Source organism: Anolis sagrei, chromosome 6 (genome assembly GCF_037176765.1).
Source record: "Anolis sagrei isolate rAnoSag1 chromosome 6, rAnoSag1.mat, whole genome shotgun sequence".
NCBI classification, from domain to species: Eukaryota; Metazoa; Chordata; class Lepidosauria; order Squamata; family Dactyloidae; genus Anolis; species Anolis sagrei.
Window position 1 is genome coordinate 119,883,986 of NC_090026.1, and position 121,108 is coordinate 120,005,093.

At 39.4% G+C, this 121,108-nt stretch overlaps 1 protein-coding gene across 6 annotated transcripts; it reads right to left on the reverse strand.

Moving 5' to 3' along the window:
* Positions 1 to 5,024: 5,024 nt before the first annotated feature.
* On the reverse strand, positions 5,025 to 107,337 carry RBM33 (RNA binding motif protein 33). Of its 6 annotated transcripts, none has more exons than XM_060782586.2 (19): positions 107,090 to 107,337; positions 94,051 to 94,129; positions 90,527 to 90,575; positions 88,150 to 88,226; positions 85,709 to 86,021; positions 83,759 to 83,878; positions 80,846 to 81,017; positions 75,096 to 75,304; positions 73,872 to 74,136; positions 71,689 to 71,747; positions 60,623 to 60,773; positions 58,641 to 58,984; positions 54,926 to 55,225; positions 53,049 to 53,336; positions 48,529 to 49,215; positions 29,010 to 29,246; positions 21,418 to 21,606; positions 7,479 to 7,567; positions 5,025 to 6,803 (listed from the first exon to the last, which is right to left on the reverse strand). In XM_060782586.2, the coding sequence occupies exons 1-19, from the start codon at positions 107,139 to 107,141 to the stop codon at positions 6,755 to 6,757; spliced, it is 3,729 nt and encodes a 1,242-aa protein (XP_060638569.2). In that variant the 5' UTR covers positions 107,142 to 107,337; the 3' UTR covers positions 5,025 to 6,754. The 6 variants fall into 6 exon arrangements, with proteins under 6 accessions (XP_060638569.2, XP_060638571.2, XP_060638573.2 ...); XM_060782588.2 differs by having other exon boundaries at positions 21,433 to 21,606; positions 80,846 to 81,020; XM_060782590.2 differs by having other exon boundaries at positions 58,656 to 58,984; positions 107,090 to 107,336.
* Positions 107,338 to 121,108: the final 13,771 nt, after the last annotated feature.

Sequence of the window (121,108 nt, forward strand, 5' to 3'; positions counted from 1 at the left end):
TCCCTAGCATTTGAATACTGAAAATGACAGCCCTATGGCACTTAGCAAAGGGGGTGGTTTCGGATAAGCTTCTCTATCTCGGTTGTTGTAGGTTTTTTCGGGGTATAGCTTCTCTATCACAGCCTCAGAAGTCCCTTTTTCATCTCCTAGGACTATTAAGCGTTTGACAATCTTGAGACAAAAAGTTAAGTAAAATAGGTGTTAAATAAAATAGAAGGTTGAATTAATATAGGACAGCATGAAGGCCCACCACTGGAAACAAATGCGTTTACAAATCTATTCAACCTGTAAAAATAAATATATTAGTTTCTGGTCAAGCTTATGAAAGAGGGTCTAGAGATCAGCTGCCCATTCTCACACACCTGTAAGGAAAAATGTCTGTTATGGATAGGCAAGTACTATGTTAATTTGTAAAAAGAGAGAGACTGCTACAAGGGGGTAAAAGGTAAGATAAAATGGACACATATGATCGCGTAAACATGCCTAGACAGTTTTACAGCTAACAACGATTTATCCAAATGAATATATAAAATCTCTATAGGGTTGCTGTGAGTTTTCTGGGATGTATGGCTATGTTCCAGAAGCATTCCCTCCTGACATTTCGCCCACATCTATGGCAGGCATCCTCAGAAGTTATGAGATCTGTTGGAAACTAGGAAAATGGGGTTTATATATCTGTGGAATAATGTCCAGGATAGGAGAAAGAACTCTTGTCTGCTTGAGGCAAGTGTGAATGTTCCAAATTGCCACCTTGATTAGCATTCAATGGCCTTGTAGCTTCAAAGCCTGGCTGCTGCTGGGTGGGTCCTTTGTTGGGAGGTGTTAGCTGGCCCTGATAGTTTCCTGTCTGGAATCCCCCTGTTTTTTGAGTGTTGCTTTCTTTACTGTCCTGATTTTAGAGTTTTTAAATACTAGTAGCCATATTTCGTTCATTTTCATGGTTCCCTCCTTTCTGTTGAAATTGTCCACACACTTGAATGGCTTCTCTGTGTAGTCTGTCATGGTGGGTGTTAAGAGTGGTCCAGCATGCCTGTGTTCTTAAATAATATGCTAATAATCCAACATAGGATTTCCCCAGGCAGCAGACACTAGGCTTTGAAGCTGCAAGGCCATTCAATGCTATCAAGGTAGCCATTTGCAACATTCACACTTGCCTCCAGCAGACAAGAGTTCTTTCTCCCACCCTGGGCATTATTCCACAGATATATAAACCTCACTTGCCTAGTTTCCAACAGACTTCACAACCTCTGAGGCTGCCTGCCATAGATGTGAGTGAAACATCAAGAGAATGCTTCTGGAACATGGCCATACAGCCCGGAAAACTCATAGCAACCCAATGATTTTGGCTGTGAAAACCTTCGCCAACACAAAATCTCTATACATTTTCACTTTTTAAAACAAGACACCTGACATTTCATTAAAATGTACTGTTTACCAGTGCATTCTACACCATATTTAACAGAATACCTTCTACGAAAAGAGTGCCTGTTAACCCACTGCTTTCTCTTTGCAAGGCTCACATCCCATCTTATAGATCAGCACAGAAACTAGTTTAGTTTTTTTTCTGCTTTGAAAAGAATTGACCTTCTCACCAAATTCCCACATATTGCGAAACAGCAACAACCTGCTTCGTAAGATAAGCACGGAACCTGAAAAGATCCTTCCCAACCATATTGATACCAGAACCTGGTATACATGAGATTCAATATGAATAGATGATCTGTATACAAGCCCTCCCCAGGCTTTTTATGTCATAGGCTAAAAATAGGTTACCAAAAAAACCTTACACCAAAAATCCTTAGGATTTAATATTTTTGCAATACTCTTTTATAGTCCTGATGCTATAAAATGAATCTTAGTAAGTAACTGCAATCCTATTGCAATATTCTCCAGGCAAGTCTTAACAAGGCGAGAGTCCAGAGGGATCCTTTGGCTTACACTCCTTTAAAATCTAATTGTACTTCCCAGGGCCACTTATGAGTTCTTCAACACTTCATTTATCCAAAGTGGCGGCTGAAAAATAAAGCTAATAGTGAGAAACTTTGATCAAGTATCTACGATCAATAATTGCTTAACTTCCGAGTTAAAAACACGCATAACGAAATGTGGAAGGTACCAAAACAGAAAGGAGAATTGCTATTGGACCCTATCTTGGAAAATCAAGATATAATAACACACACCTTATTACAGTTTTCTAACATCTGCTAATATAGAGTGTAAAGTGCTGGCAGTAAAAGCTATCCAGATATGGATATAATTGTGCAAATTGGAGTGGCAGCATAATATACCCAATAAAGTGCTACTGAACTAATATCTGAGTCTATATCTATGGGTAACTGTTAATCTCACTCCCAAAGGCTGGACCTTTGTAAAACTAGTTATTGTGGTCCACTCTGGGAAATAAAAGCTAGGGGTCACTATACAACTAAGTTTGTTGTATCAATTGCCATATGGAAAGTAACCATCACAAGGTGAGAGTACCCCTTCATTGCTTTGGTGGTGTTGCGTTTGTGTCCCTTGTTAATGAACCAATGATGGAACCACATGAAATATCTCAATGAGAAGAAGAAAATGGCCATCACTTGATTCCACCACAGAGGACACTTTGTTTTGAAGGTAGCAGAAACCAAAGGAGAATGAAGGGGAAATGTCACTTTACGTTGACTGCTCTCCATACAAACAATCGTATGAACCCAGCCAAATCCTCTTCCTTAGTGTCTTAGTTCTTGCCATGGATTTGGTGACATCCATTCTAGCATCCACAAGCTGCAATTTATAGGCTAAATAAATGTCTATCTCTTTTTTGGTCCATAGGATGTTGCCCTCATCCAACCGCTCCGGTGTGATTGTAGGTGCAGGAATACCAATATTGTCTTTGCCACCCAGTTTAATTGCATTTACTGTTATTACAAACATATGTTAAATGGCATTTCTGATATTTATAAACTCACTTCAGTCAAATACCTTTTCTTCATTATCAATATTCAACAAGCTTTTGGTAGTTTGAAGGACATACCAAATAACACTGATATAGAAGGGCCACAAATCCTTGTAATGGCCTAAACCATGAGTAGAAAAGACTAAACCATGAATAGCAAGCCTAAACCATGGTCTAAACCATGAGTAGCAAGCCTAAACCATGAGTAGAAAGCCTGAACCATGATCTAAACCATGAGTAGAAAGCCCAACCATGGTCTAAACCATGAGTAGAAAGCCTAAACTATGGCCTAAACTGCGAGTAGAAAGAAAACTACTATCATTATCACAAGTCTTATCCTGCTGATCTGTGTATCTCATGAGATGACCAAACCATGTCCAAGCCCCCCAAAAGGTTCCTTACTGAACTTAAATATTAAAGCAAACACCCAAAGCAACAGATACTCTACTGCCCTTTTGTCTTAGCATGATGAATACTCTGGTATTGCACATAAGGTTAGCTGCTGTTTTCCTTTAGAAAGGACACCAAAGTTAAAGTAAAGTAGGAAATGATGCAAAATGAAATAAATGTTTATCTAAGAGGCAAAAAATATTTTAAAAAGAATAAAAAATATGTTTCACGTCCAGCATTCACTGGCTAAATATCCATACCAAGTTTCAGCTTCTGAAGCTTTATGAACAAATAATACACAGGTCAGGATACATGTATTGACTTACTAGCATCTTTATAAAAAAAACTGGAGAGTTACACAAAAAAATTGAACATTTATGGAACTGTTACCATTCAACATCCTCCCCACCCCACCCAGTAAGCTTTGATGCAGCTGAATTGTAAGCAAGCGAATAGCTTCATTTAAAGGTTGTTTTAAAAGTCCCGTATTTACATAATACAGTAAATGCCATTCTGGCAATTTGCATCGTATTTTAAACACATGATAAAGAAAGAACAAGATAATGGTTGCAACAGATCTTCAACAAAAATTGAGTGGTAACTGGCAGTGAAATGTGGTTCAAAGGGCAGGGGCTCCTCTCTTGACTGTCTTTTGTGGAAGAAGAAACACCCTGTCAACAAACTCTGATCTAAGTCAACATGTATCATTTCGGATATTAAAAGCTCTTAGGAACTGAACCCGAAGGAGGTTTGGTGCCTGCCACTCAGTTTTGGAGCATCTTTTTCTCTATTCCAGACGTAAATAATTAGGGGAAACTGGGCCCTTTCGTTCCCCACTATCAATGCAAACTGGTTCCAGTATCCCAATGGCGAGCAGACACGATGCCTATGTGCACACATGCACAGTTATGTAAGAAGTAGGCTCACCCTATCACTTTTAACAGATGGGAGCCAGATACAACATTCTTAGATTTCAACCATACATATGCACATCTCACTAGTTTAAATATGCCACGGACTGTTTTCTATTTGAAAGGATAGAAACATCACATTTCCGTTAAATGCTCAGACATGATCTATCCAAAGTCCTGTCAGTCAAGCGTGCCCCAATATTGTCGTCTCAATATTTTAGAGACCACTAAAAACACTCTTTCAGAAAGCGACTTGGTTTTGAAACCAACCAAATCAAGAAAGCTTTGCTTATTTCGAAGCCTGTCTTCAATCTAGCAATGTTCCAAAGGCTGTTTTCCTATCAAACTTATTCATTATGGGGAAGCGACACTTGAACTGCAGGATAAAGGCCCAGCTTCTACAAATGGTTTTGAAAAGAAACCACATAAGAAAGGGTTAAGCATGTCCTTAAGGACCGGAATTGCCTTGGAGCTCAATACAGTCATCTCCATGGTTCTAACTTTCTGTACCTGATGCCTGTAAGTTGCTGAAATAGTGTTCACTTGCTACTTCGTGGTTCACTTTTTGCGGACTTGCTGTTTTGTGGGCTTTTGCCTCTGGCAGCAATGGAGTGTGGAAGGGGGTTTCACACTCCCCCTCAGGAGAAAGGCAGCCAATCATTAAAAAGGAGAGAAGATACATAGCAGTATGTAAATCATCGCCTTATAGCCCCTTCCATATAGTTAGGGGGAAAAAAATCTCTCCTCGCTTCTGCCTCACTCTTGGAATGCAATATATGCCATCCCTACTTCGCAGATTTTCACTTTTTGCGGGTGGTCCTGGAACGTAACACCCACAATAAGTGAGAGAACACTGTAATCCCGAGTATAGGAAAACTTAAATTAAAGCCAAATAAAAATCCAGAGATCAAGATAAGCATATAAACAATGACCTTTGTTCAGTAGACAATTCACACCAGGGATTCTTTTAAGATGGTGTGTTTACTAGCCATTCGTTAAAAACATATTTAAAATGACCATATTGATACACCAACACATCCCTTAAGCGACTCTTATAATATTTCTAGCAGGACAACTAAGGCATTCTGTCTTTAACAGACATAACACAATAGTTAAAACGTCGTTATGCCCGTAGCTTTGCCTTCATTGGCAATGCAGTTTTAAAACCACATAAAACTCTTTACCGAGTTTGGTTTTAAATAGCCGAAATGCAAACATGGCCACCTCTTGATCCCGCATAAAAATGCAGGCCTTAAAGAACAATATTCTTCCACCTGCTTCGGCATTTTAGACACTATTTACATTGGTTTAAAAAAGACAATTGCAATCTGGTTCTAAAATCACTGGTCCTTATCTGTATTCTTAGCATTGAAATGTGTTCCTAGAAAAAATTAGAGAACACCCTCTCCATAATCCAGATCAAGCTGGTTATCAAGGAGTTTCCGCTAAACAAACAAAGGCCTGACTCTGGAAGAGAGCAGCAGAACATGGGACCAGATTTCACTTAGGATAAAATGAAGTTTCCTTCAAGTCTGCACATAATTAAAATAATAATTAAAAAAAAACCAGCTCCTAGTTTCATGGTAGAAAAACCTTAATTTTAACTTGGAGGGATAGCGCTAGAATACTACTAAACAGCTCCTGCCATTATGCAGTTTTTGCTGCCATGTATGGAGAACACTAAATCCAAAAGAAATATGCCATAGTGAATGGATTATAGCAGAATGTCAGGAATGGATGCCCCTTCTGTAATACTCACTAGGGTTATAACAAACCTGAATATTTACAGGTTCTTAATCCTATCCCACCTTGGTCAATCTTACAATTGCTCCAGAAAACAATCTAAGATTTAGCAGAATGCTTAAAGCTTTGCCTTTCAGAGTCTCTGGGTGGCTATCAATGCTTGTTGTGTCAAAACAACACAATAATTCCTGTAAAACAATGTCATGAGAGTTTACAGGACTTTCGTGTTGCAAAGAGCAGCACTCAACCCACAGGGAGGAAGTGCTTTCGAGAAATAGCTCTGAAAAACTACCAATAAATTATGTCGCCCAAGTTTTATTCTACATCATGTGCACCTATCTGCTTGGCTACAAAAGGGAGGTACGGGTGCGTTCTCATTTCAACACCTCACATGGAAGATAAGAGCAACCATTATCAAATATTCTTTGCCATGAAGAAAGATTTTTTTAAAATTCCAAGTTAGTGTTCTTTTCGTCTGAGTCAGTGTGATCACGTGGTGCCTCTTCTGAAAGAAAGACACCTGCGTGAAAGGTTCGTGCTCAGGACCAGCAGGTTCTGTGTTCAACACAGTTAAAAGAAAGCCAAGAGAAAATCTCTCTGTTCTCGATCCTTGAACGCTCAGCCTCCGTTGCAGCGTTGCTGTTCAGGGCAGTCTGAAGTCTGAAAGGGACACTGCAAAGCTGGCAATGGGGACCACAGGGAGAGATCCCACTTTCATGACTTCCTCCATATCGTGCTTCTGGAAACGTGTGGATCAGTCATGTTCAGCACGTCACTCCACTATCAGGGCCACGTTGATGTGGGACAAATCTATCATATGCCTGGAATAAGGTTAAGATGCAATGGTGAAAGAACATGTTAACTAAAAATTACACCAAAACGTATACCATAAATGTGACAAGGAGGCTCCTTTGATAACACTTTTGAGCAGGAAACAAAAGTCTGATGAAACATGGTTTGTCTGAAGAAGAACTGCACTTAATAAGGCTTTCTTCAAACCAACTCGGGCACTGCGGTTATCAGAGCAGGACCTGCTCTTGGTCCCACCCCCATCTCAACTAGGGCTGGTGGGAACAAGAGGGAGGACCTCCTCCGTGATCGCCCCCTCCTCTGCAACTCCCTCCCCAAAGAAATAAATTAGGAATTGTGGGAGTTGAAGTCCAAAACACCTAAGGGCTGAAGTTTGCCCATGCCTGGTTTAAATGCTGCTTAGGAACCAGGATCTGAATGTGGTTTGATACTCAAAACACCAGTGTCCCAATTCATATGTAATAGGGAATCACAGTTTAAGAAGCCAAGATATCAATGTCACAGCCAAGAAAACAAAAGGAGAAAGTGAGGTGCTTAAGCATGGGTCATAGCTTGGCATCAAGTTGGTAAATCATAGTTTATCAGAAGACTGTTGTGCCTCAACTAGACGTAACTTGAACAGTTATCTTCTTATAGCTGATAAACAAGTCTAGAATTTTAATGACATTACTTAGATTGATATTTACCTGTGAAACCTTTGTTGAAATTTTAAAGCATCAGATGGTTCTTTAAACTTTGCGATAGCCTTTCGTTGCTGAGGAAGCATCTGTAAACTCTGCAAAGATAAAAAGAAACAAAAGATTGCTCAGATCTATTTGTCGTTTTCATTTATATCCTGGTCCTTCTCTCACTACGAGTCCCAGGTCAGCTCACAGTACAAACTAAAAGAAATAACAGGTTAAAGAACACACTGCTAATTAAAACACTTTAAAAATTAGATCCACTTTCTTATTTAAAACAGTAGCAATATAAAACTGTATAAAAACATTTGAAACACACATAGGAAAATGTATCTGCCAACCAGCAGAAGGAGACCAGTCAATGTTGACATTTTGTTCACATTTGAAAGAGTATCCGAGTTTGGAATCGTTTCTCCTCTTTGCAAGGAGGTATCAGGCTGATATGGAGAACCAGTTCAGGCTCAGAATATGATCAACCTCTCTCACATGAAGAGATGATTTACAATGCTGGATGTCCCAGGCAACTTGCAAACCAAACAATATGAATGCAAAGTTCGAAAGCTTATTAAATTATTGCACCTTGCTGGTTTCTTGAGAATATTAAGGTAAAGGTAAAGGTTTTCCCTGACATTAAGTCTAATTGTGTCCGACTCTGGGGAGGGGTGTGTGTGCTCATCTCCATTTCTAAGCCAGAGAGCCAGTGTTGTCCATAGACACCTCCAAGGTCATGTGGCCAGCATGACTGCATGGAATGCAGTTACCTTCCCACAGAAATGGTATCTATTGATCTACTCACATTTACATATTTTTCAAACTGCTATATTGGCAAAAGCTGGGGCTAACAGCGGGAGCTCACTCCACTCCCCAGATTCGAACCAACCGCTGACCTTTTGGTCAGCAAGTTCAGCAGCTCAGCGGCTTAACCCACTGTGTCACCAGGGGACTCTCTTGAGAATATTAGAAACGTATCATGTCATGCAACAAAAACAAAATATTTTTCAAGGCCCTGTGATCTGGAGGTTTTTATTACATGGGCTAAATAAATTGCAGGTATCTGTTGGTCTCTGTGAATTCAATGATGAAGCTAAAAACCATGAAATTTGTTGAGTACTTGCCCAGAGGCAGTGTTAAAATAAAGTTCTTCTCACATTCTCCAGCCAACAGAAACACACAAACACTATTTAACACGATTTTTGTTCCTGGGATATAAATGCCATTTCCTAATTGCTTCTATCATAAAAAAACGTGGAAAACTGCAAAAACTTTGTTTTTAGAGGAGGGACTTCCTGAAGAACATTTTGCTATAGTTTTTCAATGAATATCTCACAGAATCTCAACCAATTCAACATTATTTGTGGCAGTCACAAAAATAAAGTTTCTGGGGTATAAGAACTCCTTTCAAAGTAAGAATCGCATAATGAAGCAGGAAATAACTCTTCAAACTAGGAACAGAACATTTTTCAAATTTTGTTAAATAGTGTAATCCACAGCCAAGGTACCGTGTTGCATGCGTTTCAGCATGATTACTAACTCTCCATACATTTATGTCAGTTTTTCTAGAGATGTGTTTGCCATCCTCTATGCCATATGGGATAAGTTTTGCATTCTGAGCTCCATTCTGTAAGACAAGTCATGCAATTACTCTTGTATAATCCATATCTTGAATCAAAGCTGCAGATGAAATACACTATGGCAACTTTCTGTTTCTTTGGAGGATACATAATGATACTGTTTCAAAATTTCCTTCAAATATTGTAATACATTGGGATACAAAGGTAAAAGTTTCCCCTGACATTAAGTCTAGTCGTGTCTGACTCTGGAGGGTGGTGCTCATTTCCATGTCTAAGCTGAAGAGCCGGCATTGTCCATAGACGCCTCCAAGGTCATGTGGCCAGCATGACTGCATGGAGCTCCATTAGCTTCTTGCAGAAGCAGTATTTATTTATCTACTCACATTTGCAGGTTATTGAACTGCTAGGTTGGCAAAAGCTAGGGCTAACAGCGGGTGCTCACCCTGCTCCCTGGATTCGAACGGTGTTTCGGTCATCAAGTTCAACAGTTTAAGCAATTGAGACCAATATCTCAATTAGACCCACTGAAATCAATGGGACTTAAGGCAGTCACAACTAAACCAGTCTCAATTGATTTCTATTCAAAGCGTGAAAGTATCTTAATTCAACTCAATCCTTCAACTGTTGCGTAACTATTTTTGTTTTCATGAACTTTCCCCCGCTAAAAAATCATTTTTTCTAAAATCAATACATAAAATTTGGAAATGCAAGACCATGAGCCAAGACAAAATGAGTTTGTGATATACTTATGCAAGAAGTGCACTATGCCTTATAAGACACTGGGAAGAAATAACACAAATATTTGTATACAAGGATTGCCCCAAGTTCTGTTTGTCTTAGGGCTTATAGATCTTCATTTCTTTTGGTAAAGAAGCACATTTTTCCTTCACTAGTAATATTAATCATTTCATGTCATTTCAGTGTATTGCACAAAGGTTTATACTAAGATAAGAAAAGCCCTGTTCTGCAAAGCTGATTTGTGCATTCCCAATCACTAATTTCAATGGAAGGATAGGTTTATATCAGTGGTTCTCAACCTGTGGGTCCCCAGATGTTTTGGCCTTCAACTCCCAGAAATCCTAATAGCTGGTAAACTGGCTGGGATTTCTGGGAGTTGTAGGCCAAAACACCTGGGGACTCACAGGTTGAGAACCACTGGGTTACATACATTGCAACTTTGTGTTTAAATAATCCATTGGAGACCTGGACATCTTTGATCTACCACCACTTACAGTATCATTAGAAATCCACCTGCATGTCGATTTAATGGCAGATGATGGGACAATAACATAGAAGCGACAATTCAATTTTAAAAAATAGAAACTATATATACTTGGGTATAAAATGACCTCATCTAAGCTGGAGGCAGGTTTGGGGCCTGAAATTATGGGTTTGATATGATGCGTGAATAAGTTAAAAGAAAGAGTTTGGCACTTAGCATTGTTTATTTATTCAGTCGCTTCCGACTCTTTGTGCCCACACCAGAGCTTCCTGTCAGCCTTTGCCACCCCAGCTCTTTCAAGGTCGAGCCAGTCACTTCAAAGGCACCATCTATCCATCTTGCCGTTGGTTGCCCCTTCTTCCTTTTTTCCTTCCACTTTCCCCAGGATCATTATCTTCTCCAATCTTTCCTGTCTTCTCATTATGTGGGCAAAGTACTTCATCTTTGCCTGTAATATCCTTCCTTCCAGTGAGTGGTCGGGCATTATTTCCTGGTTGGATCTTCTTGCATTCCAAGGCGCTCTCAGAATTTTCCTCCAACACCACAGTTCAAAAGTGTTTATCTTCCTTCACTCTGTCTTCCTTATGGTCCTGCTTTCACATCTATAGGTTACTATGCGGACCTTCGTTGCCAGTGTGATGTTTCCACTCTTAACAATTTTCCCTCTCTTCCCAAGACATTGTGTTCCTCAAAATGTTTCCGTGGAGAGGTGAAAGGGCTGTTGCTGCTATTTTCCCACCCAGACATCCAAAATGGTCTTTCTCCATTTTACAAAAAGCATCAATTCTTTCTACACTCTCCGGTTGCCAAAGCCTGGGTGTAAAGATGGTGGTGATGGCAGAACTTTGGGGCTTCCATGCTGTCCTCCACCGCCTTGCTCCAAGAACTGGCAAAGAAAGAGCAGAGAGTACTGCTGCTTCCTGCAGAGTCTCCTGTCTTATTGGAGCTTATTTCATGCAGAAAGGAGTGTCACCCCTTCTGCTCTCTCAGTCACAGCAAGGTAGCTTCAATAGACCAGCTGGAGAGAGATCAGCAGTGGCCATTACTTCCTTCTGGCTCTCCCAGAACAAACAAACATCTTGAAGCTTACTCTGTACTCAGGGATGTTTTAAGAAGCATCCATCCCTTCTTCTCTCTTCATCAAGGTGGGGAAGACCCAAAAGAGCCTCCAGAAAGAGAGCAGAGGCGGCCATTGTTCCTCCAGGCTTTCCCAGCATGGAGAAAGTCCTGGGACACTCAAATGGTCAAGAAAGCCTGAAAATAGCGCCCTCAGACCTCTCTCCTGCAGTTGGGAAACCCTAAAAGGGCTCCTGTTGCCATGATTTTTTTTGAGCAAGCATTGCACTGGATAGAGAAGTTGCAATGACCATGTATGTACATTACCGAAAAGTTTGGGTCGTTTTTTGACATTTTTCCCCAATGTATACAGGGGAATATATGGACAAACATAAACAGTTAATTCAAGTACAAGCTGTTAAGACAATTAAACGAATCTTCATTCCAATTAATATGTTCGGTAGAGAAAAAATATCAAGAAAAAGAATAGTAGAGGATGATTGTTTGCAGTTACCTGAGCTGGCAGATTAAATACATTATAAAGTTGAGTAGTCATAAAGAAGACATCAGAAGCATTTCTTTCTATTTTAACTAATCATGTTACTGTTATATCCACAATAGGAACCACAGTTAGTTTGAACTATTTTTATTGAGAGCAACACTTTCACATGAGTGATCCCGTGGATAATATGCAAAATGTGAGGTAGACTCAGACACTATCAACAAACAGAACATGGCTGTACCCAAAATGGGTTACTGCAAAGATAACTGAAAACTTCATTTCATCAGGTTGTTTTTTGAAATGTCTTGTTTAAAGTAGTAAATTGTGCAAACAAAGGAAAGAAAAGAGTTTGCCTTTATGTTAGATATTAGAATTCAACTTGAAAAGTATTTATTCAGTACTGAACAGACTGGATTTCCCTTTAGTTTAGCAATCACGATTTAAAGAGTTTTAAAAAATATTTTTAATAAAAAAAGTTTTAACAAAATTAACAGTACAGATTTATTTCTGTTACAAACGAACCTTTGTAAAAGGAAATGCTTTAACAAAGAACTTTTGAAGAGAATTTAAGAAGTAAACATATATTCCAGTCCTAGTACTTTTACAGCAAATGGTTCTTAATATCTAAGAAAATGACACCAAACCAAGTTGTGACATTAGTAATTAAACTGAAAATGCTCTGAAATTCTACTCTCAGTGCGCAAGGCATTTCAGAGCTTGGAAATGTTAAAAAAAAAACTTCTGAACATGGTGGGAATTCCCCAAACAACCATAGCCAAGTTGGCTGAGGAATTCTGGACACTGTAGTCCAAAAAAGTAATGTTTCTAAACTTTGGGTATTTGATCAGATCTCCCCTGCCTTGTGGGAGTCTGCATCTTTTCCCTCAACAAGAGCATTCTTAACTGAACCAGGCCTTACATTACAAACTCAAGCCAATGACTGGTGTTAGCACACCAAATTATAATAAAATTAAATACATAATCTATGTCCATAGAACTAAATTATCTATGCTGAGATTTCACCTCCCACAGAACAGTCATCGATCATGAAGAATTTCCATTTAAGTCTATATACGAGACATGTGACTGTAGGAAGGCACTCCACACCAGCAATACGTAGCAATTCCTCCTCTGTCAATGGGTGCTGTCTGTCCCTCTCCTGAGCTGCTAATAGGTGATTCTCACAATCAAGTCAGTTGTCTCTCTCTCAAATACTGCAGGAAAGTCTCCCAATTCCTTAGCCTCCAACCTCCTGTGGCTGCCAATTGAGAGGGGGAAAAGAAGAAGCTGCATTTAGGTACTGCACCATTTCTTGAGACAATGTCCATCAGACTCTTTGAGTTCACAGGACCAACATTAGATGCTGCCTTTCATTTCATTAGATGCTGCCTTTCATTTCCCAAACAGGGCTCAGCACAGACAAACCTTGGGCCCTGATTTGAAATGAGAGGAACTGCAAGAAAAGCAGAATCAGAGTGCTCTCACCCATTTTTGTGCACCCCACCACCAAAAGCATTGGTAGTCCACAGAATCCCAAGAGACTATATACACATAAATATGTTGGGAGGCTCTGTCTCAACTCTAAGAACTGGGAAGTTCATGTTCCATTTACTGGGGCCACTGGAGGATGACGGAGAATAAAAGCTATTCCTCTCAAGAGAAATGGGCCATATCACCCAGATCTAGATCTCTTCTGCAAACCCAGTTTCTACTAAACCAGTGGTTTTCAACCTCTTGGGTCCCCAGGTGTTTTGGCCTTCAACTCCCAGAAATCCCAGCCTGTTAGGAGTTGAAGGCCAAAACATCTGGGGACCCACAGGTTGAGAATCACAGTACTAAACACTTCAATAAAAAGAGGCTATCAAAATCATTCTTCCAGCTCCAGCTTGTACTACGCTATCCTTGGTACTAATTACAGGCAGTCCTCAGATAGGTTCTGTAGGTTTGTTCTTAAGTTGAATTTGTTTGTAAGATATCTGGAGTTACATTTTTAAGTGGAACTCCAGATATCTATCTACCTAAGCTTGTTTTCTGCTTCCCTGGAGACTAGGATGCAGAACAATGGCTTCAAACTACAGGAAAGGAGATTCCACCTGAACATTAGGAAGAACTTCTTCACTGTGAGGAGAGTTGTTTAGCAGTGGAACTCTCTGTCCTGGAGTTTGGTGGAGGCTCCTTCTTTGGATGCTTTTAAACAGAGGCTGAATGGCCATCTGCCAGGGATGCTTTGAATGTCATTTTCCTGCTCCTTGGCAGGGGGTTGGACTGGATGGGCCATGAAGTCTCTTCCAACTCTATGATTCTGTCTGTCTGTCTGTCTGTCTGTCTGTCTGTCTGTCTGTCTATCTATCTATCTATCTATCTATCTATCTATCTATCTATCTATCCTTGAATAGCATAGGGAATGGTTGACACCCCTGGGGAGTTTGTTTTGTTGTCTATGGCCTCTCTGTTCAGATGATTTCACTTCACTTTCTGTCCTTGTGATAATTGGATTTTGAAAAATTTGGCTTCTTGTGGAAACAATGATTAGCGAGAAAGTTTCATTGGAGACCCCTTTTTCCCTTGATAACTCTTCCAGGAGTGAATTTCCCTTTCGAGGGGTCGATTTCTCTCACTTTCTGTTGTCTCACTCCCCGTTCCTAACTATGAATAATTTGTAAGTTAGATGTTTGCAACTCTGGGACTGCCTGTATTTACTGAATTAATGAAAGGTATTTAATGGCTGACTTCTCAAATTCCATATAATCAGCTAGTCTATTCTAATTGGAACTCACACTTGGATTTAAAGCCAATGTGACTTTTAAGAAGGGTTGCCCTGCCCAGGGGACTCTGGATTGCAACATGATGTCTGTTAGAATGCCAATCCAAAGGGTGTAAATCAACAACACTAGAGTCTTTACATGATGAAACAAGACAGAGAAAAATAAATTATGCTGGTATACCTCAGTTACCAAAGCCTCTGACAGTGAAGCTCCTTTTCACAAAGGCATTCAATGGCTGCCGAGATTCCCCCCCCCCCCCCTTCTGTTTGGTATCAACAGAGTGAAGATAGTAAAAGAGGTCTTGAGAAATGTGGACATTTGTGTTGGGCTGCAGCAGCAGGTCTGCTATTAACAATGCAGTGAATGAATGGAATTCTATTCCAGCCATTTTTATTGTAATCCAGCTAGTTAAACAGCAAAATTTCCCAAAATCTTTTACTGAACATGTGTGAGCACCTGAACATGGAGAAAAGGGGACAGAAGATAAGTCTGCCTCCCCAGTTCTCTCCAGTGTGTGTGTTTTTAAAGCATAGATTATTAAATTTGGACACCAAAATGAAAAGCGGAGGCTGGCTAAAATCCTTGGGTACACTGACTGCAAACATTCTCTAGAACATTAAAATATTTTTTGTTTATCTATACAACTTGGTTGTTTCATCTCACATGCAAATATTGTTAGTTTTGAATAAAATGTTTGCTGAAACATGTGTAATTGGTCTGCTTTTTTGTGGTACAGGAACCCATTCTTTCCATGTTATTTCTACCTCTGGTCCCAGGAATTTCTTTGTTAACTGAGATATACCATTCCTAGTAAGGTGATCCTGCAATTATCCAAAAACTTACTTTACCAACTGCTGATTTGGAGGTTCCAAAAGCAGGTGCTAGGAAAACATATAAAATAGCATTAAGTCTGCATATCTGAACCACATTTTCACAGTGAGTCTGGCTTCTGATACTAGTGAAATGAAGCACAACTCTAACTTTGACTCAAAATTATATTCTAGCATTTCACAAGTGTTACATAACTTACTTTTGCCTCTTTTCATATATTATAATAAATGATAATATAAATATGTAACTAGGCTTTTATATGCATTGCTAAGTGAAAAAAGGGCAATGATTCATTGGAAAGCAATATTTGTTTTATGGTGGTAGCCCGGGACCTAACCCGCCTATTCTCAGGAGAAGGGGAGCTGTCAGACGTGGCTGATAGGCTAGCAAACTCCCTGCAACAAATATTTTGTTTCAAATGATTTTTTTACTTGTAAGCAATAAACTTATAACAAGTAGTAAACCTTGTAGTTAGCTAATCTATCTATTCCTAACTTTACTGCTTGAGGTATGATAAATTACAGCAGATCTTTGACATTATTTTCAGTGAGCACTAGGTTGTGCCGTTACTCTGAAAACACTAAAATTGATGCACTGAAAGGGGCCAATGATCATTTTCCTCTGTCTTCCAAAGCCACAAAGAGGAATCAGTTTGAAAAGTACACTTAGAACATAACCAAAGGTTTAAAAATGTTTTTTTATATGCAGACACACACAGGAACACAATAACCAGGCTTAACTCGGGATACTATTACAATTCATTGACTACAAATTGATTAGATAGTAAAGGTAAAGGTTTCCCCTTGACATTAAGTTGAGTCCGACTCTGAGGGGTGGTGCTCATTTCCCTTTCTAAGCTGAATAAAAGGTCATGTGGCTGGTATGATTGCATGGAGCGCAGTTACCTTCCCACAGAAGCAGTACCTATTTATCTACTCATATTTGCATGTTTTCAAACTGCTAGGCTGGCAGAAGCTGGGCCTAACAGCAGGGACCTCACTCTGTCTGCGGATTCAAACCACTGACCTTCCGGTCAGCAAGTTCTACAGCGTAGCGGTTTAGCCTACTGCACCATTGTGGCCCCATAAAAATGATTTTTTTTGTCGTGTCAGGAGCGACTTGAGAAACTGCAAGTCACTTCTGGTGTGAGAGAATTGGCCGTCTGCATGAACGTTGCCCAGGGGACGCCTGGATGAATTGATGTTTTTATCATCCTTGTGGGAGGCTTCTCTCATGTCCCTGCAAGAGGAGCTGCAGCTGATAGAGAGAGTTCATCTGCCTCTCCCCAGATTCGAACCTGTGACCTGTCGATCTTCAGTCCTGCCGGCACAGGGGTTTAACCCACTGCGCCACCGGGCCCCCCATAAAAATTGATTAGATAGTGCCAGTTAAATCATGCTGTTACATATGTTTAAAGGCGGTGGAGTTTAGGACAGAGCTTACTGGATGGGTTGGTGCAAAATAGCAACCTATGAGGCTACACCACTCCGAAAGGCTGATAGTAATGAGCAAAGGTTACATCATACGTGTTTCTAAGAGCAGGACCAGATGACCTCTCCAGATCCCTAGAATGAAACCATGTTCTTGGAACAAATGTTCTTCTAGATATTTTTGGACTTCAACTCCCAGAACCCCTGACCACTCTCCGTGCAGAAAAGTTAGGCTTATGGAAGCTGGAAACCAAAATGTTGAGAGAACCAAGGACTCAGAATGTAGACATGGTTGCAATTCACTTTTATAATGTAGAATTGTTTTCCATTGTAGTGAATTCACATCAGTTCGTTAGCTTCCATCACGATGCATACTCAATATATTTTTCTTAGATATCAGACATCTCAATTTCTACCAACATGTTTTAAAATTTTAGCAACATTAATACAATTTTAAATAACATCCCAATGATAAATCTGTTACCATTTGATGCTCCGTGAGCTATTCAAACAACCTTACTGCTAAATTATGCATACAAGATTCTAGAGTGGGGTAGGATTCATTCCCTTGAGAGTAATCTATCAGTGGTCAAAACCAAACAATAGATAGGGTCATCCTTTTCCTTCTTTCTGTTAACCCCCAAGGGTTGCAGAGGAAATCGGAGATGGTTCTGGTGGCAGAGATTCGAATACAAAGCTTGCAAGGCTCAAGGGAGCTTTGTAGAGCATTTCAAAAGGCACCAAGCCAACTGGGCGAGTTGCTAGTTCAACACATCACTTCCCTGCTCCACCACAAACAATGGGAACAGATAGAGACATTTTGTCTCACGACAGCATGATTAAAGAAAGGCCTAACGTTTTCCCAAGCAACTTTCACCTCTAACCCTGAAAATGGGCAGAAGGCCACTTTGAGTCTCCTGCAGGAGAGATAAAATGGAATAATAATAATAATAATTAATAAATAAATAAATAAATAATAATGGAGAAAGGCAGGGAGTTTCAGAAAAACATCTATTTCTGTTTTATTGACTATTCTAAAGGCTTTGACTGTGTGGATCATAATAAATTGTGGCAAGTTCTTGATGGTATGGACATACCAAATCATCTTGTCTATCTCCTGAGGACTCTGTATAACAGCCAAGTAGCAATAGTAAGAACTGACCATGGAACAACAGACTAGTTCAAGATTGGGAAAGGAATATGGCAGGGATGTATACTCTCACCCGACCTATTCAACTTGTATGCAGAACACATCATGCATCATGCAGGGCTTGACAAAGCCAAGGCTGGAGTTAAAATTGCTGGATGAAACATTAACAACCTTAGATATGCAGATGATACCGCTTTGATGGCTGAAAGCAAGGAGATGAAGAACCTTCCAATCAAGGTGAAAGAAGAAAGTGCCACATCATGAGAAGACAGGGAAGCTTGGAGAAGACAATGATACTGGGGGAAATGGAAGGAAAAAAGAAGAGAGACCGACCAAGGACAATATGGATGGATGTTATCCTTGAAGTGACTGGCTTGACCTTGAAGGAGCTGGGGGTGGGGGTGGGGGGGCACGGCTGACAGGAAGCTCTGGCATGGGCTAGTCCATGAGGTGACGAAAAATTGGAAGCGACTGAATGAATAAACAATAACAAAAAAGGCAGGTTGCTTGATACTTCGGGAGACATTATCGGAATTCCCCCTAGCTAATGTGATTTGGGGCAAAATTCCTTAACAACCTGGTAAAACAGTTATTGGTAAAACAATGGGCAAGAGAATTTATCCAGAGTTCTACTGGTCTCTTCTAGCCAGCACCATTCGATCACAGACAAGAAGGAAAACCCTGGATACTGGGAAGAAGAGTGCTACATATTCGGATATTCATGCTGAGTGAAACATAAGCGGGCCACATCTGAACAGGGAAGGAAGGAAATATAATCCATCCGCACAGCTCCTGGAAGAGTACCTCTAGAAAAGAAGATCCCAAAAGAAAGGGAATTTAACAGCCCAACTGATTGAGCCTGGACAAGGCTGTGGCCTTGTTTTGTCTTGTCTAACACCCAAGTCTTTTCAATGGAACCTGATAAAGAGATCTGCTCCATTCATCCTAAGCTCTGAGAACTGAGTCGTGCGACTGCCCCTTTTTCAGTCCCTGCGCAGATAATATCTATAAGTGAGCAACTGTTTAGTGTGGAATACATGAACAAGACAGCAAAGCAAGTGGATATTTTCACTGCATGATTTGCATATGGAGAGAGAAGGCAAATGCTCTGCGGAAACTGAAAATGCACTTGAAACAGGTTTTAATTGACATCCTCACCTAGAAATAGACGGAAAAGGTGGGGAAAAGATTTCCAAGTATTTCTTTCTCTGAAGTCTCCCAAGATGATCATAATAAAAGTGGAGCGGGATGGGTATCCAGTATCAATGCATTCATCCCTTTAAATAATATGGTAACCCCAAATGGCATTTCATGGCCAACTGGGCAACTTCTAACTAAAAGATCCCATATTAAGCTCTATAACCTATGTGTTGACTGATTCCATAGGTGTCCTCTGGAACAAAGCAACAGGATTCCACCTCCATCATTATTTGACTGCAGAACAATGTCTAATCCTGCTTCCTGCTTGGTGAAACTGATTTAGTAGATTAGACCTGCTGTAATAAATTGAAAACACAGCTTGGATGTTTACTTCTTTGGGTGATGATGAAGTACTTTGAATCTAACCATGATTTCTGAACTCCCTGAGTGAACCAAAGCCAAACAAATCTTTCAAAATGTCAATTTCCGCTCATAGAAACACAGCCCTGACCCATAAGTATGAGAAAAAAATGAGGTTTGCACCCTCCACATATCACAAGTGCTTTCAGGTTCTCCAGAACTTTTCAGAAAGCTGAATGATATACAATTTTAATAGATACAGGAAGAAAGCAAAATTGAAAAATCCAGCCAATGTAGTGGTCTTCAGGCCTCCAATTAGACTAATTCCCAAAATGAAGATTGAAGAGTATAAAGCTCTAGATATGAAATAATCAGTTTCCACCTTTTTCAGGTACCATATATACTCGAAGATAAGCAGAGTTTTTCAGCCCTTTTTATGAGCTGAAAAAGCTGCCCTCCGCTTATAATGGGGTCAAGCCTGGCAGCAGAGTCTGGAGGCCATTGCTTGCAATATATGATATATTTCTCTTCCTCCCATAACAGTGTGTTTTCTTTTCCAGGCAAAGGGGAGGGAAGGAGGGGAAGGAGATATATTTCATGTCATCCTTGTTTGTATGGCTCTCTTTCAAACCCACCCAATTTCCTGGCTTTTTTGTGTGTATCTAAATGTATTAACTTTATATGTGCATTTTGTTACCTTGGAAGTTTTCCCCTCATATGTTTGCAGATCTTTGCAAATCCTATATACATATAGGTATCTAGAGATTTCCATGTACCTATATATCTGTATCTATATGTATACATTTTTATATACTACCTTTCCCCTTAAAAAAACTTGTTTGCAAGCCTTTGCAAATCCTAGATAGATAATAAATAGAGGTACCTATAGATCTGTAATCTCTGCATGTGTGGGCGTGTATAATTTTATGTAAGAATTTTCCCCTCACATGTTTGCAAGTCTTTACAAATCCTATACAGATATAATTATCTATATAGAGAGAGATGTCTGTATGTGTGTGCGAACATAGATATATAAGGCTTGCAAATACTGTAGGAGGAAAATGCACATTTATATAGAGAGAGGATTTGCAAATGTTTCAGGGGGAAATACATATGTGAAATTAGTATTTATAATTATATATATATCTAGCTCTGCATTGTTTATATAGGCATTGAATGTTTACCTGTTACTATGTTGGAAGCCAGCCTGAGTCCCCATGGGGACATTGAGCAGGATACAAATGAAGGTATTATTATAATTATAATTATAATTATTATTATGATGTTATTGTTGATACCATATTGTTTTTGGTGACCCTACTTTTCCAATTGCAAAGCTAGTTTACTGTTTTCCTTTGGAATACATATTAAATATTCAAAAACATTTAACCTACTGATGACTCAATTAATGTAATTGTATTGCTATCTATTTTTATTGTGAAATTTGCCAGCAGCTGCTGCAGCTCCCACCCTCGGCTTATACTCAAGTCAGTAAGTTTTCCCAGCTTTTGTGGTAAAATTATGTGCCTCAGCTTACATTCAGGTCAGCTTATACTCGAGTAAATACAGTAAGTACAGAACTCGACATTCCACAAAACAATTGATTTAAAAAACTGTTATCACTGTGCTTTTGTGAGCATGGTATTTTCTTTATAGCCTACCAGAATAAGTGAGATGGCCAAAATACAACAAGATGGACTGTTTTTTATCCTGCCGTACTCTGTTGCTGCTCAAACCTTTTCTTTGATCTAGAATTCGCTTCCTTTCAGACACACTGGGGGGCAAGAGGGAGCATCTTCAAATACATATCATTAACCGCTAAATGCCCCTGCCCTCTGGTATGTCTTTTCTCAGAGGCAGTAGGCTTTATAGAATGAAATATTCCTGGCACAAGAAACATAAGCCCAGGGTGATCTACCTGAATGGGTCCTACCGACATCAGCAGGTTTTTCAGTTGGACATCGGTGGTTGACGAAGAAAGCCCTTCAACTGACACAACGCAGGGCTGAGGCTTGCACTCTACCACTCGCAGGTTCTGTTTATTTGGCATCAAGCGTCCTCGGCCCATCTGGCCTGCCAGGCCTCGGCCTCTCCCATGAGGAATGACCTGCCAACAACAAAAGTAAGGTTGCATCTTTGATTTGCACGCTTCCTCTTAACCGAACCTGACAGATTAACACCAAAGTTAGCAATTCACTTAGAAGGAGATGATGAAAGCAAGAGCTGATTAAACGGTGTCGCGTCGCTGCTGGCAAGATTTTAAAGGCTTGCACATTAGCTCATTTGTTGGACTGACAGCCAAACATCTCCAAGGCAGGCTGTTTCTTATACATGGGGAAATACAGGGAAATTCCAACAAAATTCCTAGGGAAAAGGACCAGCATCAGAAAGGTCCTATCCCTTTTCTGCCCTAGAGACTGAGACTTGGTAGTATCATTTGGTGCCCTGGGCTCTTGACTTTCACCTGTGGGACCAACCCAAGTCAGTCCTCCCCACAATGAAACTAGGCCATGAATGACTACTGGAGACCAATAGAAAGATGATTCTGCTCTGGCCACATGGGATTGTGGACTCTGAGACTTGTGGTCAGTAAAACAAGTGTTCCAAGTCTGGAAAGAGTGCTGCTGTACAGAATGGCAATGTGTTTACTATGGGTTTGCAGAATGGATGAGTCCATGTTCCTCCAAGTATCTCTCTCAACAAGCACAGTCAACACATAATGTATTTCTTCCATTCTAAGACACACTTTAACCCCCATATAAACATCTGTTCACTGATGATGTTCAACTCTATTACTCTTTTCCACCTGCTACTAAAGAAGCTGTTCAGATCCTGAACCGCTGCTTGGCAGCTGTGACAGCCTAGATGAGGTCGAACAAATTGAGATTGAATCCAGACAAGACTGAGCTACTCCTGGTTAGACAAGACTGAGCTACTCCTGGTCAGTCGTAAGGCTGAACAGGGTATAGGGTTACAGCCTGTGCTGGATGGGGTTACACTTCCCCTGAAGGCTCAAGTTTGCAGCTTGGGGGTTCTCCTGGACCCATTGCTGAGCCTAGAACCCCAGGTTTCAGCGGTGGCCAGGGGAGCTTTTGCACAATTAAAATTTGAGTGCCAGTTGCGCCCGTACCTTGGGAAGTCAGATGTGGCCATAGTGGTCCACGCTCTGGTTACATCCCGAAAAGATTACTGCAATGCACTCTATGTGGGGTTACTTTTTTTTTTTTAAATAAATTTTTATTGATTTTGCATTATAAAATAGACAATAGACATACAGAGAACGAATAGACATTTTTCGACAGACATTAGACTATTGTACATACAGACCAAAAGGGGGAAGATTGTGGGTGGGGAAAAAGGAATGGGAGGGGAAGGGGATGTCACATAGGGGGAAAAAAGGGAGGGGGACAAGTGGGTGGGGGAAGACAAGGGTGCGGGTTGAAACTTCCAGGTTTATCCAGTATGGTACAATTTTTTTACTTATGAACTATTAAGTTTAGCTTTCATATGCTTTTCCCATCTGTTGTACTTAGTACAAATGTTCAATTTGTATATGGCTTTTTTTTTTTTAATATTCGCTTTGAAGTTAGTGTGGATGTTGATCTTCTTAATTGCTAAGGGTGATTATTCCCCTTTTTTTATTATTATTATTATTTCCTTCTTGGATAAAGAAATACTAATAAAAGGATTATTTTCTTTAAATTATTGTTGTTGTTGTTTTTGTAATTATTATATCTCTATTAAATACATTCCCTTGTTCTCTTCCTGTATGAATTTTAGTACTGATTTCCAGTTAGTTTTCTGAGGTTTGTTGTGGTTTCGAGTGATTCTCTGTGTCAAGATATCCATGTTAATTATATCCAGTATTTTCTGGTTCCAGTGTTCCAGTGTTGGTAGTTCTTTATTTTTCCATTGTCTGGCTAGGACCATCCTAGCGGCTGCTGTCAGGTAAAAAATTATTTTATCCTCATTCTTTTCTAGTTTGAGGTTGTGCAGTCCCAATAAAAGTAGTTCTGGTCCTATTTCAAATTTTGTCTCTAAAATTTTTTCAATTGCTTTGTGAATTTGTGTCCAGTATTTTTTAATCCCTTTACATTCCCACCACATATGTAGGAATGTACCTTTTTCTTTTTCACATTTCCAACAGCGCTCATTTTTCTTATTCTTATTAATTTTGGCCAAGATTTCGGGTGTTAAATACCACCTATAGAAGATCTTATACCAACTTTCCTTTAGGTCTGTTGAGTATGTATACTTGATTTTGCTTTTCCAGATTTTTTCCCAGTCAATGAGGGATATTGAATGGCCTAGATCTCTTGCCCATAATATCATGTTGGTCTTAATTTGTTCTGTTTCGGTAGCCCACTTTAGTAGCTGGTTGTATATTTTTCTTATAAGTTTTGTATCTGTTGTTAATATGTTGTCCCAAAAAGAGGCCTTTGTTTCGAAACCGATTATTTTGTCTATCTTAAAGTTTTCTACAATCTGGTGGTAATGAAACCATGAGATTGAGGGGTCCACCTCGTTTAATTCTTCTCTGGTTTTGAGTACGGTTTCCTGTCCCTTGATGTTTATTAGTTGTTTATATGGGAGCCATATGTTCCTGGGTATTTCTCTTTTGTGGTTTGCTTCTGTAGGAGAGAACCACATTGGTGTTTTCTGGTAAAGTTTATCTTTATATTTGTTCCAGGTATTAATTAATGCGGCTCTTATGGGGTGATTTTTAAAAAGTTTTTCCTTTTTATCCTTATTTCTCCAGAGGTAGGCATGCCACCCCTGATTTATGTCGAAGCCTTCCACCGCCAGGATCTTTTCTTTTTTCAGTGTTGCCCAATCTCTCACCCAGCTTAATGCTGCGGCGTCGTAGTACAGTTGGAGTTCGGGAAGAGCTAGTCCCCCTCTTCTTTTATCGTCTATTAGGTGGATTGCTTTTATTCTGTGTTTCTTGTTGCTCCATATAAATTTGATGATTGCTTTTTGCCATTTATTCAGTAGTGTCTTTGTTTTCAAAATTGGGAGCGCTTGGAATACAAAAAGAATGTCGGGTAGAACATTCATTTTTATCACTGCTATCTTGCCTAGTAGTGATAGGTTGAGTTGTGACCATTTCAGCAGCTTGTTTTGGATATCAGACCATTTCTTCTCATAGTTGTTTTTGATGAGGTGATTGTTGTTGGGTGTAATTACTATCCCTAGGTATTTTACTTTTGTGCTGATTTTTATCTTTGTCTGTTCTTGCAGCTTCTCTTGATTCTCCTTGCTCATATTTTTGACGATGATCTGGGTTTTTTCTCTATTCAGTTTTAACCCCGCCACTTCCCCGTATTTCTCGATTGCTGTTAACCATTTATTTGTGTTGTTGATGGGGTCTACAACAAAACACACTACATCGTCTGCGAAAGCGCGGAGTTTAAAGGGGTGGCCTCTTATTTTTAACCCTGGTAGTTCTTTGTCCTGTCTTATGTTGTTTAGTAATATTTCCAGGGTTAGTATGAAAATCAGTGGCGAAAGCGGGCATCCCTGTCTAGTCCCTTTCTTTATAGGAATGTCTGCTGATTGATGACCATTAACCACTATTTTTGCAGTCTGCTCATTGTATATTGCCCCTATCGCTTTTGTAAACTGGTGTCCGATGTCCATCTCCCTTAGTAATGCTCTTATGAAATTCCAGTTAACCCGGTTGAAAGCCTTTTCTGCATCTAGAAACATTAAACCCACTTCTTTCTGTTTTGATTTTTCGCAGTAGTCTATGATGTTTATTACTGTTCTGATGTTATCCCTTAGTTGGCGTTTGGGTAGGAACCCTGCTTGGTCTTCCGTTATTCTGTTGCTCAGTAAATTCTTCAGTCTGTTCGCTAATACTCCCGTGAATATTTTATAGTCTACGTTGAGTAGTGAAATGGGTCTGTAGTTCCTGACCGATGTGCTATCTGTAGTTTCTTTGTGTATTAGCGATATTGAGGCTGTTTTCCATGAGTCGGGGAGTTTCCCCTCTTCCAGTGTATTATTCATTACTCTCTGCAGATAGGGTATTAACGTTTCCTGGAAGGTCTTATAATATTTGATGGTGAATCCATCGGGCCCTGGTGCTTTGTCGGGAGGCATGTTTTTAATTGTTGTTCTAATTTCTTCTTGGGTGATGGTCTTATTTAAACTTTCTCTCTGTTCTTCTGTTATACGTTGTATATCTTGTTTGCCTAAATATAGCGATATTTTTTCTTCTGGTACCTTCTCGTCTTTATACAGTTCCCTGTAGTATTTTACAAACTGTTCCATGATATCCGTGGTTTGGAAGTAACTTTTGCCATTCTCGTTTATTTTTGTTATCTGTCTTTTTTGTTTTTTAATATTTATTCTTCTTATTAGCCACTTTCCGATCTTATTGGCGTTTTCAAAATGATATTGTTTGGCAAATTTAAGTTTCTTTTCTATTTCATCTAGTTGTAGGGTGTTCATTTGTTTTTTTAGAAGTTCTAATTGGTGTAGGGCTTTTTTGTTACTTGGGTCTTCCTTAACTAATTTCTCGCTTTTGACTATTTCTTTGAGGAGTTTTTCGCATTTTTCCTTTTTAATTTTTTTCATTCTAGTACCTATTTCAAGGAAGTGTCCCCTTAGGCAGGCCTTTTTAGCATCCCATACTATTTCTGTAGGCGTTCCCTTGTCCAAATTGAATTCGAAATATTCTTTTATTGCAAGGTTTGTTTTCTCTATATGGGTAGGATCTTTTATGAGGTCGTCCCTCAGCCTCCAGATGAATGTGCTGTTTCCCTTCTGATCCATGTTTATTATTATTTCTATCGGAGAGTGGTCAGAATTTATCATTGGTAGTATTTTGCTTTTCGATATGTTTGGTAGTATTGATTTGGTTCCCCATACCATGTCAATACGGGTCCAGGTTTTATGCCTGTGGGAAAAGAAGGTGAAGTCCCTTTCTCCATCATGTTGGTATCTCCATATGTCCTTTAATTCTAGATCATCTCATAGGTTTTTAAATTTTTTGGGTAGGGCTCCTGATTTTTTTGAGTTTCTTGATGGCTTGTTAGAAGATTTGTCATTTAATGGATCTAACACCCCATTAAAATCTCCTAGTACCAGGAGGTCTTTGTATTCCTGTTCCTCTATGTATCTTTTTAGTTTGTTAATGAAATTATCTTTAGATGTGTTTGGGGCGTATATGGAGCATATTAGAATGTCTCTGCCTTCTATTTCTACTTTTACTCCGAGTATTCTCCCCTCCTGGTCTTTGAATAGAAGCCTTGAAGGCAATTTTTCATTTATGTACATTACAATTCCATTCCTTTTATGTACGCCTGCAGTTTGGAACATTTTGCCCAATTTTTTTTGTTCTAGAAGGTCACAGTGTTTTTTTGTAATGTGAGTTTCTTGTAATGAAATGATACCATAATTTCCTTTTTTTAGTTGGTGAAAAATTTTCTTTCTTTTATTAGGTAAATTAAGACCATTGACATTGTTACTGTACACTTTAATTTTACAATCCATCATTTTTCATATTTAAATTTTTATCCTCTATATCTTTGTCTTTCCTTGCGTCAAGTGATTGGGGAGGGTATTCTTTGGGTGATTTTTCTCTGGCTCTCTTCCTCCTGTTTTCGTATTCTTCTTCCTCGCTCTCGTCAGCTGGTTTTATTGATTCTACTCCCATTTCTGGCATTTCTAATTGCGATGTTTTATTCTTTCCCTTTTCCCTGTTACTTCCTTCCTCTTTATTTTCATCTGCTTTGGTTAATTTTTCCCAAAATGCTCTTGCCTTAGCTTCTGAGGTAAGCCAGTGTTTGGTTTCTCTCCATGTAACCATTATACCCTCCCTCCGTTCCCATTTGAATTTTATGTGTCTCTTTTTTAGTTCGTCTGTTAAAAAATAATATTTTCTTCTCTTTTCCAGGGCTGAGGGGGGTATTTCTTTTAATATTACTATTTTATTCCCTTTGTACATTATTGGTTCCTTAGTGTGTTCCCTCAAAATTTCGTCCCTCAATGATTTTTTAGTGCAGCAAACTATAACGTCTCTGGTGGTCTTGAATTTTTTAGCATATTGTGTTTGTATTCTGAATACTCTATCCAGGTTCATTTCTAGTGTTGATCCCGATTTTTTTGTAATTTTTGCTATAATCTCAGTAATGATTTCTTTGATGTTTTCTTCTTCATCCTCCTTTATATTTCTAAATCTGAGCTGATGTTCCTTCTCCTTAGCTTCTAGAAGTTCCTGTTGCAGTTCAGTTGAGGTCACCCTTCCTTCCAGATTGTCTATTTTCTTTTTCATAATCCCTTGTTCCGTTCTCATTTCTCTATTTAGTCTTAGTAGGTCTTTGTTGTCCTGTTTAAGTTTCTCAATGTCTTCTCCCATATTTTTCATTTCTTCTTTTATTAGTGTCTTTATTTCTTCTTTCATTTCCTTTTTCATTTCATTCATTTCTTCCTTTAGTAGCTCTTTTTGATTTTGAACTTCTGCTTGGAGTTTCCAAATTTCTTTCAGGATATCTTTTGCCCCTATCTCTTCAGTAAGGGAGTTCTTCTTGTTGGTTTTTTCTCCTTTTTTCTCCATTTTAAGGGGATGTGTTGGTAGTGTGGGGTTACTTTTGAAGACTATTCGGAAGTTTCAAATGGTCCAACGGGCAGCAGCCAGATAGCTTACTGGAGTGGGGTACAACCCCCCCTGTTACATCAGCTCCACTAGTTGTCAGTCTGCTACCAAGCACAATTCAAAGTGCTGCTTTCAGCTTATAAAGCCCTAGATGGTTCAAGCCAGGCTTACCTGTCTGAACGTATCTCCCTCTACGGCCCACCTCAGAAGTTAAGATCATCTGGGGAGGCCCTGCTCTTGATCCCACCACCTTCACAAGCACGATTGTTGGGGACAAGAATAGGGCCTTCTTAGTGGTGGCCCCTCATCTATGAAACTCCCTTCCCAATGAAATCAGGTGAGCTCCCTCCCTCCTGTCTTTCAGGAAGAAGCTTAAGATGTGGCTGTGAGTCCTAGTGCAATAAGGATAATGGATTAATGGGATTGACAATTTGACAGGCCTTAAGACTATGATTTGGATTACATGATTTTAATTGATGTTTTAATAATTAATGTTTAATTGTATGGTTTTATATTTATATGTATCAAATCGCTGCCCTGAGTCCCCTTTCAGGGTGAGAAGGGCAGGATACAAATATGTGAAATAAATAAATAAATGCACTCAAAAATTGGATGTGTCTTAAAATTGGAAATGATATTATTATCAGAGGCCATCTTACAATCAATGGTCTCTGAAAATTTAAGAAATTTGGTATTATTATCTTTTATCACACAGACAGGAATGTGTCTAGTGTTGCTTAGCCAAGTTTGGCAGAAAAACAATAAGGTCCTAGAATTATGAGTATGTGCCACGCCACCACTAAATCAAAGTCTTGTAATATAAGCTTTCTTTAAACACAAACAAAACCAGAGCCAGATTAACCATGGAAAATTATGTCTGGCCATAAAGAGACTGCACCCATACACACCTTTTTTGCCTGATGTATCCCTGGGATGTTTTTCAGCCCAGGAGGAAGTGTAGAATGGATCTGCGCCAGCTGATGAGGATGAAGGTGAGGATGAGGGTGAGGATGAAGCTGGTGCGGCTGCTGCACTGTCCCCTTCGTCAGGGTGACTTTCCGGACTGGCTGATGCCTCTGTTCCGGGAGCTGCTGGAGTCGGAGGGGAGGCCCTTCCAAGTGAGGAAAGCCAACGTTCTCACCGCCCTGCGGGGAAAGATACAGCACACAATTCAAAGTCTGCATAACACAATAATTGATTCTTGCAACAGCTGTTTAGAGCAGACGGGGCAAACTTCAGCCTTCCAGGCGTTTTGGACTTCAACTTCCACAATTCCTAGGCTGTTAGGAATTGTGGGAGTTGAAGTCCAAAACACCTGGAGGGCCGAAGTTTGCCCCTGCCTGCTCTAGCCAACACCAATACAAAGATTCAGCTCAAAATGGAGCCCCACTGTTATTCCCACTTAATCTAACTCATTCATTGAGTCGCCATAGGTTGAAGTCAACTTGACATCAGTAAACAGCAGCAAAAACAAAGAGAGCGATCAGGCCAAAGGTATCCTGCAATATTCATGGATTCCTGGTGACTGGAACCCTTGTCTACTGCTCTCACCACTGTACCATAATGTGCAGTATATGCACTTGTCTCATCATGATAACAGATCAATCAAAAATATTAATGAACTCTTCTAATGGGCTTCCTGACGGGAATGTTATTCTGCTACTTTCTACAAATATTTTTTCAAAAGCATGAATATTGTATTCTGATACATTTACTATAATCAATGGGGAAGAAAGGCTACTGAGTGTGATATTGACAATCCAAGCACTATAGACAACAGAACAATCAATAGTAAATACTGCATTAAAGTCAATTTAAGTACATTTCTATATTAAATCTATTGAAATATAGATTTAATAATCATGTATAAGTGTGGGGTTTTATTTGGGAATGACTGGGGAAAACTGTATCTTTAGTTATTAAATTAATCTTTCCAAATGAGTGTTGTTAAGTATGCTGGTGTAATTTGTCAATAACTATTGGGGGATTTTTTGGGTAATAATGACATTTAAATCTAAAGACCAAGAGTACATATAATGACCTACTTATCTATGGATTCAATATCCACAGTTTTACTTATCCCTGCTTCAAAAATGTCCCTCCCTCAAGTGTTTGGGTGCCTCACTAAGTTCCCCAATGTGATTCAAGGGAAAGCTTCTCATGCAAGGACAGTCAAAATATAGGGTTTGGCTATTATCCACAGCTTCAGATATCCACAGTGGATTGTTGAAGGCTTTCATGGAATCACTGGGTTGTTGTAGGTTTTCTCGGGCTATATGGCCATGTTCTAGAGGCATTCTCTCCTATCCACAGTGGGTCTCAGAACCTATCCCTCACAGATATGGGCGGGCCATACTGTGTTTTAGTCTATTTTAGGATTTTTTGAAATTCCCAAAAGTATTCTAACCCTCACCCCTTACTATACCCCTTGATCCTGTGACCTGCCACGAGACCATGTACCAAACTTGTCCATTCTGACGCAGTCATGTCTAAAACATATGGCAACATGATAGCACACATTTAATACCGATGTCGGACTGATAACCATTAGAACCAAATTTTACTCGAGCCTTGTCTCGTGCAACCTCTCCATGTCATGACAATGCCATTAATTGCTTCAAGGATGTGACAGCAGAACAGTCAGAGCAGTTCGGCACTCATTTGCTAGTTCAGCAATTCTATGAATTGATCTATTAACAATGCATAAGCAATGGTTTGGTAAATTTGCCAGAGTTGTAACCTCAACAATAAAGTATAGCCTACAGCCCTAGGTAGTACATGGACAGTAGGCCACCATTTAATACATATTTAAGAGGAAGCAACTGTCAAAACCACTTCTTACCTAAGAAAACCTTATGAAATTCATGCGGTCACCATTAAGTCAACAGACACTTGAAGGTCTCTCAAACGAATTCCATTTGAATTTAGATCATTACATTTCATACTGCAAGTTGCTTCTGGTATTGTACCACCTGATATCCGTCAGGAAGTAGCAGACAGTAATGAAAGGACCAAGGCATTGACATCTCCGGCCCATCCCGTTTGGATATCAGCCAGCAAGTCAATGCTTTAAATCAAGAAATAGCTTCCTAAGTTCAGCAGAGATACTCTCAGGAACATCTCAGCAAGTGAGAGTCCAAAAGTGGCAGGCAAAAACCCGGAACCTAAATCAGTGGATGATACTGGATGTGTACTCCCTCCTAGGTACACAGAAGACTGAACGACTTGGAAAGCACTGAACAGACTGTGCTCTGGCACCACGAGATGTGGAGTCAATCTTAAGCAAAGGGGATACAAAGTAAAATCCGCAACATGCAAGTGTGGAGGAGAGCAAACCAGACCACTTGCTACAATGCAGTCTGGGCCCGCCACATGCACAATGGAGGACTTTCTCCCAGCGAGACCAGAGCCACTTCAAGGGCCCTTCCACACAGCCTTTTATCCCAGAAGATCAAGGCAGAAAATCCCACAATATCTGAGTGTGGACATAGATAACCCAGTTCAAAGCAGATATTGCAGGATTTCCTGCCTTGATATTCTGGGATATAGAGCTATGTGGAAGGGCACCAAGTGGCCAGTTTTTGGTCACAGGAAATCTAGTATAATGCCAAGTTTTTAACTTTGTTTGTGTTTTTAAAAAATACATTATAACTCAATTTGCTTCTGACATGATCAATAAATGATCACATTTCATAAACCCCCTGAAAGGTTAATATCTGTCATATACTAAGGGACCTTCCAAACAGCCCTATATCCCAGAATATCAAGGCAGAAAATCCCACATTATCTGAATGTGGATTCTAATAACCCATCAAGCTGGAAACTCGTTATTGTGCTGATTATATTTTATCACAAATACTTCATCCTAAAGAACCAAATCCTTACTCATTTTCAGTGGTGCACAAGCTAGAGATGTTGCACTCAAATGTGCATTGATGTGATTTCCCTGCAGCCCGAAAGGTCTCATGGTTAAAAAGGTAAGACATTCAAAACACAACGAAGAGTGGAACCCAGCTGTCTCCAGTTCAATGGTCTATTTGTAGAAATATAATCTAATCCCAACCAAAAACCTTAAGAAGACCTGCCGTATTCATAAACAAAGTTACATGTTTTAATAAGTAAGATCTAAGAAGTGTCAGAACGGCGGATGTCCTGACAGTTTCACAATGACGATGAGGTTTGTTTGCCGCCAATATTAGCAGGACAAATTTATTTATAACCAATGCTTTGAGGATGTTCTGATAAAAGAAACCCTTGCCCCTTTGATACTGTCAGAGCTCCTTGCAATTTGACAGATCAAATCTTATTTTAATTCTTAAAGCGCCTCGAATGAGCGATATCACCAACGTGCATCCTGTAGTGAGCAAATTGATTAATCCCCTTCTATAGAAATCTCAACTCTTGATTACACCGATCAGACGTTAAGCAGCATTATTCCAGAGTGACAACACTTGACAAATTCCCCAACCATCTCTCTCAGCCTTTGTGGCCCTGCTAGCTTGCATTAACCCTGATGAAAAATTAATTTTCCTTATCTTCGACTAAACCCCAAAATCCAAATCCGCCAAACTGGCAACTCTTTCTGTAAAGGTATTATGAAAACCTCCAAAAGATTAATTGCATGTCTTCAGGTGACATTAAATTAATTTCTATACTCATGACAGACATTTGATACTCCGTACTGAGAGGACAGATAACATTGTCAGGATACACAGAAGGACAGCGGCGGAGTGTCCCAGGGCCGCCTCTTATGAATTCTCCCTTTGATAAGGCCATACTTCACTGTCAGCGCCACTGTTACTGATCTTGCAACCCATAGACCTCAATGCACAGGTTTCTATTAACGACGACAATGCTGTGTTTATCCATGTAATCTTTTCTGAAGTTAATTCCAAAAAAGGAAATCACCCAACAGTGAGGGGGATGTGCACGCTGGATAAAACATTTAGGGGAAATAAACTTGGGTTGATCTGCAAAGTGGCACATTGCAGGGATGCAGCCAGCTAACAAGCCACTCAGATCATAATATTGGGTGAAACTGAACTAAATATGATGCCATGCATCGTTTACACCAGGGGTCCTCAAACTAAGGCCCAGGGGCTGGATACGGCCCTCCAAGCTCATTTACCCGGCCCGCGCTCAGGGTCAACCTAAGTCTGAAATGACTTGAAAGCACACAATAACAACAATCCTATCTCATCAGCCAAAAGCAGGCCCACACTTCCCATTGAAATACTAATAAGTTTATATTTGTTAAAATTGTTCTTCATTTTAATTGTATTGTTTTTAAGTGTTTTTTGCACTACAAATAAGATATGTGCAGTGTGCATAGGAATTCATTCATGTTTTTTTCACTGTATAATCCGGCCCTCCAACAGTTTGAGGGACTGTGACGTGGCCCTTGGTTTAAAAAGTTTGTGGGCCCCTGGTTTACGCCAAAGGTACCAAAACAATCTGTATAGTATTATCATAGTATTGTTGAAAGCTTTCATGGCTGGAATCACTGGGTTGTTGTAGGTTTTTTGGACTGTATGGCCATGTTCTACAAGCATTCTCTCCTGATGTTTCGCCTGCATCTATGGCAGGCATCTTCAGCGCCCAAACACAAATCATGGAACATGAAAGGCACTGCAGACTACTTCAACCAGAGAAGCCAGCCATGGCAGAGCACCTGATGGACACAGAATATTATTTGAAAACACAGAAATGCTGGACCACTCTAACAACCACCATGTCAGGCTACACAGAGAAGCCACTAAAATCCACAAGCATGTGGACAATTCAACAGAAAGGAAGAAACAATAAAAATGAACAAAATCTGGCTACCAGTATTTAAAAGCTCTAAAATTATAACAGTAAATAAAGCACAAAACTACTCAAACACAGGGGAACTCCATAGAAGAAACAATCAGGAACAGCTAATCACCTCTCAACAAAGAATTTCCCCAGGCAGTAACAAGGCACTCCTAAAATCTGTCAGGCCATCAAATGCTAATCAAGGTGGCCAATTGAAACATTCACACCTAGCTCCAACAGACAAGAGTTCTTTCTCCCATCCTGTACTTTCCACAGATATATGAACCCAATTTTCCTAGTTTCCAACCAACCTCACAACCTCTGTGGATGCCTGCCATAGATGCAGGCAAAATGTCAGGAGAGAATGCTTCTAAAACATGGCCATACAGCCTGAAAAACCTACAACAACCCAGTATTATCATTCCTTTTACAACAAAATGCAACAAACAAACTTTTCAGAAGTTGTCCTTTCTGCTACCCTGTTTTCCCGAAAATAAGACAAAAAAATAATATAAACGATAGCAGAATTTCTAAGCATTTGCACAATGTAAGCCATATCCTGGAGATAAGACATAGTGATAGGCGTGGCTATGCAGTGTACAAGGTTGGCTACCCATCCGGTTCCGGTCATTCTGTGCGTGTTGCAAGTTGAGACATAAAGGGAGTGAAAATGAAAGTCTCCTCTGTGAAGTAAGGAACAGAGGTATTTTAGGTATTGTGTGTCCTCAGGGGAAAGAAGTAAAGCTGTGGCTGCCGTTTTACTCAGCACTGTGGGTCTCTCTAACCCAGAACCTATCAGCGACAGTCTGTGGGTCTCTCTCACCCCACACAAACACCAGGGGGTAGGGGAAAAGCTTCAGCAAATCAGTCTGCTACTGAGACCAAAGAGATCATCCCATAAATACAGATTGCTGTACCGTAGTTAATTAAAAAAATTCCCTGAAAATAAGCCATAATGTGTCTTCTTGAGGTAAAATAAATATAAGGCAGTGTCTTATTTGGGGGGAAACTCAGCATAGACTTTGCTTTTAATCAAGGCCATGAGAATGGACATATATTCTCAAAAAACACCTTTTGACAAGTGTATCTAATTATATTGTTTACAATACTGGGAATGGACAGGATTAGCATTTTGTTAAAACATGGAATAAAAGAAAGAAACAGACAACCACATGTGAGATACAAGTGAAGCTGCCCCCTTCTATAACTAAATTTAACATTGATTTTATTCCATCTCTTTTTTGTCAGCTTAATCTTTTGGGAAGACAGGCGGACAAATGTCAGCGTGCTGGAAGAAGCAAAGACCACCAGCACTGAAGCGATGCTTCTACGTCATCAACTCCGCTGGACTGGCTATGTTGTCTGAATGCCTGTTTACTGTCTCGCAAAGCAGTAACTATGCTCCCAACATTACGGGAAACGTAATGTTGGTGGACAGGAAAAGAGAGTTAAAGATGGGCTTAAAGCTAACCTTAAAAATTGTGGCATGGACACCGAGAACTGGAAAGCCCTGGCCCTTGGAAGCTCTAACTAGAGGTCAGCTGTGATCAGCAGTGCTGTGGAATTTGAAGAGGCACATATGGAGGGCGAAAAGGAGAAACGTGCCAAGACGAAGGCGAGTCAAGCCAACCCTGGTCAGGAATGCCTTCCACCTGGAAACGTATGCACTCACTGTGGAAGAACATGCGGGTCAAGAATAGGACTCCACAGACAACTACATATCCACCACCAAGACACTGCACTTGGAAGACCCTCATACTCAGAGAACAAGCCTACTTAATATTGTTTACCAACACAAAAGTAATTATACACTCAGTGAAACATGCAGTATATTTTGATAAACTCAATTTTAAGAAAAAGAAGGAACACTTTTTGGGAATGGTGTAGGAAGGAGAAATCTTAACTAAGTTTTACATGAGGCAGTGATAGTCTGAATTTTAAGGACCGTCTCAGTTAACCATTCCTCTTCTTTTCCAAAATGGGTGTAGATGTAATACATAGATGAGGATATTGATCAATTTTAATGAAATCCTGGTTTATTTTTTGACCGTATGACTCTGAAGATGCTCTTGGGGGAAACTCATGAATCCCAGAGGTTTCCTGGGTCTGCTGATCTTCCCATGGGAAAGATTCACAAATCATCTTTCCCACATCATCACAGAAACAAGAAAATACACAGCAACTCGTCTTTCTTCTGATAATGTTTGATTTAGATGTCAGTGTAACCATGTAACCGTTAAAAAGGTAAAAGTTTCCCCTGACATTGTCTAGTCATATCTGACTCTGGGGAATGGTGCACATCTCCATTTCTAAGCCGAAGAGCCGGCGTTGTCCATAGACACCTCAAGGTCAAGTGGCCAGCATGACTGCATGGAGCGCAATTACCTTCCCGCAGAAGCATGTGTTAAACTGCTAGGTTGGCAGAAGCTGGGCCTAAAAGCAGGAGCTCACCCCGTTCCCCAGATTCGAACCACCAACCTTTCAGTCAGCCGGTTAAGCAGCTCAGCGGTTTAACCCGCTGCGCCATCAAGGGGCCCTATGTAACTGTTAGCTGATTTGTATAGCATGAGGGATCATAGAATCATAGAATCAAAGAGTTGGAAGAGACCTCATGGGCCATCCAGTCCAACCCCCTGCCAAGAAGCAGGAATATTGCATCCAAATCACCCCTGACAGATGGCCATCCAGCCTCTGTTTAAAAGCTTCCAAAGAAGGAGCCTCCACCACACTCCGGGGCAGAGAGTTCCACTGCTGAATGGCTCTCACAGTCAGGTAGTTCTTCCTCATGTTCAGATGGAATCTCCTCTCTTGTAGTTTGAAGCCATTGTTCCGCGTCCTAGTCTCCAAGCAAGCAGAAAACAAGCTTGCTCCCTCCTCCCTGTGGCTTCCTCTCACATATTTATACATGGCTATCATGTCTCCTTACAGCCTTCTCTTCTTCAGGCTAAACATGCCCAGCTCCTTAAGCCGCTCCTCATAAGGCTTGTTCTCCAGACCCTTGATCATTTTAGTCGCCCTCCTCTGGATACATTCCAGCTTGTCAGTATCTCTCTTGAATTGTGATGCCCAGAATTGGACACAATATTCCAGGTGTGGTCTAACCAAAGCAGAATAGAGGGGTAGCATTACTTCCCTAGATCTAGACACTATGTATGCTCCTATTGATGCAGGCCAAAATCCCACTGACTTTTTTTGCCTCCACATCACATTGTTGGCTCATGTTTAACTTGTCCATGAGGACTCCAAGATCTTTTTCACATGTACTGCTCTCAAGCCAGGCATCCCCAGGATGTGTATACTCAGCAAGGAGAACTACAGTCAAAGTGCAGAGATTCTCATTGCATGAAGGTAATGTAAGGACATTTCAAATGAAGCAAGTTGTCCTGTTTTGCCTCAGAAACAGCCTTACAACAAGGGTGAAAGCAATTAAAAAAGCTTTACTTCAGTAAAATGATAATACTGTGACGTAACAAACAGCAGCAAAGTAACAGAAGGTAAATCCCAAAAGCAAAGCAAAAGTCTTACATCAGACATGAAACAAGAGCCTTTTGCAAGAAGTCTTTGCAGGGCACTTTGAAGACAGTGGAGCTGCAAGCAAGGAAACCGGAGCACAGAAGCACGAAGTAGAACGATTGCTGCCAGCATTGACCAATTGCTTTACTGCTGATTTATGCCCTCAGCTTCCAGCATAGCTTTTCCTAGAGTGAGGTCTGATTGCTCAGCGTCCTTGCAGTAATTCTAGCTGACCTTCTCCTTTCTTCTTTCACCCTTCGGTGTTCCTGAAACATAGGAACCGGCAGTATGTTTTCCTCACCCTCTTCTTCCACCTCAACACTTGACCTCAAATCCCCAATTTTTACATCTTCAACCTCCTGTTCCATCTCCTCCTCAAGAGGATTACATAACGTAGGTGTCCTTGCTATTTCCACCAAATCATCCATACCTTTCTTTGTCTCTGCTATTCCAATAGATCATTCACAAATTTCCTATAACTTTTGGAGGACAGCAATTCATGTGAAAACATCACCTTCAAATGTTATTTGAAGACACTATTGACTTACATTGAAAAACAAGGACAAATAAGGTTTGACTTTTAAGGTTTGAACACCATAATGCACTTTTTAAAAATTAAGAAAAAAGAGGCATATTAGATGTTCAAGCACACACATTCCATAAAGAAACAAATAAGCAAAAATGCCCCCTAGCTTAGTATGTGGGTCTTGATTGGCCAGGGAATTGGTGATAAAATCAGTATTCTCTTTGTCCTTCAAGATTTATAATGTATGTGAAATGATGCATATACAGGAACAGAAAGCAAATAACACAGGGCCCTAAGGTGTGCTGTCTTAGGGCTTTCATAACTAACTTCCTTGAGATTACTTATTGGCTGAAGATCATTGAGATGCCCTCTTTTTCATCTCTAATATGGCTGTAGAATTGCAACTTCTTAAACCACTATGGCAATTGAAGGCATATCCTTCATGCCAATGCCATATCTCAAAATTCTAGCAAAGTCTACCATTTTGAAAACTTTTGTACACTTGCAGATAGAAAAAAATACTACAAGAAGAAGTAATGGTGGTGGTGATGGGGGTGAGCATTCTCTCTATTGTCACTCAATACTTCTGCCACATTTTACACAAATTGTAATAGATTTAGGATGAAAGCTCAGCCACATACTGTTTTTTATAAACCCTAACCTGGTATTCAACATATCTAAATACTTTTGTGGAAGATCAGAGATGGGCAATATATCCTAGGGACCCATCTTTCTGATCCATAATACATGCATCTTCTTCTGTCCGTCTTTTCCACATTTGTACCTCACGTCTTCCTCGACTTCTTCTAGTTCAGCCAGAAATAGGATATGGGTACAAAGATTATTATATTTGCAAGTCTATAAGATATTGCCAAACTGGGCTTTTTCTGTAATGAGGGAATTACTGCTATGTTTTGAGTACCTAAAAATTTCATAATAATCTAGGCCACTGAGGTACGCACACCAAATGGTGCTGGATTGTAGCATTGCCCATAACCATTAAACACAGTAACCAAGTTGGATGAAATGAAAGAAATGAACATCATCATTTGGAAAGCCATAGTTCTTGCAGGGTGAACTGGCCAACCTGAAGCACCACCTCCATAAATATAAGTTTGTGTTCACCTTAACATCAGTACTAGAGGCCTTTCTCATTCATCACTCCTCTGAGCTGCTATGTCAGTGGGCAAGAAGAAAAGGAACTTTTCTACCCCAACTGGATTCACCAGGGCTGGAATTACACTGACCTATATCCCAAGATGAAAAGATTTTCTGTTTATTCCAGATTATCTGGGAGTGCAGACTCATACAAATAAATTCAAAGCAAATAATCTGGGATCGGATCCTGGGATATAGCGCAATGTAGATCCTGCCTAGGCCCCTCAGCACAGAAACTCAGAGAAAAGCCCTAAAACCAATTATGATTGCTCCTGAGTTAAGTTTTATTGGACTAAAATTGGCACAGGTGCACTTTTTATTGGATTTTCTGGATGGGATGTTCTGTTTTATCATGGGCTATTGTTTATTGTACTTCATTGTATCCTGAACACCACTATGAGAGGACCTAAAGTATTGTAAATAAATTAATAACCCTATGAGTATCCTACAAACATTCAAGTGCACCCATGAACTCGTTTTTGTAACAGGAGTTGCTTTTTTTTAAAAAAATGTTCTTCTAGTTGTTACAGCACTATATAGAGTACAAAAGAATTTCCCTAATCAGCCCATTGGGGCACATAGTTAAAAAAGTGGGGGGAGCAATGCTAAGTAGGAAAATCATATGCAACTGTTGCAGCAGAGGATGCAAACTAGTAGTATTTGTAAGGGGTCAAGGAAAAGGTAGGTTTGGGGAGGAACTCATAGGGAAAAAGACATGGAATCACTCAGGTGTTCCAAGTGGTGGTGTTCTGGGGAGCAGGAAGACATTCAGGGAAGTCCTTTCAGGGAGCAGCAGACCTTCAGAGTATGGCAGATTCAAGGAGTGAAGATAATGGGCAGGGATATAAAGCAGAGGCAAAGAATTTGTGCTAGATTTTATGTAATTTATATTTATAGTATCAGGGAATCAAACGTACCTTGGCAATTCAACAGACACAGCACTGTTATGAGTAGCAACACCTGTTGTGAGTGAGGAAGCTGGGAGGTAATTACAAAATGTTAGGCTGAGACTGAAATCAGAACTAAGCTGAATTCCCCTTCTCACTAGATGGATGAAGTCTTTGATTCGAAGTAGTAGGGCTCTATGAGCAAGCATAGTTCCAACCACGCACATGTTGCCACTGAATTTACATTCACTGATGATTATGCCATGCTTTCACAGGAGTATTGGAGAAGTACAGGTTTAGGGGGTAGATTAAAATTCAGGTGCTGAGAATTTAAGCTTTAATTTAAAATATTTCTACTCCCAATGGGTGCAAATTGCCTTGAAGGCATGTAGATATCTAGTAAAAACTCTGAAGCCAGGTGGAATGGATCAAGGAAATTCTGCCTGCATTAAGAGTAAGATTTCAAAACTTGAAGTAAGGGTTGCAGAAGTGTTCAATTAGCAAAATGTTCCAAAGTTCCAGAATTCATATATTATTGGTTCAGAATTTCATTGAATTGCTCTAGAGATTTTACAGCATGCACTTTTCAACTGAAAATTCAGTACTTTGTGCACAAAGTAAAGGGAGGATTTTTACTGCTGTAATTCCAATGATCTATATTTGTAGATCAGCAATGAAACTCCACAGTTGTTCTTCTTGCCTATTGTAGAAAAGTTCAGAATATTTCAGAAATAAAGATCCCTATTTTGATTAACTCTTGCCTCCTCTATAATGAAACTGAAGTTATGATCCAATAGATCACAATAAAAGGGCTATCAAATACAAATCATTTAAACATTTTTATTGCATGAAATGAGCAATACAGACGCAAAAAACAAATAAAAAACTATACAATAATCAAGGCTTAAAGAACAGCCTGTATCAAGTGAAATGGACACACTTTTGGAACAGCTTTTGTTTTCAGCAATGCTTGCTACCCGACTGCAGCAATGTTTTCTTTTACCATGCCTCCACATCTTCCATGCACTTCACCCATTATACAATGCCAGTAACTCATGCATACTGGAATTTAAAAAATAAAATTATTGTGGCAACTGTTGCTTCAGTCTTTGCGGGCACAGTAGCTACCAACAGATCCAACAATTGCATAGAACAAATTGGATTTTTCATATACAAAAGACCCATAGTGCAGCTCTCCACAGAGACAAACAGTTGTGTTCTTGGTCCATTATTTGGATTTTCAGATGGCAAAGGACTAGACATGTCACTCTGAGCAAGGGAGTCGAGTCTTTAGCTAAGGAGAAATCACCCAACAACAACATAAGATGATTTAATCACACAGTTAACATTAAAGTATCATATCATTCTATAGTAGTCAATGGGTAACATCCAACAGGTGAAGCTACTCTTACCAAATAAGCACAGGGAGTATTATTATTATTATTTACAAACCTGCTTCATCAGATTACAGAACGTCCTATTTCAACAATGAATTTTCAGCAAGTGAAATATGATAAGACTAATCCATGTGTTAGCCCATATAAAAATGTAAACATGATTCTTGCCTCCCACCCAAGTTCTTCAGTTGCTAGACATGGGAAACAGAGACACTTGCTCTACTAAAATGAAAGGTATATATTAAAAGAATAGAGCAAAGCATACACACTCTCCAACTGTAGCCTGTCTATTTAGAAGACAGGGCCACATTCCATCAAGAGTAATCTATGAATCAGTGGAAATAGCTGAAAGCTAATTGTGGACAGTGGATCGTCTCCTTCCTACCTTCCGTCCTATTTAGTGGGCTTTGGGGAAAGGAAGAAATTACTACTGTAGTGACCCTGAACTTTCCAGAGGGCCTTGAAAGTTAGACCAAAGTCCACAAGTGACTACTACAGTGCATGCTGAGTGGCAAGTAATTTGAATATAGCTTAGGAGTATACCTTGGTGAAAGGATAAACTCTCGGCGGGGGGACTTTTGGCTCCTCAAAATTTGATACTTCCTTATCTACATTTTCCTCTTACAATGACAGTTTAATGCAAAATCATAGTTAGGAGAGACCATAAAGATCATCCAGCCTTTGGAGTATTACACAAGCAAAGCACTCTTGATGGATGGCCTTTGTTGACATGGCATCTCTTTTTGTTGTGCCACCTTGCCTTTGTATGTGTCACAGTTTAATGTGACTAAAATGGGGTGCGATTTCCACACTTTGAAGACACGGAAGTGCAGAGAAAAGAGATCAGATCAACAGTGGCAACATTATCTGACAGCTACTAGAGGTTAAGGGGTTGCGATAGGACAAAGATGGGCAAGGGAACAATTTCTTACCCTGTGAAGACCTAGCTTAGTCTCGAAATGTCAACTGGACTACTGGCAGGAACATAGCATTAGTAGTCCCCTAGGCTTTAAGGTTTACAGCAGAAAATGTAGATAGCAAGGAGACCATGGAAGGAACAGTAGGACAGAAAATGAAGCTAAGCAGGGGAAAGGAATCTAATGCAAGTGTCCCCAATCTTTGGTCCTCCAGATGTTTTGAACTTCAGCTCCCACAATTCCTAAAAGCTGGCAAGCTGGCTGAGATTTCTGGGAGTTGAAGTCCAAAATAAACAGAGGACCAAAGGTTGGAAACTACTGCTTTAAGGGCATAAGATTCTATCTGTTCTTGGAATCTCAGCAGGGTCAGGCATGGTTAGTACTGGAATGAGAGACTGTCTATCAAAACCTTTATGTTTTGATTGGCAATCTGGCTCTTCCAGTTCAAGAAAGTCCTATGAAATGCACAGGGTCACCATACATCAACAGGCAACTTGAAGGCACATTCATACAGAAGGAACTGGAACCTGCTGCCCATATGAGAGAAGCTACAAATCTAAGCAACTAATTTGCTTGGAATTTGCTTTTTACCTTCCCTTGATCTTTTTGGAAGCAAAGTGAAAAAGAATGGCATCATAGGGATGGGGGTGTTGAACCTTTTGGGCCTTTGCCAGTTCATGAACTATTTCTGTTGGTCTGGAGCAAATCATGAATTACCTTTTGTGCCTAGTACATGGTAGATACTTTTTGCTGCAGACTTTTATTATCACCTTTTTCTTTTACTGCCAAAAAATATAAATTCTCACTTTGTCTTTCCCTTCACAGATGAGACCTCCTCAAAATTCATCTAAGTGATGCACACAACACGATAAACACAACAGTCCTTAAAGAGACAAATAGAATAGGCCAGAAATACACAGCAAAGAAAACAGCAGCCAAGCCAGATAAAACAGAAACCACTCCCAATGGTCACTTGTCTAAAGATCTGTCCTGGCCTGACCAAAGACTTCCTACTAAGAACACACTTGAAGTTGAAAAGATAAAAAAAAAAAAAGAGACAAGGCAAATGGAGAGCAGATATTTTTCAAATCAACAAATAGTGGAAGTGTTCGCCACAACTTCTAAAATTTTCTCCCTGAGGCTGAGAGTGTCCATTGTACAGTATGCCAGACAAGGCACACAATTATATTTCTGATGTACTTTTTCTTACAATATCTAACTAAGAATAAAAAGAACCTGGATAACAGAAGCCATACGTTGCTTTGATTAAAACACAGTCAAGCGGGTTCAAAAGGGAAATACACTCGGCTGATACAATACATTAATGCTAGATATGTATTGTTAAGAGTCATTAAAGTTAGCCTAGGAATTTTGCGTTGAGACAATGATTCATGAAGCAAAAATAGCAGTGTATTCTAATTTTCTTAAGCTTTTGTGGATACACATATGTTTATTTTATGCATACCAAAATGTAAATATGCATATATGCATTATATGCAACTTTTGTATAGACGTTTTTCAGACTTTGACACCGATATTTTAAAAGGGGAAGGTTTGATTAGAATTAATTTTAGGCTGTTAAGTACAAAGGTAGAAAGCTTTAAAGACATTTAATCGCATAGAAGTGTTAGTTAAAATGCACAGAAAAGGAACAGATCTATAGAAGAGATCAAGACCCTGCCTGGATCAGCTTATTCAGACATAATACCTGAGATTAATCTTAGGAAGTCTGCAAAACTACAGCCTTATGTCCTAGCCTAAATCAGCCAGTGTTTTGGTGGTGCTGAGCAGGTTAATCAGACCACTTTCTTTTCGAGTCACCACACCAAGAAGCAATGTTGATAGCAACCAAAAGATCACCATTGTTCCTACTGAGCTCCTTGACAAATTCTCTTCCATGGGGAATGGGTAAAAGAAGAAAAGGAAAGCAAAGAACAGGCACCAATTGAAAAGAAAAAGGTAGTAGGCCACTCTCCGACAATAACACTTCATTGTTCAAGAGCACTTTTTTAAAAATGGAGAGTTTTTTGATGCCATCCAACAAACCAACTGAAAATTACTGTAAAAACATGAAGTATTACCCTCATACCAGTAGGAGTAGTGTCCATGATTTCACTTACCCATGTCTGAATAGGCATTTTCTAAGTCATGTAATGGTATGCTTTCATCAAAAGTTGACAGAGTTGTGTGCTGTAGGACCCACAAATGCTAGAAAGGTGTTCTCTCTAAGCATTTTCTAGGTCCTTCAGTGCAATTCTATAGCATGCTTCCACAAGAAATCATTCTTTTCAAGTCTTCACTATTGGCTGCTATCCAAAGGCTACTTAAAATCATGCATGCAAGATAAACATTCCCACAGTGAGCATCAAAGCAACAAATCTGAGCACCCAACTGTCACACTTGACAATCTGCCTGTAGAACTCCAACTTGCACAAGTGCTTTCTGACAAAACATTTATTATGAAACAGCCCCAAATGATAAATTTTATTGAAAACCAATCTATTATTATTGAATGTATTTCTAGTGAAGATAGTTCTTTGGCTACTTTCCTTCAATTCACATGCTTGAAGACAACAGTAAGACTGCATTATCAAGCAAATATTCCTGGCATTTCTAAATGCAACAGTACATTTGTGCTGAAAATTTCTCCAATAATTCCAGCATCTTATTTTTGTCAACAATAAACAAACAAGCAAACAAACAAAATCAAGCTCTTCAAAGGAGTGATAGATCTAAACATTTGCAGGAAGTGTTGCAGTACTGGAAAAATCAATGTACTGTTTAGACAGAATATGACATATATGACACCAAACAGTTCAGATTTGGATGGGCCACTCAAAATGTTGACACAAAAGAACACACACATAATTCAAAGGGGACTGAGAGCCAGAGAAACTCAGCACAAGACTCAAAACATGCAAAAAAATGGATCTTAACCTCACATGGAGCTTTGACAAAGTTACTTCTCAGACTATCAAAATCAGCCAGACTGTGTTCTCTGGTGTCAAAAATTTCACTTTCCTGTGTGCAAGATGTGGAATAAAGTAACATAGCTGTAGCTTTTTGACAAACTACTGAACATTTAATCAAGTATCTTAATCTGTGCTATAAGGCTGAAAAATTCTGTATCTTAATCTGTACTATAAGGGCTGAAAAATTCCACTATGGAAAGAAAAGTTAGTTTCAATGAGAAATTGTTCTTTTCTTATCTGGATGTTTTGATTTCTACCTAGCACTACCTGAATATCACTGGAGGTTTCTCATCAGGTATAACCCTTGCTAGCTTCCTAAATCAGACAGAGCTGTGTATTTTCAAGGTAGTATGGTGTGTGTCCAGCACATAAATTAAGGTTTGCTGGTACTAGAGGCATTTATTACTCTTTCTGTTTGCTGCAACCCTGCTGTATTTAAGTGCTAGATGACCAGGAAGTTTTCTAGCTGAAGGTCTAGCATATAAACGCTACCAGCCTTCTTTGTTGATATAAGGGATGCTTAAGAGGAAGTTAACCTTCTAAATGTTGTATAGAAATACAGCTGGTGGAGAGTATTGGGCTATCATTCTGGGGAACTGGGGTCCAAGGAAATGCACTGGGTGACCTTGGTAAATTACACTGTCTCTGTCTCAGAGAAAGACATAGGCAAATCTACTCTATATAAACCTCACCAAGAAAACCCTATAATGGATTTGTCTTAGGATCATCATAGTTGGAAACAACTTTACAGTAAAGGTAAAGGTTTCCCCTGACATTAAGTCTAACCGAGTCTGACTTCAGGGGGTGGTGCTCATATCCATTTCTAAGCCGAAGAGCCGGCGTTGTCCGTAGACACCTCAAAGGTCATTTGGCCAACATAACTGCATGGAGCACCATTACCTTCCCACCTATTGATCTACTCAAATCTGCATGTTTATGAACTGCTACGTTGGCAGAAACTGGGGCTAACAGCAAGAGTTCACCCTGCTCCCTGGATTCGAACTGCCAGCCTTTCAGTCAGCAAATTCAGCAGCTCAGAGGTTTAACCCACAGCACCCCTTTGAAAGTACACTACAACAAAAAGTACACTTAGTTTCTAATAGGGGCAAGGAGAAGCACACTTTGCCTCCTTTCTGACTGAAGTTGAAAAGAAGCTGACTGCTGGTACAGTAGAAAAGCCAGGCACTCTTGGCAGGACTCTCACTGGCCTTGGGAGGTGTTCCTGGCAACAAGCCTGCTGCAATGAGGAATTCAAATCATTTGCACTGGATTAAATGTGTATTAGAATTTTCAAGGTGGAAAGGGAGAGAAGTGTAACTATTATTAATACTGAATAAAACCAACTTGTCAAAATTCTTGTATATGATTCCTGCGAGGAGTAATGAGATAAATGGCCTCCTATCCCATTCACTAAGACAGGAAACTTTGGCCTTGGTCCAAAGCAACTCTGTGTGTGGGAAGGCCTGGACCAGACACACAGCTAGAGGTCTTGCTGAAGTTCTGCCAAGGAGGCATACCAACCTGCCATCTAAACAGCAACTTGCCTCTTTAGCAGTGGAAAATGTTACAGCAAAAGTTTTTGAAAGAATATCTGGTTTCACATACATGCCTCTGCCATGAATAAAGCCTCTGTTTTATTCTTCACCCATCAAGCATCCTTCAAATATGTATCCAGTTGTTACACAAAAATTTCCAAAGAAAGAGATTCTACAGCCTCTCTAGATTTTTTTTTACTCAACTAATGAACTGTCCTCTATTAAGCTCTGTTTAATGAGAAGTATCCTAAAACTACTTCCTTGTATGCTGAACCACTTTCTCATTCTGAGGCCCAATGCTCTGACCACAACTAGGGGAAGGAGGTAGTGATAATTATTACTGAGAGGTAGGATTATCCACACTGTTTAAATTATCTAACTACGTTGTTCCCTAATGAACAGAGGATACGACCAAATGAACTGCAAAGACTGAAGTCCAACTCCATGGAACTGGTCAGATCTTTAGTGAAAAACCAGCAGTAAAAACTGGATTTTAAAAAGTCTATTTTAGCCCAAATATTGTTTGGCATTATTTTTCCCAAGAGTAGGATGAAATTCATTTTTGCTATGAAAAGAATTCCACTTGGGAGGACTATATGTTCACACACAGCATGATGTACATATCAGCTACATTCTGCCTTGTCTTTATCAATCTCTTTTCTCCTCACTATCTGTCAATGCATACTACTGATTGCTGTTTGTTGTCTGTTGACATACAAGACAGGACATAACTACTACCATAGAGAGTGAGGTAGAAAAACATTGATGCGAAGCCTTTCTAGCTACTCTTCAATGTGTTGCAATATGATCACCATCTGGGCCAGTGGGAAATTTCTTTGTTGTGTACAGCTAACCTCTTTCTTACTGGCAATTCCTATCCTAACAATTCAAGGTGCCAACAATGATTTCAACTTTCAGCTTGAACCTGTTTCCTCATCTTAAATTTAAGAGGAATAACTGCTCAACATTTTGTCCATTTTCATTTTCTGATAAATGCAGTTCTTACTGCTCTCCTTACAAATATCTGGTGCAAACTGAATTCTTTTCATTTATTATTCACTACTTTGAAACATAAAGCACCTCCTGGCTTGTATGCAATTTGTTCTTTAGGTTTCAATTTAATGTTTTTCTCAGGTGTGTCATCCCAAACGTTTACCTAGTTCTCATGTTGTGATGAGGACTGAACTAAGACATTCTCCTTGTGTTAAATTGTGCACCTTGTGAATGTTATCCTTTCTCCATTTGGGAGCACGTTTTGTTTCTGAACATAACTACAGATTATTCATGCTTGGTCTGTCATCCACTACAACCCTCAGTTCCCCTTTTAAGACTGCAGTTAAATCAGACAGGTTTCCATTTAGATGTAAAGTTGGATCAGGGAATTGAGTACTTCCATTCCACATGGTATCTGTGCTCTGTCTGTTGGTTCTGTTTACCATGTCAACGTCTGGCACACTGCCATCAGCTCAAGGAGACCCTTCAGGATTCCACTGATGGGAAAAGTGTGTGTATTCTATCAGTAGGGGTGATTTTTTTAAAGTAGTTGCGGATATCATCGTTCCGGCTGAAAAATAACAGGGAAATACCTGGGAAGGAAGTAAAGTTTGCTAAAGCTATTTCTTTCAATGTTGCTATCTCTGAGCCTTTGCCAATGACGCCAAAAAGACAGACACAGACCACAAACAAACCACATGAGAACAACCGACAGACAAGCCTGGTAACTTACCCCTCCTGACAACTTAATCACCCTGACTTTGGCGCCGACATGGGGCCCATCTCCACTACCACTGTTTGCCCGCTGCATGACAGTCCTTTTCACCCCAGGTTTCAGCTCCTGAGGTTGGCCTTGTACCGATGCCACCCGCGCAATTTGAGATGGGTTCATCAAGTGCACTCCACCAGATCTGGTTTGCAGCCCTTTATATGGGGACGGGAGTTCGTTTTCAGGCACCGTCCTAGTCTGTCGGAGCTGCTTCACTGTTTTTATTTGCTGTCCTTGAAACTGTGCGTTATCTCCGGCCTGCAGAATATTTGTGGGCTTAGGCTGAACAGCGGGTGGGTTGGGAATTAACGGGTCTTGTTTTTTACCCATCAGCCTGTATTTCACATTTTGGCGGGGTGGTGCACCAGGGAGGGGAAGCAGTGGATTTCCATTGGCAGGTGACTGTGATGTCTCCTCCTCCTGATGTTGTACTGAAGAACCCGGCTGCGGCTGCTGTTGTTGCTGCTGTTGCTGCTGTTGTTGCGGCTGCTGCGGCTGCTGCTGGGCCAGCCTTTCAAGCAACTCTCTTTTTCGAGCACCGGCCTGAAGTTGTCGCCTGAGCTCCTTTTGTTTAAGGATCTCTTCTCTTAGACGCTTTTGCTCCTCTATCTTCAAGCGGTAAAGTCGGGTCTCTTCATCTTCTTCGGGAAGCTACAGAATAAAAAACAAAACAGGAATAATATGCCGGATGGGTCAAAATGCCTATTACTTCTTGAAGGGAAGGGACAGAACAGCAGGATATCTCCAAGAAGTATTTTAAATTAACTGAGAAACGATGCTTTTGAGGATGCAGCTCCCAACAAAAGTTTATTAGCTGTTAATTAGCTGAGCTAGGAAGAGTTAAAGAATATATGTCTCCACTTTGGACTTTAGAAAAATAGAAAATCAAAATGCTGAAACTGGAGCTGTCTAAATCAGAACTCATTCAAAAGTTGCTGAAACCAATTAAACTATTAATATAATTCAAGATCTAAAAATATGGCTTAAAATGGAACCAGTAACAATACAGAGGCAGCCCAGTGTCACACAGGTTTTATCTTGCTCTTTTCTGACAAACTAACAAAAGGTAGGATGGTAAATGACCTGAAAGGCCCTGATTAGAACTATTGATTTTTCTTACAGAATTTTCAGCCTGATAGAAACTCATTTGTCACACAATAATTGGTTATAATGAACAGCACAAGTCAATCTCTCTGACCTTGAACTCATGCACTCTCTTCAGAATTAAAATGTTGCCAAATGCTGTGTTGGAATATTAATGTCATATCAGGAATGGCTTTAATATTCTGGCCTTAAGCTTTTCTGAAAAGTATTATGCCCTTTGTGTGTCAAGTAACCTTTCCAGAGGATCTAAAACTCTGGCAGAAGCTAGGGAAAATCAAGAACATAAAAAAGCTGCTTCCAAAGATTGCTCCCGTTTAGTAACCTCTGATATGTATTGCCATGGATAATACAAAAGATAAGAAATTGCTCCATTTTATGCAACATAATAGTTTAGATCTTTCGTGCAAGTCGCCAACTCACAGCATATTTTTTCATTCTATCACCTCCTTATTAAATGTATCTAAGAGGAAGAATTTTTAAAATACTTCTGAAAAAATGCAGTTGTTAGTTGTATTATTACTGTACTAAATGAGTTTTACAAAAGACAGGAAAAAAGGCACTGTAGCAAGACTGAAAAACATATATTGATACACATATAAAACCAATGACAAAACTGACAGAAGCTATAACCCAACACACACATTCTAACTCCACACAGTAGTCTTCTCCAGCTTAATAGAACTTCCACCTATAGTGGACTAAAATCTCAGTATCATCTTCAGACAGGGATGATGAGTGCGACAGTCCAGAACATCCAATGGACACAAGGGTGGGAAAGACTGTGTGATAGTAATCGCTTCGATCCTTAGTTCTCTCATGGAAACCTTCTATATACTTTATTTGCAATTGTCTATTCCAATCCTCCCTGATTTTTTAAGTTCACTTGGATTTTTTTTGTTCAAAACATGAAATGACCAAGCAAGTTGCATTTTGGCCACAACTGCTGTATGCAAATGCTTTAAAAAGAAAGGAAAACTAGGAAAGTAACTGGTGAAAAACAGCATCATGTCCATAGATCATTTTTACAGTTACTTCCTGTTGAATTGGGGTATAGGGTGGCAACCTGTGCTCAAAGGGGTTGCACTCCCCTTGAAGACACAGGTCCGCAGTTTGGGGGTCCTCCTGAATTCACCGTTGATGCTTGATGCTCAGGTGTCGGCGGTGGCTGGGAGGGCCTTTGCACAACTAAAACTCGTGCGCCAGCTGCTACCGTACCTCATGAAGTCTGATCTAGCCACAGTGGTCCATGCCTTAGTTACCTCTAGATTGAACTACTGCAATGCACTCTACGTGGGGCTGCCCTTGAAGATGGTCCAGAAATTGGTGCAACACTCGGCAGCCAGACTGCTAACTGAAGCGAATTACAGGGAGCAGTCTACCCCCCTGTTTAAGGAGCTCAATTGGTTGCCGTTTATTTTCCAGTCCCAATTCAAGGTGCAGGTTATCACCTACAAAGCCCTGAACAGTTTGGGATCCGCCTACCTTCGTGATCGCATTTCCTTCTACGAACTTGCACAATCTCTCCGATCTTCGGGGGAGGCCCTCCTCTCACTCCCACCTCCGTCACAAGTGCAGTTTGTGGGGACGAGGGAGAGGGCCTTCTCCGTGGTGGCCCCTTAGCTCTGGAACTCGCTACCCAGGGAGATCAGGCAAGCACTCACCCTAGCAGTTTTTAGGAAAAGTCTAAAGACTTGGCTTTTTCAGTGTTCTTTTGGGGAATGAACAACAAACCCCCATACCTTGTCCGTCACAGTACTAATCTACCCTTTGGATGCACTTTATCTTATCCCTCTGTGAAGATTAACTCCATTATTTGCCCACCTGAGTCTCCCATTACATACTCTATTTATCTATCTTACCCAGGGGTTTTATAATTTTATCCTTTGCATTTGGTCCAGCCCACTGTGTTTAATCTTTTTACCATTTCATATTTTGTGGTTATTTTACTATTATTTTTTGTTAACATTTAGCACTTTATTTGATGTTAAGCATTTTATTTGATGTGATTGTACATTGTATGTATTTACTTTGCCTTATTGTAATTTTTGGGCTTGGCTTCATGTTAGCCGCCCCGTCCCTTTAGGGAGATGGTGGCGGGGTATAAAGTTTATTATTATTATTATTATTATTATTATTATTATTATTATTATTATTCCCATTTAGAGCAAACAATTTAGAGCAAACAGCTGAAAGGAGCCAATACGCAATAATGGAAGAAAGTTAATGCCCCATTAAGTGGGAGGGGGGTTAGAAACACATTACATTACACATACTCCCCAAATAGCTGTTTAATTTTTTTTAAATATAGCTTCTAAGGCAGTGGTTCTCAACCTGTGGGTCCCCAGATATTTTGGCCTTCAACTCCCAGAAATCCTAAGAGCTGATAAACTGGCTGGTATTTCTGGGAGTTGTAGGCCAAAACACCTGGGCACTCACAGGTTAAGGAGACTTCTTAGCTGATTTCTTCTAGAGCCCATTCATTGGTCATTTTGGCAGTTCATTGTTTTGGACTTCAACTCCCAGAAATCCCAGTCATCAGACCAGCTGTTAGGAACTGTAGCAGCTAAAGTCAGAAACATCTTTAGAAACAAAGGTCGCGAACCACTGTTCCAAGGCCTAGTCTTCTGATTTCTTGACTACAATCTCCATTTTGATTGAGACAATTTAAGGATAAAGAATTAGTGGATGCCATCACACTTTTATTGTTATCATTATCACTGAGTAGAGGGAAATCAAATCTAATTTTTCACTGAACACTATAATAATAAGTTGATTATTAATGAATGAACCCATATCTATTCCTAATCAATTTTTAATAATAATAATAATAATAATAATAATCCTCCTCCTCCTCCTCCTCCTCCTCCTCCTCCTCCTCTTCCTCTTCTTCTTCCTCTTTATTTATATTCTGCCCTATCTTCCTGCAGGGACTCAGGGCAGATTCCAAATATAAAAGTCAAACATTAAATTCCTGTATGGCACACTGGGTTTCCTCTACTGGCAATTACTCAGTTTACAAATGGAGAAATCTAGAAATTTTCATCAAAAACCCAGATCTACTTATTTATGGGTCATTGAAGATTCTATACTTTAATTCTTTTCATATATATAAGAAAAGAATTAACACACAAACAATGAGATGAAGAACCTCAATATTTTAAACAGTAGGAGTCAAGACCTGCTTTCAGAAGACATAATTCTCTTGCCTATTATTCATAATTAACTGGCAAATAAGGTAGTCAGAAAAACATCAACAGAAAGAAAGCATAAAAGAAACTAGAACCCACAAATAGCCATGTTCCATTCTAATTTCCACCATTTATATCTAGAACAAAAAGGTTCCTTTCCATAAAAATGAAGAGAAATGTGGATTCCCCTACCTCTTGCTCAGATTTTGGTTCCACTTTAGGCTGTGCTACAGGAGTAACAACTTTGGGTTTTGTCTCAGTTTTTCCCTGCTCATTCTTCATGGCTGGAACAGGCCTTACTGCAGGGGTGGTGCTGGCAATGGGTTTCACTTGAGCAGCAGGCGTTGAGGTACGGTGGTTGCTCACAGCTTCGATTGCATGCAAAGGTGCAATTGGTAGTTCACGCAGGTTACTGTTCCTCTGAGCAGGCGACTGGAGCTGCTGATTTGGACGCTTTGCAATATTTTGTGTTGGCGCATTCTGGAAAAATCAATAAACTCTAGTTTTTAAAAGGCAGCCTAAAGTAAAGATTTTGTTATTTTATTACCATGTTCAAAAGTACTTCCTCTTTGCTGTGCACCTTGCAATAACCACAGCTCTTAATAAACTACAAATAGGAGGGTAATTTCAAAAGATGACCAGAAGAAGGAGCATAACTATAAACCAGCTGGATGTCCTCAGAAACTTGGCTTTCTACCAGCACTAAATTATTTTTACTGAAGTGAGTGAAGATATGAACTCATTCACCTGCAGAAGGTTCTCAATAAGCAAAGCTGAATCAAAGAGGGATGGGAGGAGAGAAACAGAAATGCTATCTGGTTTGAAAAGTCAAGGGAACAGATAAGAAAGGAAAGAGCAAGAGATGCTCTATAACATTACAGGATATGTAACAAGAGATGGACAATTGCTGTTAACATCACCTTCAAACACGGCCTTCCCTAACTATCCTTTAGCATTCATGATACGACAGTCCTGTGGAGTCCTACTCAGTTTTCTTTCTATGTCTTTGACAGAAACCACACCAGAAAGCTTCTCTCTTGCTATCAGTTTATGCTACAATCGTTCAGCTATATATTCTTTCAGCTATATAATCTCCTCCATTTACCTTGTCTTGACTATGAACCTTAAAGCAAGGTTCCTTTTGCCTTATCTACTCATCACTACTACTAGTCCTAAAGCAGTTTCAGTCAGTGATGCAAGGGAGGGCTTCAAGGCATTGTCTGACTGAGAGCTGGAGGGAGTTCCAAAATCAGATTTCTTTCCCCTTCTTCCCAGATAAGATTCCCTGTTTGTGTTAAACAGTGCACTGACTGATGAGGATTGCTGGACTTGAAAAAAATGTTTATCTTCTCTGTTGATCTGTATCTAAACAAATAATCTAAGAGTCACCTGTAGAAGACTGGGATCACTCCTCTACCATTGCATCTTTGCAATGTCATCCAGTGGGGTTCTTGATATAGGGCAAATGGGAGTTTTGGCCCAATGGCTCTAAAGTATCTTTGTTGCGGTTTTTTTAAACTTTAGTGCTAGATTGGGGTGGCCAACCTCAATAAGGAATTAAATTCTTCTCCTCCAGAAGCACAATAAATTACACAAAACATGCCACATGCTCTCTGCCCATCTTGTTTACCAACAAAATTATATCTTGCCTTGCTTGTAGTGAGGCTACAAAAAAGGCCATGTATTGCCAACCCTGTGTTAGTTATTTTGGGAAGAAAAAACTCAACCATCATGAATTGAATTCTTATGTCCCATGCATGGGTGTCCAAACCATCTGGCTGGATAATATAAGAGTTTTCATTTTCTGAGACCCAAGGATGTAGAGATGGTGTTTGGTCAACTTATGAAGATGAAATGCAACTTATGAAGATATCAACCCCTCAGGCTTTTTCTGGCAATTTAAGGCAACCAGGACTTCCATATATTGATGCTATTACTCCATATGACCCCAAGAAAGAAGAGAATAATAACAAGACAGATAAATAATGACTGGTTTTATACTATGAATTTAGAGGCACTTTTATCTTCTAATACATCCTCATTTCTGCAATCTTTTCATTGACACTTACATGCCTGGCCTTTACCAGACCTTGCCGTTGCTGGCACTGCATCCGGTTGCTGTTTGACTGTTGCTGAGCAGTTTGCATGTGAGGCCTAAACTGGGACGGGGCAACTGAAATCAGAGGCTGAGGAGGCACAGCAAGGAGGTGGTGCTGCTGCTGGTGGGACTGATGCTGCTGGTGATGCTGCTGTGGTGGCGGAGGATGCTGCTGATGCTGGGGGTGCGGAGGCGGCGGTTGTTGGTGCTGATGCTGTTGTGGTAGCTGCGGGTGCTGCTGGTGTTGCGGCAAAGGCGGGTGCAAGGGACCCTATGCAGTCGAAGAAAAAAACCCATATATGTTGCACACTCAGCAAAGGTTTGCTCCCAAATGGTCAAATTCTGGAATTTAATTAGCAGCCTGTTGCCACAGTTACGGTCTGCTCTCCAAATTTACAGATTTAAATAAAACGCTCTCTTTAGGAATCTCTAGGTCCTCTAGTACAGCAACTCTTTAAAAAATTCCACTCTCAACCCATTTTCGCTTGATTTTTTTTTACATATATAGGTACAAGCAGTCCCCAAGTTACAAACATCCAACTTACAAACAACTCATAGATACAAATGGCAAGGAGGTGGCCAGCTAGGGAGTAGTGGAATTAGCTGTGCCTCCCCAGCTAAGGTGAAGGAGGCCGGCAACAGACTCTTTCACCTCTCATCTCCAGCTGAGGCTGGGGAGCCTTGGCTTCCGTCCAGCCTCCCTTGTCCCCTCGCCCTGGTGTTGGCTGCAGAGGTAGGAAGTGTGCTGACAGGCTTGCATGCTTTCCTCCTCGCCCAACGCTGGGGCAAGGGAGCCTTTCTTACCTATCCAAAGCCTTTGCTGACAAGGAATGTGAGAGCCTGTCAGCAAGCTCCCTCCCTTCCTCCTCAGCCAACTGGCCTGAGATTGATTTTTAAAATGTACCTGTTCTGACTTACAAACAAATTCAACTTAAGAACAAACCTACAGAACCTATCTTGTTTGTAAGTTGGAGTCTGCTTGTATTTAAAGTACAAAAATAAAACATTTACTGATAATAAGTCAGCATTTGCAAGGCTTGCTAAACAAGTTGATCTTCCTTTTTATGAAGTACAGCTGATATTCAGAAACCTTTTACTGTTGATCAATTTTTCATCGCCCCAACATTTAGCTAAGGGAGCACTAATAAATAATATTTACACAGTGTTCTAGAAGTTGAATATAAAGTCATGCTGCAGGATCTAGATAGTCCTACAGAAAACACCTCTCATAGAATCATAGACATGGAAGAGATCTCATGGGCCATCCAGTCCAAACAGGAAAATCGAACTCAAAGCACCCCTGAGTGATGGCCATCCAGCCTCTTGCTTAAAAGCCTCCAAAGAAGGAGCCTCCATCACACTCCGGGGCAGAGAGTTCCACTGCTGAACAGCTCTCACTGTCAGGAAGTTCTTCCTAATGTTCAGGTGGAATCTCCTTTACTGTAGTTTGAAGCCATTGCTCCACGTACTAATTTCCAGGGCAGCAGAAAACAAGCTTGCTCCCTACTCCCTATGACTTCCCTTCACACATTAATACAGGGTGAGGCAGCATAACTTCCTTTTTTAAAATGTGCGCCATTCAGTCGGTTGAAGACGTAGCAGAGCGCTAGTGATCTCGTTCGAGAGGTGGGAGTATAAAGTTGTGTCCTGACACAGTTCAATCACCATCATGCGTTAGAACAGTGAGGAGTGTGCTTTTGCTGTTGAGGCCTACTTTTCGAGCGGATTTGGAGTGGCTGGCCTGCTCTCCAGATTTGGCACCTTGTGATTTTTTTCTATGGGGTTTTTTGAAATCTGGTGTTTATGTGAACTGTCCAAGGACCCAACAAGATTTGAAGACCAACATCCAGGAAGAAATTGCCAACATAACACCTGCTATGCTGGCAAGAGTCATGACAAATGCCAGAAATCGGTTTACTCATTGTATGGAGAATGGGGGACATCACCTACCTAATTTGATCTTCAAAACTACAGTAAAACAAAACTTTAGATATGTGCCTACATTATAATTTTTTTCTGATTCATACAATGAGTTTTATTAAGTTTTTTTTAAAAAAAGAAAGTTATAAGGATGGGAAACATAGATTTGGAAAGGAGGGATAGAAACTGTTGATACTCCGATTACCTCAACCCTAAATTTGAATGGGGGGGGGGGGGAGGGAAAGAGGTATTAGTTAAATTAGAGTCAGGTTAAGTAAGAAGAACAGAAGTCATGTCTTGTATGTTCTTTTTTTGTTTGTTTTTTTAAATATGTATTTTTGCATGTATGTGCGATTCCCCCTCCTTTTTTTTCTTCTCTTTCTGTTTTTATGGATGTTCTGTATTATTGTTGTCCTTTTTAATTTATGTGAAAAACAATAAAAAATAATAATAAAAGAAAAAGAAAAATAGGAAGTTATGCTGCCTCACCCTGTACATGGTCATCTCTAGATCTTCCAGTATAATTCTATGGTCAACTTGTGGCTGATGTTTATCATGCTGAAGGAATTAAGAGATTCCTTGGGAGATGTTCTCTCAGGTTTTTAAAAAAGGCATTATTTTTATTCACAAGTTTTTCCACTTTCGTGAGTCTTGCACCCCTAAAGCCAGCAAATGTATCCAAATTTGCAGCAAAGAATGAGCCCATGTTAAAAAAATATCATGTAAATCTAATCTTATTCCTCCTTCTAAAACAAATGAGGCATTGAAACATGTTTGTAGTGGCTTAACTGATATATCGACTATTTTTTAGAAAGGCCACAATGCCAGTGTTCGGTAATCAACGTGTTCATAGGAAAGGCAACTGCACCAGCAGAGGGTGCTCTAAGCTTTGTGGTGACTAAATACAACTATTTTCTAGTCCCATGCATACATAATCTACGTGCCGCACAGGAACTTGTCTTTAAACAATAGATTATTTTCATATTTCTTGTGGAGTAAATCAATTTAAGGAACCATGGAATATTGAACAAAGTGTCGCATTACAAACTTTTCTAATCCCATTAGCTGTGAACAGTCTCACAAAAATCAAAGCAGTTTAATATCTTCACTTTGAAGGAGTATGCTGATATAAAGTTGCCACTAACCCTTGTAATTCAATTAGCATTGGGCACAGGGGGGAAACATGTTTTCATGCTTGGCACAGCAATAAAAGCATATTTAAATTTCATCTATATTTGTAACATCAATTGGAATTAAATATTCCCATTCTGTGTACACGAAAGCTTCTCACAGGTTTCCGTATCATTCAGCTTAGGCAAAAGATTGGTTTCAGGTTCTTTTAAGTGTGGCCAAGGCTAAAATTAATACAGTAATCTGTTCAGGTTTACCCTGTCCTTAGGCAGAGCGCAAGAAGTACTTTTCGGGAGGTGGGATTGACATGGTCCTCCACAAATATTTCATATACACAATGTAGTCTCCAAAAGAGCTCAAAGGGCAGAGTAGGTAAAACAAAAACAAAAACAAACCACCCAACAACAACCCCAAATTCTTCATTCCTAAAGACTACATAACACAGTATGATCTTCTGGTGGATAGCAGACCTGTTTTTTGTCCCAATTATGAGTTCACAAAATCTCACAAAATAGCACAAAAAGGGGTGCTTGAGAGAATAGCTTCTATGATTTGCAACAGGCAACATGCTCATACTCTGAGTATCTAGGCTAAAGTAGTTACAAGATTTCAAACTGCAGTAACTAAGAGCTCACCTTATAACGCCATACCTGCATATTGGGCTGCGTGAGAGCTGTCAAGAATGGCTGCCCTGGGACTTGTACGAACGGCTGTCGAGGAGGAAGGAAAGGCCGAGTATTTGCTGCTCCAGGCTGGTTGAAGTGAAGGACTCCCACTGGTCCCTGTGGCTGGAGGTTAGGCCTCACCATCCTGTCCCTGGGAAACATGGGCTGTTGCCCCTGCTGATTGAACCCTGGTCCAGGCTGAGCAAAAGCAAGTGGGTTTTGGCCGGGAACAGGATGTGTGCTGTTAAGGAGAGGAGGAGGTGGAGGAGGCGGGCTCCGCTGTTCAAACAAGGGATGGTTCGGAAACCTTGGATCTGTAACAACAAGCACCGTCAAGAAATCAAATGGGTTCTAAAGGAAACTTTCCAGACTTCATCCTATCACTAATGTACACAAAGGGCTACTTAAAAACTGTCTATCAGTTCAGAGTATTTGTCTGCCTACTTCAGTTTTTATCCATTCTGATTGGCAGTAAAATCACAGCTGCCCTAACTGAAGTTCTCTAAAGGCAAACTAGCACAGCGGGCTAGCACAGTGGTTTAATCTGCCTGCTATAGAAGATCCTGTCAACCAAAAGGTTGGTAGTTCAAGCCTGGGCCGGGGTGAGCTACCGCCATCAGCCCAGCTTATGCTCACCTAGCAGTTTAAAAACAACAATGTAAGTAGATAAATAGGTACCGCTTTGGCAGGGAGGTAAAAAGCGCCCAGAAAAACATGCCAGCAAAAATCCTATCAGGAAAGGAATCCATGTCTCTACATCCCACCTCGTAATTTAAGATCATCCAGGGAGGCCCTACTCTCGCTCCCACCAACATTGCAAACACATCTGGCGGGGACGAGAGACAGGGCCTTCTTGGTCGTGGACCCCCGCCTGTCGAATGCGCTTCCAAATGAGATAAGATCGGCTTAATCCCTCCTGGCTTTCAGGAAGAAATTGAAATTGTGGTTCTGGGACCAGGCTTTCAGACAGCAGACATAATTAGCACTTTGGTTGGAAATTGACAGGAAAGGCGATACAGCTGAGGATATTGTTTTATTGTTTTATGGATGCTTTATGTATTTTATTTGTTGTTGTATTATTGTAATTGTTTATATGTAGAGGCATCGAATCATTGCCAAATGTAAGCCATCCTGAGTCCCCCTTCGGGGGTAGAGAAGAGACGGAGTAGAAATACTGGAAATAAATAAATGGATGACAAATTCCTCGGTGTGGAAAATGAGACAACAGCACTTCCCCATGGCCAAGTCGAGCACAGCCGATGTCGGAGATGAAAAGAGGGAAGTCTTGCCTATGTTTATGTATTGTCTATCTCTGTCAATTGTATAATGGCATTAAATATTTGCCATATGTGTACCAGTAATTCGCTCTGAGTCCCCTCGGAGAGATAGAGCAGAATATCAATAAAGTATATTATTAACTAAGGAAGAGTTTCTCCCTCTGCCATCAGCTATCTGATCTCTTCAGTTTGCAATTCCACCACTATATCAAGAACTAATTTAGAATCCAGAATGTAAATTACGTGGTTTATAAACATGGAATGTAAATTACATGGGTTATAAATCAAGTGTACTTATGAAAACTTCTACTGTTTTCACATGTTACCCTAAAGCAGGCATGGGCAAACTTCACCCCTCCAGGTGTTTTGGACTTCAACTCCCACAATTCCTAACAGCCGCTGATGTCCAAAATACCTGAAGAGCTGTACATACCACTTAAATAATTTCTGTTGTAATAATGTGCTAACCAAAAAAGAAAGCACTAACACTTTGAGAAAGAGAGCTAAATCTGCTCCCATGCTGTTTTGACTACTTGGAACCAAATCACTAATTGCAGATCTCCAAATGGTGACGTATTTACCCGCGTTTCGACTGGCCTATAACTAGAATGGGGAAATGGCTGCTTAGTTCTTAACACACCAATAAAATGCCACCAAAACAGACAAAGATGTTACCTCCCATGAAGAAAGGCTCTCTGTCCTGTGGAGGTGGTGGTGGCAGAGGAGGCGGTGGCCCTCTCCACTGATCCTGGAGGGAGAGTCTCGGGGCTTGGTTGAAGTTAGTAGGAACAGGGCCAGGGGGGTTCGGCGGAAAATCTGGAGGGGCCTGAAAAAAATGACAAAAGGTAGTGGGGAAAAACGGATGAGACTAATAAGGCAAAATCAATCTCGAAGCATTTCTTCCACAGTCCATTCAGAACATGCATTTTAAAAGAGAGCGAGAGAGAAAGATCAAAGTATCTTGCTATAATCTGTATAACTGGCCCACCTACTGAGTCATATCTTCTGCCTCAGAATCGAACACTGAACCTAAGAATGGTATCTATGCAGTGAATTCTAAATGTTTTAATAATCACAGCAGCACCACAGGAATGCCATCTCTTTTTGAGCTTACTGAAATCCATGCAATTATTGACCTTCTATCCCATTAATCCAAAAGTCTGAATGTCTACTTTAGAAAATGCTCCTGACATTTATCTCTTTAAACCATGCTATTCTTTGCTATCTATTTAGTATAACCTAAGCAACCAAAATGAAGCTGCTTTAATTTTCTGGATGTCATAAATTGATTTTTCCTCCCATTCTGAAGTAAAGAAATCATACTTCAGGAATAATAGGGGACCAATATTTGACAAAGCTCACAACCCTAAATACTTAAGCATCTGTAACACTTATTATAGAAGGGATATGAAAAATTAACATATATTTGCCATTCTTGGTTTTAAATCAATGCTTCACAGAATGGCACCATATTCAGCTGTTTCAGAATTAGCAATGAAAAAAATATTTGAAATTTAAGCTCGGTAATTGAATTTTTTAATTCTGTGACAGAACATGACATATTATGTGTTAGAGACCGAGTCCATTTGTAACAAAAGCATCCATCAGCTAAAATATTAATAGAAAGCAATAATACTACGTATGTTGATATACCTTTTCCTAGGAACAGGACTACTAAGGGATACCCATTTGAATTTATATGTCAGTTTATATTCTAGATCCCTAGAGTTTCAATAAAGCAAATATTTTGGAAGCAAATTTTGCAGGTCATACCCTTCTAGAAAGTTATAACTGCCAGTTAAAATCTTAATCTTGAGTAGAACACTTTTGAAGCTAACTTTTCACATTTATGGAAGCAAGTTTTGTCACAATGCCAACAACTTCAGTTTTCAGTTGGTGCAGGATTCTTTAAGAGTCCAGTCCTGCAGTCTCTTTTGTCTGTGTAACGTCTACTCTGTAAACTATTAACTGGTTTATAGTTACATATCAGTTGCAGGTAGCAATCCATTCGAAATGATCATCCAAAAAAAACCAGCTGAGCTGAAAACATTGTGAAATGTGCTGCTGGGGGAAAAGGCATGACAAAATAAAAATATCATTACCTATTTGCATGCTTAATAATAGGTCATTGCCAGTGTGATAAACAGTCCTATGAATTTAGCTGATTATGTCATGTTCTCTCACAGACATCAAATGGGGAAAAATGACTAGGCTTAACTTTCCCTTACAACAATAGGGTCACTGTTGATTTCAGCAAATGTTTGAATTTTTTTTGTTAAACAATTTTAGCAAGCCTGAGATTTTTCATTCTACATGCATCTCTAGATCATTACAAGGAGAAGTTGTCTGTAGTATAGTCTCTTGCTGTTTATCAATGCTTTAAAAAAATACAAGTTTTTTTTTACTCAACAGCAAAGCAGATTGAAGGAAAATAAGCATTATGTAGGGGACTCAAAATAAATAAGAATGTGCACAGTGGTTTCTTTTTGTTTCATCTGGTCAGTATCAAAGAGGAACGTGTTAATCTTTCAGTATCATGATTCGTGAGCACATATGGTCAAAAATAATCACAATGACAGACTATACACTAGTATAACACATTTTAGAAATACAAATAGGATCTTTGTTAGTTTTATGCCCCTTCCTCAATTTGATCAATCTGGAGGAGCACAAGTACAGGTTGCACCAAAAACACAGATTTGGTTTCAAAGCTTTCTACAGATTATTCACTTGCACAACTTTAGTGCGGAGGGGAAGCAAAGTATGGCTCCCCAGAATGGCAGCATATATCAGCTCTGATCTGCATAGCTAATAATAAGGAAAACTGAAGTTGCAGTTCAACAACACTTGGGAGTCTGCACTTTGCCTATTTCTGCTTGATAATGTAAAGGCTGTATCCTTTACAGTATCTGATGTACTACATTAAGGACATTTCTATATCATATGGGTGTGTTCCAAAAGTCTTTGTACAGAGCATCTGTCACTGATCCTCATGACAACTCTGTGAAGCAGATTAGCATTAGTAAGGTAAGACACGGCCCAATGAATTTATAGCAGAGGTGAGACAGGCCTGACGCCTACCGTTGCTGAGCTCAAGGTCCCTGAGCCACAAACTCTCCCAGCTCTTATATTTAAAGGTTGAAGAAAAGAATTAGTACAGTCACATTATTAACAAAACCTTCACTGAGTAGCTGCAGGTTTTGAGTTGATGCAATATGTATAGAAACAAACGAACAAAGTTTTGAAGAAAAAGGACACTGTTTTTAACTGATGCACAGAACCCAGCACGCAAATACTTTAAAGAAAAGCAAGAACGGAAACTGAAAACCACATATTGAGAATCAGCAAAAAGAGGAGACTGGTCTCCATGCGTTTACTATGGGTCCAAACGTATTCTCTAAAAAGTCCAATATGTTTTGGTCTGTACATAAACTGATTTCTCAGGGGCTGTACATATTTATTCTTTTTTTATTACTTATCAGACAAGGCAATATAGTAGAAAGTGTCTATTTGTAACTCCATACACTTCTGCTAGGGATGCATGGTCTCCTTTTTCTGCTGATCACCTTAAAAAGGCAATCTCTTCAAGGTGAAAGCAGGGGGAATAATTAAAGACTATGCTTATTCCCCAGCGTTTCCATACATTCTTATATTTTCAAAAATCCAAATGCTTCAGCCCAATTAACCAAGAGCAACTTTTAGGCAAATGTACAAGTTTTTTTTACTGATCTAGCCAGTCAATCAGATACTGCCTGACGTTTACAAAAGCCACCATTTGCCCATCCAGAGTTGCAAATTATGACTAGAAAGCATTGTTCAGTTATGTTTCCTTGAATATTTGCTTCCATTTTACAACAAGCAAATATGAGAGTTATCAATTACTACAGTCATACATCAAAGCTAACTTGTCTCCAATTTATTACAGACATCTGAAGAACTCATTCAGCATGATTTCCACACACAGAAGCAATCCAATGTTCTAAAAGAACATGAGATAAGGTTACCTTAATCCTGTCAAAGAATTATACTATTTTGCTTTCCTTTTTATCCCCTCAAATATCCTCCCTAGTTAAGAAATTAACATTCTCTCACATATAATTCTTACACAAATTGTACTTTTACTTTTCAGCATCTCTTGTTAATTACATGATGTTATCTGTTATAATCTATTCATGAACCTCAGATAACTACGACTACCAATAAAAGAGAAAACTTAGCATAAATTGCTTAGCGCAATGTTAATCTTATGAAGCAAAGTATAAAGAGGATCTAACAGCTATTATATGACTTATCAGCTTTCCTAAAGGGTCACTCTGGATTTTTTTCAACAGACTAATTAAATACTGCAACAATGTCAGCGAAACTTCATGAATCTTTCAATGAATTACACCCCATCACTAAAACATATTTTCATTTATTAATCTCACTTAAAATGCAAAGAGGATAGAAGAATGCCACTGACACAAGGTAAGTACACTCTGCTAATATAACTGCAAAGAATTGGTGACTATGTAACCTATGACATCATTGAAACAGCAGCCATCTCTCACAAAATGTTAATCCTATTACTTCTGCAGCCACTGGACCTTACCTCCCCTGGCAGAAAAAGACCTCTGGTGGCTTGAAATAATCAAAGGGCAAACCCACAATGAAGTGGATCAAACAAATGTTTTCATCACAAGTTTGACTTTATAATCATCATGTTCTCAAAAAGGTTGTCCTGATAGCAATAAACAGTGGCCTTGGAATTAATTTAAGTGTTCCTTTTTCCAACCAAGTTTTGCACCAATAAGATAACACCATAAGAGGAGAAAAAGAAAGCAGAGAGGAATCCAGTATCTGGCTCTTATAATCATGGGTGAAATATATGGCTTTAACATAAGAAATGGGGGTACAAAGTGGAGTCCGTGATGTGCGAATGTGGAGAAGAGCAAACAACAGACCACCTCCTGCAATGCAGCCTGAGCCCTGCCACATGCACAATGGAGGACCTTCTCACAACAACACCAGAGGCACTCCAAGTGGACAACTTTTTATCAAGACATTTAGCATAATGCCACGTTTTGAGCTGTATTTGTGTTTTTAAATACATTATAACTGTACCCTCACTTCGCTTCTGACACAATAAATAAAAAATAACACAATAAATAAAATAATAATTTGAGTGCAGGCGCTTGGCCTGCACTCAAATTAAGACTTCCAAGCTACACAATAATACCAGGATATTACAGGTGATCGGCCACAGAGCCTTCTGTTAGTTAAGTCCCAATCCAAGAAGATACTCTTTTCAGATTGGGACCTAACCAACAGAAGGCTCCCATCTCAGCTAGAATTATCCTTTGCTTGAGGGTGATATATTTAAAAGGCTAGGCTACTCCTTAATTTTCTTGTTCCCATCCAAAAGATCTTTCACAAAAGTGTGAGAAACAGAATAAACACCATATTCAAACCTTTTAAAACCAAAGGTCATCACCATTTTATATTTTCCTACATTTTATGAATCTCCGTTTAATAACAGCTGATTCCTCCAAATATCATGGAGTTGCTATTAAAACTTAGAGCGGCCATTATTTCTATCAGGGATTATATTAGTTACTGTATTTTTATGTTGTGCTATTGTTACTTTAAGACACTTCCTTTGTCCTGCTGCTTGTAAGAAAATGAAGGTCAGCAAAAAAAGGACAAGACAGATAAGAAGAAGCAGAAATTCTCAGCGAAGGGTGGAAAGAAAATGGTTTTGATACTTTAGTGAAAATATATGAGACAACTGAATGATCACCCATTTCCCCCTAAAACTATGTGCCTGGAAAAATAGAAAAGCTGTATGTTAGACCTTGTATAAAAAAGATACAAAAATTATATTACTATCCAAGAACCGTAATGGCAAATAGCATGGCTTCTTGTCAGCCCATTCCAGGTGTACCGATTCCAATGAAATCCATCCTCGACATATTTATTATTTATTTACTAAATACTTATATTCTTTTTTTTAAACTATCTCATTTTGAAAAGTAACATTTCCAGCCCAGGTAGCCTATACATGGCTCAAAGCATGCCTGAAAGCAGAAGGAGCAAATCTGCTTAATCAAGGGCACAGCTTAGAAAGCGGCCTTTAAAAATGATTAATTGTAATTATAGTGCAAGGCCACCAAGCCTGATGCTATAGTTTCAATTTTTAAAAGTAACCTTTTACTTTAATATTCCTCCAATATTTTTCTTTAATATCTGGATATTTAAACGGCTGGTTTATGGTATGAGACATTATCCCCTTGCCTAGTTCTTTGTTGCCTCAAGACCCACAACTGAGAACAAGCTAGCTCCTCTACCATCTAGGAAAGACAAACCCACATATTAATAATAGTAAATAAACAAATGCATTCACAGGACAAAAAGAGAAAAGATATTCCTGACTGAGTTAGAATTGGAATGTTACTTAGTTGCACCTCAGTTAATGGGAATTAATTACAAGTAACAGGGTATGTGTAACTGGCTGTGTTCAAGTTCTGGTCCAAGGCACATTTCCCTTCCCTGCACCCCACCAACATTAGTTGTGCAGCCCCACAGCTAATGCTGACCTTTGGCAGGTAACCACTAATGTCCTTTTAAATGAACAAGAAATTCTCATTACTAACTAAATTTAGTGGCAGGTGTCTACGAAAGTCATGGAAGAGATGGAGGTAAAGAATGAGTCTGTGCGCTTCTTGTTCTGCAACTTCAAAGTCATTTCTGACTTATGACGAACCTAAGGTGAACCTACCATGGGGTTTTCTTGGCAAAATGCATTCATAGGAGACTGGCCTTTGTCTTATGAAACTTGCCCAAAGCCATCCAGTGGGTTTCTGTGGCAGAGTAAGAATTCAAGTCCAACATTCAAACCTTATGCTGGCTCCCTAGTCTGTGTACTGACCTTCTTTAAAAATGTATAGGTGGTTATGTATTTCTCTTTTAACCACAGCTATACCTAATCCAGTGTTTCCTTTTATTATCAACTAGCCGTCCCCTGCCATGCGTTGCTGCGGCCCAGTCTGGTGATCTGGAAAATAAAGTAACTATTTCTAATATACATAATTCCTTTATGCTTGTGGGTAAACAGCACTTCTTGCTGTTTCTTTGTCAGTGTTGATGTGGAGAGTGTCTGGTTTGCCTACTCTGGAACATGCAACATATAATTGTCCTTCTTTAGGGGTCCCTTTCAAATCAATGATACTATATCTCTCTCTGTGTGTGAATCATATCTATCTATCTATATTTATGACTGGATGGCTTTTTATCAGGAGGGCTTTGATTACATTTTCTTGCCCTGGAAAAGGGAGTTGGACTGGATGGCCTTAAGTATGGTGGTTCTGTGTGGGAAGTTTGCCCCAATTCTGTCGTTGGTGTTCAGCATGCTGTTTGATTGTAGGTGAACTATAAATCCCAGAAACCACAACTCCCAAATGTCAGGGTCTACATCCCCCAAACTCCACCAGTATTCACATTTGGGCAAATTGAGGATTCATGCCAAGTTTGGTCCAGATCCATCATAGTTTGAGTCCAAAGTGCTCTCTGGATGTAGGTGAACTACAACTCCCAAACTCAAGGTCAATGCCCACCAAACCCTTCTAGTATCTTTTGTTAGTCATGGGAGTTCTGTGTCCCAAGATTGGTTCAATTCCATCACTGGTGGAGTTCAGAATGCTCTTTGATTGTAGGTGTACTATAAATCCCAGCAACTACGACTGACAAAATCAATTTTTTGAGTGAAGGACATACATTGGGTTGTTAGGTGTATGCTGTCCAAATCTGGTGTCAATTCGTCCAATGGTTTTTGTGTTTTGTTAATCGCACAAATGAACATTACATTTTTATTTATATAGATTCATATATTACTCTCCTTAAAACCATGACAAGCATGGACCAGAGCTCTCCCTTCATGAGAAAATAACAGTCCCTACAAAAGATTACTATCCAATCACTCTTTCAAATGCCTCAGGCGCTTGCTTCTGCCACAAAACTTCTACTCTATAGGCACCCTGAGGACTAAAGAAGAAAAACAATGCCACCTTTTATTCAATGCTTCAGTAGATCAGATTCACCAGAACAGAGTGTGCAATTGTGCACTGTGAGGTCTTGGAATTAGTGGATTTTAAAAATGCCCATATTTAAGCAGTTCACAATTTCACCTCGATTTGATCATTTGTGAAATGAACACACAACAAGGAACTGGGCTGCTTCATTTTCAAAACCTTTCTCCCCTATCTCTTGTTTAATAGCTCTTACCATCATGTTTAGCTTCTGCTCCTCCTCCTGCAGATGGGAATTCACTGATATGATTAAATTTGATGGTATGATAATGTATGGTAATAGTGATTAATCAGAAGCCTACTAGCAAATGGAGGATGTTTGTTATTATGTCACCTGCATTTTAAATTGCATTTCCCCTCTGCCAGCCTGACAATGTTTGACATCGTATGGGCTGGGGAGGGAACCCTATGTTGCGTCCGCTTGCGATCACTTATAGATCTGATAAGAAACACTCATTGCTCCATCACGATCGTAAGAGCTGAAATTGTAGAACCAGGGAGACAAGTCATGAAAATGGCAAGTCCTCATAAGAAAATCGTACCGACAGAAGCTAAAGAAGCTCAGTTGCACATCTGCAGGGCTATAATAGGAGAGGAATGTAATTTGATTCAGCAGTCTCATTCAGACATGATTTGCATGAAATGCTGTATAAAGCTCTATCCAAGAAATGTCAATCATGGCCACCTGATACCTTGTATCATGTTAAAAAGAAAACAAAATGCTTTCCAGAATACGTGGATTGAGCCAGCGCCACTGCACAGTAATAGAGTGAAATTTTCATTTACTGTTGCTGTTCTAACAACATTGCCATTAAAAAAGCAGAATCACTTGGTAGTAGAGCAGGAGACAGGAGTAGGAATGGCTTTTTAAAATTTTATTAGATGTCTGACACCTACAAAAACAGCATAACAAGAACGTAAAAAACTAACACTTATTACCAATTCAGAAGAGCAGCCGGAAGGCACTTAAAAAACTTAGTCGCAAGCAGTTACTCACACATTAAGCTTTTAGGTGTATGCCAGGATTAACTGCATCTTTCAGTAAAGCATAAACAGGGCAAACAATAGTCATGACTTGCCCTGTTTATTTTGCTGTAAAAACTCAGGTGCAGTTGCTGCTCCGGTTTACTTCTTTCCCAAGCAAGTAAAGGTAAATCCACAAGGGAAGCTAAAACTAACCACGGATTTTGTGTTGGGTTGTTGGAAGAGAAATAAAGTACCAAGTGTAAACCGTCCCGAGTTGCCTGCGGGCTGAGAGGGACGGTATATAAATGCAGTAAATAAATAAATAAATAAAATCGGAAGGGTCATTGCATCCTACTTGAAATGACATGACAGAACATGGAGGAAGCCCAAGGAATCAAGCAATCTGAACTACCATGGGGCTCATCAACCGTAACCCAAAAATGCTCAAAAATGGCCTGTAGTTATTGGAAAAAGCACAAATTATAAGGATGTTAACTACAAGGATAAACTTCAGATTCCCAGGTTTGGTTTCTAACACAAGAATGTGTTTTGATCAATGGATTTTAAGCCTGAGGTTACACATTTCCTCCTGTGGTTGGAAAAGAATGAAAGCTTAGAAAAAAAGATATAAATTCAAGGTAGGGTGTCTTGGTTTAACAACAACAACAACAACAACAACAACAACAACAACAACAAATCAAACCACAGTAGCTGACTGATTCAACGAAGAGACAACCACGTACGCCTGAGCGTTCATTATAGTTCCTTTTTAAACATTTAAGCTGTTGTCTGTTAGAAATATATCCACCGATGACTGACGAAATGAAAGACAAGGACATTTTTCTACTTTACTCCAATACTGATGCCATACAGAATCCACCTGCCTCTTGATAAACGTATGGTAAGAATAGCAAATTGCAGGCCTATGGTCTAAGTCTGGTCCCTCAAGCAATAATTCACTGCATGTGTATGTATGTGCCTTCAAGACGCCAGCTGACTTTGGATGAAGCACAAATTTCATGGGGCTTTCATAGGCAAGGATTACTCAGAAGGTGATTCTGCCAATTCCTTCCTCTGAAATATGGTCTACAGCACCTGGGATTTGTTGACACTCTCCTATCCAAGTACTAGCCAGGGTTGACCCTGCTTGGTTTCCAAAATCAGGCAGAATCTGATATCTTCAGGGGATTTAGACCAATACAGAACTACCAAGCATCGTTGGTAACTCATTCCACTCTTTTACTTTTAAGGAAGGTTCATTATGTCATAGTGCCACAGGCAGTCAGAAAAACAAAACAAAAAATAATACACTATTAAGGTAGCATTTGGGAAAATATTTTAAGTAATATATTCCTTTGCCAGGACAACTCCGTCTGAAAACATCACACCAAGACTCATAAGCTTTGTATTTATACCCCTTATGTAGATGAATCTAAGTTCTGAAATAGTGTCTACAAATGAGTTAACACCTTAAAATGAACTGGATAGCTCTGGTTCCTATAGGCTTCATCATATACAAAGCATTAAATGAATGTAATAATGATGGTACAAAAGATTATTTTAATAAGCTTTCACATTTCACTGATTTGCAGACCTAAAACCTGCACATTCTAGAGAAAGAAAGGTGGTCAATATGATACTACGAAGTTCTTGATCCAAAAGAAGATTCATCCCATGAATCCCATCCTTCAACATCTCCCTTACATAAAATAAAATGAAGACCTTTTTAAAGATACTGAATTGCCCTTAAGATCCACATGATCAACAATTATAGAAACATATTTAAGGGGGAAAAAATCATGCAAGACTATAGAAATTTAATCTCATATTCTAAGAAGTACATTTTTTTTAAAAAAACTAGCTAATTTTGTGTAAATCTATTGACAGGCAGGCAAAGGCGGTGTATAAATTTTAAGCATGCTATCTCCCCATATTGTTTTATGTACAGTTTCTCTTGATTCCAAGAGCATGGAAAGAATGCTTGAAGTGTGATCACATTATTCTGGAAAATGAAGGCAATAATACCCTCTATGTGCTTCGATACTCTGAGTGAAGAAACTGCAACTGAAGTAATATAAGGCTGAAAAAAACTCATTTTGCAAAATTTACATATTACAGGAATGTGAATGGCAGGGGATGTATGTGTATTCAATGTCATTCAGAGAAGTAAATCAATCAAAGGTGGTGAATTAGCCAAGAGAAAGAGGTGCCTAGTGTGTTTTAGAAGCCAAAAGATAAGAAAGGGGGAGTGTCAGGCAATGTCAGATCAACTTCTGATATTCAATGCTTAAAATCACTACAAAACAAGAATTGATCTTTACATTTGCACAAGACATTTTTCATCTGACTTTCAACATGGAGCATGCAATATGCCCTTTTTATTAAATAAGCAATCCGTCTATTTGTATTGAAAGGACTGTAATGGACAAAGGTGTATCTTAGAGAAACCCAAGCCCAGCACTATAATCAAAAAACCTCCCCATTGAAAAAACTAGTTCAACAATTTCTATAATTAAGCAAAATTAATTCTGCTCTCAAAAATTCATTGACCTTAAGCTTTTAACAAACAATTTTCTAACTCACAGATCATTGTCAATATTTACAAATCCTTAAAATTATATTTCACTGGCACAGCCTTTATTTGCCATATTAATATTTCTTTGCAAATGTATGCTCATCCATATCAGAGAAGGAGAAACAGCTGCTACTCACTTGAAATCTCTGGGGTCCTACAGCAGGTCTTGGCTGGGTGGGGACTGGCAGCAAGGGCACTAAAAACAAGGAACATACTCTTTAGATCAATTTGTTTTAGCCAAGAGTCCAGATCACGTTTATATGCAGTCACATCCATAAGCAGCTGCCTCCCTATTTCCCCCAGGTCACTGCAGGCAGGCCAAACCTTTTAACCCCATGCAACAGGGCAATTAGGATACTAACGGCATCACTACAAATTGTCTCCATTTTGTAGACTAAACCTACAAATAATTAAACTACTCATCCTAGGTATATTTTCTAAAGCAGTGGTTCCCAAACTTTTTTTGACCAGGGACCACTCTCCAACATTAGCACCAAAAGGGTTACGAATCAGTTTTTGATCAACTTTAGATTCGATTTGTTTATTTGGGGTGCTGATTCAGAAAACTGCATTAGATTGACCACATCAGCTCTAGTTTCTGATACAGAACATATGCCATCCAGTAGTCGCCATCTGCTCACCCACAGAAAACCATATTTAATAATCTAGAGCTGATGTGGTAGTAGTCTTTCATGGGTAGTCAGCCTCTCCCCTCCCGACATCCCAGTTGCCTCGGCAGCATATGAGGGTTCTGTGAGACTAGTCACTCTCATTGCCGCGTAGTTTCAAGGCAATGATGAGGACATTGCCTTGACATAGCCAATGGTGAGGACACGGTCCATATTTTCATTATTGCGGACCACTGGTGGTCCACAGACCACAGGTTGGGAACCAGTGTTCTAAAGGAATGCTGTTGTGTTGGTTCCAAACAGTGTCACTATGGAGTAAGCTCAACGGACTTCAATTGCACTTTCTTTGGAGAACACATGGTTAGGATTGCGCTGGAAGTTAACTGCCTTACTTTTTTTATTATTTTGTAAAATAATACAAAATATTTTACAATATTTTGTAAATATATTTACAAAAGTGGTAGATACTACCCAATAACTCGACTCAATGACAAAATTTGAACAACAATGCATCAGAGACATGCCATGTCTTCCCAAACAGCCAGATGCAACAACAAGGATAACTCAATTATGGAATTTCAACAATGATCCCAAACAGTGTCACTGACTTCAAATGCACTTTCTTTGGAGAAACCATGTTAAGGATTGTACTGGAACTTAACTAACATGCATTTTTAAAAAGCAAGCTTTTTTCTTTACATTTTCAAGTACCAAGCATTCCAACAATGAATTGTACGAGTTGGGTCAAAAGGAAAACAGGGAAGTATGCAGAAACTAATGACAGAAAATCTATGGGACTTCACCTGTTCAAAATTAGCTTTTTTAAAGTCACCATTCAATGGGTATCCTGTTTCTGCTAAAGCTCATCTTAACTGCAAAAATGCAGAATACAGATTTTCTACACCAAAGCTATACTGGCAGTAGGAGCCAGAGCAGCATAACTACATCCTCTGCCTTCAACCACGCCTGCTCTTTCAAATACAAATTAAGAGCAGCCTGCATAAACAAAGACAGATAACAGGATGTGTAGACTGCTAACTTCTCAACTGCAACTATAAGGTAAAGGTAAAGGCTTTCCCTTGACATTAAGTCTAGTTGTGTCTGACTCTGAGAGTGGTGCTCATCTGAAGTTCTAGGCATAAGACCTGGTATTGTCAGTAGACACCTCCAAGATCATGTGGCCAGCATGACTGGATGGAATATAGCTACCTTCCCACAGAAGCGATACCTACTGATCTACTCACATTTGCATGTTTTTGAACAGCTAGGTTGGCAGAAGCTGGGCCTAAAAGCAGGATCTCACCCCGCTCCCTGGATTCGAACTGCCGACCTTTCGGTCAGCAAGTTCAGCAGGTCAGTGGTTTAACCCGCTAAGCCACCAGGGGGCCCCACAGCTATAAAACTGAACAAACATGTCCCAAGTAGTTATGTTCCTGTGCAAAAAAAATACAGGAAGCCCACCTATGCAAAATAAGGTGATTGATCGATGTAGCTGAGTGCTGCCTACATTAAGAGCAGCTCTCCAAAGCTTGGTTGGGTTTCTGCCCCTTGTTATCTGTCAGTGCAACTGAGAGAACACAAGTGATTTTCTGTATCCCAACAATGTGCTCGAAGTAAGTTATGCTCTTTCACCACTACATTTGTAGTATTGTCTGTGAAAGGGCAAAAGCCAGGGTTTAATAAATTCTCACCTTGCACAGGGGTGACTACAGTCCCTTTGAAGTGTGGATTTATGTGTATGTTTTTTGGTTGCTGGGATGCCACTGGAGGAGGAGTCATCAGTATCCTTGGTGTTTCTAGCTGTGGTGGCATATGAATCCCTTGAGGGGGAGGGGGTGGTGTGTGATGCTGAGAAGGAATGGGTAGCAGACCCTGTAACTGCTGTTGCTGCTGCTGTTGCTGCTGGAAGAGGTTCCTAATGGGTTGCTGATGACGAAAGATCCTTTCTGAATGCGTCTGAAATGAAAAAGCAGAAGAATGCAGTTTCTTGGAATTTCATTACCTTACAAATGAAAAAACACCCTCATCTAAAGCACTTCATAAGAATATGGGATCAAACAAATGGATGGAGGGTGAATGTCATTTTAGCTTAAGACCACGGAAATAAAGTAAAATCTCCACATCAAGAGCCAGCATGTTGCCAAATACTAGACTTAAACTCCTTTGTTGTAGAAAGCAGAAACCTCAGGCCATGGAGGTATGTTGGGTCCCTAATGTAGCTCTATTACCCAGACTTTGAACTGGCCTTTTCCTATTCTAAAAGGTAAACATGTCTTCCCTAAAATTTAACTACTAGCAATTTAGAGGTGCTGATGGTCTGGTGTGTTGCTTGTAACCCTGTAGCATCACCATCCCGCTACCAAAGCCTATCAGGCTATGAAGACACCTGGTTTTGTACTACTTGAAAGGCTTCACTCTTAGAAGGTTCCTTCACTCAATTTTGGGAAACCCTTCCATCCCTCCCACCATTACCCAAACCTCAAATTCAACAGGGTCCCACTTCCTCCTCCTCAAGTCATTTGCCCGATTCAATAGTGTCCCCTGGCCTTCTGGGTAGCCAGAAGAGCTACCATGAGGAGGAGGTAAGTCAAAAATTTTGTTCCATAAATCCAGATACATGCACCCAAGTCTGGATAAGGTGGTGGTAAACTAAAAATTTTGAATTGTCTTCAACCTGAATGTGAATATATTAAGTGATGTTCCCATCCCAAGTCCAAATGGCTTTAACTGGCAGTGTGTGCATGTGTAGGATGAGGCACTAAAACGTGTGTTTCAATTCAACAACTTAACTGTTCAGCAGAGCTTTGAAAAGAAGCTGAAAGCAGGCTGTTTTCTCCAAAACATTATTTAAATACTAACATTTCCTGACCCTAAGCAGCACTATTGCTAAAATCATGACAGTATTTTTAGAATACCATAACAGCTGCCTGAGTCGCCAGCAGCGCAGGCCTGTGATCCTTCATTCTTCCCCTGTCATTGTTGTCTCTCCTTTGTTCTCCCATTCCACGAAACATTAAAGGCCCTCCTCGCCTTCCTCCTCTCCGTGAGCCGTAGCGTCCCTGCTTCATTTGTCTTTCCCGCTCCTCAAATTCATGTAATGCTGCCTTGGCTTCAGCTGAAAGCTCTGTCAGAGGAAGAAACAGGAATGTTTAAGTATCTACCTAAAGGATTAGAAAGCCAAGTAACTGATATTGCAGCCACAACAGAACTGTATCTAGTTTCCCCTTGAAGAATAGGCTACCAACAGTAATATGATCTATCAAGGCTTAATTTAGCAATTCCATTATATAATTCTATTTTGTGAGAAAAATAGCAAGAATGAAATGCTGTAGTTTCAAACACTGTTCCGCAACTGAACTGTTAAAAACCAATTTTCTCTCCATCAGTTTACTTTAAAACACAAACATGTATGGAAATTGTTTTTGTAGTACCATTCAAGTCATTTCTGATTTACAGTGATTGTAAGGTAAACTTATCACTGGGTTTTTTAAAAGGTTTGCCCTTTATTATTTATTTGCTTTATTTGTATACCGCATTTTTCAGCCTATACAGGCGATCCTGCCCTTGCTGAATATATGTTTCAATGGCTTCAAAATATGTAACATGAAACTACTTTAACTGGTTCTATGGAAGAAGCCAGGGAAAGGATTAAATTGCTGACCAGCAAAGGATGAAAAAGCACAAAATCAAGACTTAAACTTCAGTAAAATTATAAGATTGGGGTATATACTCAAGATTATTTTTAACAGAATAAACACCTCCATTTTACCACCATGGGACAAAAATTCAGCTCAGTCTAAGTATACTTTTTTCTATGCAGACAGTAGTCACTTCATCAGTAACAGACTACAAAAGCAGAACTACAGGATGAATTTTAGTTTCCAATTTTTTATACAGAAAAAAAAATCAGAACAATATTAATGTGGGGCCTGGGTAAAACTAGCCCACAATTTCTGAACTTGTAGCTCCTCTCTATCCCTGTGTAAACAAGCTGTATCCAAACATGAGAAATTCCATTATCCAATCACTATTATTTTTCTAACCTAAAAGGTTTCCCCCTTCATATTTTGAAGGAAGGAGACTTGTCATCATGTCTAAAAAATTAATTGCTTCATGAAAGCATTTTCTTTATGCATCAGAACTGGGAAAATCTGGTATTTACTACTGCACTGTCCAAAACTATTTTTATTAGCAAACTGACAACCTTGTTAAGCTGTTTTATTACTGTTGTCTTGTGTTTTCCAGCCTTGTCAAAGGGAGGACAGCTGAGAAACATATCTGGGGAGACAGACTGCAGGGACCCATCGCAAAAAAACAGAGAAAGGATGATGCCTAGCTGGACACCTTTTGCTGTTAAAAATGGGAACCCACTTTCTCCATGACTCAGGTAACTTTTGTGTATATGTGCCATTAAGCTATCTGTCGGCTTATGGTGATCCCACAAATTTTAATGGGTTTCTTAGGCAAGGAATAGGTAGAGTTGGATTTGCTAATTCCTTCCTCTGAAATACAGTCTACAACACCTGGTATCAATTTATAGTCTCCCATCCAAATACCAACCAAGGTTGATCCTGCTTATTTTCCAATATCAGACAATATATGGCACATTTAGGATATTCATGCCATGAGGTCACTTATGAAACCATAAGTGCTGTGACATCATTTCCAGGACCTAGTGGGTAAGTGCAAAGGAGAAATGGCTTCTGGCACTGTGTTGGCCTTAAAACGAGTCCTTTTGCCAGGCAGGTTGAGACAAGGCTAGAAGGAAATCATTGAAAAGCACTTGACCTGCCAGGAGATTTCCCTGGTTTACATGTTTTCACCTAATCTTGACTGCAAAATTCTTTCACACAGAGCTAATGCAGTGAATCAGCAATTATTTTTCTAGAGCCTCCAAGTGTCAAGATTAATTTTGCCGCCCTCGGTAATAAAATGGTTTCAAATGACATCTTTAATCAGCAAGTAAGAATGCCTCCCTCCAATAGAGACAAGCTGTCACAAAAGGTCACCAAAAAGTGACAGAATGGAAATTACGTTTGTAATTCCAACTGAAATATTAATTTCTCTTTTTAAGTGTTTTCTCAACTTACATCCAGATTTTAAAGTAAAAAATTGTAGCTATATAACCAAGTTCCATTTTAATACCCATAATTCATATTAAGTACAATCAGTCCTGAAAGAAAGTAATATTTATAATGCCACTTCTACTGCATTTTTGCTTCTATGAGATCAATTCGTAATAACCATCAATTATTGCAGAACTCTTAAGGGTTCCAGTTGACAATGGCTCATCATATAGAAACTTTGGTATAAGCTACAAAGGTGTTAGAAGACTTGTTTCAAATACTTCATTTAAATTTTTTCTGCAGTCTGCTAACAACAAATGTTTATTTTCACAGCAATTTCACACTCAAATTGTTGATCCTTAGGGTATCTGTGTAATTAAAGACCTTATATATTGAGGTCTGCAAAACAACATGCCACAATTTTCACTTCCCACTAGTTTCAAGAACCTCCTGTACAACACTCATATTGACTCAAATAAGATTGATGAGAGAGATAGACAAAAAAGAAAAATAATGGCAGGAAGGCAGGCAACAAAAAAAGGTAAATGTTAAAGCTCAGCAGCCAAAGAACGTGTGATGCAAAAAAGAAATTCACCTGCTCCTGAAAAGCAATATGAACAGACCTCTCATAAAAGATCATGCCCAGGGGTCATTATCAAAAAGGTGTTCCTGTTCTTGACACATGTTAACCATGGCATAACTAGGTCAGGATACAGAATAATGCTTAATTGTGAGAGCCGTTCAGCAGTGGAACTCTCTGCCCCAGTGTGGTAGAGGCTCCTTCTTTGGAGGCTTCTAAACAGAGGCTGAATGGCCATCTGTCGGAGGGTACTTGGAATGTGATTTTCCTGCTTCTTAGCAGAAAGGGGTTGGACTGGATGGCCCATGAGGTTGTTCCAACTTTATGATTCTATGTAGAAGATGTACTAACATAAAATGGCACTCCCTAACAAATTAAGACTGCTTAGGCACTTAGGCATTGCTAAACATATAGGATAGTGCATGAAAAAGGTGGTGTGTCTTATGCCAGTAAGAGTTAGGCTGTAATATTCTGTCAGAAGAAAAAATCTGGCCCATCACGAAGAGCAGTTTCATATGTTTTTATCTATGTATTCTAATGATGCTGTAGGAAAGGTGTGTAAGGAGTTAAATCTATCATCACCATCATGGTGTAGAGCACTCTATGTACATAAGCCATTCAATTGAATGGCTTATTGGCCTATGCATTTTGACTAACCCTGTATAATAAACATATCAGGAAGTCACCAAGGAATGAACGATAAGAGTTAGGTCTATAACTTCCATCAAGCCATATACCAGGCAAACAACCCAGAAAGATAAACCAGGCCAGAGAAACGACTGAAGAACCCAACAATATCCCAAACATTTCCCTTAATTTGAAATTCTTCCAGGATAAGCATTTCCATAGTCAGATAGCCCACCAGCTTCTGAGAAATCTATTTAAACGAAGACAAAATGTATACACCAGCGGAGCCTCTCTGGATATAGGGATGCTCTTTAAATTTGAGAACATAGAGAAACAGGCATTCACCAACTTCCAGGAAGTACATGATAAAAAAATGGCATTATGTTTACATCTGTTTTGGTGAACCTATGGTGGAAGAGAGCAACAATGCCCCCCAATACTGCTGTGATGCTGCTGTGTGAGGAACTGGGAGGAGGCCACGTCTTCTTTTGTAAATAAAGAATGTCATTTCATTTCCAAAAAAAAGGTATGTTCTGCCTACATGCCTTGTTTTCAGAAGAAATGGGAGGAAATTGTTTCAGCTATACCACCACAACATGGCAATGCTGGAGTAATTCTGGTGGCCATAACAAAAGGCTTGGGGGGGGGGGGACGACGACGACATCTCTTTCCAGATGCTTGCTATTCACAAGTCCCCAAATTACTCCAGACCTGGAAATACATGCATTACTTTTAAATGAGACTTCAGGCACCAAGGTACCTCTTGAAGGTATGCCCTCATCTGTAATATAAGTGAGGAAATGCATCCCTGAGGTTGTTGCACCCCAGGATATACAGCTCACACCAGCAATTTCTGTTTGCGAACTACGTCATGTTTTCACATTAATCTTGAAGATCAGAACATTTCAAAAGGTGACTTGTTTGCATGTACTTGCTCAAGATGACACACTGGGACTATAAATAATTCATTAATAACCCTACCGATTCCACCTTACTATGATGACAACATGAAACTGAAATTCCTTTCAGGTACCATCTTTAATAAGCCTATCCTTTTCAGAAATGGAGAGCTGGACAACCTGCTCCCCTGCTGAGCAAACAGACATGTCAACCTGAAAGCGAACACGTTTGTTCCTAAATTAGAAATGACAACAGCCATCTAGATACAAGGAAAATATATTCTGTTACTTGAATGAAATACCCAAGATTTAAAACTCAGGCCTGCCTTTTCCCACATGGATTTTTTTTCCTTTTCATACCTTATCCATCCTGAATAAAGGAAAAGATCTTAGCTGTAATGGCAGCATTTCAATGTATCAATCACCAATTGCTAGAAAGCAAATAACGATGTTTCCTTGACATAACATTGTTTAAAGAAATAGATCTTCCTGCCTTGTAACTGTTACCAGATACTATATCTATCTAAAACAACCCATTATTAACTAGAAAAGATACAGTAGAATTTAATAATAATCTAAAGGCAACGTAAGACTAAAAACAGATTGTGTATAACTGAGCAATTATTTAATATAGAGTGCCTTCTCAACACGAAAATACTCCAGAGTATTACACTAAAGAGAGGCAGATTTTTTAAAACAGCTTCAAAATTAATGCTGTTAATGTCAAAATTTCACCAACTCACAACTTTTCCTAAGCACGAAGACTTTTTTAAAAGTAGTGTGAAAAGTCAGGGAGAAATAAATTACTCAGTGATTGATTTGAGACAGCTAATAAGCATTTTCAACAAACATCCACATTTGAATTTCATGATTACGTACAGATACAGACAGCCCTTTTGGAAGTAATACATTTCTACTGATTAGTGTCAGATTAATAAGACTACCTGAGCATATGGCCCACACGCTCCCTAACTCTCTCCTGACTTGACCACAAAACAGGACATGTTTGGTTTTTCTTTTTTTAAAATTCAAAATGGAACATGTGAATTCTGGCTGATTTAAGATATCTGTCAAACAAGCAAGTATCAACCACATTGTCCCTGGTTTGCTTGACAAATATCTTAAATTAACTGCTAATATGGCTAAACGAAGGAGCTCTGCTTAATTTAAAATCCAAACCACCATCATCCCACCTATAATTGACACCTTGATTCATAATGATTTTTATGTTTGTGTGTGTGCAAATCCGAGAGTCACCGAAGCTTATCTTTCATCAAACTGATTAAAATGGCCTACTGCAACACACAAATGAAGGGAAAGGGGGATTGTGTTAAGTTGCCTGCTTTGAGAAGCCTGTTAAAGAGCAAATCATCTTGAACAGTACGGCTTGAACCTGTGTTCTCAATTCTGAGCAATATTAAATTGTTCTAAACTGCCCAAACATGTAAAAAAATCACAAATTCTAGTGACTTCATCACTCCCAAAAATCTTACCCAAAGTTTCTGGAATGTTTCTTCGTTCTCTTGTTACATCTGAAAGCCTGATGATTGTTCCTTCCTTCCTTTCAGTTTTAAAGCGAAGTCGACCGGACTCTTCATCATCATCTTCTTCCTCGTCAGATTCTTCTTTAGTTTCTTCTTGAAGCTCCAAATTTTCAATAGCCACCTGCTAATAATAAATAAATAATAAAACACTTTATATCCTGCCACCACCTCTCAAAAGCACACAGAAGTGCAGCCCATAAAATACAGCAGTACATAAGCATATAAAACAATAACAATGTACATTTACATAACAAATTTACATAAACAACATATAAACCCTATTTAAAATTCAATAAAACTGGATGTATTCAAGTATCAATCCTATTAAGTGCAATCCATGTGAAACAAATCACTTCAAGTTTGACAGTTAAGATGGGAGGATATGAAGAGAGCCCTGGTTTAACACATTTTTACAATATTTTCTTTAAAAATTACTTTACAGGTGCAATAATTGCTACCAGGTACAATACTTGTTACTATGTACAATGTTTGTACCTGATAACAATCACAGAAACTGAACAATGGTAAGGTTTTCATTATTTGTTTAAAAGAGCTGCTGGTTGCATTAAACATACTAGAATTAGCTGTCAAATGTATTGATTGACTATTAGAAATTAACTGGCAAATGCAACAACTACGATAAGATGGGAATTTTTATGTTCAGCGTTTCACAAAATTCTAGCACATGTGTGCTTCCCCAACACTCACAACTGAGCCTATTTTTTGGACTGATATGTTTGGATACATGCCTCAATATTTGAACTTTTAATGACATTACTTACAAAGCCCTGCAATACTATTATTTATAACCACTGTAATACAACTACAATAAAATACTCCAAAATAAGAAATCGTCCACATGGGTGGCAGAGATAGTGACAGCCCAGCTTTCTGAAGGTTCAATATACATAAACTTCATTTTATGCACACAGTTATTAAAATATTTCAGCAAATTGCCTTCAAGCTATGTGTATAAAGTACACATGAAACACAAAATGTCTGTCATGTTTACCCCTGTGTTCCATCTCCAGAAAATCTCATTGTATACACATAGGGAAGTATAAGTATTCCAAAATCCAAAACTCTTCTGGTTCTAAGTTTTTTAGATAATGAATATTCAGCCTGTACATAATATGTGTGTGTGTGTACACATTTATATAAATAAAAATGTAATGTTCGTTTGTGGGATTAACATAACTCAAAAACCAGAAGGCTAGTGTGTATATAACAAAATACAAATCATTACGTCCCCTCAATACTGAGGGAGCAAAGTGGGACCCCTGAATAAACCACTAATTTTGGTGATAAGCTCTTTTTAAGGTCATACAGAATGAAAGCCAAACAGCCTGTCAAATAATCGAACCAGAGCTGCAGCTTCCTAGTTCAAAAGAAAGTGAGAACTTCAAATCCTAAAAATGAAGAACCTTAAATCCAAAAGGATAATATAATCCCCTGCTTCAAATGATGACAGTGAAAGCTAAGAGTGGCAGCTAGTCTCTTGTAGAAAAGGAAAGAAAAATAAATGCTCCAGACTGAAATGAACTTATATCTGAGGCAATAATTGGTCTCCGCATGGACAGTTGCATTAAGTCATACTGAATTTCTTGTCTTCTTCAGTTGGCAAGACATCTGTTTACAGAAGACCATGAAGTGTCAAGCGACAGATTATCTGCAGTATATATGACTTTTTAGACATTTGGTGTTCCTTCATCTCTCACCATTTATTCCAACCTTAAGCAAGAAAAAACTGGGCATGAAAACGGAATATCAGGACAATTGCTTTAGAAGGCTGGCATGATTTGCAAACTCATCTAGATGGAGGAACTTAAACATTTGTGTCAGTTTCCCCAGTGAAGGAAAGAGGTGGAAACCAAGGATTTGAAACAACCAAATGTACTGATGTCTAATCTGTACAATCAGTAAGTACATCTTTTTTAAAAAGATGATGATGGGTTACCACCACCACCACCACCACCCCCCCCCCCCCCCACACACACACACACACAATTAAATGCTCTGGAATAGTTTTGAAGTTTTGGTCATTTTAAGAAAATAAAAAGGAGAAACCATGTAAACAAATCAGGTTTCCATGTCATAAATTATGGGGGCAGATGTACGTATCCTCTTCTCCCTAACTGCTTACAATGAACTCATTATCATCCCAGCTAACTGCCAATTATTCTTCATATATACATTATTATATTTATTTATACCTCACTTTATCTCTCCTGAAGGAGGCGCAAAGCGACTTAACATAAAAACATTAGTACACAATTTAAAGTATGCAGATGTGCAAACATTAAAACAGAATTAGATATAACCAATATTTTTTTAAAATCACAGTTAAAAACCATTAAAACATATTCAAAGTTAAAAAGTTACAAACACAGAGAATCCAAATATAGACATGAAGGACATATTTTTTCTGGGGAGGGGGAAATACAGTGGCTGGCCACTAATTGGAGAAGGCCTTGTAGAAGAAAAATGTGGGAGGAACAGAAGGTAAGCAGCAAAGGGAGTAGCAGGCAGTAGACAATTGAAACAGAAGTGGCAATAACACTTTTACCAATGGCTTGAGGTCTTCTTTGATAATGGTAACAGCTATTTGGAGGACCCAAGTGTAAGGATTTCAACCAACCTGACAAAAATATTGAGCATCTCTCTGACAAAATAATGTGTTTCAAAAGGCAAGGTCAACATAGGATCATAGAATAATTTATCTTTGACTAGGCTTCAAAGATATAAATATTGACATGAGGACTTCCAAGGACAAACACAAGCCAGTAGATAATGCCTGCAATACTTAAATCCCATGCAAGTAAGCAATATTTTGCCTTTAAGATTTCAGTTCTTTTAAAGTACCTCTTCTGATTCATTGGGAGGCGTCTGAGCAGCGGCAACCTCTTCCAGCTCCTCTTCAGCAACATATTCCTGCTGTTCAATGACTTGCTGTTCACTGTAAGACTGCATATACTCTTCATCCTAAAAATTATTTCCAGAAAGAGTATTTTGAGTTGCTTCAGGATTGAGGGTAGCAGTATTCAATCAGGTTGCTATGTTTCCTAACTTACAATCATGAGGAGGTCACAGCATTTCACAGTCTCTTCTATTCAATACGCACACAAGGTCCTTATGCCTACCTTAACAGATCTATATCAGAATAAGTTTTAAGCAGAATTCCCACTTAACAATGGTTTAATTTAAAGCTTGTTAGCAAACAGTGGTTAGGAGGAAATGTGGAGAATATTGAGCATAAGACCAACTAAACAATTAGTTGTGGTTAAAGGCTGTTCCATGAGGTCACGAAGAGTTAGAAGCGACTGAACAAGTAAACAACAATAGAAGGTAAAGGTTTCCCCTTGACATTAAGTCTAGTTGCATTTTGCTCTAGGAGTGGTGCTCATATCAGTTTCTAAGTCAAAGAGCAGGCATTGTCTGTAGACGCCTCCAAGGTCATGTAACCAGCATGACTGCATGGAGTGCTGTTACCTTCCTGCTACTGATCTACTCACATTTGCATGTTTTCGAACTGCTGAGTTAGCAGAAGCTGGGGCTAACAGCAGGAGGCTCACCCCACTCCACCAACCTTTTGGTCAGAAAGTTCAGCAACTCAGTGGTTTAACCCACTGCACCACTAAGGGCTCCCTCAGTTGTGGTTAAGGCTGGCCAAAGAAGGCAAGTGTTAATTTGCACATCACTTGAGGTATTGGAGAAAGCATATGAACCCTCATCTACTGTTATGTGTCTGGAAATATTTACATCAGCACTAACCTTAAATAGTACATGTTAAGCTCAATCCATGATATACTTAGTATAGCTCTTGCAAAAACAACTAGTTTATACAAGAAAAAATATTCTCTTGCTAGTCAATGTATTAGTTCATCAAAATTATTATAATTGCTGTAGTTAAGAAAAGTATAAACTAGACAATTACAATTCACAGCAATTCCTAAATATGGTAGGATTTCTTCCCAAATTTTAGTAAAGAGAGTCTTGGTTAATTAAGAGGGGCATATCATCACAGTAAACTAATAATTATGTAATGAAGTGTGATAACATTGTATGCATATATGAGTAATTTCAAGCACCTATTATCTTGTAGATCACTATACAAGATATATATAGTATTTTTGGTGAACCATGTGAATGTTCTGCCTATCATGCACTTTGAAAGATGGTACTAGAAATAAAGCAAGAGCTGCTCTCCTGGTTTTTCTGTCAAATATTTTTGATAAGTGCTAAAGTATTTTCATTTTGAATCAGCCTCTTCAGCAAGGTACTTTTAGTGAAAGAAATTATGCATATGACATTTTCTGCAGTAACCTCCAATCTCTTTATTCAGGTTCAGACAGTTCTCAGTTACAAAAAAAGAGGGGTTGAAATGAGTGAGCAGGACATCAATCACTTTGGAATATTAGCACCTTAAAGATGTCTTTAGCAGGTCAATAATCTTTTCACCTTCGAAGGACTTTATCAGATCTTGTCTAAACCCTGGATAAAAGCTTTTGCATTAAGTACTTCTAACAATTGGCACTGTGTCTCCACCACACAAAGCTGTTTTCTTCCTTAAGGATACAATCCTCAAGGTCATGATTCTCAACAGCCTTCCAGAATGACAAAGGAGCATTACCTACAGCCAAACAAGCTGTCAACACAAACTTTGTCACAGCCTAGATAAAGAAACTGGCAGACATTGATAATAGGTCTAATTTTCCCCCCATCCCTAGGGAGGTAAACAGATTTCAAATCAGTCTAAAAACCTAGGCACGTAAAGCAATGTTATCTCAGAAAATACAATAGAGGAAAACTCACAGGAAATTCATCTAGAGGTTCATTGATTTCGAGATCTAACACTTCATCATTATAAATCTCTTCCTCTCCCTGATCTTCCCCATATTCTATTTGGTCTTCAGTCAGCTCGGTCTCTTGGCCTTCATACTGTCCTTCTTCTGTGTACTCCTCAGCATATTCTTCAGTCACTTCTGACTTGTCATAGCCCAGTTCATCCTCCCCTTGTTCATACGCTGAATCTTGTTCAATCGAAGTATTGTTGGCTCTCTCAGACAGTTCAAAGGATGTAACCATTCCAGAAGTAGCATTAAGACTAACAGCAACATCTTGCGAACTAGGGTAGAATCAAAATGAAAGAAAGGAGTTTTATTTTATTTTGAAATCAGATTAACCACAGTCTGAAGACAGAGTGCAGGTGCATGGCTTTTGTACAGCATGTACACAGATCACATAGACTCTGCACTGACTAGCAAAAATATATAGCTCTCGGATCAACTTGACTCAATGCCACAAACTCATAATATGCATACTTATACCAGGGCTTATCACCAGCTGCAGGCTATTTGACCAGAGGGATCAAATCAACCAGATGGCCTAACAGGTTAGGCTGGCAAGAAGTACAGAATAACCAAGCAAGCTGCCTTCTATTTTAATTAACAGACTAATAAATACACTGAGAATAAGAACTGTGTATGTTTTCCAGTTCTGCAACACTATCTGTTCATTGTTTTTATTTACATGAACACTGTTATGTATTCATTAGTTTGGGCTTTCATTTCTTATAGTGAAATAATGCTTCATAAAGATATGTTCTAACTTATCTCAAACTCAAATTCACATTTAGACTTGATAACCAACCACTCCAATTTTAAACAGCTTTTCAAAGTCTCCTATCTTGAATCTGACGTAAGATCTTTCAGGTAAGACAACAAACTGTTAAAAGAGTCAATTAATTCAGCTTTTAAAGAAGGAATTCGGAGCTATAATGTCCATCTTTATCTAATTTGCCCTACTTTGCAAATATCAACTCTCCTATTATTTTGGCTCTCATCTTAAGCCACATTAAAAGCATGCAGATGAACAACTTTATACAGAACAGAGTATGGGAACAGATTGCGAAACAATACTTAGAAGAGAGCAAGTATAGTGCAATGGTTTGAGCATTGGACTGCAACACTAGAGACCAGAGTTTGATACCTCTTTTAGTCATAGAAATCCATTGGGTGACCTTGGACGTGTCACACAGTCTCAACCCCAGAAAAAGGCAGTGAGAGGGATGCCATAACATGCTCACAACTTAAATGGCCACAGCAACAACAACACAGAAGAAAAATTATCAGGACTGCCTCTTAACAGAAAAAAAGTTGGTTGATTAATCTTACAAGTTTAGTCAAGCCACTGATTGTATTTGCATAGGAGAAAAACAACAGTTCTAAACCATATTCTATGATTAAGATAAGGCACAGGTTTGTCATGAAAGAGACGTTCCCTCATGAAAAATAAAAAAAGGGATGACTCTCTCCTGTAATGGTGCTTGACACCTCCATTTTTAGCGAGTCTGTGACATTAAAAATATAGAAAAGAATCTGTTGCCTGTTTCATTAGCAGCATCTTTTTCAATACATTACAAATGATTATAATCTACTGAAATGTACCCAAATATAAATAATATCTGAAAGTTGCACCCAAAGTTTATTAGGTCAAGACTTTTCATTGCTATCAAATTCATTTCTCCTCTCAACACGAGAACTATTTTCTATTTCCTTTTTTTTTTACTTGAGCCAGCTCCTAAAGTGCATTCCTGTTTAAATTTTTTCAAGCATGTTGGTCTCAAGCTTACAAGTTCTACATTGAAATCCCCAGTGAGCCATGAACCATGAGGGGAACCTTTCTCTCTTTCTTTCTCTCTGGATGGGCCCAGAGAGGTAAGATCCAGGTGCGAGCCCAATGTGGACTGAGCCCAGGGATCGCGTTATGCAATCCTTGGGATCAACTCATCTAGCCATCTCCCCCCCCCCCCCCCCCCCAATCTCCTGGAGCATAATTTCCTTGCGCCAGGAGGGTGCAAGGAGGACCATAATGGAGGCCAGGTATAGCATGTAGACACCCACCCCCCAGGAAAGCCCAGCTTTTGAGGGGTGGGGATTTAAACCCACTTCGGCATGTGTTTAAGTCCTGTGTGGAAGCGCTCTCTGTCAGCCTAACCTACCTCACAGGATTGTTATGAGAATAATGCAAGGAAATTGAGAGTTCTGTACTCCACCTTGACATTGTGGGAGGAAAGGGTAGATATAAGTATAACTAATATTTTTCCTGTGTCCGTTCTAGGTATTTATCTTACACTTACATTCTCCTCCTGCAGAATTAAAACATATAATGCTTGCAAATCCACCATTCCAAATTATTGAAGGGACAAAGCTAAAAAATCAAGTATATTACATGGCTCAAATAATAAGACGCACCTGAACTGTTGTTCCTCTTCATTGTCACTCTGTAGGAGATCATCATTCAGTTCTTCATCTGACATGTCTGACTGAGTCTAAAGTTTAAAAAAAATGATCTTCAGGCAACCTAATACATAACATTTAGGAGCATAGCAGCAAACCTTAACAAGACATGCACAATGACCAGAATACCTTTGTAATTGGGGAAATTCCAAAACAATTCCACTGCTTTGTTCTGAAGCAACAATAAGCAGACTATTTTTCATCTGGTTCAATAAGTGTCAACTGAAACCATTTTCAGCAATATGGCTGCATGATATAGAAGAAAAGCTAGACTAGAGCAGAGATGGTCAACAGCAAGCAGGTGGGAGCAATATTCCCAAGGGCTGCACACACTGCCAAAATTAGTAAAAATGAGAAAGCCAAACTGGAAATTATTGGAAACCCATTTCTGATTTGAGGAAATGTATTTGTTTTAAATGTTAAACCATATAAAGGAGCACTTTGGTCTGCTTAAAAGATGAATTGCTTCTCTTAGAAGCGCCTCCCTCTACTAAGGGAACTTTTACGCAAATTTGTAGGGAGACTCCCAAGAGAGGCAATTAATCCTTTCTCCCAGAAAACAGCAGGGCCAGGGCTACAAAAACAGTTGGGGGGGGGGGGGGAGGGCAGGCCACAGTACAGATGTTCCTATGCTAGAATGCTGGATTAACAGAAAGTCCAAATTTGTGTTTCTTCCCAGACATCCACTCAAAAGGTGGCCTTGGGTCAGTCACTATCTCTCAGCTTCACAACACTCTTTAGGGGATTAATTAAAAAAACCCAAAATGTTTCATTTTTTAAAGAAACCAATAACTTCAAACCCACTGGAATAATAAATAAAGTTCAAAAGGTTGCTTGGAAAGGATGGGCACAATGTCTCACCAGAGTTTATGTGCAAAATGCTGATACCTCCCCCAATAAATAAAAATAAAACCCTCAAGTTCTCTCTACTGCGGGCCTCTTTTAAGCATGAAGCATTTGAAAACAAACAGGAAATACAATTACAGCCTAAATAAAGGATATGTTTATTTTTTTAGATTTACATTATGACATTTTAGGACTTAGAAACCCTGACTTTTTAGAGTCGGCAGTACTATCAATCAACCTACATCAAGACATCACAAATGATGTCATGAATACTGAATGGCATGCACTATATTTTTAAAAGAGACAGTTTATTACTCAGGTTATAGGAAAAGTCACCTTGTGATAGCTACAAAGATAAACTTTTAAATACATGTGCTTGGCAAAGTGAGTTTTGTTTAGCTGAAGGGTAAAGAAAACTGTGGTGTGTGTTCCTATTTGACATTTCATTCTAGAGGTTGCCAACTGGGAAAGTAAATAAGAAAGTTATAGGGAGACAGGAAGTGTGAGGAAATTGGAGGGCATTCAAAAAACAGAAAAGAATTGCTAAGGGCTGCAGCATCTCTTGTGCTGGTTTGAACTCTTTCCAAATTGTTAATTGTGATGTCAAAGAAAGCAGGTCAAGTTACCAAAAAGACCCAGACTGGAATTATTTATATAAAGGACAACACGTGCAGTTTTATATTCAACCAAGGAGACTTTTTAAAGCAAAGGCTTTGAGGAAAGGAGTTAAAGCAGCAACAGGAATGTTAAACAGAATGTGATTAACAAAACCGAAGGGGACTTCCACCACAAACAAAAATGCTAGAAGAACACAACTTGCCAACAGTGTAACCACAGACCACCACCATAAAAAGGGTGTTCAACGTTTAATATGTTTTATGCCAAACATATGCCAACAACTGCAAACACAGTTGCCATTTCTGGAAACACTCTACTTCCATTAGAAATCATGGTAAATTGTAAAACTGAAAACTACAATTCTGACATTAATGGATCCTGTACCCCAGCATCAATTTTTTGCACTTGTCTGGCACCGGTTAGCCATCTCATTTGCCAGAGCTGACAAAAGGGAGACACAAGACTATTAAATAAGTAAATCGCTGAAACATGACATTCAGGCTCAAGCTTAATATGCCCTCCAATGAGAATGCAAAGGAAATGTTTAACCTTGTTTAATAAAAGCAGCACATATTTCAAGATTCACGTACATAAGGAATCTTACATAAGCAACCTACTTTTACTACGGGTCTTTTTGAATATTGTTCTTGTTTTGTATATTATTTTGCTTATAACAAAAGAGGGAATAGAGTGCTGGTAAATGCATACATAAAAGAAACAGTGGTCAACAGGAGATACCACATTAAAATATATGCTTGAAGGAAAAACACATGCAGATAGTTCTCAGAAATACCCCAATGTTCTCTAGAGACAATGAAAGTGAGTTCAACATTCACACAGAGACACTTTAAATAGTTTTCTTGTTTACCTTTTTGCCAGTCAGCAAATCTTCTCCTAGCAAGTCATCATCTAATTCACTGGAAGAAAGAGATAAATATAATTCTCGGTTCTTCAAAAAAGTGACTGAACTCTTTATACACATTATTTCTCCTAGTTTATCAAAAAAACGGATTGAGGATATCAGCAGAATTTGTATGCCAACTAGAAACCAAGAAGACAAAAAAAAACATTTTATGTGTACATATATTGTAACTTGAAATAATGCAAGTTAACTATAGAGATGTGAAAGCCTTGAGGAACTGAAAATTGGGTGAGAAGTGAAATATTTTCAATATTTTTCTTACAGCAAATTTTTGCACGTATCCCTTGTTGAGTAATCAGCAACCAGAAAAAAACTGCAAAGAAATATTCTCTCCTCTAGAATGAGTGAAATGATTAATATACGGTTTCACTTATTCAATTGCCAGGAACTTCACAGTATAAGGAAGGTCCTGTACACAGAACAATCCAATGCCACAGAACAAATCTGAGATTCATTTCTGCACATAATGGTTACTGCTAACTTTGTGGGAGAAGCATGCAGATTAGTGCTTGTGTTCATGGGGTGACCATTATTATACTCTCTATCCTGCATCTGTCCTTTTTTAAAATTTGTCCTTCTCACATTTTCCCACAAATACTGGTGATGCAAATATTATACTACAAACTGAGAAACAAGCAGTTTATTTCCCTGACTTCCTGGAGGAAAACAAAACATCAGAAAGAGGTGAGCAATAACCACAAAAGACTCAAAGAGGAACAATTTGAAAAATAACTAGCCAAGGTCCTCTGGAGCAAGTGAACTACTTATAATGCAACTAGCATATAACACATGTACACAATTCTGCTTATACAAAACTAATGCCTTCATATTTTTAATTACATAAACATGCCAGGCAGTTAGCATAAGGACAATAGTAACTTATAAATGAAATTTTTATTTTGCTAAATTAAGTGTTCTACCATTTTCCTGGGCACATGTGATAAAGATGCATGACAGGAGCTTGTAGGTGACTGCTCCAAGGCTGTGAAACTCTCTTTGATGTATGGCGACCCTAGGATCTCCTTATGTCTGAATAACCTGCACAGGTTATTCAGATAAGGGCTGTGCCTTCCTTAGTTGCATCAATTCATCTGTATTCCAGTCTTCCTCTCTCCTGTTGCCTTCTACTTTGCCAATTTTTTTTCATGTTTTTCAAATCATAGAATCATAGAATCAAAGAGTTGGAAGAGACCTCATGGGCCATCCAGTCCAACCCCCTGCCAAGAAGCAGGAATATTGCATTCAAATCAACCTTGACAAATGACCATCCAGCCTCTGTTTAAAAGCTTCCTAAAAAGGAGCCTCCACCACACTCCGGGGCAGAGAGTTCCACTGCTGAATGGCTCTCAGTCAGGAAGTTCTTCCTAATGTTCAGATGGAATCTCCTCTCTTGTAGTTTGAAGCGGTTGTTCCGCGTCCTAGTCTCCAAGGAAGCAGAAAACAAACTTGCTCCCTCCTCCCTGTGGCTTCCTCTTACATATTTATACATGGCTATCATATCTTCTCTCAGCCTTCTCTTCTTCAGGCTAAACATGCCCAGCTCCTTAAGCCGCTCCTCATAGGGCTTGTTCTCCAGACCCTTGATCATTTTAGTCGCCCTCCTCTGGACACATTCCAGCTTGTCAATATCTCTCTTGAATTGTGGTGCCCAGAATTGGACAGAATATTCCAGGTGTGGTCTAACCAAAGCGGAATAGAGGGGTAGCATTACTTCCCTAGATCTAGACACTATGCTCTTATTGATGCAGGCCAAAATCCCATTGGCTTTTGTTGCCTCCACATCACACTGTTGGCTCATGTTTAACCTGTTGTCCACGAGGACTCCAAGATCTTTTTCACACGTACTGTTCTCAAGCCAGGCGTCCCCCATTCTGTATCTTTGCATTTTGTTTTTTCTGAGCCACATCTTCTCATACTATGTCCAAAGTGTGATAGCCTCACTTCACTTACAGCAAGATTTCAGGCCTGATTTGTCTTAGGATTAATTAAGTCTTTTTAGCAGTATATGGCATCTGTACATCTCTTCTAAAGCATCACATTCCAAATAGGTTAATTTTCTTCCTGTCAGCTTTCTTCACCACCTAGCTTCCTTTCACACACACAGAATCTCAAATACTGTGACCTGGAAGATTTTGACTGTAGTATTTAATGATATATCTTTAAAACTGACATGCTGGAATACTGTGCTAAATAACCTGTACCCTATCATCAAATTGGCAATCCAAATCACTCTCCAGTTGAAATTTCTGGAAATAAGGAGGCATCGTTCAAGTTCAGCTATGGAGACTAATCCCACCTTAGTGCTAAGCCACACTTACTAAGAAACAATGGTACACTTTCTAGAGCAAGAGTTGCAAGTGGACCTCAAAATATAATATAATAAGTATCATACGCTACCCAATATTATAAGATACCAACACAGAATTACATACACACCACTCCCTCCTGCAAACAGAGACACAAAAAGCCAGAGATAGATCTTAATAATATTCAACATGATTTAACTGACATGTACACAATCCACTATTATACATCTTTAAAATCATTCAGCTGTTTCTGAGAGCTATATCCTGACAAAGAAAATACAAGAGGCAAGAAACAAAATAAAACATTTAACTGTCATGTTAATAAATATTTAGTATACTCTGAAGAATTACTGTATAATATGTAAAGGTAATGTCAACATTAGATAAAGTCAACATTAAAGAGAAAAGTCAATGTCAATGTTTCACCTATTTAAAAAAGGGTCAACAGAAAGCAATAGGAAGCATCTCTTATAAATGGCCCTGAAACAGGACCAGTAAGACAAGTCTTTACGTTCTGACAGGACTATATAGATAAAGGAGATCATACAGAAAATCAGGTCCCATTACATCTATGACTTTTAAAGTAAAGACCAGCAATTTGAATGAGGTCTAAAGTTTAGTAGAAGCCAGTGCAAATGCTTCTAAATCAGAATTATGTTTTCAGCTTTCGAGGTGTTCACTAGCATCTCTGCAGCCACTTCTAAAGAATCTTCAGAGGCAATGCTATGTAAACAACATTCCAAAAATCCAGTTTGGAAAGAAGGAATGCAAAATACAAAGGAGACAATAAATGTTCGTGTCATGTGATGTGATGGGCATATGCGTAAAATGTGTACCCACACAGGAGGATTGTGGGTGTGAAAGAGTGAAAAGGAAATGTGGAGTGATCTGCAATGGCTGCACCCACTACTGCTATATGACTTCCACGCCCAGGAATTTAATCAGGCTGAAAGGCAGCCTTCCTACTGAAGAAGAATCTCTATTTCTGTTGTTTAGGGAGGCTATACATCTCCCCACTACTAATCACCTGACACACACTGCAGACATAACAACTTCATTAGTATATGAATTTGCACTTTAAAAAAACAGGGTACAAAACAAACCCCAGCAAGCAAAATGACATTCCATGCACAGATCTCAACATGAAAAATAAAACACCTTTACCTGTCCCAGTCATCATCTCCGGTCCTTCTCCTCCAAGATCTCTCTGCACCAGGCTTATCTAACTGATCAAAGTCATCATCTGTTAACAGAAAATATTCAGTGATTGCTACAACATGAAGAAAATACCTAGATTGTACAACAGCAGTGCTGACATTTTCTCCCTAGGAACCCTTAGTTGCTTCTTCCACATATTTTATGGCAACAACTTGAAAACAAATCAATTCATTTAAAGAAGGTTGTCAGTAATTTAATTTTCCAATCTTTTGTTTCTTTGTTTTGGTGTTATTTCTTGCTTTTGCTTTCTGCCTTGTTTGATCTCTTCACAGCTTGTTATTTTACAATGTTTTTCTCAATTTTTTACCTCTTGTCTACTGCATATTTTTAAAAGAAACAATCTTTTAAGTTCTTATATATCAGCCTGTTATCTCAATGGAAACGCTAACATAATATGTAACAAACTTCCACAAATGAACACATATGACATAACAACTCACAGATCACAGTCAGAGTCAGAGGTGGAGCAAAAACCAGTAGATGCTTCTTTTACAGACATAAGCCAACAGTAGGCCATCACCGCTTTAATCAAATTATCTCAATTTAGGTTGCTCTCTTAAGCCTATGTATGAATACCAAGAGCAGAAAACATCTTGGGAAGCTATGCAACAGAAGTTATCTTCCCTCTTGATTTTTTTAAAAATGTATTGATTGGCAAGATGCATTATCAATGTATCCATACAGGATTTTAGACATATTTGGTATTAAGGAATCTAAGAATGTCACTTAATAGAAGGCAAACACCACTAAAAATAATGGAACATGAGACTTCCCAAGTTAGAGTTTGCCAAATTTATTTAGAAGCCTAGTTTGCTTCTAACAAGCTCGATAATAATTGTGTTACAGTATTTTCGGTAGTGTTTACCTTCTCATAAGTGACATGAAGGAATTTACTATCCCACCTTTCTCCCACCAATATGGGACCCAAATTGGCTTACAACAGGAGGTAAAATATTGTTAAAACATAGTATAACACAACATTTAAATACAGTTATAATTTGGTCTGCATAAAGCTAACCATAAAAAGCTTTAAATAAGGATGCATATACACTGTGGAATTAATGCAGGTTGACACCACTTAAACCGCCATGGCTAAATGCTATAGAATCCTGGGGCTTGTAGTTTAACAAGTTTTTTAGCCTTTTCTGCAAAACGTGTTGGTACCTCATCAAACTACAACACCCAGGATTCCATAGCACAGACCTATGACATTTAAAGTGAACCAATCTGAACTAATTTTACCGTGTAGATGTACCCCAGGAGAAAACAGTGCTAGGCTAGATTTTCAGAGAACTTAACTCAATTTTCATCTACAAATCCATTTCATCTACAAATCCACCTCTTTTATCTTAACAGAACTGAGAGACAGAACAGACTGAAACATGAAGGCCCAAGATCATCAAAAAACATTGGATGCTATGTGAAGTTTGCAATCTGACCTTCACTGATTTAAACACAATATTCTTGCCATTGGCTGCTCCTTTAATTTCATAGACAAAAAATTCTACATTATTTAATAATTTCAAATAAAAACACTTCTCTGTGAGTTCTGCTTGGAGTAATAGAGAAATCCAAAATAAAATATTGAATTGTATTGTAATTACTATAATTACTGCCATAACACATTCTCAAACATTTCAAAGGCCACATATATCATAAGAGATAATTCACCAAACATTTAACTGTTAAATTCCACAAAAATTAAAACTGGAGCTGTGAAATCAACTTTCTATAAAAGTAACTAATTGGAAGAATAAGAGAAGGCAAATGCAACCGCCCCCCCCCAAAAAAAAAACCCCTAAGTAGATAAGGATTGTCATATATACTTTGCATGGCTTAAATGTGTAAGTTTATAATATTTCTGAAAACCTAACTTTTGCTTAAGACATTTATATGTGTTTACAAACATTTTTAAATGAATACTATATATCATAGTTTGCTGTGTTGCCTTATTTCTACTATTAATGTTTCGACATATCTTAGTTCCACAAGAGGAAATATGCCTAGGATCCCAACAAAGATATGATAGTGTTACTGAGAATTGCCAAGTAAGAAAATATGAAAGGGTTTGAGGTGAAAGTGAGTATCCCAAAAGCCAGCAATATACTCTGGGTGTTAGGTAGGAAATTAACATTAATTCAAAAGTCTTTGCAGGACTTTTATTTTGCTTCTTTTTACTTAACCTTTTAAATAGAAATAGCATCTGAGTAGCATCCTAACACTTGGAACACTGTAATAAAGAAGCTACTCAATGACAAAGATTCAATTCATAACATTTCTAAAAATTCCTCATTTCAACCAATCACCATCATTTATTGTACTATAAACACCAGACAAGAGTAGGTACTCCTCTGCATTCCCAGAAAAATAGTAAATAGTACACTCCACTAATCAGATTAATCTCTTGTGCTTTCCTGTCTTCAAATCTTCATAAACATTGCTCAGTGAAAGTGGCTGATGTCTGCTCTTTTCTGGCAGCAGCCACCAAATGCCCTGGACAGCTCCTACAGCCAGCATTTCCCCCTCATGCATATCATACTACTTGCACTGTCCTCCTTTTTGTTTTCCCCACTTCCACCTGCCCATCAGTTGTCAAAAATACTTTACATCCTTAGCTTCTCCATCCTTTTGAGGCCAGCTACCCCTCCAGTGATTCCGAAATACCTAGTTCAGCAATGCCGAGGCTGGTACACTCCCTGAAACTGAGTCAGTTGCTCTCTCCCAACATCCTCACCACCCCTAAAAAAATCTTGTAAGGGCTCTTCCACGCAGACATATAACCCAGAATATCAAGGCAGATAATCCACAATATCTGCTTTGAACTGGATTATTTGAGTCCACACTGCCATATAATCCAGTTCAATGTGCATTTTATACAGCTGCATATAAGCCAGTCCCCTTTCTAATCAATTTTCCCTTTCTTCCAAGTAGCATGACCATGCAGCAATCAATCAGTCCTCCCTTCAAAGCCCAGAATGCAGAGGCCATGACTAAATGCAACACAACAACATTTATTTATGATGCTCCTTTCACCAAAGTATGGAATATCAAGGTATGCCATCAAGGACTATAAATATAAATGAAATGAAATTACCAACATCCCACTGAAACAATCTCAGGCACAAAGCAGCTAAACTAGGTCTTCAATCCCTTACAAAAACAAGTGAGATCCTCCTCTAAAGGAAGTTGATACCACAGATATAGTGCCAGATCTTAAAAGGCTTGAATATTAGACAGGCGTTGAGCACATTGGTAAAACAAAAATATGTTTTCCCTACAGATAAAAGATTCCTAGATGGAAATTTATTGTACAACATGGTATGCTTAGATTCCTAACATATCACACTAGGCAAGTTGTCAGGTACTGAGGAAAATTAGAACAGAGCTTTAAATATTGGAACTAAAAGTCTGAAATAGACCTTGTTCCAAACTGTCAGCTAGTGAAGAGTTCTAAGGGGGAAGAGACACATTGAAATATGGATTTAAAATAACCCTTATTTTATTTATCTCGCCATTACTATTCAATCTTGGCATGGACACTGCTACAGCAGATTTGCAGACTATGCATTCCTGGACATTCCTATAGGCAGATGACATAACACTCTGTCACCAAAAACATGCAGCCCTCCAACAACTGCAGACTGGGAGTGAAAGACTAAGGTCCCTTTCACAAAGCTAAATAAAATCTCACCTTTTCTGCTTTGAACTGGAATATATGGCAATGTGAACACAGATAATCCAGTTGAAAGCAGATATTGTGGGATTTTCTGCCTTTGTATTCTGGGTTATATGGCTGTGTGGAAGAGTCCTCAGTAGAAATGGACTTCAATTGAACATACCCAAAACAGAGTAATTGGAATGCACCCTTCAAACTGGAAAAACAATTCAAATTAATGTATAAGCACTAAAGAAGGCCACCCAATTTAAATACTTGGGGTCACTGGTCTCCATAGGCAGTGATACAATGCCAGACACGAATAAATGGTCACGAATAAATGCCACCTGGTTGAAATGGCAGCAAACTCTGGCGTTCTGTCAGCCCTTCCACACCTACAATAACTGCCTTGAACTGGGTTATCTAACTCCAGACTGCCATATATTCCAGTTCAAAGCAGATAATGTGGGATTTTTTTCACCCGTGTGGAAGGGGCCTGTATGACTCAAAAATGCCTGAACAACTCAAGGCCAAGTTCTAATAAATAATAATAATAATAATAATAATAATAATAATTCTTTATTTATATACCATCCTATCTCCCTGAAGGGACTCAGGGCAGTGAACAAAGTCAGCAAACAATCAATGCCATAAAAAAGAAAAATACATAAATAAATAACCATCCCACCCTAAACCCTCGCAGATCCATATTTAAACAAAGAAGACTAAAAAATAACATGTAACATTTACAATTCCATAGTAATCCATCAAGAAAACAGAGGAGTCAGACCAGCGAAATATGTTTAAACTTTAAAATTAACTATAAAATTAATTACTGCCAGCAGCCAGGGTGAGTAGTCCATATAACATACTAAGCCTGCTCATCTTTATACGCCTGAGCACAAAAGAAAGTTTTTAGTTGTTTTTAAAGAAGTCTAAAGAGGGAGATGTTTTGATCTTTTTATGGAGAGAGTTCCAAAGGTGGAGGGGGGAGATGGCAGAGAAGGCCCCCTCTCTCATTCCCATCAACCATGCCATAAAACTTTTAAAGACCCATTCTGCACTTTAGCTTACAGAAAGGAGAATAGAAAAACTCAATACATCCCCATTCGGACACTGGAAATGCTCTTTGGAGCTGTTTGACCGTTGCACATCATTATCACATTATTTTATATAACATCATTAATCCTTTTTGATGAAAATAAATAAATAAAATTTATACTTTTAATTGCACCTTAATTTATTTAGATCCTTTTGACATAAATGTGTACGATGAGGTTTGTGTGCTTTTAACTACTATTTGGTTGTCACTTAAGTTTTTAAAGTTTATATTGATGCTATTTATTTGCTGTTTTGGAGCCCCTGGTGGCACAATGTAAACACTTGTGCTGGCAGGACTGCTGACCAACAGGCTGGCAGTTTGAATCCGGGGAGCGGGGTGAGCTCCTGTCTCAGCTCTAGCTTCCCATGCAGGGACATGAGAGAAGCCTCCCACAGGATGGAATTTATTTATCATATCAGGAGCAAACCCAGGGTACAGTTGAAAATGTATTTTAAAAACACAAGTTTAAAAACATGGCAGTATATTAAATATACTTTGACCAGAAGCTGGCCACTTGGAGTGCCTCTGGTGTTGCTATAAGGAGGTCTTCCATTGTGCATGTGGAAGGACACAGACTGCATTGCTTTACGTCAGTGGTTCTCAACCTGTGGGTCCCCAGATGTTTGGGTCTTCAACTCCCAGAAATCCTAACTGGCTGGGATTTTTGGGAGTTGTAGGGCAAAACATCTGGGGACCCACAGGTTGCGAATCACTGTTTCAGGTGGTCTGTGGTTTGCTCTTCTCCACACTCGCATGTCATGGACTCCGCTTTGTGGCCCCATTTCTTAAGATAAAAACATCAAAACATAAAACATCTGGGCATCCCTGGGCAACATCCTGGCAAACAGCCAATTCTCCCTCACTAGTAGTGACTTAGTTTCTCAAGTTGCTCCTGACATGGGGGGAGGGGGGGACTCTGTTGTTTTGATTTGCTTTGTTGCTCACTTTGGCATTGAATGTTTGCAGTTGTTTTTCTTCTTCTGGCAACCACCCTGTCCTCCTGAGGAGATAGGGCAGGTTACAAATATTATTATTATTATTCAAAGACAGACCTATGTAGAGGGCATTGCAGTAGTCCAATCAAGATGCAACTAAAGTGTGGACTACCATGGTTGTTCTATACCAGAGTTGTTCACTCAGTAGCCCTCCCGCTATGGGGCAAACAACAAAGAAACATGGAACAAGCCCTTAACACAGTGGTTCTCAACCTGTAGGTCCCCAGATGTTTTAGCCTTCAACTCCCAGAAATCCTAACAGCTAGTAAACTGGCTGGGATTTCTGGGAGTTGTAGGCCAAAACACTTGGAGACCCACAGGTTGAGAACCACTGCCTTAACACAATGGGAATAGAAAGGCTGAGATGGACTACTTGTGAGTTATATTAATTGTATTGTTTACTGCTTGTTATTTTATTACTGCTTGTTGTTTTGATGTGTTGTTTGGGCTTGGCCTCATGTAAGCCGCTCCAAGTCCCTTGGGGAGATGGTGGCGGGGTATAAATAAAGTATTATTATCTTCTATTATTATTATCTATATATATAAAAATGCTCTGTGCATAATGAGTACCTTAAAAACAAAAGAACCAATGAACGAAATCACACCAAATTTGGCAACAAAACGTCTCACTACACAAGGAGTGACTATCACTCAAAAATTATGATTTTGTCATTTGGGAATTGTAGTTACTAGGCTTTATAGTTCACCTACAATCAAAGAGGATTTTGAACTCCACCAACGATGGAATCGAACCAAACTTGGCACACAGTACTCCCATGACCAACAGAAAACACTAGAAGGGTTTGGTGGGCATTGACCTTGAGTTTCTGAGTTGTAGTTCACCTACATCTAGAGAGCACTGTGGACTCAAACAATGATGGATCTGGACCAAACTTGGCACGAATACTCAATATGCCCAAATATAAACATAGATGGAGTTTGGGGAAAATAGAACTTGAAATTTGGGAGTTGTAGTTACTGGGATTTATAGTTCACCTACAATCAAGGAGCATTCTGAACCCCACCAACGACAGAATTGGGACAAACTTCCCACACAGAACCCTCATGACCAATAGAAAATACTGTGTTTTCTGGTGGTCTTTGGTGACCCTTCTGACACCCCCTCGCAACCTCTCCTCCAGGGGTTCACTATAGCAAGAAAACATAAAGCCCTCCTGACAAAGAGCCATCCAGCCATAGATATAGATAAATATATATGATTCACAAACACATATATGTTTATGACAGATATAGTACCACCTCCCTGGTGACCCCCCCCCCCCCACCCAGGTCTTGACTTCCCAGGTTGAGAAATGCTGCCTTAAGGCCATCCAGTCCAACTCCTTTCACCAGGGCAAGAAAACATAATCAAAACCCTCCTGACAAAGGGCCATCTAGCCATTCACACACAAACGTATATGACAGATGCAGTTTCAAAGATTTGAAAGGGACCCCTAAAGAAGGACAATGATATGTTGCATATCCCAGAGTAGGCAAACCAGACAATCTCCACATCAACACTGACAAAGAAACAGCAAGGAATACTGCTTACCCACGAGCAGAAAGGAATTACATATATTAGAAACCAACACTTTCTCGTTACTTTATTTTCCAGATCACCAGACTGGGCCACAGCAACGCGTGGCAGGGGACCGCTAGTTATTATTATTATTATTATGGACACTGAAGACAGCTCGGAAGCTCCAACTAGTCCAACGCTCGGCAGCCATGATTTTAACAGGAGCAGAGCGCAGGGAGCATACAACCCCCTGTTGCACCAACTCCACTGGCTACCGATCTGCATTCAAAGTGCTGCCGTTGGCCTTTAAAGCCCTAAACCGTTCCGGCCCAAGCTACCTATCCGACCGCATCTCTGCCTATGAACCCACCAGGACTTTGAGATCTTCCGGGGAGGCCCTGCTCTCAATCCCGCCTGCTTCTCAAGCTCGGCTGGCGGGGACGAGAGATAGGGCCTTCTCGGTGGTGGCTCCTCGGCTGTGGAACGCCCTTCCTACGGACATTAGACTAGCACCATCTCTAATGGTATTCCGCAAAAAAGTGAAGACCTGGCTGTTTGAGCAGGCGTTTGAATAATTAGTGCAATGATTGGTTAATGAACACTGGAATGGAACAATGGATGACGAATCCGGAACATGTTTTTGATGACGAGACAACAGTGAATGGGTATTGTAGTGACTGTTTATTAATTGTGTAATGTGTTAGGTTGTTAACTGTTTCTATACTGTAGCGCTGAATTTTTGCTGTTCGTATTTGTTGTGAACCGCTGTGAGTCGCCTTTGGGCTGAGAACAGCGGTATATAAGTAAGGTAAATAAATAATAACATCAGAATTCTGGATGTGGGTTTTTCATGCAGATCTTCTTTGGCATATGGAACAAGAACCATAGCTCAAATAATTAGTGCAATGATTGGTTAATGAACACTGGAATGGAACAATGAATGACGAATCTGGAACATGTTTTTGATGACGAGACGACAGTGAATGGGTATTATAGTGACTGTTTATTAATTGAGTAATGTGTTAGGTTGTTAACTGTTTCTATACTGTAGCACTGAATTTTTGCTGTTCGTATTTGTTGTGAACCGCTGTATATAAGTAAGGTAAATAAGTAAGGTAAATAAATAAAATAAGTATATAAGCAAGGTAAATAAATAAAATAAATAAATAGGACTAAAAGCGATCAGCAAGAAAATGCGGGAAAACCTAGATCTAGACGGTAGATCTAAATCAGGCCTGGGCCAACTTTGGCCCTCCAGGTGTTTTGGACTTCAACTCCCACAATTCCTAACAGCCTACCGGCTGTTAGGAATTGTGGGAGTTGAAGTCCAAAACACCTGGAGGGCCGAAGTTGGCCCAGGCCTGCACTGGAACCTTTGGCAACCGTGCGACCTGCTTCCCTGGGCTTCCTCTGTCAGAAGAAGATCTACAAGCCAATTTAAACACCTTCGCAGAAGCATACGAGAAGCTTGGCCTGTCACTGAACATTGAGAAAACCAAACTGCTGTTCCAGAAGTCACCAGCCATCCCCTCCCCAATGCCAGAGATACAGCTTAATGGTGTAACATTAGAAAATGTTGACCATTTTCGGTACCTTGGCAGCCACCTTTCCACCAAAGTTAACATCAACACCGAAATACAACACCGCCTGAGCTCTGCGAGTGCCGCATTTTTCCGAATGAAGCAGAGAGTGTTTGAGGACCGGGACATTAGTAGGGATAGCAAGGTGCTTGTTTATAACGCTATTGTCCTCCCAACCCTGCTATACGCCTGCGAAACGCGGACTGTCTACAGACGTCACATGCAACTCCTGGAACGATTCCATCAGCGCTGCCTCCGGAAAATCCTGCAAATCTCTTGGAAAGATAAGCGGACAAGCAGCAGCGTGCTGGATGAAGCAAAGACCACCAGCATTGAAGTGATGGTCTTCCGCCATCAACGCCGCTGGACCGGACACATTGTCCGGATGCCTGACCACCATCTCTCTCTACTTCGAACTCAAAAACGGAATGTTGGTGGGCAGTAAAAGAGATTTCACTTCACTTTATTTCTTAATTAGTCGCTCTCCACCAAGGTGCTCCGAGCGACTTACAATCTATTTTTTTTTAATTATTTTTATTGCATTTATTCAATTTAACATAAACATTAAGTAAACATACCTTTATCACTAAATTATTCCTATACTCTATAACTATTACAAATTCTTAACTAACTATAAGTCAATTCAGACTTTTCTCAATTTACAAAACAAAATAATAAAAATTAGAATCTGACCAATCCTTATAATCAAGTCACTCATTCACTCTCCAAATACAATATGATAGTAACATATATGCAACATGCACATTCTAGACATGTCCCATCATTCAATCTTATTTTGTTTTGGAAACATAATGATGAGCGCTCTTTGGATATTGACCATGGTCCACTCCTGTTATTTCTCTTTAATACTTTCCCCTCCCCCTCTTCCCCTTCCCCTTAGTTTGTGCCCCCTCCACCAGGACCAGCCAACTCATGTTGTTTCACAATTCCAGAATATCATTGTTTCTCTTGCTGGCTTATACCCCTTTCCCTCATTAAACACATACTCAATAAATTTTCCCCATATTTTCCAAAAATCTGTTTGTTTACATATACCCCTTTTAATTTTAATATTGCAAGTTAGCTTATCATTAATCGCTATATTCCAAATTTCCCTATACCATTCTTCTAATTGAATTTCTTTTTTTTCCTTCCAATTTTTTGCTATTAACAATTTAGCTGCTGTTATCAGATTAGAAACCAATTCCTTTTCTTCTTGTACGGGAATTATATTATCATGTATAAGTAATAAAGCTAATTTTGGTGTAATCTCAGTCTCTATTTTTATTATTGCTCTTATTTCTTTAAATATGCTTTTCCAAAATTTTTGTATAATATAACATGACCACCACATATGTAGATACGTCCCTATTTCCTGACAACCTCTCCAACACTGATTCGAATATTTTTTATCAATCTGATTTAATCTAATAGGGGTTAGATACCACCTCCATATCATTTTGTAGTAATTTTCTTTAATTCTGATAGACATATTTTTTAGTATCCTCATATTCCATATGTTTGCCCATTCTTGATTATTCATTTTCCCCCCCAAGTCTGTTTCCCATACTTCCTTCAAATAATCTTGTTCCTGTTCATTCATTAATAACAGTTTATAGATCTGACTTACTGTGCCTTTTAATGTTATATTCTCTTCTTTAGTCTCCCTTTGAGTTATCATCTTTTCTATTTTTGTGTATTCCCTACCTCCATTATACTTTTTCCTTATATCACTTGACCATTTACCCAATTGTAAATACTTATACCAATCTAAGTCTCCTAATTCCTCTTTTATTCTTTCCATATTTACCATTTTCAGATCCCAGTCTTTTATTTTCATTAAACCTCTTCCATTAAGTTCTACTTCAAGTTCTTTTTTTAAATTTTCTGGGAAGTTTTCTGTCATTAAAACTGGCATGATAGGAGAAATACCTGGCATTAGGGTTTTTTTATATCTTCCCCAAATCTCTAAAATATTTTTTAGAAAGGGATTGCTTAAATTGTTATACCATTTCTTTTTACCCTTTTCTCTATTACCCCTATAAAAAATGTATTCTAATTTCAGTTCTAATTTTTTATCATCTTCTTCTAACCACTCCAAGCTTTTTTGTTTTGCTAAACTTTCCACTATATATCTAATTTGATTTGATTGATAATATAACTTGAGGTTTGGTAATCCAAGACCTCCCTCCTTCTGTGGCTTATACCATAAACTTTTATTTATTCTAGCTTTTTTGTTCCCATTACAATACAGATTTAACATGTTTTGCCAGATTTTTATTTCTTGATCTGAAATTTTTACAGGTAGCATTCTAAATAGAAAATTTAGTTTGGGTAATATCTTCATTTTAATTAATGCTATCCTACCGAACCATGATAATTTGAGCTTATTGTATTCCAGCAATTTCTTATCAATTTCCTTTCTTAATTTGGTTAGATTATTTATTTCTAAATTTTTTAAATCTTTAGTTATATTTATTCCTAAATATTTAATTGTTTCTTTGATTTTAATTTTAATGTTCCCTTCCTGTTTTATGTTTTTTATCTCTTCTTCTCGATAATTAAATATCATCATTTCTGATTTGTTCCAATTAATTTGTAACCCTGTCATTAATCCAAATTCTGTTAAATGAGCCTCAATTTTCTCCCATTGTTTTATTGGATGTTCCATTGATAAAAGGGTGTCATCTGCAAACAAATTTATTTTATATTTCTGTTTTATTCCTATTCCTTTTATACTACTATCATCTCTAATTACATTAGCTAATAGTTCCATTACAATGGCAAATAGAATTGGGGAAAGAGGACATCCCTGTCGCGTGCCTCGTGTTATATCTATTTTCCCTGTTAATCCATCATTCACCATTACTTGGGCACAATTTTTGGAATATAATTTATCAATGAGGTTTCTAAATTTTTCTCCAAATCCAAATTTAGCTAATATTAATTTCATTGTCTGCCAGGATACACTATCAAATGCCTTATAAATATCCAGAGCTAATACTCCTGCCACTAAATTTCTTTTTTTAATACTATGAATTACGTTTAATACCCTACCCATTAAATTGGACATTTGCCTTCCTCCTATAAATCCACACTGATCTTCTTTGATATATTTATATATAAATTTATTCATCCTTTTAGCCAGTATGGCAGTTAATATTTTTGCGTCTTGGTTTATTAATGAGATAGGTCTGTACGATCCTGGGTCTGTAGGGTCTTTATTGGGTTTTAATATCAAAGTGATCAATGACTGTTCCCATGATGGCGGAATTTTTTCTCCTTTTATTATTTTATTATATAGATCTTTTAATTTAGGTATCAATAATGTTTTGAATTTTTTGTAATATTCTGGTCCCAACCCATCCAGCCCTGGAGTCTTTCCAGGTTTTAAATTGTCTATAATTTCCTCAATCTCTTTCTCTGATATTGCTTGTTCCATAATTAATTTATCTCTTTCTTGGATCTTTATTTTACAATGTTTATCTATATACTCTTCAACTTTCTTTCTTACAATCTAAAATAGCATTTACACAATATAAAAACATTCATCAGTGACTATTTGGCAAATTAGATCTGATTACTTAAATGCACAACCAAACAGCCAAGTCTTGAGTGCCTTTACAAAAGGTCGCAACTCCGACATTGTTCTAATGTATGGAGGCAATGAATTGGAGAGAATTGGAGCATAGGTCGAAAAAGCTCCACGCCTTGTAGCTTCCAGGTGTACCTCCGTAGGGCTCAAAGCCAACCTTAAAAACTCTGGCATAGACACTGAGAACTGGGAAGACCTGGCCCTTGAGCGCTCCAGTTGGAGGTCAGCTGTGACCAGCAGTGCTGTAGAATTTGAAGAGGCAGGGTGAAAGAGAGAAACGTGCCAAGAGGAAGGCGCGTCAAGCCAACCCCGACCGAGACCGCCTTCCACCTGGAAACCAATGCCCTCACTGTGGGAGGAGATACAGGTCAATAATAGGGCTCCACAAGAATACTGATCATGGAAGACTATCCTACTCGTCCAACGAGGGATCGCCTAAGTATGTATCTGTCAAAGCAGGCCCGACTTGGGCCTAGTGTTCGCCCCGCCTGGCAGGCGCGCCCCCTCGGCCTTCCCGGGCGGGCCGCCTCGGTCCCTACCTGCGCCACCGCCTCCTCCTCCTGCTCCTCCTGCCCCCAAGGCGGCTGCCATGGCGAGAACGACAGCGACGTCGCGGGGAAGGCCTTCCTGCGTCTCTCACCACCGACGCCGACCACAGAACTAGCCCAACATGGCGGCCAGCCGCTCAGGGAAGGAAGGAGAGGCAAGACGCCGCTCGCTTCGCGGTGCAGGCTGGGATGCTGGAGGACCACTTCTTCCTCTGTCGCTTTCCCCCGCCGGAAGTGGGCTGGACAAGCCTCGCTAGGCGGTTATCCTACACCACAAGGTGCCACCTCATGCGCCTGCGCAGCATGCACTTTGGCGCATGCGCAAAACTGGAACGGTTGTGGAGCGACACGCATGCGCTTCGGACTTAGTGAGAACTAGTAGCGGAGAGGATTCGGCACCTGCGCGAAATGGGGACGCTTGGACGCATGCGCGGAGCAAGACAAAGCTGGATTTCCCTCTAGGAGCGATGCGCATGCGCTGGCAGCTGGTAGTGAGAACTAGTAATGTAGACGGTTCGGCACCTGCGCGAAATGGGGACGCTTGGACGCATGCGCGGAGCAAGACCAAGCGGGATTTCTCTCTAGGAGCGATGCGCATGCGCTTAAACGGTGATAGGAACTAAGTGGAGGGGGTTTGGCGCATGCGCAAATTGTGTTTGTTCTGTTCTGGCTTTGGAAACAAGACTGAAGAAATGGAAATGAATCCAAATTAATTAATCCCCAAAGCAGGGATATAGTTAGATGCTAGGCGTATAAGCCCCCTAATTCTCTTTATTGTTTCCCACGGAGGCATGCATTTTGTTCCACCTTGTCTCCTCTGCTATGCTAATAATATAATATAATATAATATAATATATTGTATATACATATAATATTTATAATATTATAATGTAATACAATATAATACTACTAATAATATGATATTATAATTATATATTTTATATTACATGTAATATTACTAATAATATTACAATATAATGGTATAGTACAATATAGTAATATATAACGATATTGTACTATGCTAATAATATAATATATTGTAAATGCATATATTTATAATATGTAATACAATATAATAATATGATATTATAATTATATATTTTATATTACTTGTAATATTACTAATAATATTACAATATAATGATATAGTACAATATAGTATTATATAATACTAATATTGTACTATGCTAATAATATAATATATTGTATGTGTGTGTGTGTGTGTGTGTGTGTATATATATATATATATATATATATTGTATGTGTGTATATATACACATATATATATCTTGTAAGCCGCTCTGAATCCTCTTCGGGATGAGAAGCGCAGCATACAAATGTTATAAATAAATAAATATTGCAAATAACTTTGTAAACAGTTGCTTGTAGTTAATTGCTTATAGTTAGTTAATAGAGCCAAAGGTGCCAATAAAAGAAAAAGAGCCAAAATACATACACATACTTCCATAATGAGATATCTTTGAGATGGGACCAACATTATTATTATTATTATTATTTACGGTATTTTTATACTGCTTTTCTCACCCCTGGGAGGACATTCATAATATGTTTCACCCACAATTTATACAGAGTCCTAGACCCCTTCTGCACTGATATATAATTCAGATTATCAATGCAGATAATCCTTATTATCTTCTTTGAACTAATTATTTGAGTCTGTGCTGCCATATAATCCAGTTCAAAGCAATTACTCTGGATTTTATATGGCAGTGTAGACGGGGCTCTAGTTTCAAGGGCAGCAGAAAACAAGCCTGCTCCTTCTTCCTTATGGCACTCTTTCACATAGTTATACATGGCTCTCGTGTCTCCTTTCAATCTTCTCTTCTGCAGGCTAAACATACCCAGTTTTTTGAGACACTGCTCAGAGGGATTCATGGTCTCCAGACCTTTGATCATTTTAGTCGCCCTCCTCTGGACACCTTCCAGCTTGTCAATATCTCTTTTGAAAGGTGGTGCCCAGAATTGGATAAAGAGGTCTGACCAAAGCAGAATAGAGAGGCACCATGACTTCCCTTGATCTAGACTATACTCCTTCTTATGCAGCCCAAAATCCCATTGCCTTTTTTAGCTACTGTATCACACTCTTGGCTCATGTTATTTATTTATTTCACATATTTATAGCCCATCCCTCTCACAACTGGCAACCATTAGATGCCAAACAAACAGTAGTAATAAAATCGTAATTATAACATTATTTAAAAACAACAAATTAAAAACATCCATTTAAAAGTTAAACAAATCCAAATCCAGAGTCATAATCCAAGAATCATAGAATCAAAGAATCAAAGAGTTGGAAGAGACCTCATGGGCCATCCAGTCCAACCCCCTGCCAAGAAGCAGGAATATTGCATTCAAATCACCCCTGACAGATGGCCATCCAGCCTCTGTTTAAAAGCTTCTAAAGAAGGAGCCTCCACCACACTCCGGGGCAGAGAGTTCCACTGCTGAACGGCTCTCACACTCAGGAAGTTCTTCCTTGTGTTCAGATGGAATCTCCTCTCTTATAGTTTGAAGCCATTGTTCCGCGTCCTAGTCTCCAGGGAAGCAAAAAACAAGCTTGCTCCCTCCTCCCTGTGGCTTCCTCTCACATATTTATACATGGCTATCATATCTCCTCTCAGCCTTCTCTTCTTCAGGCTAAACATGCCCAGCTCCTTAAGCCGCTCCTCATAGGGCTTGTTCTTCAGACCCTTGATCATTTTAGTCACCCTCCTCTGGACACATTCCAGCTTGTCAATATCTCTCTTGAATTGTGGTGCCCAGAATTGGACACAATATTCCAGATGTGGTCTAACCAAAGCGGAATAGAGGGGTAGCATTACTTCCCTAGATCTAGACACTATGCTCCTATTGATGCAGGCCAAAATCCCATTGGCCTTTTTTTTGCCGCCACATCACATTGTTGGCTCATGTTTAACTCGTTGTCCACGAGGACTGTCCATTGTCGGTCACAGAAATCTTTTGCATTATTATCGCTGTGTCTGCTGCTCGAATGCTTGGTCCCACAAGATTTTTCCTAAAGGATATTAAGGAATGTGTTCCACAGATTGGGGGGGGGGGGCACAGGGAAGGCCCTGTCTCTCGTCCCTGCCAATCTCACTTGCAAGACTGGTGGGATTAAGAGCAGGGCCTCCCCGACAATCTTAAACTCCAAGGTGGATCATAGAGAGAGATACATTTGGACAATTAAGCTGGGCCGGAACCATATAGGGCTTTATGGGCCAAAGTCAGCACTTTGAATTGTGCTCGATAGCAGGCTGGCAGCCATGTTCAACTTGTCCACGAAGACTCCAGGATCTTTTTCATGTGGACTGTTGTTGGGCCAGGCGTCACCCATTCTGAATCTTTGCATTTAATTTTTTTCTGCCTAAGTGGAATATCTTACATTTGTCCATGTGTTATCGAGCTCTTCTTGTGGGGCCCTCCCAGCGAGGGAGATCCCTGAAGACCGCTAATGGGGTCTTTGACCTTGGTGAGCAGCCAGCGAGAGCCAATCCAAAGCGCAAGAATATTAAGAATTAATCTCACCAGAGGCTGAAGAGGTATCCAGTGACCGAGGCGTTTATTTCTGCGATTCAGCTGAAAAGGATGCGATTGCAGTGATAGTTCACATACAAGCATACATTCACAGAAGTTACAGGCATTTTTATACTGTCAGAACAAAGGAAAATCAGTTTGAAACTCCCGCCCGCCCTCCATCAGCTGGCTTCACCCTGATTGGCTGGCCCTGGAACAGCTGGGAGGAGGCTTGGCCGCATGTCCCGCCTCTCCTCCAATCAGCGAGCGTTGCCGCCTCCAGGGGGCCAATCGGAGCCTTCCTAGCGCTTCCGAAGATGGTCCAATCAGCAGCCAGGAGGCGGGACTCAGTTTGACAGCTCAGGGGAGGCGGAACGCCCAGGAGGCATCCGCCAGCTGATTTTCGAGCCTTTGTGTTTACCAGCGGGGTGGCAGACAGGAGGAACAAAGAGCTTCCTGGTCCGATGATTGGATTTTTGAGGAAATATGAAAAGGGGCTGTTGATGGCATTTGGATCTCAAAACTCTGTAAACAGGGGGCCCTGTAGACAAAGGAGCTTCACAAACACCATAAGTTGAGTTAATCAGTCTTTTACCGGAGTTTCTGTTGACCTATCTCTCAGCCCATTGTCTGCTCTGAAAACGAGCCTCGAGATAGGATCAACCACGGCCCATGCAGATGCAAATATGGATGGATTTACTTTTGAGGAAATGGGATTTCCTCTTAACAGTAACCTCAGGTCACATTCCTTTTTTGGGGCAAAGTTCAGAGGGAGAAAGGTGGGGAAGAGGGTCAGGGTACATTTCATGTGATAGATATTCATTATATACATTTCTTCATGCTTCATGTTCTCCATACATTTCATAAATGAATTCCCATCCCCAACCCAGCAAGGTTTATTAAAGATAATAATATTCAGTCACTTTATTATTGGAAGAAATTCACGGGCTCCTGATGAAAGGCACACGGAAGTGGAGACTGCTTGCAAATCGGAGCAAGCCTGAGCCGAAGGTTTGTGTCCAAAACGTGGCTGAAAACAGTCCGGGATGTGGAGCAGAGAGTCAATAGGAGAGGGCAAGCAAGAGAGTTCAAAGGGGGGCTTCCGGGTTGCGATCTGTGAAGCAATGTCCTTTGGGAAACTACATTTCCCTGATCAGGGGCCAGGGTCCAGTGCACAAGCCAGAGAATTCACAAAGAGGAAACAGGAACCCAGTTATGTGTGCTGGGTCAGGAAGCAACAGAATCCATTGTCCGGCCCTTGGCGAACTACAAATACTTGGGGGGGGGGGGGGGGAGATGCTCCGCATCACATGTTGAAATTCATTTTGTTAGTTTTGGCCCAGCTGACTAATCTACTGAGGTCATTTTGAATTCTGCTCCTGTCCACTGGAGCATTAGCTCCCCTTCTTAATTCGGTGTAATCTGCAAACTTGATAAGCACGCCCTCTAAATCTTCATCAAAGTCATTAATAATTATGTTACACAGAACTGGCCCTGGGACCAAACCCTCTTTCTGGCATTCCACAAGTCACTTCTTTCCAGGACGAAGAGGAACCATTGGTGGTGAGAACATCCTTTTGGTTCAGCCGCTTAAACAATTACACATCCACCTAACAGTAGCAGTACTGTTATAAAAAAATTGACACACACACATTTTCCTGATTAAACACAAATGAACAAAGATGAATTAAATATGAATGTATTTTCTTTTTTCAATTTTGCAAATAAATATAGTAGTAATAATAATAATGCCAAAAGATCCGTGCAAAAAGATCTCAGCTGGCATTTGAAAACAACAAACATTGACAAAATCACAATCTGTCAACTGCAAAAGGCCACCTTACTTATTTCTGCACACATCATTAAAAAATACATCACACAGTCAGTCCTAAATGCTTGAGAAGTGTTCAACTTGTGATTCTGTGATACGAAATCCAGCATATATCTCTTGTTTACTGTTTCATACTGTGTTTATGTATAATAATAATAATAATAATAATAATAATAATAATAATGCCTCTCCACTTCAACCGAAAGAGAGCCCAGTCAGCTATATCTCCTCCTGTGTATGAAATCCACTTTTATGAAATGATATAAACTATATGAAATGAATGTATTGTCGAAGGCTTTCATGGCTGGAATCCCTGGGTGGTTGTAGGTTTTTCGGACCATATGGCCATGTTCTAGAAGCATTCTCTCGTGACGTTTCGCCTGCATCTATGGATGCTTGCCATAGATGCAGGTGAAACATCAGGAGAGAATGCTTCTAGAATATGTCCATATAGCCCGAAAAACCTACAACAACCTATATGAAATGAAGTTAACTAGTCCACATCTTACCATTTTGTTTGCATGATGATTGTGGGGGACAGTGTCAAAGGCCTTATTGAAATCAAGATATGCTACATCCACGTATAACCTTTTCCATTGGAAGCAGTAGATTCTGAAACTGGTGTCTTCCAGAACTTGAAACATATCCTTTTTGGACTACAAATCTTAGATTCCCATGCTGACCGAGGCATTCTGAGAGATCCAGTCCAAAACTGACTTTTTAAAGCTCTATTATCAGGCATGGGCCAACTTGGGCCCTCCAGGTGTTTTGGACTTCAACTCCCACAATTCCCATGAGAATTGACGTCCAAAACCCCTGAAGAGCTGTACATACCACTGAAATTATTTATGTTGTAATAATGTGCTAACCAACAAAGAAAACACTAACACTTTGAGAAAGAGAGCTAAATCTGCTCCCATGCTGTTTTGACTACCTGGAACCAAATCACTAATTGCAGAACTCCAAATGGTGACGTATTTGCCCGCTCTCTTTCTCAAAGCGTTAGTGTTTTCTTTATTGGTTAGCACATTATTACAACAGAAATTATGTAGTGGTACATACAGCTCTTCAGGTGTTTTGGATGTCAACTCTCACAGGTAGGCCGTTAGGAATTGTGGGAGTTGAAGTCCAAAACACCTGGAGGGTCCAAGTTTGCCCATGCCTACTCTATATGCAACACATTTGCTCCAGCCTTATGCTAAAAAAGTGTTGTTAACAGAGACTACTGTTTATCATGCCCCAAAGGGCTGAGATTCTGGAAATATACGATGCACACAATTTATCACAGGTGGTAAAATATATATGCATCATTTCCATATTTTAACGCTGCATTGAACATTTTCTGCTTTATATGTGACACTTATTGTTATGCACCTTCAAGTCATTTCTGACTTATGGCAATTCAAAAGCACCCACATTTCTGGGATTTCTGGGACTAAGTGTGTGTGACTTGCCCAGGGTAACCTAACAAGTTTTCAGATTTCAGGTGGAGTTGATTTCTGTCAAACTACACCAGTGTAACATCTGCTGAGACAGTGGGGAACTGAGCTCTTTGGATCTAGGCTACACACAAGCCAGCTTTCTCCAGGGTTCCTCTGATTACCTTGTCAAACCATCAGATTCATTTATCAGCTGTTCTCCATGTTAAGCTTCACATCTTGTTTTTCGTCCATTTCTTCCCTTCCACGGACAAAGTGGTTAACTCATATCCCACACTTGAAAAGAGAGCCATCAGAATTCCCTCAATCCAATATAAGGCACATTTTTGAGCAACTAACAACAACAAATCCTGAATACCCAATTATTGACTCCATTGCACATTGTACTAGGATTTAATTAAGCGATAAGGACCACCATCGTGGGATCCTTTATCTTTCAGATAAGGATTTGTCAGGCTTACCCCAGGAGGTCTTTATCTGAAAGATAAGGGAAAGGTACATAAGTGCCTCCTTCTTAGTTTTAAATCCTTTAATTAAAAAGACCTTTCTTAAAAGTTATAGGTTGTTATTGTCTTTGCCGTCATGCTTGAGGGGTGCACAATGAGTAAGATGATACCAGGGACTGGACCAATACCTGTTGGGAAAAGAGAACGCAAAGAGCTCTGTGTAACTCCCCGCCTTGCTCAAAAGGGTTGTATCATTGCTTTCCCTATTATTTGTCTTGTGTCTGGGGCCCAACCAGACTCTTATCAGTTCAATGTAAGGTATTCCAAGAAGGCTTTAGTGACCTTCATTGGTTAAAACTGGCAGAATCTAAAACCAATGCGCATATGAACATGAAAGGAGCTGTGGTTTATATGAAACTATACAGATTGATAAGATTTTCACCTCGCTTTGGTGCAGCCTCATGTCCTTAGTCCTGTCCACTACTGAAATACAGCTCCTGAGTCCTTTCCTAAATTGGAACTTGGCACCTGACCAGGAAAGAATTCTCCATCCATCCTAGGGTGTGTTCAAACTGTCAAATGAATGCAATTTGATACTATTTTTACTGCTGTGGCTCAATGCTATCCAATCCTGGAAGCTGCAGTTTGGTGGGGCACCAGCACTTTTTGGCAGAGAAAGCTGTAGAACTTGCAAAACTAAATACTAGGATTCCCTAGTGTGATGGATAACTAGAACTGCAGATAAGATGATCTGTGCCTGGTGAGTGTATGCTAAACCAGATAGGTCAGGATAGAGAAACCAACTCACCAGGCTGAAGACAAGCCACAGAGGTTCATTCAGCCATGGCAGTTAAAGTGGTGTCAAACTGCATTCATTTTACAGTGCAGGTGCACGCTTAGATGACATTGTCATGTCAACAGTGCATGATTTAGCAAGCCATTGACTTGAAAAGGTAAAGTTTCAGCAGAATAATTTAGCATTGCTGGGCAGTAATTGTTTAACAGAAAATATAGTGCAAAAGGTAGAAAGAACACTGAAAGAATGGGGATACATACCTGCAGGGAAAGCAATTCAATGTGTTTCAGTTTTTTTATTAAAAAACTGAAATGAAACAGGTAAGCCGGGTAAATCTTACATATGCAAACAAACACATTCGAACCTTCTAGAGGTCATTTGAAAGCTTCTTCCAAAGTAGATCCAGGTACCACTTTTTCTTTCATCAGTCTCTATTTTTCTTACAATCTCTGTTCAACATGCTGGGGTTAGCTAGTGAAGAAGGCTTGTCTGTTTCACCCTTTCCTCTCTTTTTTTGCTGTTCATATAAACTCAGTAAGGCATCTTGAGGGCAGCTGCTGTTAACCCTGATTGTGATACATGGGCACACACAGCTATAGTAGGACTGTGATGAGGAGAATCCTGCTATTTCCCAACTCAACCTTTATAGCATTATTTACTGCAGGCACAATGATGCATCCTTCCATCAGCTGATGCTGGGTGGCCATCTTTTTGGGGGGGAGGGTGCTTTGAATTTGATTTTCCTGCTTCTTGGCAGGGGAGTGGAACTGGATGTCTCTTCAAAGCCTGTGATTCTATGATTCTATGCTTCCTCATGCAAGAAATAAAAGATAGACTGAGTGGGCATGAGAAGATTTTGTAAAAAGTTGCTTAACTGAGGTGTGCTTATAACATGTTTTTCATGTCAGGAGTGGCTTGAGAAATTGCAAGTCGCTTCTGGTGTGAGAGAATTGGCCATCAATACTATCCATTATCTGGTGTCTCTGTAAGAATGTGAAAGCTGTACAGTATAGAAGACGGAACCCGTTCATTCAAAATGTGGTACTAGGGGAGAGTTTTACAGATACCATGGATAGCTAAAAGGAAAAATAAATGCATCATGGTGTGTATCGAGCCTTAACTTTCACTACAAATAAAAAAATAAGTAAATCTGTCTGAGAAATGATGTGTCCAAAGTCATGAGAAATGGTGACATGACAGGGAAAGTAAAAAAACTGAAGACAGTAAGAAAAAAAGAAGGCAATTTTTCATGGAATTGCCTCAGTAAAGCAAGCCACAGCCCTGGGTTTGCAAGATCTAAGCAGGACTTTTTTTCTGACAGGGTCCTTCAGAGGTCTCCATAGGGTTGCCATAAACTGGAAACAACTTGACGGAACATGTCAACAACGTACAGCCGTGATAGTTGTGTTACCTGCCTTTTGTTTTATACATTCCATTGCTTGCAGGTAATTTTAGGAGCAGTTAACAATGGATGCAGCGGAGATATAAATAACAGTATGATCTTTCTCCCATCAGAGCTGAGGGCTGCCATCCAGCTTGGAAAGGTTGTAGGACAGGCTTTTGTAGCGTATGATCAACTCTATCCTTGCTGCCAAAGCCTGGGATTCGCTACCCAAGGGATCTCCCACACCTTTATCTAATGGTAGGGATGGCCCTGTTACTTCCAATATGTATGTTTCGTGGTGGAACTGTGCTGTGAGATGAATATTTTAACACAGTTTTGTACTCTGTGATTTACATGTTCCTTTGAAGCTCTCTCCGATAAGGAATGCAATCGTTATCTGGCATCAGTTTATTGATTCAGATAGACAAAAGAACAAAGCGCAGAAGCAGAATTTACCCAGATGAATCTGTACTTTACAACCTCAAACAGTAAAACATCTTGCAATTCCTGCTAGAATAGCTTGGAGACAGCTAATGTGTCCGCTGATATAATAGTGCTGTTTGATTGTTACCTGTGGGAGTCAACATGAGCATTTATTTGTATCTGTTAGAAAAGATGAATTTATTATGCCGTTCAGCTCTTATAGAGCATCAGATCTGCCTGTCTAGGAATTAGTTCAGTCACAAGATAAAGGGAAAGATGAAACACATGCAGTAGAATTAGATATTGCTTAGGAAATGTGCCAGTCCCATAGAAATGAATGGAAGTGCACAACGCCAGAGTTATGTTTCTGCACAGAAGCCATTCATATGAAGAAGTCTTATATAAGAGTACTTCTTGCATAGAATGGCAGTCCCTAAAATTGTCTTGTAACCAATGTTGGCCTGAGCTTTAGCCATGGCGAAGGTTAGGTCATAAATCAACAATATACAGCATGCACGGCAAAAACTTAACCAATATTTTGTTGAAAATACCAAAGCAAAGGAAATGGATACTGTTGAAGCAGTCTTAAAAATGCTTTAAATATACATTTGTACTATCTCAGTATCCTTTCTAGGTATGCTATGGTTTTGCTTTTTGCCATATTCACATTGAGTACTGTGCACAGTTCAAAATTCTCAAGTCAGTCATTAATTATAGCAAGTTACTTGCAGTTAATTCCCCTTCCTTAATAATAAATGTGGCACAGCAGGTTAAACCACTGAGCTGCTGAACTTGCTGACCGAAAGGCCGGCGGTACAAATTCACAGGACAAGGTGAGCTCCCATTGTTAGCCCCAGCTTCTGCCAACCTAGCAGTTCGAAAACATGCAAATGTGAGTAGATCAATAGGTATCACTTTGGTGGGAAGGTAACGGCGCTCCATGCAGTCATGCTGGCCACATGACCTAGAATCATAGAATCAAAGAGTTGGAAGAGACCTCATGGGCCATCCAGTCCAACCCCCTGCCAAGAAGCAGGAATATTGCATTCAAATCACCCCTGACAGATGGCCAGGAGGCATCTATGGACAATGCCAGCTCTTTGGCTTAGAAATTGAGATGAGCACCAACCCCCAGAATCGGCCACAACTAGACTTAATATCAAGGGGAAACCTTTGGCTTTAATAACAAAGGTAATATACTACATTTCAATTCTAACTTAACAAAAGACAATTCTCTTTACTATAAAACTCATTAGGAACAGCATGTTACTTAAAATTAATTCCCTCTTCCTTATAACAAATACAGTGGTCCTTGCTATCTGCTTAGGTTTGGTGCCAGGACTCCCTGTGGATATCAAGATCTGTGAATGCTCAAGTTGCATTGTAGGCAATGGTCTAATAATATAGTCCCCATTATAGAAAATGGCAAAAATCAAGTTTTACTTTTTGGATTATATACATATATATACACACACACAGACATACATACAGGTTGTGGATGGTTGAATCCGTGGATGCAGAATCCATATATTCAGTATATAAACATGGAGATGCTATGATAGGCTTGTTAAAAGACCATGGAGCATAGCAGTACATATACTGAATATGATAATTGCACTCTTTCTCCACAGCAGCAAGCATGAAACATCTGAGTCTCAGCAAGGGAATAGTCTGCAGCAGATGTGTATGAGTGAGGCCTGCTTATAAACAAGTCCAGTGTGTTGGAGAGAATTGCCTTGGCTGTGAAGTCCATGTGGTTTATAAAGAATTTGTGTTGAGAGGGGGATTGGGAGGCCAGGCTGGTACAATGGTAAGAATGCTGGACTGGGGATACACCAGCTTTATAGAATTAATCCAGTTTGACACCATTATAACTGCCATGGCTCAATGCTATGGAATCCTGGGATTAGTAGTTTGGCAAGGCACCAGCTCTCTTTGGCAGAGAAGGTTGAAGACTTTGTAAAATGACAGCTCTCATTTTATTTATCATATCATTTTTATATATCATATAAGAAGCGAACCGAGGGTACAGTTATAATGTATTTTAAAAACACAAAGTTTAAAAAACTTGCCAATATACTAAATGTCCTTTGACCAGTAGCTGGCTACTTGAAGTGCCCCTGGTGTTGCTATAAGGAGGCCCTCCATGTGCATATGGCAGGGCTCAGACTGCATTGTAATAGGTGGTCTGTGGTTTGCTCTTCTCCACACTCGCATGTTTTGGACTCCACTTTGTGGCCCCATTTCTTAAGGTTGGCTCTGCATCTCATGGTGCCAGAGCACAATCTGTTTAGCACCTTCCAAGTTACCCAGTCTTCTGTGTGCCCAGGGGAGGAGTCTCTCATTTGGTATCAGCCATAGCTTGAGGTTCTGGGTTTTAGCCTGCCACTTTTGGACTCTCACTTGCTGAGGTATTCCTGCAAGTATCTCTGTAGATCTTAGAAAACTATCTCTTTATTTAAGGCATTGGCGTGCTAGCTGATATCCGAAATGGGGATGGGCTGGAGATGTCACTGCCTTGGTCCTTTCATTCTTGGTTGCTACTTTCTGGTGAATGTCAAGTGGTGCAATACCGGCTAAACAGTATAATTTATCCAATGGTGTGGATCATAGACATCCTGTGATAATGTGGCACGTCTCATTAAGAGCGACATCCACTTTTTTAGTATGGTGAGATGTGTTCCACACTGGGCATGCATACTCAGCAGCAGAGCAGCAAAGCACAAAGGCAGATGTCTTCACTGTATCTGTTTATGATCCCCAGGTTGTACCAGTTGGATTTCGTATGATATTGTTTCTAGCATCCACTTTTTGCTTGATATTCAAGCAGTGCTTCTTGTAGGTCAGAGCATGGTCCAGGGTAGCTCCCAGGTATTTGGGTGTGCTTCAGTGCTCAAGTGGGATTCCTTCCCAGGTAATCCTCAGAGCTCGAGATGCTTATCTGTTTTTAAGATGAAAAGCACATATCTGTGTTTTAGATGGATTAGGAATCAGCTGGTTTTCTCTGTAGTAGGCAGCAAGAGCACCTAAAGCTTCGGAGAGCTTCTGTTCAACCATTTCAAAGCTCCCTGCTTGGGCAGTGATGACACGATTGTCAGCATAGATAAAACTCTCTGTCCCTTCTGGCAGTGGCTGATTCTTTGTGTAATGTTAAACACTGATGGAGCAAGCACATTCCCCTGAGGCAGGCATTTTTTTTTTTTTTTTTTTTTTGCCATCTGCTTCTCTGGCCCTGAAATTCAACAAAAAAGCTCCTATTTTCTAGCAGATTTTCTATGAAGCAGGTGAGGTGGTAGTCCTTTGTGATATTATAAGTTTTTGTCAGGAGAAGGTGATGATTTACAGTGTCATAATCTGCTGGCAGGTCCATGAAGACAGCTCCGGTAATCTGCTGCCTTTCAAAACCATCTTCTATATGCTGAGTCGGGTTCAACGCTTGTGATGTGCATCTTTTGCCTTTTCTGAAGCCAGCTTGCTGTGGAATTCTGCATGGGTCTATTTTTTTTCCATAATTCTATGCAAAATAAGTCCTTTCAAAACATTGTAAAGATGGCACAAGGAGATTGGGCTATATCTTTTTGAATCATTACAATCTTTGCCTGGTTTCAAGATGACTATGACTCTTACTTTCCTCCAGATTTTGGGAATCTGACAGGATGTAATGCAGTTGTTCATCAGCTCCCATGATTCCATAACAGTGGACCATGGCTGTTAAAGTGGTGTCAAACTGCATTCATTCTAGGTTCTTGTGGGTTTTTTCGGGCTATAGGGCCATGTTCTAAAGGCATTTCTCCTGACGTTTCACCTGCATCTATGGCAAGCATCCTCAGAGGTAGTGAGGTCATTCATTCTTCAATATAGATGTAGCTTTCATTTCAACTGTGCTACAAGATCCCTTTGAATATATTCAAGAGAAAGGTGGGATATAAATTCATTTTGCCTCCTTTTGGCCTCTGCCAAAAGGTTGTGCTATCAGCTGTTATTTGATTTCCTGGTAATATAAGACACGGTCAAGGTTCTAGATCTGGGATCTGGAACACTAAGCCTCCTCTGTAGCTCTTAAAATAAAATCCTTGCCAGGATTTGAGGGCCTGCCTCTCTCTGGCTCTTGCTGATAGACAGGAAAATATGCATTGCAGTGAGTGCCTCAGAAC

Excerpts from the sequence above, each read along its gene's own strand:
- RBM33 (XM_060782585.2), bottom strand. The coding sequence starts at position 107,141 with ATGGCAGCCGCCTTGGGGGCAGGAGGAGCAGGAGGAGGAGGCGGTGGC. Across the intron at positions 90,576-94,050 it reads GGAGATGATGACTGGGACAG|TGAATTAGATGATGACTTGC; the intron begins GTAAAGGTGTTT and ends TCTTTCTTCCAG. Across the intron at positions 49,216-53,048 it reads AACCAAAATCTGAGCAAGAG|CTTCCCGAAGAAGATGAAGA; the intron begins GTAGGGGAATCC and ends TTTATTCTGTAG.